This window comes from Hibiscus syriacus, unplaced genomic scaffold, assembly GCF_006381635.1.
Source record: "Hibiscus syriacus cultivar Baekdansim isolate YM2019G1 unplaced genomic scaffold, ASM638163v2 tig00113726_pilon, whole genome shotgun sequence".
NCBI classification, from domain to species: Eukaryota; Viridiplantae; Streptophyta; class Magnoliopsida; order Malvales; family Malvaceae; genus Hibiscus; species Hibiscus syriacus.
This window is the reverse complement of record NW_024063472.1, coordinates 1819800-1963978: the sequence shown is the minus strand read 5'-3', so window position 1 is coordinate 1963978 and position 144179 is coordinate 1819800. Positions and strand designations below refer to the sequence as shown.

At 35.4% G+C, this 144179-nt stretch overlaps 1 protein-coding gene and 4 pseudogenes across 1 annotated transcript; 3 read left to right on the top strand and 2 right to left on the bottom strand.

Annotated features, from left to right (window-relative positions):
* Positions 1-28703: 28703 nt before the first annotated feature.
* LOC120187819 lies at positions 28704-31571 on the top strand (annotated as a pseudogene).
* A 172-nt stretch (positions 31572-31743) lies between these two features.
* Positions 31744-35712, bottom strand: LOC120187855 (annotated as a pseudogene).
* Positions 35713-84053: 48341 nt separating this feature from the next.
* Positions 84054-96995, top strand: LOC120187800 (galactose mutarotase-like). The gene is made up of 5 exons (XM_039191425.1): positions 84054-84265; positions 84425-84474; positions 95954-96077; positions 96162-96269; positions 96357-96995. The coding sequence occupies exons 1-5, from the start codon at positions 84088-84090 to the stop codon at positions 96974-96976; spliced, it is 1080 nt and encodes a 359-aa protein (XP_039047356.1). The 5' UTR covers positions 84054-84087; the 3' UTR covers positions 96977-96995.
* On the top strand, positions 91284-142387 carry LOC120187799 (annotated as a pseudogene).
* On the bottom strand, positions 103929-105707 carry LOC120187915 (annotated as a pseudogene).
* Positions 142388-144179: the final 1792 nt, after the last annotated feature.

Genomic DNA, 144179 nt, shown 5'->3' with positions numbered 1-144179 from the left:
CTGCCGTGTGACCTCTCTCCCAAGTAAACCAGGTGTTCGTATACCCAATATCCATCATATTACAACAATCTAAAGCCTCCCAAAAATCATCCATTTGTCTTTCATTACGAGCGAGGCCACCTTCCTTTTCAAATGTGAACAAAAATTTCATTAAAGTCCCAATGATAACCAAGGGTTATTTTGGTTATCATCGAGTTGTCGTAGAAGATCCCATGACTCTCGACGATGATTCTCCTTTGGCGCCCAGTAAAACCCAGTACACCATCACTGGAATCCGTCTATATCAGTTATAAAAGCATCAATATGTGACCTAGAAAAAGATAATTATGTATTATTTTTAATAGTGATTTTAGTAATGAATTTATATAGGTATTTATTATTAAAAATCGGATGTGTATTTGTCTTTGAGGAAATTCGAGATTGTATAAGTGTTAATAAAATTATGTTTTAGAATTTATATTTTTGTCAAACTATAAACACAGAAAATATTTATTAAATCATTTTTAAATACAAAACTATCTGATAATATTTCCATGAAAGCATAATAATATATTAAGAATACTTAAATATTTATTAAATCATTTTTAATAGTATGACAATACTTTATCAAATTATTTGTAAATTTTATTTCATGTCAATTAAAATTTATTTAAAATGATTTGATCATTTCAATGATTAATATAATCTTTAAGATTCGATCGCAATGTATCAATTCTACAGCGATATTTTCATTAGTAACATTTACCATCTCTTCGCCGTGGAATTGTATCTTATAGCATATCTCCATGGTTCTAGCACAATAGCGACATGTTCTCCTTCCTTCATCTGTAGTGTCTTGAAGTTCCCCTTCAAGGATTAAAATTGTGCTTGTATCATCATTAAACACAGAAAATTGATGCTTGCATAAATTTTCCGATAATATGAATTAAAAGATTATTAAAAAAATCTGAAATTTTAAAATACGATTTAAATATATACAATTCACGCATAGTTATTGCCCTCTTATACCTATAAATAGTGGAGCATACCACTTGCATTAAAGTAATCGTACTTTGATGGTGAATTCAAATGAACTTTAAGTGGAGAAGAAAAAGGTTTTATTTTAAACTTTTAATAACACATTATTGAAAAGTTTGATTAATAAAATATTTACGTTTAACAATAAAATAAAACGATGTGTTTGACCACTTTTTAGGCTTAATAAGAAGTAATAGAAAAATAAATTAAATAAAAACTAAGATATTTTAATTGAGGTAGTGGCTTCTTGGATGGAATGTCTGTCGGCTAATTGCTTATATATATTTGTTTTTGTTCAAAGTTAATTGCTTGTAATTTAAGTGATGGAGAAGCTTGATTTGCCTCAATGTTCGTTTGGCATCTATAATGTTATCAATTGCAGTGTTGGTTTTTGATGAAAACCATTATTTGGTCGCTGCTTCTTAAAGTTGATGTTAGTGATGAATCTGTAAACTTATATAAACTAAATGTTTGAATTTTTAATATTAATTGTCAATGGGTCATTAATTTTTTTTTAATATTTATTTAATGACAATTTAATGTGAAAAATACATTCTAGAATTTTTCATGTAGTCTATATATGAATATAATGTTTTAAGGTTACATGAATATAAATATTAAGGTTTTTTTTAATAATTCCTACCTAAGGGAGGGGAAATAGAATTTTATTTCCGGTGAGTATTGAACTCACAACTTAAAAGAGAGAAAGTGTCAACTGAGAATTTTTAACCATGTGCTCTAGAGATTAAGCGTTTTTTTTAAAGTATATGATAATGTTTTGAATATTATTCAAGCAAAATAATTCATTAAAAAATACAAATTATGTATAATTTAAATTATAATAATTTTAGAAAAATACATATAATAAAATTTAAATCAAAATAAATTTTAAATTGAGTTTACACAAAATAAATGTTGTTGTTTCTAGGGATGACAACTGGGTATGGCGGGTGCGGATACTTCTTCCTTCATTTCCATACCCACTTAATATTTTTATATCCATCACCTACCCAACACTCACGATGGTTAAAATTTTTAAATTCATACCCGCTCATGCGGGTACATTCTCAAATTCATCCTCACACCCACTACCAAACTGGATACTCACCACCTATCTCGTACCGGCTTGTATCCACCCATACCCGCCCGACAACAACCTCATAGATTACATAACCAACGATTTTCAATTCTAAAAATGTTTATACCCTAACATTTTGTTAAATTACAAGTTATGTCTTATAAAATCTTAAGATTTATACAATAATCTCTAAAATTATACATAAATTAACAATGGTCCAAAATGTATATGGTGAATAGTTAGTGGGCGGGTAGATGTTGTGCGGGTAATGTCTCAAACCCATAACCTATCCACTACCCACTGCAGGTATGACTTTTTACATCCACACCCGTCCACTATCCACTAAACTTAAATATATCCCTACTCCAATTAGAACGGGTGTGGAGCTAAATCCACGAAATTGTACCCATCTACCATAACTAGTTGTTTTACCTAAGGCATTAGCGTCTTTTTTCTTTTATTCAAATACAAGTTACATATTAAATATAATTAATATTTAACCAAAATGTGCTTGATTTAAAGTTATAGGCTTTAATACGCACTAGAGCATGTCTGTCACTACATTAGGGAATTAAAATTAAAATATTAAGATGAATCATATAAAATAAATTGACACACAACATAAATATAACATAAAAAAAATGATTGACATATAACATACAAGGAATATGTGTCGCGCCCCATACATGGGATTAGGATTTTATTTAAGTTTAATTTTTCTTGGTACAAAAGATTTTTACTAAAAAACGAACAGAATTACACCCTCAAAAACTCTATCTCCTCTTACATCCATATCCAACAAATGAATTAATGCTTCTGGTGGAGGTTGTAATATGATCAGATACTCCTCTCGAGTAAACGCTATATTAACTAAGCAATCAGTACATTTGTTATTTTCTCGCTCAATATATCTAACTTCACTCACCCAGGCTTCTCTTAGTAATTCCTGGCAGTATCGTCTTAGCGTCTCATGTTGTTGTTCTTCTGCTTGTCTATCCTTTAAAGTGTCGATCAGCCATTTTGCATCCATCTCTAAAATGAAATTTATCGCTCCCAGAGATTTCGCTAGTAACAATATTCAAGTTTAATTGAAACTTTATATTTGCTAAATCCTGAAAATTAGGATTAAATTGAAAATTTTGAAGTATCCAAAGATGAAAATATGAACTTTTAAAAGTTTGAGGGTTTATAATTCTGAAAACTTAAGGTTAAAAATTGAAGTTTTGAAAAGTTATGGCGTAGACTCATAAAGTCTAGAAAGGTTGAAGGGCTCAACTCATAATATTGTCCTTAAATAATAATAATAATAATAATAACAATAAAAAATAGAATGGAATGGGTTAGTGGCTGGGCCCATCTTTCTTTAAAACTCTTAAGAAGGAAAAGTCGAGCTAAGTTACTGTCTAGGGTCTCATTAATTGCAAAAATAAATAAATTAGATTTTACTAATTACAGATGAAACTTTAAAAAGTATACATTAAATCCGTTTCGCTATTAAACTGATTTCATACTGGTTTAACCATAAACTAGATCTTGCTTCATCTGATAACAAACAATAAGAATTCTTTATCATACAAGAAAGGAAAATATTTTCATATATGGGCTTTACATTCCATTTCTTACAGCGAAGAAGAGACCAAACATAGAGAATTCCATGGACTCATTACTTAATATTGTAACCCAGAAATGCCCAAAATCAGGATATTTAATTTTAGGGTAAACTACTTCAAATACCACTCACCTTTAGGCTTGGCCTTGTTTATGTCATTAACAATTCACTTTTGTCAATTTTAACACTGATGTTTATGTATAACTGAAATTTATGTAGAACAGTAATTATGCCACCCCACTGTTAATCCATTAGTGGAACGATGATATGGCAACTCCGTTCTGTGACGGCAATGACGTGGCTCCCTCACATGACGGTTTTGATGCTCAAAAAGCTTAAAATAATGTCGTTTTGGTGATGGAAAAACTACTTTTAATGAGATTCAAACCATAGACCTTTAGTACCAAAGTTAAACACCCAACCACCAAGCTAATTTAAGAACTTTGAAGCCAGATCAATAATCTTAAGCTTGGCATTTCGTTAACTAATGATTTTTAATCATCATCCCACGTTCTTCTCTCACTTTTTTCCCGATAACAAAGTCTCAATCTTTAAATCTTTCACTCCTTTCCTCGATCCTTCATTTTCCTTTCAACTGGATTCTTTATTTGCTTTGTAAAGCTTTCATTTTCTTAACAATGTCGTTGGAATGAACTGAGAAAGTTTGAGTTTTTGTTGTTGATGTAAGTAGAAAGAAGAATAGAGAAGATGATGATGTGAGGAAAGTCTTTAGTAGAGACACTAATTTTTACTGTTGATTTTCGTTTGCTTTTTGGTTGAGTGCTCCATTTGTAGATTTGGAAAGGTGGGTATTGAGCTTAACTTTGGTTTTAGTTATGGGAAAGTATGGGGTATGTTTAATTACTGAGATAATGTCAAAAAACATAAAGGAGATTTTCAATTCAATACTTGATCTTCTCCTTAAGGAAGATTTTTATTAGTTTGGGTGTGGGATTTAATCTGACTAGAAACTCAAGATTTTTAAGGTTTTGTTGAGGAAGAAAGGAAGAGAAGACTATTAGTTTGTGTTTATAAAAATTAAAAATCCAAACTGTTATTTAACATTTAAAATAGTGTCGTTAAAGTTGTAATATGTTCTTAATTTAATTTAAGTTCTTAAGTTAAATTATCGTGCCAAAACCACGTCGTTTTGGTGAGGGAGTCATGTCATCGCCATCACGAAACGAAGATCTCATGTCATCATCCCGTTAATGAATTAACGGTGGGGTGACATAATTACAATTAAATATAAATGTCAGTGTTAAAATTGGCAAAATGAAAAAGTTAGTGGCATAAACGAACCCAAACTTAGAGGTGAGTGGTATTTGAAGTATTTTACTCGATTTGAATAGGACTTGGTTTTTTTTTTTTTGGATAATTCAGATTTTTATTACCCAAAATAGCAAAGTTTTGCTACAAACCAATCAATCAATCAGAACAAAAAAGATAACTGTGCACAACCTATACAAAACAATGATTGTTAAACAAAAACTATAAGCCCCAAACATTACACAAGAAAAGGTTAGTGTTATCAATCCTATTGATGTTTTCCCCCAAGACATAATCAGACAGCATCATAAAGTTCAGTAAAAAGTTGTTCGACAGATCTAGATCGAGCTTGGAAAATTCTTTGATTTTTTTCTTTTCATATAGAATAGATGAAAACAGACCATGCAATCTTCAAAATAGAGATAATAAGAGACTTCCTTTCCCATAAGGTGCTTGCTCTATCAACCATGCCATTCCATGTCAAATTGGAAGCATTCATTCCATTCATATTCAAAATAATGTTCCATAAGCGAACTGCTAGTGAACACTCTACGAAAAGATGGTTTTGAGTCTCAGGATAATTTCTGCAATTAACACATAAAGCAACAGTGTTTAACCCCATATTTTGCAGACGGACTCTTGTAGGCAATCTATATTGAATGACCATCCAGACGATTAAACAGTGTTTCGGTATATGCAGTGGAAATCAAAGGAGATTATGCCAAGGGAGTTTTTGGCCTTTAGGTCTAATATCATCCCAAATATCCTTCATCCTGTATGAATCAGAACTGAATTGCAGTGTATCTGTCCTTATTTTGAGGATTTTTCTGGTACTCCAACTGATATTGGCACCATGAACGAACTACCAGAAGTTTTGATCTTTAATAACATATCTGTTTAACCATGCCACCCAAAGAGAACCATTTCCAGCCATCATTTTCCTTATGAGTTGAATCATACAAGCTCTATTCCAGCTTGTAATGTTCTTCAAACCAAGTCCCCCTTCCGATTTAGGAAGGCAAATGTTTTCCCAGGATACTCTAGCTCCTGCAGCAGATTTATCAGAACCTTTCCAGAAGAATTTGGAGCAAAGCTGCTCTACCCTTTTAAGGATCGAAGAAGGCAGAAACAATTGTCTGCACCAGTAGTTGTTAACACTGTAGAGTACAGATTTAATTAATTCCAGTATACCGGCATAACTTAGATTCCGAGCAGACCATTGGAGAAGTCTTTGCTTAATTTTCATAATAAGAGCTTCACAATCTTTTTCATTCAACTTTCGAGTGACCAGAGGTATTCCTAGATATTTGACAGGGAGACAACCAATACTGAAGTGAGTAATCTGTTTAATGTCCTCAATTGATCTTGAAGAAACTCCAACAGTAAAAATTTCACATTTGGATGGATTAATTTTGAGGCCAGATATATCCTTGAACTGATCCAGAACACTAAGGACAGCAGCAACAGAATCAGGATTACCTTTGTAGAAAATAAGAAGATCGTCTGCAAAGGAAAGATGAGTGAGCCCGATCTTCTTACATTTAGGATGAAAACCAAATAAACCTTTACAAGCAGCCAGGTTAAGCATTCTGGATAAGACATTAGTAGCAAGAACGAAGAGATAAGGGGAAAGAGGATCCCCCTGCCTAAGACCTCGAGCCCCTTTAAAGTAACTAATCAAAGTGCCATTGAAAGATATTGAATACCTTAGTTGGGTGAAGCAGATTTCAGTCCATTCAATGAATTTTTGGGGAAGATTTATTGCTTTAAGAATGACTGAAATAAAGTCCCAGCTTATGGAATCAAAAGCTTTATGGAGATCAATTTTCAAAGTGCACCTAGGGGAAATGGAGTTCCTACCATAACCTTTGACAATCTCCTGGGTAAGAAGTGTATTATCAATGTTTCTTCCTCTGATAAATGTTGTCTGATTTAAAGAAATTAACTCAGGGAGAATATCAGTCAATCTTTTAACAAGAATTTTGGAAATGGCCTTGTAAATAACATAACAGCAAGATATGGGCCGAAAGTCTTTAACAGAAGTGGGATTAGGAATTTTTGGAGCAAGAGCAACAATGGTTGAGTTAAATGTTGGAAGCAAATAATCCTTCAAAAAGAAGTATTTAACAGCAGCAATAACATCATTTCCCACTATATTCCAAGCTTTCTTAAAGAAAAGAGGAGAAAACACCAAGAGATGGTCGATTTTCTTTTTAAATAGAAAAAATACATTTGATCAGATAATTTTATAAAAAAATCATTTAGTGATTTTATACGTGTTATACTTATTCTTTAAAATATATAAATATCTTTTATTTTTGAACCCATCAATCTACTTTAGTGGTAAAACAATTATTTTTATAGAGATCATGTATTAAAAAATTTATAAAATAATTTTCAAAGTAAACAATAATAAAAGTAATTATTTTTTATAATTACACGTCTGTAAATCCAAACCGATTGTCGTGAGACAGTTAATCTTCTTAGCGTTGATGACCCTTTTACAATCACTTTTCCCACATTCGTGCTATAGATCATCTTCGCTATCATCAGTTGGATACCCCGATAAAACAATATGCCATTATAAAGCTACCAATGGAAACCTCATAACTGACACGAATAATCCCTGCACCAACCCAATTCCTTCAATTAATTTTGCATCTCGATGTACTAGGACGACTTTATCATAAGACTGTTAGAACCTAATCCTTTGGATTAAGCCTTTTTATTCAAAAAAAAAAATTGACGCCATTACCTTAATGGTAACTCAGATAACTAGCCATCTTTCATCTCTAATCACAACAAAACACAAGGCTACATATGCCACTAAAATAAGCATACAAGCCAACTACATCAACTTATTGATAAAAACCATTATATGTTTCTCCCCTTGCTTTCAATGACTATAATCAAGGTTTGAACCACCATAACTATCAAGGAAATGGAAGATGAAGAGTATTTAAAATGTTGGGTTTTTACTCAATATTTGCTTCTCTGAGGGAGAATCTAGGAGGAATGTCTTAAGCATCATCCACAAACTGGCTGGGAATTTGGAAATGATAGCAAAGGCAAGGACATAAGCAACATTTTATGTTAGGAGGTGAATTTGAACTTATAAAATTTTAGGGTCTGAATTTGAACTTATCAAAATTCTAGGGGCGAAAGCATATTTTCAATAGAAAATACATAGAAAAAAACTAAAGTATATGATAATTTTAAAATTTTAGGGACGAGGACGACCGCCCCCACCTTGCTCTTCCTAGGTCCATCCATGAGCAAAGGCAACTGTGACAATTAAGACCAAACGACTTTTAGATATAAAAAGGTTAAAAATCTTCACCTATAGGTTCAAGAATTCATATGTAACTGACATTTGTCGCGGTATTACTTCTAATTTTAAAAGTATAAATAAATACAAGATTCATTTGTTTCCTCAATCTGATTCTATCAATTTGAACTTAACACTATAGTTATTGGATGACTGAAAAGGGACGAGTGAATTTGATGCATAAAGAGCAATTTTTGAGTGAAGGAAAATGAGAAGCTGGGGTGCTCTGTGTTGTGGTCGTCCCTTTTATGGGGCCACAACTAGGTAGGTACGCCAAGGCCAACAATGTATAGGGCCTATTGGTAGGGTAGAATAAGTTTTTCATCTTTTCAAGCATTTCAATGTTTTAGGTAGAGAATGAGGGTAGGAAATATAGTCCTCAGTTCGAGCATTTTAATGTCTACAAGTAGCATTCTTGTTATTTTGTTATCACATATATGTAGAGGGTGGGCAACCGCCAGAGTTAGGACTGATCCACAGGTAAAGAAATGTGTCTTTTGAACACCATCGAGGGATGGACCTACGACCTAGTCGATGTTGTGGGTGAGTTTTTTGTAACCTGATTTTATTTCCCGTTAATAAAATTTTCCCTACGAAGAAATTCAAGGTCAACCGTGTGCATCCGCTATGCCCCACAGTCTTGGTCTTTGGTCGAATAACCTTGTTGTTGCGAAGATATAACATGATTCGTGTTTATATTTGATCAGATATATGAGATTAAGGCTGACTTGGTGGTGAAGCGTCCCTTTCGAGTACTGTATAGTTAGCAACCGAACCAACTAGGTTAAGTCAGTGACACTTAGTATCAGAGCACAGAGGTGTGTGATCTTTTTTGGATAAAAGCACGAAGGTGCTCGTTTCATTAATTAAAGCATTGTGATACTTGTTTCTTGTTTGATGCACGGTGGTGCACAGTTGTCGAATTAAGCACATAGTTGCTTAATTATCGATTGTAGCACCAAGGTGCTCAATCGTTTGTCAAATCTCAGAGGTTCCAGACTCTAAATTGATGTACCGAGGTGTTTTATCAATTTTAAAGCACATAGGTGCCATATTTTAGATTAAACCACAGAGGTGTTCAATCATTCCAAAGCACATAGGTGCCAAATCCTAGTTTAAAGTACAGAGGTGCTCAATCATTACAAAACACGGGGGTGCCAGATTCTAGACTGAAGCACAGAGGTGTTCAGTCATTTTTAACTGCACAGAGGTGTTAGTTTGTCGATTGAAGCACATAGGAGGTCAATCATTATAAAGCACATATGTGCTCAGTCATTTTTAACTGCACAGAGGTGTCAGTTTGTCGATTGAAGCACAAAGGTACTCAATCGTTAATTCAAACATAGAGGTGTTATGAATTCAGTACAGTGGTGCTCCTTTTTTCTGATTTAGGCATGGTAGTGCTTATTTGTGTTGTAGACATAGAGGTGCCGATGAACAAAAGAGAATGGTTTGTACATATAATGGTGCATCAACAAGCTCTCACAGATGTGAGGAGCAAGAAGTTGCAGCGCCAGTCATACAGGAGACGGGTTCTGTGGATCAGTAAAAGTTAGATGGGATTGAAGTCGCGCTATGGGCCCTTAAAGCTCATATGATCTCTGGTGATCGAATGAGGAGATTCGATAAGACTCAAGAGGAATTGGTTAAGATGATTATTGAATTGGGGAACGAGGCAAGAGATGTCATATGTGTCATACAACTTGGGTATGAGGAACAGTAGGCCCCTGTTAGTGTGCTTCAAGCGACTATAGCTAGTTTGACTGTAAACCCTGGTGAAAAGGGGCGTACGAGCCGAGATCCATGATCCCCAATGTTTTAATTAGGTAAGGGATGCTAAAGAGCTTGAGAATTTGCTGTTTGACATGGAGTAGTATTTTTGGGCAAGGCGCACCAAGTCTGAGGAAAATAAGGTGGCAATGGCCTCGATGTATCTAAGAGGTGATGCTAAGTTATGGTGGAGATCCAAGTTCAAAGATGAAGTGTGTTCTGTTAAGACTTGGGATGCATTAAAGAAAATTTTGAAGACTTCTTTTCTCAATGAAAATGTAGACTATAACGCTCGTAAGAAGTTGAGGGAATTGTCCCATACAGGAACCATACGGGAGTATGTGAGAGAGTTCTCAACTTTGATACTAGATATTAAGGATATGTATGAAAGGGATAAATTATTTCATTTCCTTGAAGGGCTCAAGCTGTGGGCTAGGCTTAAGTTTCAGAGATAGAAGGTGCAAGATCTGACAGTAGCGATAGCCGCTGTTGAGTGCCGTAATGATTACAATAATCATCCTGTAAAGTGTAAGGTGCGTTTTACGAGTGGAGCTAGTACCCAACAGGTGGGTGGGAACAAGTTAGCTCGAGGGGAGAAGACAACGGGTTGGGGAGTGAATAGGAGATTCCTTGGAAATGACTTAGCCCAAAATAGAGTCCATGTTGGTCCTGGATCGAGCAATGGAGAGACTATATCCTCATTAAAGTGTTTCTTTTTTAATGGGCCTCATCGAGTTGTAGAGTGTCCACAACGAAGTGTTTTTAATGCCATGGTGGTATCAATGAAGGTCAGAGCGCAAGTGAATGCTCCCATAGAAGATAACGAGCCTGAGCCAACTAGAATGGGTTTTATCCGATTCATAGCCACCTTACAGTCCCAGATGAGTAGCTTGAGGAAGAAGCCAGAGATGGGATTGATGTATGTGGACATTTCAGTAAATGGGAAAACCTCTAAAGCTCTAGTCGATACGAGAGCAAAAAATACATTTATCTCTCTAGAGGAAGCTAAAAGATGTAGGTTAATTGTCACTAAGGAGGTGAGATAAATGAAAATGATTAACTCAACTATTTTGACAATATGCAGACTCGCGAATATGGTGGGTATCAAAATTGGCTCTTGAGAAGGAAGTGTAGATTTCACTGTTTTCCACATGGGGCTCGATTTTATGATGACAGCCCAAGTGATTCATGTTCCAGCGTCAAGTTGTTTAATGTTCATGGGGAGCAACCGTGTATGGTACCCGCTATAATTCTTCCACGTCTTGAGAAGAAGATACTATCCACAATCCAGTTTAAGAAATGAGTGAAGAAGGGAAAGACTTCATTCTTGGTCTTTCTAGTTTCCAATGAGGATGTCAATTCTAGTAAATTGCTCGAAGGTGTTTAGAAAGCACTAAAGGACTTTGAGGATGTAATTCCAGATGATTTTTGTCCGCAGTTTGTGAGTACTAAATATGGGTACGAAAATATGTGCAAGTATACACAATCGAACAAGTAATACAATGATAAGTTGAGTATCGTCTCCATATGAAATTGAGGAAATCAAATAAGTTTGTCAAGGCACTTTACTTTCTCACCTAAGTAAAGTTAGTGATGGTATGTACGAATGAGAATGCTGTGACAAAATGGAATGTCTGATGTGAAAATAGAATGGTGGTAGTGTGGTAGCAAATGGATATGTCGAGACAAATTATATTGTGATGCGTGCGAACAAATTGAAATGTAAAGGCAAAATAAAATGTAAATACGTGATTTAAAATGTAGGACTTTAGCTTTCTCACATGACAACTTTGGGAATGAGTGATGGGAGTCACTAAGGAAAATATAAGTCTACTTCTCTGAATGATTTTATCTCTATACCTCTCCTTCCCGATAGAAAATACTAAGGTGCCCTATGCTCTCTCTAGTAAGGGACTCGACAGATTCAAGATGCCCTGGCAAAACCGATTGGCATAATCCCCTGCAGTAATCCTATTGGTCCAGATAATAGGATATGTCTCGGCAATACCTTTTTGTGGTAACATTAACATCTAACCTATCGTTCTTGCACAACTCCTTTTAGTCGAATAAAATCCTAGCCTTATCTCTAAGGTGGATTAGGCCTAGTTACTACCTAGAACCCTTTGTTTATGTAGTTCATCCCTAGTTTCTCTCAAATACTAAGGATATTTTGTCAAGGTATTCTCTCGAACCCTAAAAACCTACAACCTTAAAGCATTAAGTATCATAAACAAAATAGATTAAAGCATAGAAAAACAACCATTCATTGAAATAAAAACTTAAACATCCAAGCGAACTCCCACCAAATAGGTTTAGTTCATGGTGGGGTTCGAAATAACCAAGCACAAAGCAAGTATCATTCGTTCCTTACAACCCGAATAAAAAAATATGAAAGTAAAGATCTAAGGGGAGGAGAAAAAGCCTTCAGCGTGCACTGTCGGATCTTCCCTTAGCCACCACAAACTGCTCCCAGCGAACTAGCTCCTCTCAGATGCTTAGAACGCCACTCCATCAAGCCTGTCAATGGAAAAATGCCACGGCAAATTGGATTGGTGGAGAACTTTATCTCCGAATATTTAGGCTCTTGGTAGCTTGTAAAGTCCCTTTTCATTGTGGCTTCATCCTCTATTTATAGGGGAGAAAAACTCTAAAGATTTATGTCAAAATTCCAAAGATACCCCAAATCATGCTTAATTCACGTGATGATAGGGCAGAGCTGGCAGTGATCCTGGTGGGCAGCTGGCAATGGTCCAGCCTGGATGATTGACTGAGCACCCGACAGACAGTACTGATTCAGGCGGATTTCTCGGTCATGGTCAGAGATGCCGTGAAAATAGGGACAGCTGGCTCCAAAAATATCTTCTTTCATTTTGTTCTCTCTTGAAATGCCAATCCAACTTGGCATTTTCATTATGCTCAACAATATCCTTATGCCACAACATTTTTCTTTTTCTTTTCCTTGCTCTCAAATCCTGCACATCATCAAACAAACACCTTCCCCATAAAACAACACTGATTACAAAAAAAATGTCGCAGAAAACATAATTCCACCACATGCAACTATATGCTCCTAAATGCATCTATATGGTCCTAAATGAGCTTTTAGACAGTCAATAACTTAAGTGAAAAGGTCCCAAATATGACCTTTTTACGGAGTTATCATACCCCAAACTTAAGCTATTGTTTTTCCTCAAGCAATGGATAGTATTAACCAAAATAAAAATACCATGGCAAGTTCAGAAGCATAATAGTTATATGGGATAGAATTTCATCCCTCAGAACATTTGGCTTTAGCATGCTAGACTGGTTTGAGAAATCAAGTATTGTCCTCTAGGGCAAGATTCTTTGTGTGGGTGTGTGCTTGTTTGTATCCAGTCCATGCTTAACAAACCTAAAAATTTTCTACTCAAGTTTTCTTGTTTTGCCACGACATTTACAATTTTTACTCCCATATTGTTTTCTTTTCCTTTTTTTTTAACACTGCTACGAGGGGAGTCAGCCCATCACACATACCATCCCACACTCTAGGTGAAAGGGAGCATACCTTCCACCCCGAGCTAGTAAAGTAGAGTCATCCCATGACTACTTTCATTCACTCATATACCATAGCTTCCATTTATTTATTTGTAGTTTCCAGGAAATGCTATGGCATAGCGAAGTGTCCCTCTATAGATATACCGAAGTATTTATTCACAACTTCATTTTTTTCTTTTTTCTTTTTTTTACAAAGTGGGGTTTTCATCGTTTATGCCAAGACATGCAAGAGTTCTCTTATAAAAAATTTATAAGTTCCTTAAGCATGAAAAAACATACAACCGAGTATTCAAAGGTTTCAAAGAAGTAAGTCAAAGAATCAAGTCCTAGAGTTTGTTCTATCATCCTCAATAGTCATGTACATTCAATCCTAGACATCAAGAATTCATCATCATCGGGCATCCTTAATTTATTCTATAAAACCAATTTAACCACTTACTAATGTCATAACATATTCATTCTACTAATACTATCATGCAATGATTTAAGAACCCTACCTCCCCCAAATTTGAGAGAAGCATTATCCTCGATGCTAAATAAACTAAGGAAAAATCTAAACTGTATGATATGAATTTCAATGCAATGCAAGGTACCTTGACTTCATGCTTATGGTGGTGCGATAGTCGTGCGAAGTGTGTGCTTTTATAATTGTGTGGGGCTAGAATGTTCAGAATCTGATGCTGGTACAGTTGAAAGTTGTATGTACCCTAACCTTGCAAAGAAAAATAAAATAGTCAATTTAAAAGAAGCGAAAAAAACATTTATTTATGCACATGAGTAATTTTAAAATGTCAGGGCATCCTTAAGATACTGGGCCAGTATCAACTTCATGCAAAAAAAGTGCAGTCTTGTCACGGAATGGTGGGACTCCTTGGTAAGCCTTCAGGCGTTGGCCATTGACTTTAAAGACGGACTTCGAATGGTCTCAACCATTGTGACTTCAGTTTGCCAACGAAGAGTTTGAGCCTAGAGTTAAACATGAGCACTTTTTGGCCCACATGAAAATATTGTGGCAAAAGCATTTTGTCATGCCACTTCTTGGTTTTTTCCTTGTAGAGCTTGGCATTTTCATATGCTTGCACTCGAAACTCCTTCACTTCATTTAGATCGAGCAATCGTTTCTCCCCAGCGAGTTGTGCATCGAAGTTTAGCTTCTTTATCGCCCAGTATGCCTTGTGTTCTAGATCAACTGGTAGGTGACAGGCTTTTCCATATACCATCTTGAAACGTGGCATTCCCGGTGGCTTTTTGAATGTCATCCTATAGGCCCAGAGAGCTTCATCGAGTTTTGGGGACTAGTCTTTCCTTCGAAGGTTCACCACTTTCTCAAGGATTTGCTTGACTTCTCGGTTGGAAACTTTAGCTTGCCCATTCATCTGTAGGTGATATGCCGTGGCAATCTTATGTCGCACTCTGTATTTCTGTAATGCCTTAGCAATTAGCCAATTATCAAAATGGGTGCCCTCGTCACTGATAATAGCCCTTGGAATTTCAAATCGAGTGAATATGTTCTTGTGAAGGAACTTGAGCACCATCTTCGAGTCATTCCTCGGTGTGGCAATTGCTTCAACCCACTTAGAAACATAGTCCACCGCAATCAAGATGTATAAATCTCCAAAGGAAGATGAGAATGGTCTCATGAAATCAATTCCCAAACATCAAAGAGCTCTATCTCCAAAATATTTTGTAGCGGCATTTCGTGTCGTCTGGAAATGTTTCCAGTGCACTGGCATATATCGCACGCTTTGCAAAATTTGTGGGCATCTTTAAATAGTGATGCCCAATAGAAGCCTGATTGGAGGACCTTGGCAGCAGTCCTCGCACTTCCAAAATGCCCTCCACAGGGTATTGTGTGGCAATGACATAAGATATCTTGTTGCTCCTCTTCGGGGACACATCGTCGAATCATTTGATCATCACATTGTTTAAACAAGTACGACTAGTCCCAAAAATAGAACTTGGCATCATGCAAAAACTTCTTGCCCTGGCTGTTCAATTCATAAGAAAAAACACCACTAACAAGAAAATTATCAAGGTTAGCATACCACGGAATTGTCGTGGCATATAAAATTTTCTCATAAGGGAATTCTTCCTTAATATAAAAATGTCATGGCATTCTGAAATGTTTTCTAGCCTATATAAATGGTATGAAACCTGGTTTTCAGTACCTTTCCTATCGATTACCTCTAAGTCGAACTCCTGCAGCAGTAATATCCACCTAATAAGTCTAGGCTTGGCATATTTCTTGTTCACTAAGTACTTTATAGCTAAGTGATCGGTGTGAACTATGACTTTGGTGCCTATCAAGTATGGCCTAAACTTGTCAAATGCAAATAACACGATAAGCAATTCTTTCTCAGTGGTAGTATAGTTCAATTGTGCATCATTCAAGGTATGACTAGCATAGTAAATGACATGGAAAATTTTACCTCTTCGTTGCCTAAGCACAACTCCCACGGCCAAATAACTTGCATTACACATCAACTCAAATGGAGATGTCCAATCTGGGGGAACCATGATTGGTGCAGAGATAAGTTTTTATTTCAACTCTTTGAATGCGCCATGACATTTCTGATCGAACACGAACGTCTGGTTCTATTGCAACAGGGTGCACAAGGGCTTGGATATTGTGGAGAAGTCCTTGATGAATCTTCGATAAAATCCAGCATGTCCAAGGAAACTCCGAATGCCTTTGATAGAAGTTGGTGGGGGAAGCTTCTCGATCACCTCGATATTGGCCTTGTTTACCTCAATGGCCTTTGTAGAGATTTTATGGCCTAGAACAATGCCTCCGGTCACCATTAAGTGGCATTTTTCCCAGTTTAGCACGAGATTGACCTCCTCGCATTGCTTCATTACCTTCGCCAAATTGCCAAGGCATTTCTGAAAATCATCTCCAGAAACAGAAAAATCATCCATAAAAATTTCCAGAAAGTCCTCAACCATGTCTGAAAATATGGCTTGCATGTAGCGCTGAAAAGTTGTCGGGCATTACAGAGTCCAAAAGGCATTCTTTGAAAGACATATGTGCCATAGGGACACGTGACTGTTGTCTTCTCTTGGTCCTCCGGTGCGATGGCAATCTGATTATACCCCGAGTATCCATCCAAGAAATAATAAAATGCCTTGCCAGCAAGTCGATCTAGCATTTGATCGATGAACAGCAAAGGGAAGTGATCCTTCTTGGTGGCCTTGTTGAGCTTGCGATAGTCCATGCAAATCCGCCACCTGGTGACTGTGCGTGTAGGTATCAACTCATTGCCCTCACTCGTCACTACGGTTATGCCTCCCTTCTTTGGCATACATTGAATGAGACTCACCCAAGAACTATCAGAAATAGGGTATATTACGCCATCGTCAAGCCATTTGAAAATCTCCTTCATCACAACTTGCTTCATGATTGGGTTTAGTCTGCGCTGTGGCTCTATGGATTTGCTGTGGCATTCTTCCAGCAGGATTTTATGCATGCAGATTGTTGGACTTATTCCCTTGAGATCTGCCATCGTCCATCCTAATGCTTTATTATGCTGTGACAAAAAACTTAGCAAACTCGATTCTTGGTTAGGAGTAAGGGCAGAGGAAATAATCACAGAAAACGTTTCATTACTACCTAGATAAGCATATTTAAGATGCTGTGATAAATTCTTAAGCTCTAGGGTAGGTGCATGTTATAATGAGGGCTTAGGAGGAACAAACTTGTCAAAGTTAAGAGGTTCAAAATGATTACCTGGGCTAACTTTGAGGAAGCTAGCATGTTGTTCCTCTATAGAAAAATCATTAGGCTCTTCAACTTTTAAGTCTTCGAATATCCTTTCATCAGGGTCCAGCTGAATGAAATTGTCTTGGCAAAATTGATTTGCTTCCTTTGCAATTGATGTATCTACTTCAAAAATGCTTTGGCATTCTTCAGAATCATCCATGTACTTGAGAGATCGGAAGACGTTCACAGTGACATGTTGATCGGCCACTCGTCTAGTCAGCTATCCCCTCTCGCAGTCTATGAGAATACGACTGGTTGCTAAGAAGGGTCTCCCTAGAATAATAGGTGTTGTGGCATTGACCTCACAGTCAAGAATAAGGAAATCGATAAGAAAAATGAACTTGTCAACCTTCACAATGACATCTTCGATTCGCCCTTCAGGACGAACATGTGAACGATCGGCTAATTGCAAGATGACGGATGTGGGTCTCGCATTTCCTATCCCAAGCTTTACGAAAATTGACTTAGGCATCAAGTTTACGCTTGAGCCAAGGTCACATAATGCCTTCCCAAAAAAATTGCCTCTTATCGAACATGAGATGATAAAACTGCCCGGATCATTTCTCTTTGGTAGCAGCTTACTTAATGAAGAGTAAAATTCTTTTATTGTGGCAATTATCTCGTACTGCTCTACTTTTCTCTTCTTGGTATCAATTTCCTTGAGAAACTTAGCATATGTTGGCATTTGTTCTATGGCCTCCAAAAAAGGAACAATGATTTGCAGTTGACACAGGATGTCAACGAACTTCTTAAACTGGATATCTTCGTTATGCTTCTTCAGTCTTTACGAAAATATGAGGTGGGGGTCTGTGCTTCCTGTACTGACGGGGTTCGAACAGAAGTTACCTTGGCATTTTTATTTTCCCCCTTAGTTTCTTTACTTGACGAACCCTCATCCTTATCCTCTTCTATTGGTGTTTCTTCCAGTACTTCTCGATCACCTTGCACAGTTATAAGGGGTGAATCATTATTCGGTCGTGTACCACTTCAGAGAGTTAGCATACTACACTGTTCTTTTCCATGAGGTTTTGTGACTTCAGTGTCACTCGGCAGATGTCCTGGTCTACATTCTTGTAATGCCGTGGCAATTTGACCAACCTGACTCTTCAGCGCCCTTAATGACGAACTATGGCTCTGAAGTAGGGCTCCTTGATTTTTGATAGAGGTCGCATGAGCTTGCAGCATTGCCTTCGTTGTTGTAATAAACTCTTGCATTGTGACCTCCAAAGAACTAATGTTTTATGAAGATGATCCTCCCTTGTTAGAATTATTCCATGGCATATTCGATTGAAATCCCCGGGAGTCATTGAAATTCTGCTGCCGAGCTGGTTGATGAGCAGTGCTGGTTCCTTGATTTCCCCACGAAAAGTTTGGATGTTGACGCCATCCAGGATTATATGTGTTGGAATAGGGGTTGTTGTTACCTCAGTTAAAGTTTCCTAAAAAGTTGATGGATTCTTGATTGGTCGGGCAATCACTCTCATTGTGATTGACGTGGCATAATAAACATGCTGAATGGGTTGCCTTCACTTCTCTCACCTCACTTGGCCTTTGTAGATTCTTCAACTTGTTGGTGATAGCAGCAAGTTGGGCGGACACGTTATCCTTAGAGTCTAGCTCGAAAGCTCCATGTGATTTGCGTCCAAGTCCAAGCCTTGTGGATGGGAACTGATAATCGTTGGTGGCAATCCTGTCCAGAATGTCAAATGCTTCTACTGGTGATTTGTCAAGTAATGTCCCATTTGCCGAGGCATCTAGCATCATCCTCGTGGGTGCATTTACTCCATTATAGAACATCACCACTTGCTCCAATCTTCAAAACCATGATTCAAACATTTACGAAGCAATGCTTTGTATCGATCCTAGCATTCATACATCGACTCATCATGAGCTTGACGAAAAGAAGCAATGTCGTTCCTGAGTTGGGTGTTCATGTTTGGAGGATTATACCGCAGCAAATTTTTTTTCCACGGATCTGTTCACGACTCCATCGAACCCGTTGGAACGCCACTCAACCAAGCTCTTTCTTGTCACGCAGAGAATAAGAAATAGCTTTAGTTTGAAAACATCTTCGTGCACTCCTTGTTGGCAAAATGAATCGCACACATCCAAGAAGTTACGAATGTGCTGCCTGGCATCTTCATTTGGCATGCCCTCAAATTGCCCTATGGAATTCAACATATTGAACATGACAGGTTTGAGCTCAAAGTGGGCTGCCTAAATTTCTGGTGCCACTATTCCAGGATTTAAATCATCTAAGATCGGGTTTAAGTGATCACGAATGGCGCGAGGTCTGGCTGCATTCCCAGCATTTGGAATTGCCCCGATATTCTGATCTTCCTCATGACCAATGGCTTGATTTCTGATTTGATACATATTTGTGCATTGAGCTCATCTTCTTTTCCTAAAAATCCTCTTGATCTCAGGTTTAATCGGTTCTAATGGATCGTCAGGATTACTTCTGGTCATATACTGAAAAAACTTGAAAAAATCAAAAAAAAAAGGTAAAATTATAGAAAATAAATACAAACAAGCAAAATCAAAATGCTATGACAAAACAATTTAACTTCCAGTTGCCAATTTCCCGGCAACGACACCAAAAACTTGTCTGCTGTTTGTGAGTACTAAATATGAGTGCGAAAATATGTGCAAGTATACACAATCGAATAAGTAATACAATGATAAGTTGAGTATCGTCTCCACAGGGAATTGAGGAAATCAAATAAGTTTGTAAAGGCACTTTACTTTTTCACCTAAGTAAAGTTAGTGATGGTATGTACAAATGAGAATGTTGTGACAAAATGGAATATCTGATGTGGAAATAGAATGGTGATAGTGTGGTAGCAAATGGATATGTCGAGACAAATTATATTGTGATGCATGCGAACAAATTTAAATATCAAGGCAAAATAAAATGTAAATACGAGATTTAAAATTTAGGACTTTAGCTTTCTCACACGACAAGCTGATTTGGGAATGAGTGATGGGAGTCACTACGGAAAATATAAGTCTACTTCTCCGAATGATTTTATCTCTATGCCTCTCCTGCCCGACAGAGAATACTAAGGTTCCCTATGCTATCTCTAGTAAGGGACTCGACAGATTCAAGATGCCCTGGCAAAATCGATTGGCGTAAACCCCTGCAGTGATCCTAGTTACTCTCGTTCTTGCACAACTCCTTTTAGCCGAATAAAATCCTAACCTTATCTCTAAGGTGGATTAGGCCTAGTTACTACCTAGAACCCTTTGTTTATGTAATTCCTCCCTAGTTTCTCTCGAATACTAAGGATATTTTGCCAAGGTATTCTCTCAAACACTAAGAACCTCCTAAGGAAAGGCTACTCTCGTAGCTCCTACAACCTTAAAGCATTAAGTATCATAAACAAAATAGATTAAAGCATAGAAAAACAACCATTCATTGAAATAAAAACTTAAACATCCAAGCGAACTTCCACCAAATAGGTTTAGTTCATGGTGGGGTTCGAAATAACCAAGCACGAAGCAAGTATCATTCGTTCCTTACAACCCAAATAACAAAATATGAAAGCAAAGATCTAAGGGGAGGAGAAAAAGCCTTCAACGTGCACTGGAAGAGCTTCCCTCAGCCACCACGAACTGCTCCCAACGAGCTAGCTCATCTCGGATGCTTAGAATGCCACTCCCTCAAGCCTGTCAATGGAAAAAATGCCACGGTAAATTGGATTAGCGGAGAACATTCTCTCTAAATTTTTAGGCTCTTGGCGGCTTTTAAAGTCCCTTTTCATTGTGGCTTCATCCTCTATTTATAGGGGGAGAAAAACTTTAAAGATTTGTGTCAAAATTCCAAAGATACCCCAAATCATGCTTAATTCACGTGATGATCGGGAAGAGCTAGCAGTGATCCTGCTAGGCAGCTGGCAATGGTTCAACCTGGATGGTTGACTGAGCACCCGACATGAAGCACTGATTCAGGCAGATTTCTCGGTCATGGTCAGAGATCCCGTGAAAATAAGGATAGTTGGCTCCAAAAATATATTCTTTCATTTTGTTCGCTCTCGAAATGCCAATCCAACTTGACATTTTCATTCTGCTAAACAATATCCTTATGCCACGATATTTTTCTTTTTCTTCTCCTTGCTCTCAAATCCTGCACATCATCAAACAAACACTTTCCCCATAAAACAACACTGATTACAAAATAAAATATCGCGGCAAACATACTTCCACCACATGCAACTATATACTCCTAAATGCATCTATATGGTCCTAAATGTGCTTTTAGACAATCAATAACTTAAGTAAAAAGGTCCCAAATATGACCTTTTTACGGAGTTATCAATTTTCCAAAAGAGTTACCTCCTAAAAGGTCGGTGGACCATGAGATTGAGTTAATCTTGGGAGTAAAACCTCCTGCAAAGTATCCTTATTGGATGATTCCTCCAGAGCTAGCTGAGTTAAGGAAACAATTGGATGAGTTGCTTCAAGCAGGATTCATTCGAACCTCGAAGTCACCTTTTGGGGCGCATATATTGTTCCAAAAGAAACATGATTGAAGTTTGAGATTGTGTGTGGATTATAGAGCATTAAATAAAGTGACTATCAGGAATAAATATCCATTCTTTAATTAAATATTTGTTTGATCAGCTAAGTAATGCCAAGTATTTCACAAAGTTGGATCTTAGGTCGGGATACCATCAAGTGAGGGTGGTCGAAGGGGATGAATAAAAAACAGCTTGTGTGACTCAGTATGGTGTGTTTGAATTTCTTGTTATGTCTTTTGGATTAACCAATTCTCCTACCACTTTTTGCACTTTGATGAACCATGTGTTCCATGACTACCTCGATAAATTCGTATTCATTTATTTGGATGATATAATAATATTTAACACTTCCATGGAAGAGAATCAGGAGTAACTTCGATTAGTGTTGGAGATTGTGAGAGAATCAGTTGTTTGTGAAGAAGGAGAAATGTGTTTTCGCCCAGACCCAAGACCAATTTTTAGGCCATGTCATTGAGCAAGGGTGCATTCGTATGGATAAAGAGAATGTGAATGGCTGTCCAGGAGTGATCGACCCCACAACATGTCAGTGAGCTCAAAATTTTCCTTGGTTTGACCAATTATTACATATGTTTTGTGGAGGGCTATTTTCGCAGGGTAAAATTACTCACTGATTTACTGAAAAAAGGTAGTGAGTGGGTTTGGTCAACTAAATGTCAGGAGGCCTTTGATGATTTAAGAAGGGGTTAATCAGTGAGCGAGTTCTTGCCTTGTCGGATCTCGAAAAACCTCTGGAAGTAGAGATGAATGCATCAAATTACGCAATTAGAGGGGTATTGTTACAGGATAGACATCCCGTGGCATTCTAGATTACGATGCTAAATGAGATTGAAGTGAGATATACGTCCATGGAGAAAGGATTTCTAACATCAATTCATTGTTTGAGAATTTAGAGACATTATCTATTGGGGTCCAATTTTGTTGTAAAAACATATAATACGATAGTTAGCCACTTTTTGAAGCAACTGAAGCTAATAACAAAGCAAGCTAGATGGCAAGAATTTCTAACTGAGTTTAATTTCAGCTTTGAGCATAAGAGAGGGAAAAAGAATCAGGTAGCTGATGCGCTAAACTGCTGGGTATATTTGCCATCACTCAGACGTTTGGCTCCTATATCTGCTAGTAGAGTTTCCAACGAAGTTTGTCAGCTTATTGTGAATGTTCAAGCAAGATCCACAAGTGGTGGAACTTATGGAGATGGTTAAGAAGGGTCATTTGAAGTGATTTTGGATAGAAATTGGTTTTTTAATGACCAAAGGGCCATGAATGTTTGTCCATCGAGCTGGGAATTTGTGGCAGAAGTTATTGCAGGAATGTCATGATACCCCACAGGTTGGGAATCCCGGTTGGAGGCACACTTTTACTTTGTTGGGACAAGGTTATTATTGGCCTCAAATATGCCAAGATGTGATGGACTACACCAAGACATGTCTCATATGTGAATAAGATAAGGTGGATCGACAGAAGATAGCTAGGTTGTTGGAACCATTATCGGTGCCCGCTCGACCTTGGGAGAGTATCTCCTTGGATTTTATATCAAGCTTTCCACGGGTGGGAGATCTTGGATCCATTCTGGTAGTAGTGGATAGGTTCTCAAAGTATGCCACTTTTATACCAGCACCAAAGTGTTGTTCGGTGGAAGAGACTACTAGGGTGGTGTTCAAACAAGTAGTGAAATATTAGGGCATTACACAGAGCATAGTCAGTGATCGAGATAGAAGATTTATTGGGAAGTTTTGGAAGGGTTTGTTCAAGTTAGTGGGAATATAACTCAACTTTTCGTCAAGTTACCACCCTCAAATATATGGCTAGATTGATCGTTTTAATGGGCTCTTGGAGGGGTATCTGAGGTATTTTATTTAGGTCAATAAGAAAAATTGGCCTCCATTATTGGATGTTGCATAACTATGTTTCAATTCAAAAAAGAGTTCATCTACTAATAAAAGCCTTTTTGAACTGGTGACAAGTTAATAGCCGAGACTTCCTCATACGGTGGATGAGACTTCTCAAGGAAGATACCCTCGTTCCTTGAATTTTGTGGGGGACTGGAAGTAGTAAACTGAGATTGCCAAGGCTTACTTAGAGAAAACAGCGAAGCGTATGAAGAAATGCGCAGATCGTAACAGAAGAGATCTATATTTTCAGGTTGGAGATTTGGTGATAGTCAAGTTGATGCCAGAACAACTTAGATTCTTGCACCAGAGGGATATGAAGGTTCGGTCTCAATAGTAGTAAAAGTGGGGAATGCTTCTTACAAGGTTGACCCTCCTGCTTGGATGAGAGTTCACCCAGTCTTCCATGTGAGCAACTTGAAGTCGTTCTACATCGATCCCAACGACGCCAACCAGAGTCAGTCTGCTAGGGAGTTGATTTGTACGCAATCACTTTCACAGCATCATGTTGACTAGATTCTTGCAGGTAGAGTGGTTAAGGTGTGCGGAAAGCAAATACGAGAGTATCTAGTCAAGTGGGAGGCATTGATCATGAAGAGAATAATTGGGACAGAGTGTATGACCTCAAGGCTTTCAAGCAAAATATCGAAGAGTTTCAGGCAGTGCAGTCGACGAAGGCGTCGACAAATTAGATGGGGGAGAATGTCGTGGCAGTCCCTTTTATGGGGCCACAACCGGGTAGGTATGCCAAGGCCAATCATGTATAGGGCCTATTGCCAGGGTAGAATAAGCTTGTCCTCTTTTCAAGCATTTCAATATTTTAGGTGGGGAATGGGGGTAGGACATACAGTCCCCAGTTCGAGCATTTGAATGTCTACAAGTAACATTCATGTTGTTTTGTTTTCGAAAATAGGTAGGGGGTGACAACCGATAGAGTTTGGGTTGATCCAAGATAAAGGTATGTGTCTAGTGAACACCATCGGGGGCTTCCCCTACGGCCTAGTAGATGGTGTGGGTGAGTCTTCTGTAACCCGATGTTATTTTCCGTTAATAAAATATTTTTCTTGCGGAAAAGTTCGAGGTTGACCGTGTGCATCCACTATGCCCCACGGTCTCAGTCTTAGGTCGAAGGACCTTTTTTGCGAAGATCTAACCCGATTCGTATTTGTGTTTGATCATATATAGATTAAGGCTGACTTGGTGGGGAAACGTCCCTTTTGAATGTCGCATGGATTAGCAACCGAACCAACTAGGCTAATTCCGTGACACTTTGCACAAGACAAAGAAGATATGGGATGCCCTTAACCGAAGGTGGCTTTTTTATTTTAGTTGTGAAAAGAGTGTGGAGATGAGAGAAAGTAGATGGAAGAGAAATATAAGTTAAAATAATGGTCAAATGGTGTCAAGTTAACAGCTAACTTGTCATGTTAGTTTTATGCCATCTATAATAATGACTGTTAACGTCGAGTGACCGATATATTATAAATCGATAATATTTGTAACTAATTTATTACTTTTAAAACTTCAATAATAAACAAAAATTTATTCAAACGTTAGTGACCATGTATTTAATATTACAGTAAGCCAATAGGCATAAGTTATTTCCCTGAATATTTTAACAAAAATTTAAAATAGAGAAATATTTAAATAGTGAACACTTTTGATAAAATAAAAAAAAATTCTTGAACCGTATTATTATAGAAATCATTATATTTGATTCTAGGGTAAACTTCACTAGATACCATTGAACTTTAGGCGTTATATTGTTTATACCATTGAACTTTTAATTTTATGAATTATAACACTAAACTTTGATTTTCGTCAACAAATGGATCAAAGCGATGCCATTTTGGTGAGGTGTCTACATCGGAAGTTGACAGCCACATCAGCAGCCACAGGCACATCATCGTGCGTTAATAAGGATCTTCAAATTCGGGTATCCGCATTTTCAGGTACCAGAAGTACCGGGTACTCGATTTTTCGGGTAGTATATTTGTAGGCCGCTAAGTCCAGGTACCCTTAAAACCTGGGTACCCGCATTTTCAGGTCACGGGCACTAAATTCATATACTTTTTTTATTTTTAATTTAATTTTTTTAAAATAATCACATAAGAAATAAATAAAATTTAAAAATTCATAATACACAATCCATACATAAAAATTAATTATTTAAAGTTAGTTTTAAGTGTATATATATATATATATATTAAAGTATATTTTCAATGGAAAACATTAAAATATTAAAACTTATCATGATTTTTTCTTCGAATCTCATATAATTTAGGAATTTAAATTTAGCTTGAAGATAAAAATATTAAAAATCTAAAATAAAAATATAATTTAAATTTATATATATATATATATATATTAAAACTACCGGGTCAGGTACCCGATTATAAAAAAAATTCGGTTCAGATCCAACTTAATTACCCAAAAAAATCACGGTCGGGTACTTGGCTCGATCAAGTAATTTTTTTTAGAGAATTACCCTGTATTTTAGGTTCGGGTAGGTGAATCAACTGGTCGGGTCAATCAGGTCGAGTATTTTTGAACACCTTTAGCCGTTAACAATTTAGCGATTTAATGATATAATTTAAATAAAATTTAAAGTTAAGTACTATAATTGACAAAATTAAAAGTTCAGTAATATTAACAATATAACTGTCTAAAGTTCGATGATATGTAATGTAGACCGTTGTTCTAATAAATCTACCCATTCATTTTTCTATTTAATTATCAAATCAATTATCATTTTCTTTAAATTTCATTGGATATAAGTAAAATTTTATCCCAAAATTTTCGAAAAGAATTTCAAATATTATATAGTTTTTAAAGTTAAATGATCAATAAACTAGATTGATTAAACTTAAGTTTAATTTAAATTAATTCATTCGAATGAATCATTCAATGAGCACCGCTGAGCAATATTAATTTAATTTATTAAAAATATTATGAAAAATCATGTAATTAATATTTTGTTTTAAATAATTTACCTTTAAATTTTTTATTAATTTATAATTATACGTAGAGTGATTTAAAATTTTGAATTTTTATAAATTAAAATTAACGGTGCTCATCATTATTGGTACTTGATTTTTTATAAATTAAATTAATGGTGCTTAACGATGCTCATCGTTAATGATACTCAACGGTACTCGTCAAGAGTCGTAGAATTTTCCAATCATTAATTAGGACATTTGATTTTAATTTCTTTTTGAACTTAAAACTAATTATAAACATAAATAATACATAAATAAGTAATTATTAGAGAATAAATTATTATAAGATACAATCAAACTAACAAATCATAATATATTTGAACAAAATTTAAACTATAATAAAATACTGCAAATTGATTTATAATTTTTCACAAAAATAGAATAGAACCATTATTACTACTAATTAAAACAGTCAGATATGTTTTTTTTTAATTTTCTTTTTGGTTTATGGTTAATTTGGGATTTAAAAGACAAATTTTATATTCAATTTCTTTGTCTAAATGATATATATAAATAAAAGGGTCATAAATAATATATTTATGTCTCTTTTAAGTATTTACAACTACAGGACAAAACAAAACAAAAATAAAGCAAACGTTAGTAGTAGTAGTAGCCTGTAGGAGAAGTTTTACAGTGCGATAGTCTTAATATACGGTTAAAAAATATTATTAATTTTGTTATTATTTTAAATAAAAAATGGTAAAAATAACTGAAAATATTATGATTTCTACGGGTTTATTATTATTATTATTAATTATCGATATAGGTAAACGCGGTAAAAAACCCGGTAAAAAATAATGTTTTAGGTAGATCTTTACCGGATATATTACCAAAACCGTAAAACGCCCAATAATAATAAAATCGATAGAAATAATAATATTTTCGGTCATTATTTTTACCAATTTTATTATTAAAATAATAATAAAATCGATAACACTTTTTCTTAACCGTATATTAAACTACCACACGTGATCATTTCCTAAAATATGTAGGCATTGGAACGGGATAACAACCAACCTATTATTCTTATTATATATTCTCTTTTAGGTTAATTTAAAGAATAAATTACATGTTTAATCACTTAACTATTATTTTTACTCCGTTTTGACCACTATTTTTTATTTTAAAATCATATTTAATATTATGTTTTAGTTTCATTTGATCACCACCTTTAAAAAATAACAGTGATGTTATTGTATTACCCTAAAATAAAACTTAGTCATCATTGAAAATTTTTAAAGCAAATGTCAAGTTAGTAATTATATTATTTTTTCTAATTATGGATGACTAAAATAAAACCATAATGTAATATATATAAAATTAAAAAAAGTAATAGTTGAGTAATTAAAACAAAAGTGATTGTTGAGATAATATGCAGTTTATCCTAATTTAAACTTACTTTTCTCAAGAAAATTTACAAAAACACACACAAACCCACTCCTTTTCACGCGAAAATAAAGCTCGCTTCTCTTTTCCACACTTCTTTTTATTTTGGTGTTCTTGTCTTTCATTTTTAAGCTTTCAAAGTTTTTTCCATTTCTCAAATGCTCTGCATTTATTTCTCATCTTTGAAAAATGGAAAAAATTAAACTCTTTACTTTGCCTTTTGTTTTGTGTGTTGAAGTCTTCTTTGTGTTGTTTGTAACTCTTTGGAGGAAGTTTGAGTTGAATGTTTTGTGTTTGTTGTTAAAGTTAAACTGAAGAATCTGGGGTTATTAAATTCTGGTTCTTTACTGTTGATCGATTTGGTTTTATGCTTTAGGATTGATGTTATGTCCGTTTCGGTGTTGATATCTGTCAGTTTCTCTTCCTTTACTACTTTACAATGATTGCTTTCTTGTTGTGCATTTTGCTTGTACTTTATATTCTTAGGTTTATCACCTTGTAGTTTCTTGTTTGTTTTCTAATAATGTTGTTTTTGTCTGTCGTTTGGCCTCCTAGTCACTCGCTGATATGTTTGCAGTATGCATTTTCTGCCACGTGGAAGTTCAATGAATCGTATATTGTTGATCGATTTGGTTCTATGCTTTAATTAGCAATTATGTCTGTTTCAATGCTGATATTGATCTGAATCTCTTGATGTACTACTGTTGCAGTGATTATATTTCGTTTGTGCATATTTGATTGATGGTAATTTCACCGTCTACTTTGCTTCTACTTTATGATCACCGAGATTGTCGCCTTGTGGATTATTATTTGTCGTCTAATGCATAATGAAATGCAAGTTTGATTGGTGACGACTTTGGTATTTCAGCCACGTGGTCATCCTCTCGGGCTTTCCCCCAGTTTTGGACATGTATAATATGATAAGACACAAGGGTTCCTCTGTTTCTTTCCTATTATGATTAGTCATATCTGTTTATAAACATTTTGAATAACCATGTTCCTTGTGTGTGAAAATCTGTGTGATGTCTGTAAATTCACTTGTATTACCTGGATGATCTATTTTTTCACTGTTCCCATGGAGATCAGCTGAAAGTAAATCAACGAATGCGTCAAATGACACCACAAATAAGTCAAATGACACCAGCAGAAGTCAACCAGTTGTTCCGGTTTTGACATCTTCAACTACAACCAATGCTGGAAGTAGTCCGTCTACTCCAAACTTAAGTGAGGAGCTTAAAGTTGTTTCTCAGCTTAGAAAATTCTCCTTTAATGAGCTTAAGTTAGCAACGAGGAGTTTTAGACCCGAGAGTCTTCTTGGTGAAGGTGGGTTCGGTTGTGTATTCAAAGGTTGGATCAATGAGAATGGAACTGCTCCGGTAAAACCAGGCACGGGGTTGCCTGTGGCGGTCAAAACCCTAAACCATAATGGACTTCAGGGTCACAGAGAATGGCTTGTAAGAATCTGTTTCTGTAATTTAGTATTTATTCATGCTTAAAATCATATCAGCATTTTTTATTAACACATAGGCTTAAATTATGCTTTGTTCTATTTTGCATGTGGCAGGCTAAAGTTAATTTTCTCGGTGATCTCCTCCATTCTAATTTGGTCAAGTTGATTGGTTTTTGCATTGAGGACAATCAAAGGCTACTTGTCTACGAGTTTATGCCTCGAGGAAGCTTGGAGAATCACCTTTACCGAAGTATGTAATGAAACTCATTAATAGAGATTGATCAACTTGCTTTGCTTGTCTGCCTATGATTGGTAAAGATTCTAAGTAAGCTGATAGCCAACTCTATAGTCTATATGTAGGAAATACCCGAACATCCAAAAGAAACGAGCTTATTGATATCAGGAAATAAAGCTAACAATGTATCTTTTTAAGATATTTTGATATTTGTGCTGGAATTTGCCCTAGGTGTTGGATGCAAATTAAGTTATATAGTTGATTGTTATTATAATTCATAAACTGAATTATGATATACAAAGTTGGAATAAGGATTGGTACTGGCATTCTTATTCTTCGTATCGTTAGTTTGTTGACCCTCAAATTAGCCAAGCATTGTACTGTGTTTACGAAGTTTTGATCTCATTTTCAAACACTAGGAAAAAATAACTGTTTCAGTCATCAATAACACGGAGATCTATAAAAGCATTATTTTAAACATACTGTTTTGGTTCACAATTACGAGCTGTCTAGTGAAATAGTGATGGTTTGTTTGGATTTAGTTTAATGGCATTCATCTTATCAGGGTTCATGCCTCTTCCTTGGTCTATACGAATGAAAATTGCACTTGATGCTGCAAAGGGTCTTTCTTTTCTTCATGAGGAGGCTGAACGGCCAGTCATATATCGGGACTTTAAAACATCGAATATACTGTTAGATGCGGTGTGTGACTAATATGGTATAAATAATATTTTGATGTTCTATAGCTTGTATCATCCATCTTCTGAAATATTTTGAAATCTTCTCCAGGATTACAATGCCAAACTTTCTGACTTTGGACTTGCCAAAGATGGTCCGGAGGGAGACAAGACTCGTGTATCTACTCGAGTGATGGGAACCTACGGCTATGCGGCACCTGAGTATGTTATGACAGGTAAATATGATTGATCATTTTTTTAATATAATTTGACGAATATCGATACTATTATGTCAACTTATCGATCTTGTAAACATTAACAAGATTATAAGGTTCTATGAGGTGAGTATGCAACTAAGGTCTCTTTTCCTCGTAAAACGAATGGAACAATGGCACCATATTTTTCCAGGGCATCTTACTTCGAAGAGTGACGTCTATAGCTTTGGGGTGGTTTTCCTTGAGATGTTGACAGGCCGAAGATCCATGGACAAAACCCGACCAAATGGGAAGCATAACCTGGTGGAATGGGCTCGTCCGTACCTTGCTGAGAGACGGAGATTTTATCGACTCATTGATCCCTATCTTCAAGGACAGTTTTCAATAAAAGGTGCTCAGAGAGCTATTCAAATGGTGGACCATAGCCTTAGTTGCGATCCAAAATCCAGACCTTTGATGAGTGAAGTTGTTGAAGCCTTGAAGCCGCCGAATCTCAAGGATATGGCTTGTTCTCCTTCTCAGTTCCAAGCCATCCAAATCGAGCGAATGGCATCGACTTCAAAATCTAGAACTGGAAATAGAGTGCCAGCGGGCCTCGTCAACAAGGAATGGACAACTTGCAAGGAACCCCTTAATTCCAAATGGTCAGCAAATCTCCCCGTATCACAATAACCATCTTTACCGGTATCCGAAACCTAATGCTGGCCAACCTCAGCATTGAGTTTATGCTTAACCGTGGCTCTTGTTTATTTCATTTACATGTTTTTGAACTGGGGATACAAGTAAATCGTTGTTAAAATCAAACAATTTCTTGTCCAACGGGAAGGCGATCAGATGGAACAAACTCCTGAGAAAAAGGAAACAATGTTTTGGGAATAAAAGAAAATTGGTTTCCTGTTTTTTGCTTATTAAGTTTGCCATTTTGCATTATCCATTCTTAAGAATAAAATTGTTACAGTTAAATCCTGCAATACATTATTGTTTCAAGTTTCTCGAGATTGAACGAACACAAACAAATCCGGGTTTTCCTCTTAAGATGAAATCGAAAACTTGAACATCATAACGTGCTCGTATTCTTTTCCGGGATAAACAATAGTCGAAGGGAAGTTGGGATGATTAACGGAATCCGGAAAAGCTTGAGTCTCCAAACACAAAGCTGCATGAGGTTGATAAATATATCCACCTTTGCCTTTCACGTCTTTCAGGCCATTAGCAGTATAAAATTGAACACCAGGTTGATCGCTAAACAACTCCATCACTCTCCCAGATTTATTATCTTTCACAGTGGCAGTTTTCTTCAGCTTGCCTGGAACACCATCCATGGCATAGTTGATATCGTATCCGTTTGCAAGTTTGTTGATTCGGCTTCCCACGGTGTGGGGTTTGAGGAAATCATAAGGTGTTCTTCTGACGGTGGTGATTTCGCCCGTGGGAATGAGTTTGCTGTCGACCGGAGTGTAGTGGGAAGCGAAAATCTGGACTTGTTCAGATAAGATGTCGCCACTGTTGTGGTTGCCGAGATTCCAATAGGTGTGTTGGGCTAGGTTGATCGGTGTAGCCTTATTTAGGCTTTGGCTTTCATCTCCACACTCAGCCTGTTGCCTGGGTGAAGGGTGTAGGCTACACTTGCTTTGACTGCACCAGGAAATCCTGTCAATCATTCAAACGAATCAAATATCAGTTTTTCTCAATCAATCAAGTAATAGTCCTAAGTGGTTACAAAATAATATAAAAGATGTCTTAATCTAAAAATCAAGAAAAAAGTGGACTGACGGACCTTCTTCACCATCGTAGCTGTGATAGGCAAACACAATGGAAGGAGCATACCCATCTTTCTTGTACGTCTTTACTTTCCACACAACATCACTAAATCCAACAGGACCACCTAATAATAATCATTTTAAAAGAGTAGAGAAAATTAAAAGCATTGCAAAACGTGAGTAATTAAGATGAGAATTGAAGGAATAATGTACCATGCAGCATGTTTTTGCCTTCATTGGGGACCAATTTGTAATGGACTCCGTTCAAAGTGAATTGCGCCCCTGCTATTCTATTTGCTACCCTTCCAACAATGGAACCAAAATACGTTGTATCGTTCTGCCAAACAAAGAAAAAACAATTCTTTCGTATGAAAAGAGGACAAAAATGAGTGAGATATATATTATTATGTTTGAACAAAATTTAATTCAAAAAATTAACTAATTAAAATTTCTTAAATTTGATTTGAAAAAAAAAAACAAAATCAATTTGCATAATTTGAACCTTTTTAATTTAAGTTAACTCATCTCAATCGAATACTCATATCTATATACCATTATAAAATAAAATCATAAAAATTGAATAAAACAGGCCGGCCTACACCGGTTAATCCAAAGTAGCAGGAAGTGGTCTTAGCTCCCTTTAATTTAGTACTTTTATACTATTTTTTTAACAAATTATACTTTTATTCCAATCTCGATTAAAAAAAATACTTACTTCGAACGTGCAGCATACTAATTATAAATAATTCAATGCATAAAAGACCAAAATTACAGGTAGGTCTACTGTAGTCAGATTCTTCAAAGTATTCAAATAGAAAAAACAATTATGTATTTAATTACCTATTTAATTTTAATTATAAAATTATTATTATTTTAAAATTATATTTAATATTACATTTTTTCCTTTTCATTTACCTACCGTCAAAAATTAAATAAAACGTTGAAGTGACATATATTTTTTATGATGACGTAATATTATCTTATAATGATATCTTAATATATTATTATTTTTAATAATAAATAACTAAAATAAAATTAAAATATAATGTTATATATGAATTTTGGAAAATATAGTTGGAACAAAACTAAAAATAGTTAAATTACTAAGTATTGAGTTTATCCAAAACAGTATTATAGGACAAATCCAGCTGTAACCTTTTTATCTAATCATTATTCTTAAGACGTAGTAATCATATTCATGACCGACTGGGTTTATCAGATATTAAAAATTCAAATGCTTTTTCAAGGAAAAGTTTCATGATTAAATTATACTAACTTCCATCTTTGAAAATAAATAATTATTGTTTAGAGTAAATTCCGTATTTAATACTTCAATTATCATTTTTATCAATTTTAATATCTAAATTTTTAATTTTTTTAAAATTAAATCTAATGTTCTAATTCTTTTTTCATTTTAATATCTATTTTAAAAATTTAACGCTATCAATTTCAGCCGTTTTAGTATATAAATCTTTATTTTTTTTCAAAACTTAACATTAAATTATAAACAGGAATATTAAAATGATATAAAATTAAACTTTAAGTATGATTTTTAAAAAATTTAAAAATTTAAGTACTAAAATAGATTAAAATTAATAATTTAACTTCTAAACGTATAATTTATCCTTTTTTAAAGTTTCATATTTCTTGTTTTTATTAATTTAGCTAAACAAAAGGCAGTATCTATTAAAATATTACGGAGGACATTTGGTTTAATTGATTCACGGGTGATGTATACAATAATATTTGTATTTATATGATTCACGTGTAATGTATACAACAATATTAATAAGGTAAAATCAGAGGCTGCCAGTATAACTAGGGCTGTAAATATGTTGAGTAAAGTTGAGTATTGTTGATTGACTCAAAAATTTTAAAATAAAGTTCTACTCGAAAAATTGCTAGCCTCAAACTTATAAGCTCGACTCAAACTAGAATCTATGAATTGAAATTCGAAAAATCACAAAATGAAAAAATCTTAAATTTAACTAGATTAAAACTTCGAACTCAAACTCGAACCTAAACATTAAATACAAAAAAAATCTTATACTGTATTTTTTAAAAATAAAATATAAATGTTAATATTATTAAAATAATTTATTTTTTAAAAATAAAATTTTAATATATTATATTTTTGAGTTGCTCGAACTTTTCGAATCGAGTATCAAATAATCCGTTTTGATTCATGAAGAATTCAAGTCGAGTCGAGCTACAATCGAGTCTAGAATTTATCGAATTTTGATCGAGTCGATTTTAAATAACCCGAGTCAATATCGAATAACTCATAATCTGTTTGATCTCATTCATAACCTACTAATAAGTTCAAGGGGCTTGGTCCCTAAAATTTTGGTAAATTTGTTTAAGTCTTTTAAATTGTTAATTTTTTATTAAATCATAAAAATCTTCGGAAATAATATTACTTATAATAATTTAAAATTTCTCTAAAATTTTTAAAAGAACTCATTAAGTGCTTTGAAAAAAAAAATAATTACACCCTAAAATCATTTTCTTAAGATCTACAATAGGCTAAAATGAAAAAAAATAAAACAATTTAAGAGTAAAATCATAATTTTAAAAGATCTGAGTAAAAAAACACATTTACTAAAAAAAAAGTCTGTCCATTGGATTAAACGACTCAGATTTTGCAAAGCATAAACATGGATGAGAATTTCTGCTGTGATTTTCCTCTCACAGAACAAAGGGAAAGCAGGAAAGCAGGAATAAAGAGACAAGATTTACCGTATACTCCTTCACTGAGTCATATCCCAGGACAATATCACCTACTTTACCTGAAAATTATCACCAAAAAACAGAGACAAATACTCTTGAAATAAGTGATGAATGAAAAACCAAAACTTTAAAAAGATATCTCCACTGGTTACAGCTTGAAGTTGTCGACTTTTGGAGAGAAAATCAAAGGGGCTAAAGTTGAAGAGAAACGAACCATATTTGTCAGGGAGGATGAGAGAAACAATAGTTGCTCCCCAGTTGGTGAATTTAACAGACAAATCACCTTTCTTCAGCTCATATATCCCAACCTTCTCCTTTGCTTCAGACCCATTGTTGATTGCAGAAACTACTATTATGAACAAAGAAAACCAGAAGAAAGATATCTTAGCCATGTTCTGGAACTGGAACTGGAACTGGAACTGGAACTGGGCTGATGAGTTCCTTAGGTGATTTATAGGAATAATAATGAGTGACCAAGATGATGAAATCAAAAGAAGGGAATGGTTATAATATATTATCCAAATAAAGACAGAATTGTCTGCAATTAACTCTGGCATGCCTCTTTTGACTTGGTGCAAGGCTCTGTTTTCATTGAGGGTGTCCCCACTTGAGTTGGATATGTAAAATCAAAGTTTCCACATCGTGGACTTGAGAAACCAATTAACCAAGTGTTTTTTTGCTTCATCGTGGTTTAGGGTCCTTAATTAGCAAAGAAGTACACTATTACATGGCGACTTGGTGAGTTAGTTACCAATGATACATTGAATTGAAATGGTGGGATGCTTTTTTCAAGTATAATGACAATCGAAAATGAGCTTACAATGCATAAAGAGTATTAGAGTTTATTGTTTGTTATGTTTGTTATAGTTCTGGCGGGAAGTGTTAGCCATTAGTTAGGTCTATTACTATTAGTTAGGTCTATTACTATTTGTTCGTTTGTTATAGTCCACCATCCAATGCATGAGCAATACTATTTTCTGTGTAATTGAACATGGTATCTCTCACTATTTCTCCTGGGTTTCTTGCTTAAGCTTTTGCTGCGTTTTCAAGGTTGTGATTCTTCCTTCTTGATAATATGGAGGTTTCATCTGGGATTGCTAAGAGTTTTACGAACAAAAAGATCAATGTCATACTTGATGAGATGAAGTTTCTATTATAGAATAAGCAAGTTTTGCTCACTATCCGAAGCCATCGTCTTGAGCGTTTGTTGACGGGCACCATGCTACCTCCGCCAGAGTTTGTGATTGACGACCATGGCGAAGAACATCCAAATGAAGCTTATGAACATTTCATCGCACAAGATAATGTGGTTGCTTCTTGGTTGCTGTCGACCATCAATCCACATCTTCTTCCTCAATTTGTGGGAGCTGAGTCAGCGTCGGATGTATGGAGAACAGTGATGCAGTTATTTGTCAATCGGTCGACGACAGCCTTGATGAATCTCCATTACAAACTTCACTCAATGAAAAAGGGCAATGACACTATGTGTACCTATCTTACACGAGCTGCGATGCACTTTCCTCTTGTGGTAGTGTTGTTTCACATGTTCAACACATAGTTACCATTTTGAAAAGGCTACCTCGTGAGTACCAGACTTTCATGGCGGTTATAACAACAATGAAGGAGACTCTTTCATTAGAAAGTGTCTATACGATGCTAATGGATGCTGAGTCCCAGTTGGCTGGGTTTGATAAGGAATTTGATATGTTACCTATAAGTGCGAATATTGCTCAGAGTGATGTGTCTCGCGGCTCCTTGGTTGCATATGGTCGGTAAGATTCTCGACCGGGTCATTCATCAAATGGATCAAGTGCTAGGAATGGCGGCAGGGGGCGAGGTTGACCACAGGTGCAGTTTAACTCTGTGGCAATCTAGGTCATTTAGTTGATCGGTTTTGGCACCGTTATGATGAAGGCTACACTTGTGTTGCATTGGATAACCAGAGTCACACCAAGGGTGGATCCATATCTGCTCATTATTCATCTGCTAGTGGTGCAAGTCAGACTTGTTGTTGCTATGATAAAGGTCATTGTTCTGATGCTCAGATTAGTGCTCAACCGCAGGCTAATGCGGTTACGAGAGCGGTTGATCGTTGGATGGTGGACTCAAGGGCCAGTCATCACGTCACCCCCGATGCTACCAACCTGTTGAATCAATCTGAGTTTTGTGGTCTAGGTAAGCTCATTGTAGGCAATGGTGTTTCCCTAGAAATAAACATGGTTGGTAGCTCGGTTATGGCTTCTTCTTCTTGTGCTTTGTTGCTGAATAAATTATTGCATGTTCCTCAAATAACAAAAAATCTCCTTTCGGTTTCTAAGCTTGCTAGGGACAACAACGTTTTCTTTGAGTTTCATGCCAAGAGATATTATGTGCGTGATGAAGCTATTAGGCAAGTGTTGCTGAACGGTGAAGATAATAGAGGGTTGTATTCTTTTGTAGCCAGCATTGGAGATATGAAGACTACTGTTGTTGATGTCAATGTGGCTACAAGGTTCTTGCCAAAAGATGAGCTATGGCACAGACGCTTGGGCCACCCGTCTAATGATGCTTTAAATAAAGTAGCAAAGTTGGTCAATGTAAAAGTTTCTTCTGATATGAATAATATGTGTACTGCTTATCATATAGGAAAGAGTCACAAATTGGCTTTTGTTCAATCGTCGATTGAATATGATGCGCTTTCCAACTTGTGTATAGTGATTTGTGGGGTCCTCCACATGTTTCCTCAAATAGCTTCGGTATTATATAACATTTGTGGATGCCTTTACTAGTCACACATGTCTTTATCTCCTTAAAAACACGTCTCAAGTGGTGGTAGCCTTTCAGTTGTTTCAAAAAATGGTGGACACTCAGTTTGGTTTTCCCATCAAAGTAGTCTAAAGTGACGGGGCGGGGAATTTCGAAGTTTTTCGATATGCTTGCCAAGACCGGGGTGGTTAATGCTAACATGCCCGCATACGTCTGAACAGAACGGCGTTGTAGAACACTGATAACCGTCATTTTATTATCAAAATAATTCCTGGCTTCTTAATAAATAAAAATGAAAATGTAGTATAGAGAAGCAAGGTCGATCCACAGGGACTGTGATGTTTCTGATTTAATAAAGCTCTTTCTTGATTTTAGAAAAAGATAGATTTCAGATGAAGTTAAAAAGATATATTAAAATAAAATAAAATAAAAAGAAAAAAATATAATAAATATTAATAGTAATAAATATAAAAAGGGATTTTTTTTTAAAAGTTGTGGTTAAAATAAAAAATAAGAATTAAATAAAAGAAAAAATAATTAAATAAACAAATTAAAGATATTAAGATAAAGAGAAACTTATTGTAAAAGCAGCCTCAGACTTCAGCTTCGTCTCAAATTCCTCGGATCATCGAAACAAATTTTTACTTCAAGATTCACGTAAGCTTACAAGAACAGTTCTTCGTTGCCAACTCGGATTGTGTCGTTTCAACAACAACTGATTCTGATCTTAGATTCCTCTTAGCAAACAATTTTGCTAAGTGTGTTCTCTGGAAGTTGAATATGCTTCAATAAACAAATCATTCTTCAAACATTAACCATAACAATATTCGGACCAATGTCGAAATAGTTTTAATTTGAAAAGTAAGCTTAAGAAAACAGAGAGAAAATTAAAGCGATTAAGTACCTTACAATTCTCACGTTTAGAATTGAACCTTCTCTTTAGTCTTCGGCTTGAAAGAAAATTAGCTAAGCATAACCAAAGTCATACTTAGCATAATAGAAAAGTAAAGCTAGAGAGAAAAACAAGCTAAGCATAACCTTCGCTTTAGTCTAGGCTCACCCTTAGAGGGTATTTATAGCCTTCAAAATCCTAAAAACAAGCTAAAACATCTTAAATCCTAATTAAGACACTTAAAACTATTTAAACTAAAATACCTAAAAAAATATATAATATTCTAAATCCTAATTAAAATACTAAAGCCTATTTAAACTAAAATACAAAAATAAAGATAAAATATAAAAATAATATCCTAAAACTTAATTAAAATACTAAAATCTATTTAAACTAAAATACAAAGATAAAATATAATGTTTAAAATATTATCCTAAATTTGAGTTTAATCCAAATCTGAATTCCAGCCAGATTTGATTCCAAAAATAAAAAATCTGCATAATTGTGTCCTTTTTGTGCAATTTCCATAATCTTATGTCATGTACAGAAAATGAATTAAAATGAACAAATAAGCCACAAAAATCAATGATTAAAGAGTAATTTAAAATAAAATATTAACTAAATTAAGCACTTACCAAATTCTCCCTCACTTATTCAATGTTTGTCCTCAAGCATTCTTCAATTAACATATCAAAATCATAAGTTGTTGTTAACTTCCTAAAAAGGCTACTTTTAAAACCTTTTTCACTTAAGTTATTGTTTGTTTAAAAGCTCATTTTAGTCATTTTAGGATCATGTAGTTGCATATAGTTGCATTTGTGGTGGTTGTGCTATTTTATTTCTTAATGGTGCTGTTTGAGGGAAAGGTGCAGTTTGTCTATGGTGTGCAGGGAATAGCAAGAAAAAGGATTTTTGGGAAGTAATGCCGCGGCATCACACGTTGCTAAAGCAGATTGAAATGCCTTGCATTTCTGGCGCAGAAAAAGACAAAAAGATATTTCTGCATAAGGACAGCTGGCACAGGATAGCTGTCTCTGCACGTGAAGGACTGCTGTAACCGCTTGCCAGAGCTGCCAAAGGACCACTGCCACTTGGAGGATAAGGTTCATGCACAACATGTGATTCTAGGGGTATGAGGGGTATTTTGCACCCAACAACCTCATCATTACCCCTAGATATTTTTATTATATATGACACCTCATGGGAGAGAAAAAAGGGAGGGAGAGAGAGAACACGCATAGAGCAGAAAAAAAATCACATTTTTATTTTCTCTTTTCCTTTCTTCTTCCTTGGGATATTCCTCCATTGATAAAGCTCCAAGGAGTGGCAAGCTAGGCGCCGGAAGGAGCTAGCGAGCTAGGTGGTTCGTGGTGGCCGAGAGGAGACCTCCGGTGGCGCGTCGAAGGCTTCTTCTCACTTCCCTTTTGCTGCTATTTTTCTATTAATTTGTGGGTTGTTGGAACGAATATTTTCATAACTTTGTGTTTGGATATTTCGAACCCCACCATGAACTAACTTATTTGGTGGTGGTTGGTTGAACGATTGTTTAAACTTTATTTTTAGGGTATATTTAAGTTTATTTTGGGTTCTTTATGCTTATGAATGCTTCACCATCTAGGCTTGTAAGAGGCATGGAAATGTCCATCTCTTAGATGAAGGTTAGGTATTCAGAAGAATCCTAAGCTAAAAATACTTGTAAGTATTCGGAAGAAATGCAAGATAAGATCCTCATAAGCAATGGGTTATGGTATTTTCAAGGGGCTTTGAACCGACTTAGGAATATTATAACTAAATCCCTTAGATCTCGGAAGAGACTAGGATAGGATTTCAACGACTAAAAAGGGTGTCTTTATCAATAGAGTAGGCTGTCCAACATCGTTGAGTGAGAGCAGATGCCTTGGCATCCTATTCTGTTAGGTTCTTTTGAACAACTTAGGAAAGCCCTGTCGAGTAAGTAAAGACGAGATAGCTTAAATATACTTGAGAAATAAGTTTAGCAACCTTAGACCAATCCTTACCATTCATTTCATTGGAAGCTTGTCACATGAGGATTATTTTCTTCTTATTTTATTTATTTTATTTATCTTTTTATTTACTGTTTTTACCATTTTTCATTGCCTTGACATTTCACCATACTCAATATTAAACATCCATCATTGCCACTGCATTTCCATTTGCTACACCATCAATCCGCATCCACCAGCATACACATATCCATTGCCGTGACATTTGTATATATCAAGACTAACTATACTTAGATAATTTAGTACGTTGCTTTGGTTAGACTTTCGTAATTTCACCCAATCCCTGTGGAGACGATACTCACTCATCATTATATTACTTGAGCGATTGTGTATACTTGCACATTATTTGCGTATATTTTATAGTACTCACAACGCGAACAGTTGTCATCTTCAATTTCAATTTATTCCTCAAACTTCCAATCGAATTAAGTCCATGACATTTGCCGAATTTAAGTTACAATCAAGCAAAGACATAACCAAGAAAATTTAAAGTAGGCAATATATCTCAATTAATTGTCAACTTCAATAAAACATGACTCAATACCTCACAAAGATTCACACATATACGCTTAAAGTGTTTGGGGTAAATGGAACCGCTCAAATCGAAACTAACCAAAATATTACCATAGGCTTGGAATCCAATCAAGTCTCCACCACGAAAAATGAACATAATGCAATAATCAAGGGGTCTTTAAACAAGGTGTAACGGGGCTTAGGTTAGGGTAGGGAAAGGCCGAAAAGAAAGATTTAAAATACCGAAACAAGAGATCAAAATAATTAAGAACAATCCATGATTAACATGAAGCACAATGAAGAACAAAACAAGGAAAAAGAATAGATGAAAGGCAATTGAAGCGATCGATTTTTTTTCTTCCTTTTTTTTGAACAAAGGGTCTTTTTTTTATTGTTCGATACAGTGAACAACTTGTTTTTTTTTGAAACATTGAATTTTTTTCTGGAACAACAATGATACAATATCTCAAGTCTCGGTAAGGGTGTGAAAAGAGAGAAAAAAAGGCTTCGGGTTTAATTATGAGGTGTAAAAACAAAGAAAGGGAAATAGGCTCAAATATGGTTCACTAGTGGATATATAAATGAGTAGGTTTTTTGGGAAAAGTGGGTTTATCCTAGGTGCCCATATCACATTAAAACATTACATTCAACATGTAGTCTCGATATGCATTGTGATTACAAGTTTTAGAATATCCTATTTAGTTCGGCACACACAAGTCAAACAATGAGCAAGAAAGAAAATGTATGCTCGTTAGGCTCAAATCTCACAAGAAAAGTTTATATGCATTGAGTCAAGTTCATCTCTATTGACAAAAGCATGAAATATCAATATGCAACAAAAAAATCACTAGCTATATCAATCACCAATCATGCAAATTAAATTCGATAAAAAACATGGTCATAATCCAAAAGGAAGCAAGAGTATAAAGCGAAATTCAAGACTAGCAACCAACAATTACAATATATCAACATCAGAATAACTCAATTTCAAACGATTAAACAAGTCAAGAAAAAATTGACACATGCTTATCATTCCCCCTTCACTTATTCTGTTTTGTCCCAAAACGTATATCAAATTTAAAAACAAAGAGAGGAAAAAAAAGAATACTCCCCAATCTAGTGGCGGTCACGGCCACGTCGAGACGAGCTGTTGTAGAGTAGACTGTCCGATGATGCACTGTTCTGTTCGAACGTTTCTGCACAGTTCAAACCAAATTGTTTTTTTTTTCTGCACTGCATTGTTTGAATCTGCCGTGTATTTTTCTGCACTGTTCGAACCAAATCAATTCTTTCTGCACTATTCTGTTCGAATTTTTCTGCACAGTTCGAACCAAGTCAGTTTTTTGCATTGTTTTTTTTGTTAAATATTCGATCAAAATTCAGATCTGTTAAAAAAATAAAATTAATCAAAATAAATTAAATAGAATGAAATAAAGTTCACTAAAAAAATAAAAAAAATCAAACAAAAAAAAAATAAAAACAAAAATATAACGAAATGGGTTGCCTCCCATCAAGCGCTTTTGTTTAACGTCGTTAGCTCGACGACCTGATTTTTCAAAGCGTAGGTTCCTCTAAATTGATTTCTTCGATTAACCAACCAGAACATTTTCATAATATGGCTTCAATCTTTGACCATTAACTTTAAATCGTACTCCTGAGTTATCTTCAATTTCAATAGCACTGTGAGGAAATACTTGAGTAACTGTAAACGGTCGAGCCATTTTGATTTGAGTTTTCCTGTGGCCAAATAATTAACCATGTCTGCAAACCATGGAGTTATACTTTGCGCCACCATCAGTTTTTCTTCAGGAAATTCTTCTCTAAGTGGTGGTTCGGATGTGGAAAGGGGAATTCGACTCAAGTGATCTGCTACCAGATTTTCGCATCTTTTGTCTTTAATTTCCAAGTTAAATTCCTGTAAAAGCAGGATCCACCGGATAAGCCTTGATTTTGCTTCCTTTTTTCTCATCAAATACCTTATAGCTGCATGATCAGAAAAAACAGTAATTTTAGTACCAAGAAAATAGGATCTAAATATTTCTAAAGCAAAAATTATAGCAAAAAGTTCTTTTTCCGTTGTCGAATAATTTTTCTGAGCCGAGTCCAAAGTTCGGGACGCGTAGGCTATGACATGTGGCTATTTCCCTATTTTTTGGCCGAGAACGACTCCAACGCTAGTGTCCGATGCGTTACATATAAGTTCAAAGGGATGATTCCAATCTGGCGGCTGAACAATTGGAGCTGAAATAAGCTTTTCCTTTAATGAATCGAAAGTCTCTTTGCATTTTGAATTAAAGTCAAAGTCTTGATCCTTTTGAAGTAGATTGCATAAAGGTTGTGATTTCTTCGAAAAGTCCTTAATAAACATGCGGTAAAATCCTGCATGGCCAAGAAAAGAACGAATTTCCCTTACAGTTGTGGGGTAAGGAAGTGAGCGTATAACATATGTTTTAGCTTTATCAATCGCAATCCCTTTTGAGGAAACAATATGACCTAAAATTAACCCTTTATCAACCATAAAATGACATTTTTCATAATTCAAAATAAGGTTATATTCTAAGCATCTTTTAAGCACATTAGTTAAATTATCAAGACATTCATTAAAAGAGTTACCATAAACCGTGAAGTCATCCATAAAGACTTCAATGCCCTTGTCACATAGTCGGAAAATATACTTAGCATGCATCTTTGGTAGGTGGCTGATGCGTTACAAAGACCAAAGGGCATTCGTCTATATGCAAATGTACCGAAGGGACAAGTAAAAGTCATTTTTTCTTGATCCTCTAGCGCCACTGGATTTGGAAAAAACCTAAAAAACCATCAAGACAACAATAATGAGTTTTCCCAGCTAATCTTTCAATCATTTGATCTATAAAAGGAAGAGGAAAATGATCTTTTCGAGTAAGAGAGTTTAACTTCCTGTAATCAATACAAACTCGCCATCCATTTTGAACTCTTATTGGCACTAACTCCCCTTCTTAATTTTCGACAATGTGACTCCCATTTTCTTGGGAACCACATGAATCGGACTTACCCAATTACTATCCGAAATTGGATAGATTACGTCAGTGTCAAGGAGTTTCTGAATATCTTTCTTTACTACTTCCATCATCAGTGGATTTAATCGACATTGTCCTTCACGTGATGGCTTTGCTCCTTCTTCGACTTTGATCTTATGCATGTAAGTCGAGGGACTTAATCCTTTAATGTCGAAATGGTCCATCCTATGGCTTCTTTGTGAGAGCGCAATATCGCTACCAAAGCTTCCTATTCTCATTTGGATAATTTACTTGAGATGATCACTGGTAAAGTTTCATTTTCACCCAAAAAGACATATTTGAAATGCTCCAGTAATTGCTTCAATTCTACCTCAGGTACTTGCAAAACAGAAGGTAAAATTTTAGTTTTAGAGGAATATAAAGATAAATCAGAATTGATTGAATTAATATTTTCAAACTCCCTTTCTTCATCTTTGTGGCAAAGTTCAGGATCCTTAAAAAGATCATAAGAAAAATTAGATTCAATATATTCATCAATTAAAGGATCTATAATATCAACAAAATTAATTCTTTCAACATAATCATGGCATTTCATTGCTTTGTAAACATCAAATTCAACGATCTCACCATCAAATTCCGTTGTTAGTATACCACTTATAACATCGATCTTTGTATGTGCTGTGCTTAGGAAAGGTCTACCTAAGAGTACCTCGGAATAAGAATCCGACCTATCATGTTCCATGTCAATGACATAGAAATCTGTAGGAAAGAATAATACATCGACCTTTACCAAGACGTTTTCCATTACTCCCACTGGATAGATCACAGATCGATCAGCCAACTGTATGGTTATTCATGTTTCCTTCAAAGGCTCGTTAGTAATCATTTTATATATAGAAAATGGCATAACATTAATTGAAGCTCTTAAGTCACACATTGCACATTTAATTTTGAAATTACTTATTTTGCAAGGTATAACGAACATACCTTGATCATTCATCTTTAGTGGGAGTTTTCGTTGAAAAATTGCAGAAAATGTTCTCCAAAATTTACTTTTTCGTGTCCCATTAATTGCCTCTTTGTAATGCAAAGTTCTTTTAAAAATCGAGCATACCTGTTACTTGTCAAATTACTTTAAGAAGAGGTATGTTGACTTGAACTTTTTGGAAAACCTCTAAGATCTCCCTTTCTTCAGGTCTTTTATCACGCTTCATCAACCTTGATGGGAAGGGTGGTGGCGTGATTTCATGAGAAGAAAGAGAAGGATGTGAGTCAGACGTACCTTGTATTTATGGAGGTGGCGTTTCCTCTTGTTCTTCCTCATGTGTGTCTTTTTCTACTGGAACTTAAAGGTGAGATAACTTTTCCACTTCTGAGTGTGATGGCACTAACATTCTCTCTCGGATTTAACTCCGTTTGAGAAGGTAGTTTTCCTTGTGATTCTAATTTTCCTGTAGTTTGAGCTAGTCGGCTTACTTGATTATCTAACTCTTGAAGATGTGTTTCGGTTCGGTTTTGGAATTTTTCTTGGGATGCAATGAACTTTTCTTGTGAAATTTCTAACTTTCCTATTAGTTCCTCCAATGATCAGTTTTGCATTTGTTGTTTAGGAGGAGGCCTTTGTTGATAAGTTGGTCTCTGATTTGCCGCATAGGTGAAGTTTGGGTGGTCTCGCCATCCTGGATTGTAAGTATTTTTGTATGGGTTGTATTGTCTTTGTGGAGGACCTGGAAAGTTCCCTACTGCATTGATTTCTGCATTGCCTCTTTCTTGTATCAGCGGGAAGCAATCCGTCGGATGGTCTAGCTTTGTGTAAACCCCACATGCTCTTGTTTCTCCAGATTTTCCTGCAACAAGTGAATTAACTACTTCAGTTAATTTATCTAACTTATTTTCAAAGGAAAATGTACTTATCTCGTGAACCCGTCGGCTGGGTTCACTCGAAAACTGTTGAGAGTTGGCTGCCATGGTTGAAATCAATTCCCTTGCTGTTGTTGGGGTCATGTTAACTAATGCTCCTCCACTGGCGACATACACCATTTTCATCTCCATTGGTAAAAGACCTTAATAAAAGTATTGAAGTAATGTTTGCTCACTTAATCCGTGTTGCGAAAAACGTGCGCAAAGCTTTTTAAATCGCTCCCAATAGTCATAAAGACTTTCTTCGCTCTTTTACTGAATGGAAAGAATGCTCCTTCGCAACTCGCTTGCTTTAACCGCTGGAAAGAACCTGTCAAGAAATATTTGATTCATGTCAGCCCATGAATTAACTGAATTTGGAGGTAAATAAAATAACCAATCTTTAGCCAAGTCAGATAAAGAGAAAGGGAAAGCTCTCAATTTAATTTGATCTTCGGTAACTCCCTGTGGTTTCTTGCTAGTGCAAACCATGTGGAATTCCAACAAGTGTTTGTACGGATCTTTAGTGGGAAAGCCGTGGAAAGTGGGAAGAAGATGAATGAGTCATGTCTTTAATTGAAACGGAGTCCCGCCACTAGGAAAATTAATGCATAATGGCGTCTGAGTGACAGGAGCTATGGCTAGCTCTCGGATCGTTTGTTCTTCTTCTGCCATCCGGATGTTGTATGCGTCTACTTCAGAGTCTGTCTCTAAAATTGATTCTTCTTCTGAACTTTGCTCTTGTTCTTCTTGTCTTTTCTCTTTTCTCGAAACGTTTGTGCGTGGATTCTTCGTGCTCGTGCTTCGATCTTTGAATCTAGATCTACTAATTCACCTGGGTTACTTCTGGTCATAAATCAAAAACTAGAAAAATAAATCAGTACTTGCCGTTAGTCCCCGACAACGGCACCAATTTGATAACCGCCATTTTGCTATCAAAATAATTCCTGGCTTCTTAATAAATGCAAATGAAAATGTAGTATAGAGAAGCAGGGTCGATCCACAGGGACTGTGGTGTTTCTGATTTAATAAAACTCTTTCTTGATTTTAGAAAAAGATAGAATTCCAGATGAAGTTTAAAAGATATATTAAAATAAAATAAATAAAAAAAGAAAAATAATATAATAATAAATATTAATAGTAATAAATATAAAAGGGGGATTTTTTAAAAGTTGTGGTTAAAACAAATAAGAATTAAATAAAAGAAAAAAATAATTAAATAAACAAATTAAAGAGATTAAGATAAATAAAACTTATTCTGAAAGCAGCCTCAGACTTCAGCTTCGCCTCAAATTCCTCGGATCATCGAAACAAATTTTTACTTCAAGATTCACGTAAGCTTACAAGAAAAATTCTTCACTGCCAACTCGGATTGTGTCGTTTTAACAACAACTGATTCCGATCTCAGTTTCATCTTAGCAAACAATTTTGCTAAGTGTGTTCTCGGGAAGTTGAATATGCTTCAATAAACAAATCCTTCTTCAAACATTAACCATAACAATATCCGGACCAATGTCGAAATAGTTTTGAATTGAAAAGTAAGCTTAAGAAAACAGAGAGAAAAACCGAAGCGATTTAAGTACCTTACAATTCTCACGTTTGGAATTGAGCCTTCGCTTTAGTCTTCGGCTTAAAAGAAAATTAGCTAAGAATAACCAAAGTCATACTTAGAATAATAGAAAAGTATATGAAAAATAGAGAAAAAGCTAGAGAGAAAAAGAAGATTTTATTCTCAAATGAGAGAGATATGTTTCTAGGCTCATCCTTAGAGGGTATTTATAGCCTTCAAAATCCTAAAAACAAGCTAAACATCTTAAATCCTAATTAAAACACTTAAAACTATTTAAACTAAAATACCTAAAAATATATATATAATATTCTAAATCCTAATTAAAATACTAAAACCTATTTAAACTAAAATACAAAGATAAAAATAAAATATAAAAATAATATCCTAAAGCTTAATTAAAATACTAATAACCTATTTAAACTAAAATAAAAGATAAAATATAATGTTTAAAATATTATCCTAAATTTGAGTTTAATCCAAATCCAAATTCCAGCCAGCTTTGATTCCGAAAATAAAAAATCTGCAGAATTGTGTCATTTTTGTGCAATTTCCATAATCTTACGTCATGTACAAAAATGAATTAAAATGAACAAATAAGCCACAAAAATCAATGATTAAAGAGTAATTTAAATGTAAAATATTAATTAAATTAAGCACTTATCAAACACAAACATTTACATTATTAGTTATTTTAGCTCAAGCGTCCTTACTGATTTGCTTCTGGTCATATGCAATGATTTCTGCTGTTCATCTTGTGAATAGTCTGCCAACTAAGGTTTTACAAAAGGTTTCTCCATATGAGAAAATGTTTGATAGGACACCAACTATAAGTCTCTCAAGGTTTTGGGTGTAAACTTTAGTAGAAACAATAAATGAATAAAAGAAATTCATTGTGTTTATGTATTAAATTTACAAAAGAAATTCATTGTATATGCATTCCATTTATAGTGTATTGCTTCTTATAGCCTTATCATTCAGCTGTAACAAAATTCATAACAGCTTTACAACCATTTTACAACAGCTAACAAACTATGGTTAGCCCTAATAGGCACGTGCATGAACTATCTCAACAATCTTCCCGCTTATTATTCTCTTCTTCAACAAGGAACTCTCATATTTTTTCTCTGAATTGTTCAAACGTTGCCTTAGCCAGTGGCTTAGTCAGACCATCAGCCACTTGAAATCCAGCTAGAACATAACTAACATGAAGCTAACCAGCAATAATTTTTTCATGAACAAAGTGGACATCCAACGCAACATACTGGAGTGAGCATGGCACACCGATTGACGCTCATAGAAATAGCAGTAAGCCATGTAACCTTATTGCAGTATCAGCAACGCTCATGTACTTAGCTTCCATTGTGGAACGAGAAACAATCTTTTGCTTCTTCGAACTCCAGGCGACCAAACAGTCCCCAAGAAAAACACAATGTCCAGACATGGACCTGCGATTACTAGCATCACCAGCCCAGTCAGCATCTGAGAATGCTTTGACACTTAACCTAGCATCTTCTGCTGAAAACACTAACCCATAATCCAATGTACCCGCCAGATAACGCAATATTCATCTAACTGCCACAAAATAAACTTCACGAGGAGCCTGCATGAACTAACCTACTTTATTAACCGCGAGCGGGACATCTGGTCGAGTGTGGAAGAAAGACAAGAGAGCCCCCACAATACTACAAAATTCACGAGCATTTGTCAATAGAGCACCATCTTGATCAGTAAGCTTCGCAGCAGCAATCATCGGAGTACAAGCTGATGTTGCTTGTAGCATGTTTGTTTTTTTCAACAAATCCCAAATGTATGTCGGTTGACTAAACGCCAAACCAACACCAACTCGTTTAACCTTAGTACACAGAAAGTACGATAACTCTCCAAGATCCTTAAGTGAAAACTGGCAACTCAACATCTCTACAACCTGGGTAACATATGCAGTAGTGGTCTTGGTGATAATGATATCATCTACATACACTAGAATGTATGTATAACAGTTACCGAACAAATAAAGACATATGCTTTTGACTCTGTAAAAATGAGCTCAAAAAACTAGCTTTAAGTTTTTCGTTCAAGTTTCGTGGTGCCTAACGAAGGCAGTAGAGTGCCTTTTACAGCTTACACACCAATGAAGAACCATATGAAGCATACTATCGAACCCCGAAGGCTATTGCATATAAACATCTTCACTCAAATCACCATTCAAGAACACATTGTTGACATCTACTTGCCTCAAGAACCAGCCGTTGGCAATAGCCATGTCCAAGATAACATACACCGTTAAAAACTTCATAACCGGACTAAACGTGTCCTTGAAATCATGTCCAGGGATTTGAGTGAATTTTGCAACCAAATGATCTTTGTACCAATGCACAGATCTATCAAGATTATGCTTAAGCTTAAACAACCACTTGCACCCCGCCACGCTCTTGTTAGCGGGAAAGGGAACAAGAGTCAACATCTTATTTGAAGTAACACAAAATATTATGCATGTACTGTAGCAGTCCATGGAGACGACTGAAATGCTTCATTAATAGTGGATGGAACAACATCATCAAGCAACGTAGTATAGACTTTTAGTTTAAATACCCCACACTTACTACGAGTCAACGTTGCGTGAGTATTACCCATCGTGGTCACTGTTTGCCCATCAGGCAGGAAATTAAGCTCAATATCATGCTCGGTAACTATCATAGCAGGTTGAGATTGATCAACACTAGGCAAATCAGGCGAGGCAGTAGGTACATCAACCGGTATTGACTGTGTTGAGCTCGGTTCAAGAACACATGAGCACAAAGTAGTGGATTCTGGCACCCCAGTAGTTTCAGTATGCAACCTGCTAAATCCACAAATATATCAAGGGACCTACTCAACTCTGAAATAGTCGTTGACTTCCAGGAAGAACTAGCACATGCAAAAGAAAACTGTCATTCATCAAATTTTACATAACGAGATACAAATACATGCACATCAGGTCTGAGAAAAAGAAACCCCTTGTGTTAAGGACTAACACCCAAGAATGTGCAAGGCTGAGACAAAAAATCTAGCATGTGATTATTGAACAGTCACAAGTGAGGAAAACATCTACACCCAAAATCCTTGAGTAAACCATAATCAGACTTCTTATGAAACAAACACTAAAACAGATACATTTCTTTTAAAACCTTCGAGGGAAGCCTGTTGATAAGATGAACAACCATAACCATTGCATACGCCCAAAATTGAATCGACATGGAAGTCTGAGCAAGCAAGACTAGAGAAAGTTCAACAACGTGTTTGTGCTTATGCTCCACTACGCCATTTTGCTCCAAAGTATGTGGGCATGTGACTCTATGAAAAATGACAGCTTCAGTGAGAACACGAGATAGGAGATGATATTCACTTCCTTAATCACTTTGGAAACCAAAATCTTTAATCCAAATTGTGTTACCACAAGCCGTTAAAAGAGATGAAATACATGAATAGCTTGAGATTTATCCTTAAGATGATACAACCATGTATTTCATGTGCAAGCATCAACAAAACTGACATACTATATATAATCATTTGAAACAACCAGAGATGGCCCCCATAAATCAGTAAAGATAAGTTGAAAAGGAGACTCATACACAGTAGTTGAATCAGGAAAGGGAAGTTTATGGCTCTTTCCCATGTGACAAGCAACACAAAGTTCATTAAACTTTTTCTCAACTTTTACATTGATTGTTTTGCATATTTGCTCAAGAGTCCCATGTGCAGGATGCCCAAGGCATCCATGCCAGAGATCATACAAACTATGTGAGGTAACAACATTATTAACTTCAGTACGCGTACTCCTATCATTAACACAATCAACTTGAAAGGAGTATAAGCCATCATTCTCTCGACCTTACAGCAACAATTCACCATACTCTTCATCATGAATACAACAACATAAGGAATGAAACTCAAAATTCATGCCATTGTCCCTAGCAAGCTTCGAGACCGAGAGGAGATTTTTTGTTATCATAGGTACATGGAGAAGATCATTTAATAAAAACACTCGTAAAGAAGAACATAAAACATATTTACCAGTAGTTCAAATAGGAAGAGAAACTCCATTACCAAAATAAGTTTACATGGACCCAAAAAATCATTCTGATTGATGATATTAGCTGAATCATGGGTTACATGATGAGTAGCCCCGGAGTCAACCACCCAATGATCCCGAGCACTAGTGGCAACATGGCTTTGTGGCTGCGAGGAATAACATACCTGCGCCTTAGCTCGAGTCTTTGTACAACACAAGCAATCTTCACCACTATTACTAGTTGGCTACAAGCTAGAGTAACTAGCCGATCCAGAGTCATCACGAGAAGTAGTACGACCAGTCGTCCTACCAGAAAACGTTAGATCAAAATGGTACCAACAATCAACAACAAGATGACCATTTTTTCACACAACTGACATTGAACACGTGAACGTCCATGACCACGACCTCCAATTTGACCTCTAGAGCAAGATCATGACCGCCCATTAATACGATCATGAAAAAGATGACTTCCAGTCTTTAGACCAAACCAATCTAAGCTATATGAGCACTTATCAGAATAGAATCCTCTGAGAATCAGAACCAACAAGTTGCATTTTTGCATCAATTAACATAGAACATATTTTATCAAGAGATAACACGTCTTTAATGGTGGTTATAAATGCAATGTATGACTGATGCTTTTGAGGGAGACCTTTCAATATGCTTGCAACATGCTCCGTATGAGGAATCACACTATCATACTACGTTAACGAATCACATACCTCTTTTATACGAGTGAGATACATACACATACTATCACTCCCTTTCTTGAGAGACTGAAGCTTATAGTGTAGACTGAAAACCATCGTGGTATATCTATTTACAAAGAACTGTAAAAATATGCTCTAGACCGTCGTTGTTGTCTCAGCTCCAACAAAATAGACAGTAAATGAGGGCTGATCGTGGATAACAACCAATAGGTCAATGCACTATCTTGCAAAACATAATCCTCATACAGATTATTCAACACAGATTCACCATGCTCATCAACCACCATTGAAGAGGGTGAAGAGAACCAATCAGCAAATGTTCTAACCGGTGACTACGAACAATAAGAAGAATTTGTTGATTCCAAAGAAAATAATTGGGCACATCAAGTATAATATTCACCTTATTATTTGTGAAGGTCTTACCGGTAGAGAACTCCATCAAAACAAGAAGATGACGTAGCAAGAAGCGTAAACCCTCAGTAACAAATAGCGAAAGATACCATGTAAACTTTAGTAGAAACAAGAAATGAATAAACGGAATTCATTGTATATATACGTTCCATTTACAGTGTACTGCTTCTTATAGCCTTATCATTCAACTGTAACATAATTCATAACAAATTTATGATCGCTTGTGAATGTATAAGCTAAGGCAAGCAAATTTGTGCTTGTGTACACAATCAACGCAAGTAATATAGTAGTAAGTTGAGTTATCATCTCCTCAGGGATTGGTGGGAATTTTTGATGTTTTACTACAGCTAGAACTAGATGTCATGAGCTAGTCCTAAATTTCTTGTTGAAATAGAAAATAATCAGTATCAGAAAATATAAATAGAGGGAAACGTATTGTCGAGCAAGAAATATTGTGAAGTATGATGTGCAAAAAAGTTTGGTCGAGGTAAGGAAATTTGCAATAGTAAACAAATAAAAATTATCAAGGAAAATAGAAATGATGACTTCATTATATTCAGAAAAACCTCACACAATCAACTTCTTACGGAACACTAAGGTTGGTTTTGCTATGGTGAGAAGTTATTTCATGCTAAGGATGATTTAGTGTGCTATGCTTAGGCTGCCCGACAGGATTACTATAGTATTCAAGGATAGTTGCTACGACAATACTACTCGGCGTGAACTACAACCCTTGGTTTGTCAAATTATTATTGTGGCAATACCCTTCAATGTAAACCACAGTGTTTTCCTCTCTTACTCAAGTAGCTACCTCATTTAGTCGAATAAAACCTTCTCCTTATCTCTAAGGCAGATTAGAAACTCACCATCCCAGATTAGTTTCGTTGTTCATGTAGATCTATCATAACTCTCTCAATATTAGGCATATATTCCTAGAATAATGATAATCTCTCGAAAGCTCTTACAAAGTCTATGAATGTTTTGCCGAGGCACTAGGAAATCTCTCAAAAACTTTTACAATGTCAAGGAAAAATATTAAAACAATGAACAAAACAACATTAAGCATAAGCAAACTTCATCATTCATTAACATTCAAATAACGTTTCATCAAAACAATAACCAACACCAAGTAAAATAGTTCATAGGGTGACAAATATCATCCAAAGTTAAACATTCATTACAAGCCCTTTAAGCGCAATAGAAATAAAGGAAGAAACACTCCCAAATAGAGCTTTGTCATGACATTATGACCACCACTATGCCTGCTCCAGCAGCCAGCCTCTCTCGAGGGACTAACTGATGCTCGATGAAGCCCGGCTATAGAGGGCACTAAGGACGATCGAATGGGGAACGGTGGAAAATAAGATGCTGCAGCCGCTTACTCCAATCCTATAGTAGATTCTCTCATTGATTTTCTACCTTTTTGGAGATCTATAATAAGGTATTTATAGTGGGAATTTCTAGGGTTTTATGTCCTAGGAAATTCCCTAAATACCCTCGTTGACTTATCTATCTTATGAATGACATAGTGATCGCTTGAAAATGTTTATGCTAAGGCAAGCAATTTGTGCAAGTATACACAGTCAAATCAAGTAATAAAGGGTAAGTGAGTTATCCTCTCCCTAGGGATTGGTCGACACATTCAAGTTTCACCATAACCAGAACTAGTTGTCACAAGCTAATTCCTGAAGTCTTGTCAAACTAGAAAACTATTAGTAAAAAAAATAAAGCAAGAAAATATTATAAAGTATGGGTGTAGACAAGTTTGGTCGAGTAAAACAATTATGCAAACTATTAAAATAAACAAGGCAAAGACAAACATTGATTCAAATATATTCAAAACAACCTCACATATTCAGACTTTTCACATAGCACTCATGCTAATATTTTCTTATGACAAGCAATTATTCTAAGTCTAGAATGATTTGTTTTGATATGCTTAAGTTGGCTGACAAGATTAGTGAGTATTCTTAGACAGTTGTCATGGAAATACTACTTAGCGTTAACTACAACCCTTGGTTTGTCGTACTGTTATTGTATCAATACCTCTCAGCGTGAACTATAATCATTCTTTATCCTACTCTAACGTCTATCCCTTTTAGTCGATTGAAAACCTCTCCTTATCTCTAAGGTAGATAGGTTAGAACATCACCATCCCAGATTAATTCCATTGTTTACATAGATCTATCTTAATTCTCTTGAATCTAAGAATCAATATCTAGACAAACGGTAATCTCTTGAAGTTGTTACATTGCCAAGACGTGTTTCACCTAGACCCCAGTCAATCTCTCAAGCTCTTATAGTGTCAAGGCAAAATATTTAAACAATGAACAAAACAAACATGAGGAAAATTATAATTCATCATTCATAAAACAGAAAATAATTGTTTCGGCAAAACAAAGACTAACACCAAGTAAAGCAGTTCATGGTGTTGTCAAAAAGTCAACCAAAGTATCATCGTTTTAATACAACCCCAAGCAAAGTAAAGAAATTAAGAACAAAGGAAGAACGACTCCTAAAATAGGGGGCTCTGTTATGACATCTTTGATCAACACCGCGCCTGCCCTGGCGGCTATCCTCTCTCGAGGCCTAACTGCCGCTCTGCTATAGCCTGGCTATAGAGGACACCAAGGATGGTCGGGTTGGAAAATGGTGGGGAAGCACTACAGTTGCCACTCACGCTTCAGTTAAAGCTCTTCTTGCTTCTTTCCCTCCTCTTTTTACGATTGTGGTTAGGTATTTATAGAGGGAAATCTCTTATGGTTTCGCGCAAGTGAAGATTCCCAAAATACCCATAATTTTCTTATCCAGGCTAAAAAAGAAAGGCGGCTGGCTATTGTTAGAATCTTAAGGGCTTGCTTGCACGTGAGGGTAGTCGTACAGCTGGCATGTCACATAGGCAATTCGTCATATCCGCTTCAGACTTGCAAGATAAACTTGCCTTGTCGAGATAAATTTGCTTTACTGTCTTTATCTTCTCTATTCCATTGGCCCTTGCAAAATACTTTGTCGTTACTGAAATGTTCTTCCTTAGTTAATTTTTTGCACATACATAATCCACACAAGCCCTTTCTCCTCGGCAGTATCAGTCAAACCAAATACATTTTGCCTAAGAAAAACTTATAATATAACCTAAATGCAACTAATATGTGTGAATGCTTTGTTTATACGAGCAATAACTTAAGTAAAAAGAATAGAAATAGAGACTTTTTTTGGAGATACCATACCTTTAAACTTAAGTTATTGCTTGTCCTCAAGCAATGACAATAGCTAGAAAAAAATTAAGATTGTCATGGCAAAGAAGTATTAAGAAAATCATGTGGTTTGAAATTTTAGCCCTCATCAAAAGTTTGGCCTCAACATGTTTGACTGTTATATCGGTCAAGTACCTTCCATAGTTAGGATTCCTTTATAGTGTGTGCACGTGATTATAATCAGTCTATGCATTAATGTAATTAGAAAACTTCAAGTAAGTGTTTTTGTTTTTTCAATGCATCAAATTATTTGTCAGGCGCAGTTTCCACTCTTATTTGTTTATCAACCTTTTTTGGGGAGTCAGCTCATCACACCTACCCTCCCACACTCTCGGTAAAAGGGAGCATACCTTCCAACCCAAAGCTAGTCGGGTAGAGTCATCCTATGACTAATTTCATTCACTCATATGCCTCGGCAACCCTTAATTTTTATGGAGTTTTCTGGTTATTCCATTACATAGAGGAGTGTCCCTTTTATTCTTCAACTTTTAAACAAGAAGTTGGACCTTAACCTTAATATTCTTCGATGTCTCGCCAAGCAGAGAGTTCTTTCATAAAAATTTACTAATCACCTTAACAGAGACAACTTACAATCGTGTTTATAATTTTCAAAGAATCAAGTCTAGGGTTGGTTCTCTTCTTTTGACAGTCTTAAAGATATTTCTGGCCTAGGCAATTAGATGAAATACCATTACAACAAAATTTTTAACTAATTATCATCAATTGCTTTTTAACAAAGTGTGATGCAATACCTCGCCCAAAATTAAGGGATGCATTGCCCTCAATGCATGAAAAATTAAACTACATGTAACTAAATGCAAATACAAATGCATAGAAAAAAAAAAATAAAAATAAAAATGTGATCTTACTATGGTGGGGTAGCTTGACAAGACGCACACGTTCTGTGTCGTTTTGGATGAAGGGACTCTCTGATCTCGTATCTTCTGCTGCAATCTGCGCTGGAGATGGCTGAAGGACAAGGCCCGCCATTCACTTAATGCGTCGCTTAGTACTCGGGGCTCGTGTGGTGTTTGTTGTTCTTCAGCTTGAGTGGGTTGTGCATGAATTAATGGAGTCTGAATTTGATTTGGTTAATGAACTAGAGTTGCATGACGGATGGGGGACTATTCTGGTGCTTGCTTGGGTGTAGGTTGAGCAGGGAATGGAGTGAAATCTTCATCAACAAAGAATTTGGGTGGAATCTCCTGAGTTATTTTAGAATTAGAGAGGGAGGAGTTGGGGAATTCATCTATGTCACTGTGGCCTTCTTCTTGTATGGGCGAGACATGAGTGGCCAGTGGAGGAACGTCTGTGGGTACTTTTGGGGGAGCATTTTATGTCGAGGCATTGAATGTACTATCACTAGTAGATTATTTCAGGATAACATCGGGGAAAGGTGGCAAATCTTCATTTGTGATTGGGAGCATCTCCTTGAAAAAGGCCTTGAGTTGTGCATCCCTTGCCTTAACATAGACAAAGAACATCTCCATGTGATTTTCTAGACGCTCAATCTTCTCACGGTTTCTCACATATGTGTGATCACTGCTGCCATTCTGGTCGCGGTAACAGATTTGGCTCCTCTTTCGATACCCTCATGCAGGGCATTGTCATCGAAGCTCATGAGCTCTGGCACTTTCTTCTTAGTTGTTCCCTCATTTGACTTAATGAAGTCCTCCAATGGTTCTTCGGGAACTTTCTTCTTCCTGCACAGAGCATTTATCAGGTTAGGAAATAAAAGATTACCTCGGTTTTTTTTGCACACTCGTGGATTTGCTTGAAGATAATTTCTCCAATATTGATCGCTCACCCATAAATTATCGAATATAACAACATTAATCTTTTCACTAGAACGGTAGTGTTGTGGGAGGTTGGCATTAGCTTGCCCTTGAGGAAGTGATTCCACAACTTCACCACCGGTTTAAGGGCTCAGAGATCTACCCATTTTTTTTCGGCATGTTTATCTCGAATTTGCCCATCCGAAACAAGGTCTTCAAGTACTCTACTGTAAGTTTCTTGGTCCGCCTCAGCCACGAACTTCTTGTGTTGATCCTCCACTTTTCCCAACTTAAAATATCAGTTGAGTGATGATGAGGAAAACCGAATGAGTTTCCCTCTTACATAGACAATATGTTGGGATAAGTCTTCAAGATGGGCGTAAAATTCCCAAACCATTTTCGGCGCTACGACTTTAGGATATTGAGAAAATTTCTCTCATTTATGTTTTCTAATCACGTCCATCACTTCTGGTCCGAATGGTTTTTCATTTTCTGATGGAAAAACCGAAACCATCCTCTAAGTATACTTTTCATTTCTGGAGGTTCTTGAACCGTGCCTCGCTTCAGCCGTCTGGAAACGCTCAAATCCTATTGCTGGGGCTGGATTTTTCTTTGATCTTGCCATGATACTTGTTGTTACAGGGTTTTTCGTGGCTGCGATGAAGAAGAAATATTGGAGGAAAATTGTTTTAAAGAAATAAATTGTGGGAATGATGGGGAAGATTAAGTGTAAGTTATTTTTAGAAATATAATGGGTGGTTTAATTGTGGCAAATAGGTCAAACCAAGAGGGAAAAAGATATGCCATTAATATCTCAATATTTATTTTACATAAAGTGAGGAAAACATAACTTTCCCTCTTTACAATTGCCTCTAAAACCTTTTTTTTACTTTAGGGTTTCTATTCCTCTCATGCATAAGTTCTCACCTCATGCTTCCACGTGTACCTTGCATGCTAACAATAAAAAAAAGAACAAAAATAAAGTGAAATAGATAACTAGTGCATAAAATAACTTAATTTATTTATATACAGAATTCAGATTTTCATTGTTAAGGCAACGAAAATTGCTCAGGTAAGTAAAGCAAACTCTTGGGCATCATGTGATGTTAATGTCGGTTTATCATGCATGACTTGGTGTACAATGAATGGTCCTGACAATCTTGATTTTATCTTGCCTGGAAATAATTTGAGTCATGAATTATAGAGCATCACTTGTTGTCCATAATAAATTTGCCTTGGAATATTTTTCTATCATGCCATGTTTTGTTTTTTCTTTTTATTCCGTTCAGTTCTAAGAGTCTTCTTTCTCTAGCAAGCTGAGCATCCATGTTCAATTTCTTGACAGCCCAAAAGCTTAATGTTCAAGTTCCACAGGCAGGTGTCACTCCTTACCGTAGATGAGTTTAAATGGTGACATTCCTAGCGGTGTCTTAAATGTTGTACGATAGGCTCATAGTGCTTCATCTAGCTTTGGTGACCAGTCCTTTCAGCTTCGATTGACCACTTTCTCAAGGATCTGTTTGATTTCCTGATTAGAAACTTTGGCCTGTCCATTAGTCTGGGGGTGATATGCCATGGCTATCCGATGTCGCAATCCATATCTTTTCAGCGCCTTGACAATTAATTTGTCGTCAAAGTGTTCCTTTATCACTGATGATAGCTCGCGGTGTTTTAAAACGCATGAATATGTTCTTGTGCAAGAATTTAAGCACGGTATAGGAATCATTTTTAGGTGTTACGATGGCTTTCACCCATTTGGACACATAGTCTATTGCCAGGAGAATGTATAGATCACCAAAAGATGTGGGAAAGGGTCCCATGAAATCTATCCCCTATACGTCGAAAAGTTCAACCTCCAAAATGTTTTGCCATGGCATCTCATGTCTCTTTGATATGTTCCCTATTCGTTGGCACCTATCAAACGACTTGTAGAATTCGTGTACATCTTTGAACAAGGTGAGCCAATAAAAATCGGATTGAATAACCTTTGATATTGTTCTCATTCCACCAAAATGTCCTCCATATGATGATGAGTGGCAATGAAGTAGAATTTCTTTGTGTTCTTATTATGGGACACATCTTCTGATTATTTGGTCGCCACATTGCTTGAATAGGAACGATTCAGCCCAGTAATAGTGTCGCACATCATGTCTGAACTTTTTTCGGTCTTGGCTAGATAAATATGGAGGTACAGTACCACTAACAAGAAAGTTGACTATGTTAGCATACCATGGCACAGTCGTGACAAACAAAATTTTCTCATCAGGGAAATCCTCCAGGACGTCTTTCATTTCATGTCAACTAATTTTTGTTTTCTAGTTTGGACAAGTGATCTGCTACTTGGTTTTCCATACCCTTTCTATCTTTTACCTCTAAATAGAACTCTTGTAGTAATAATATCCATCTAATTAGCATAAGCTTTGCATCTTTCTTATTAATTAAATATTTAATGGCAGAGCGATCCGTATGCACAATTACTTTAGTTCCTATGAGATATGGCCTAAACTTATCAAATGAAAATACTAATCCAAGAAGTTCTTTATCAGTTATGGTATAGTTTACTTGTGCATCATTAAGAGTACGACTAGCATAGTAGATAACATGAAAGAGTTTACTTTTTCATTGCCCTAGCACTGCCCTAACTACATAATCACTAGCATCGCACATGAGATCGAAAGGTTCATTCTAGTCTAGTGGAACAACGATTTGTGCTGATGAAAGTTTTTTCTTCAAATCTGTAAAAGGATTTAAACAATCATCATTAAATACAAATGGTTGATTCTGTTGAAGCAAAAGATACAAAGGTTTTGAGATTTGAGAAAAATCTTTTATGAACCGCTGTAGAAGACTGCATTCCAAGGAAATTGCGTATGCCTTTCAGTTTGGTGGGTGGAGGTAGATTTTCAATTACTGCGCCTTGGCTTTATCTACTTCAATGCCTTGACAAGAAATTTTATGTCCCAACACTATTCCCTCGGTTACCATAAAATGGCAATTTTCCCAATTCAATACTAGGTTGGCTTATTCACATCGTTTCAGTACTTTAGATAAGTTGTCGAGGTATATGTTGAAATCGTTGCCTGAGTTGAAAAGTCATCCATAAATATTTCCATGCAATTTTCCACCATATTCGAAAAAATGGCCATCATACATCTCTGAAAGGTAGCTGGAGCGTTACATAGCCCGAACGACATTCGTCTAAATGCATAGGTACTATATGGACATGTGAAAGTAGTCTTCTCTTGATTCTCTGGTGCTATGGCTATTTGATTGTATCCTAAATACCCATCAAGGAAGCAGTAAAATGCTTTTCCTGCTATCCTATCAAGCATTTGGTCAATAAAAGAAAGAGCAAAGTGGTATTTCTTTGTGGCTTCATTGAGCTTCCTATAGTCTATGCATATTAGTCAGCCTGTGACTGTTTTGGTAGTTAGAAGCTCATCATTTTCGTTTTTGACCACGGTCACACCACCTTTCTTTGGCAAGCATTGTACCGGACTGACCCATGAGCTATCAGATATTGGATAAATTACTCTCGCATCCAACCATTTTATGATTTCCTTCATGACTACCTTTTCATGATCGGGTTGAGTCTTCTTTGTAGTTCCACCGAATTGCTATGACTATCTTCTAAGTTGATATTGTGCATGCATATGGTAGGGCTGATTTGACTGACCCGAGAGCTTTTTTGTGTTGTGAAAAACATTTAACAAATTGTTCTCCTCTTCGGAGGTTAGACTGGTAGAAATTATCACAGGTAAAGTCTCATTTCTACCTAGATAGGCATATTTGAAACGCGATGACAAAGTTTTAAGTTTCAATGTGGGTGCATGTTGCAATGATAATTTTGGGGGGCTAACTTCATTGAAATCTGTTTAGTGCTTTATTCAAATAATTGTCTCCAAGGAAATATTTATCAAAATCCTCTTCTGAAAGTTTTTCGCCTGTGCCATGATTTTCGTGTTCATGCATCATAGTCATCAAGTTGTGGCACAAAGTGTTGTATTCATCGATTTTTACAAATTCATCTTAGCCTAGATTTGTCGTCTCCTCTTCCTCCATTGAGTCCATGTCTCTAATGCATTGGCATTCTTCTGAATCGTCCACATATCTCATGGAGTTGAAGACATTGATTGTGACGCTTTACTCTCCTACCCACATCGTGAACGCTCTCTTCTCACAATTTTTTAAGATTCGTCCAGTGGCCAAAAAGGGTCATCCAAGGATGATGGGTGCATTTTCATCGGCTTCGTAGTCTAATATTACGAAATCAACTGGTAATACGAATTTGTCCACCTTTATAATGACGTCTTCTGTTCTGACCTCAGGACGCACATAAGACCTATCAGCTAACTGTAGGATAAATGTGATTGGGCAGGCGTTATATCTTTCTAGTTTTAAAATATGGACTTTGGTATCAAATTTGCACTCGACTCTAGGTCAACAAGAGCTCGTCCTACAAAGTTGTTACCAATTGAGCATGGTATCACAAAACTGGCAGGGTCTTTTTACTTTGGTGGGAGTTTGCTTACAACAGAGCAGATTTATGTTGCCATGACAACATTTTTTACCTTCCTATTTTTTGTGACAATGTCTTTTAGAAACTTAGCATAGGAAGGCATCTGTTCAATGGCTTCAAGTGAAGGTACATTGATATACAACTGATCCAAAACATCATAAATTTCTTGAACTAGATGTCATCATTGTGTTTCTTCAATTGTTGACGAAAAGGTGGTGGAAGTCTCACGTCATTTGTTGTTGGTGAAGAGGAAACTCTGGCCTTGGCTATAAATTTCCCATAATTTATTTAACCGTTTTCTGAATCTTCATCATTTTCCTTTTCTTCGGACAATCTTCTCGTTCAACAATTTTTGTTCGATCCGTTGGTTGTGTAATGCCTTGGTTAGAATCTTCTAGTTGTATTCCCCCAAACTTGTCATTTTGGTTAATCTATGCCCCACTCCTTAGTGTAAGTACACTGCACTGATCCTTTTCATGATGTTTAGTGATTTCAATATCATTAGGGAGACTTCCTTGTGGGCGAAAATGTAATGCAGTGGTGATTTGACCCACTTGGTTCTCCAATGCTCTCAGGGATGAACTATGGCTTTGTAAAAGAGCAGCTTGACTTTGCAACAAATTTCCTTGGTTTTTTATTATTGATGAGTGCTCATGCATCAGAGTCTTTGTTGAAGCCATGAAATCTTTTGTCGATGCCATGAATTCCTCCAATGAAGCTTTCAAGGAGTTAGAATTAGAGTTGGTACTGGAGGAAGAAGTTGTATATTTAGTGTTTTGCCAGGGCATCAGATGATGTTGATTCTGAAAATATTGATGTTTCGAGTTACTCTGTTGTGGCCTATTATAATTTGCTGCCTATTATTGTTGTTGGTCCCTTTGTTACCCAATGAAAAATTCGGATGTTGTTGTCATCTAGGATTGTATGTATTTGAGTAGCGGTTATTGTTGCTTCGGTTGTAGTTGCCCACAAAATTGATGGACTCATGGTTTTCTGAACATTAACTCTCATGATGGTTGCTGTGACAAAATATGCATGCATTACTGGTTTTTTTGACTTCTCTCTCCTTATTATGACGCTATAAATTTTTCAACATATTAGTTATGGCAGGAAGTTGAGTAGCTACCGAATCCTTACCCTCAATTTCATATGCTTCAGACACTTTTCTACCGGTTCCCGGCCTTGTAGTTGGGAATTGATAGTCATTATTTTCTATCATGTCGAGGATATCGAAGGCTTCATTGGGTGATTTGTCAAGTAAAGTACCATTTTCTGAGGTATCCAATATCATTCGAGTAGGTGCATTAACTCTATTTTAAAACATCATGACTTGACTCTAGTCATGAAATTTATGGTTCACACACTTGCAAAGTTAACTTTTATACCTATCCCAACACTCATACATTCACTCATCATCGCCTTGGCGAAAACTTACAATGTTATTGAGTAGATGTGTATTCATATTGGGTGGATTGTATCAAAGTAGGAAACTCTTACATAAATCTGCCCAAGATTCCATTCGCGTAGGGAATAAGGGAAAAGTTTAAGCATAAGCACATCTTCATGTACTCGTTGTTGTCAGAATGAATCACATACTTCAAGAAAGGAACATATATGTTGTCTAGCATCCTCATTAGGTGATCCACCAAATTGGCCGATGGAGTTTAGCATGTTAAATATCACTGTTTAAGCTCAAAATTGGTTGCTTGCATTTCAGGTGCCATGATGCCTGGATTGTGATCGTCAAGAATTGGGTTCAAGTTATCTCGTATTGCTTGTGGTCTTGCAACTTCTCTCTAATTTTTTTTTGCTACATCCGGATCTGCCTGATCTCCCATATTATTGTTGCCTTGAAATTGTACTTGGTTCATATACTCTCTAGTTCATTGATTACGTCGCCTTTGTCTGAACGATTGTTCAATTTCAGGGTCGAATGACTCTTATGGTTTACCAGCAGATCTCAGTTCATGTAACGATAAAACCTTCAATAGAAAATAAAATATACGAGTTAAACTAACTAACTAAAAGGTGACAAGAAAAATTTGTTATGGCAAAAAATAAAAAGTACGTCAGTTGCCAATCCCCGGCAATGGTGCCAAAAACTTGATCGCTTAAAAATGTATATGCTAAGGCAAGACATTATGTGCAAGTATACACAATCGAATCAAGTAATAAAGGGTAAGTGAGTTATCATCTCCTCAGGATTGGTCGGCTCTTTCAAGTTACACCACAACCAAAACTAGTTGTCACAAGCTAATTCCTGAAGTCTTGTCAAACTAGAAAACTATTAGTAACACAATAAAGAAAGAAAATATTATAAAGTATGGGTGTAGACAAGTTTGGTTAAGGCAAAATAATTATGTAAACTATTAAAATAAACAAGGTAAAGAAAAACATTGATTCAAATATATTCAAAACAACCTCACATATTCATACTTTTCACAGAGCACTCATACTAATCTTTTGTTATGACAAGCAATTATTCTACGTCTAGAATGATTTGTTTTGATATGCTTAAGCATCCCAACAGGATTACTGAGTATTCTTAGACTGTTGTTGTAGCAATACCTCTCGGCGTGAACTATAATCGTTGTGTATCCTACTCTAGCGTCTATCCCTTTTAGTCGATTAAAACCCTCTCCTTATCTCTAAGGTAGACAGGTTATAATATCACCATCCCGAATATATTCCATTGTTCACGTAGATCTATCTTAATTCTCTCGAATCTAAGAATCAATATCTAGAAAAACGACAATCTCTCGAAGCTCTTACATTGTCAAGACGTGTTTCACCTAGACCCCAGGCAATCTCTCGAAGCTCTTACCGTGTCAAGCAAAATATTTAAACAATGAAAAAACATACATGAGCAAAATCATAATTCATCATTCATAAAACAGAAAATAATTGTTTCAGCAAAATAAAGACTAACACCAAGTAAAGCAGTTCATGGTGTTGTCAAAAAATTAACCAAAGTATCATCGTTTTAATACAACCAACCAAGCAAGCTCACTCACGCTTCAGTTAAAGCTCTTCTTACTTCATTGCCTCCTCTTTTTGGCGGCTGTGGCTGGGTATTTATAGAGGGAAATCTCGTAGGGTTTCGCGCAAGTAAAGATTCCCTAAATACCCGTTATTTTCTTGTCCAGCTAAAAAAGGAAATGTGACTGGTTGTTGTCAGAATCTTAATGGCTTGCTTGCATGTGAGAGTAGTCGTATAGCTGGCATATGACATAGGCAATTCATCATATCTGCTTCTAACTTGCAAGACAAACCTTGCATTGGCGAGATAAATCTGCTCCTTGCTGTCATTATCTTCTCTATTCCACTGGCCCTTTTGAAATACTTTGTCGTAACTGAAATGTTCTTCCTTAGTTAATTTCCTACACATACACAATCCACACAAGCCCTTTCTCCTCGGCAGTATCAGTCAAACCAAATAAATTTTTCCTAAGCAAAACTTATCCTCCACATGCAAATATAACCTAAATGCAACTAATACAATGTGAATGCTTTGTTTAGACGAGCAATAACTTAAGTAAAAAGAATAGAAATAGAGTTTTTTTATGGAGTTATCACATATCAGCTGGAAGTGGTCAATTTCCTTGATGAGGGCATGATTGCACGTGAGGATGAAGCTGGGCAAATGACGTTAGCAGTTATTGACCCACATCGTATTTGCAAGATAAATCTCACCTCGGCAAGAAAAATATGTTCCTCACCGTCTTCTTCTTATGTTCCTCTAGCCCTGGGAAACTTTTTTGTCTTGGAAAATAAATTCTTCCTTAGTTATTTCTTAAATCAACACAACCAACAAAGAACCTTCTTTCTCAGCAGCATCAGTTAAGCGAACAAAAATCTTGCCTAGGCAAAACTTATCCACCACATACAAATATGACCTAAATGCAACTAAAATGCTATAACAATAGCTTTTAGACACACAATAACTTAAGTAAAAAAAACCTAAAATATAGTCTTTTATGGAGTTATCACGCCCCTAAACTTAAGCTATTGTTTGTTCTCAAGCAATGGATAATAAGCAGTAGAGAAATAAATTGCCATGGCAAAGAAAAAAAATTAAGACAATCATGCGGTTTAAAATTTCAGCCCTCAACAAAAGGTTTTGCATCAACATGGTAGATAGTATGGGAAATCAAGTACTTTTTCTAGGTTAGGATTCTTTGTCGGTGTGTGTGCATGATTGTATAGCAGTCTATGCTTAAAGTAGTTAGAAACTCATAAGTAAGGACTTATGTTTTGCCAAGGCATCAAATTATTCATCAAGCATAGTTTCACTCATATTAATTCAACATGTAACTTCAACTTTTTTTTAGCAAACTTCAAGGGGAGTCAACTCATCACAACTACCATCCAACACTCTAGGTGAAAGGGAGCATACCTTCCACCCTCGAGCTAGTCAGGTAGAGTCATCATGTGACTACTTTCATTCACTCATATGCTAAGGCAACCATTTATTTAAGAAGTTTTTCAGGTTATGCCAACACATAGAGGAGTGTCACACTATAGTTATGCCGAGGCATTTATTTGTAATTCAATATAATTCAAACATTAAGGAGTTCAAAACATTTAATTCCACAACGTGCAAAAAATCTTTCCTAAAATATTTCTAAGCACCTTAAGTAGTGAAAACATGTAATCGTGTTCAAAGAGTCACAAAGAATCAAGTCCTAATGTTGATTCTAGCCTTCAATAATCATGTAAAATAATTTTGGACTAGGCAATAAAATTTTCTTTCATCATCGGGCATCATCAACTTATTCCAACAACTATCCTAATGAAAATCATGCCATGAAAACATATTTCAACCTATTATTATCAAAAATGAAAAAACTAAGTATGGAGTACAACACTTACCCAAACTTGAGGGATGCAATGTCCTCAATACATGAATACTAATGTAATTAAAATTACTCTAAAATGCTAATGCAAATGCAAAAGAAAGAAATATTACCTCATTGTGGTAGAGAGGTTCGACTGGACGAGCGAGTTATGTGTCGTTTGGGAGGAGGGGGTTTTCGGATCCAATATCTTCTGAAGGAAGCGAAGAATGAGATGTCATAGTAAGACGACTGGTTGTGCGCTTGATGCGACGTCGCGTACTCAGAGAACTAGTTGGTGATGGCATCTCCCCAGTGCACGAGGGCTCAGCAGGGATGTCTTGAGGTTGGCTTACTTTAGGGTCAAGTTCTTGTTCAATATTGAGATACGAGGGCTGTTCAGATACTTGTATAGGGATTTCTTAAGTGTTCTCAGAAGAAGATGAGGAGGAGCTGAGATATTCATCTGTTTCGTCGTGGCCTTCTTCTTGTATAGGGAAGAAATGTGTGGCAAGATGAGTGCCATCCACTAGGGACTCGGGTGGAACATTTTGTGCCAATGCATGAAACCTATTACCTCCTATAGGGATCGATTGGCATAGGATTTCATCAGGAAAAGATGGCAGATCCTCGTTGGTAATCGGGAGCAGCTCCTTAAAGAAAGTATTTATTTATGCATACCAAGCCTTGACATAGTGAAAGAAGGTCTACATGTGAAGTTCTAGATGCTCCACCCGCTCTCGCGTCTCCCTAGAGGATGTGACCATGGTTGCCATTCTTGCTGCGACAACTGATTTTTCTCATATCTCCAAGCCCTAGTATGGAGCGTTGTCATCAAAACTCATCAGTTCGGGTACCTTCTTTTAGGTTGTGCATTCCTTTGACTTTATAAAGTCCTTGTAAGGCTCCTCGGGGACTTTTTTCTTCCTACACAAAATGATTATCAAGTTAGGGAAAAGATGGTTACCTCGGGTCCTCTTTGCATACTCGTGAATCTGTTTAAACATTATCTCACCCAAATCAATCACACGCTCATAAATGATAGAGTACATCAACATCAATCGCCTCATCAACACTATCGTGTTCTATGAGGTAGGCATCAACTTGCCTTTCAAAATGATTCCACAGTTTGGTGACTAGCTTAAGGGCTCGGTGATCTACACACTTTCGGTTGGGCTCATTCTCTTCAAACATCGCCCAGTCGAAACAAAAATCCTCCAACACCCCATCATATGTTTCTTGATCTGCCTCGGTATGAAATATTTTTTGTTGAACCTCCACCTTGTCGAGCTTAAAGTAGTGGTTTAATGCCAAGAGAGTGAACCGGATGGATTTCCCTTTAACGTATAAAGTGTACCATCTTGGATCGGGCCATGGTGTTTGTTGTGATAGATTTAGGGAAAGAACAGAGGATTCTCACGACATTAATGGAGGGTTTTAGTGAAAGGTGTAGAATCAAAGGAAATAAAAATTGAAGAAGAAGAAGTTGAAAAGGAGTGAACGTTGAGGAGAAAGAGTAATTAGGTGGTTTTAGAGAAAATATTGGGTAATTGGTGGTTTTTAGGGGTAAAACGGTAAATCAATAAGGGAAAAAGAGATATGGTATTAATGGGGAAGATAATTAATTTGACTAAAAGTAATATAAAAAAGGAAAAGTATTTTCTCTCTCAAAAGTGTCGTCAAAACCAATATTATAGGGTTTCTCCTCCTCCAATGCATGAACACAAACCCTACGCTGCCACGTGTATCCTTGCTACAAAAAGAAATAAAAATGGAGAATAAAACAAAATAAAAGTATACATCTCGTGCAGAATAAAATAAAAATGGATTATTTATGTACATAGTGCAAAAAGTTTTTGTTGCCTAGGCAACCAAATTTGTTCAGGAAAGAAAGGCAAACTCTTGGGCATTGTGAAGTAACGACTTCAATTTATCACGCAGGATGGGTGCTCCATTGTACGCCTTCAGTCGTTGACCAATCACCCTAAAGGCATCATCCAGGTTCTTGATTTCTACTACGTTGTGAATATGGACTTGATGTACGATGAATTATCCTGAAAATCTTTCCTGGAAATACCTTGAGTCCTGAATTTTAGAGCAATACTTGTTGTCCAGGAAAAATATTCCTAGGCAAAGTTTTTCTGTCATGCCATCTTTTTGTCTTTTTGTCCATCTTTTTGTCTTTTCTTTGTAAAGGCGGACATTTTCATACGCCTGAGCTCTAAATTCATCCATTTCATTATGCTCCAACAATTTTCTTTCTCCAGTAAGCTGCACATCCATATTTAGTTTCTTGATGGCCCAAAATACCTTACGTTCCAATTCTACGGGTAAATGGCATGCCTTGCCATAAACTAGCTTGAATGGGGACATTCCGAGTAGCATTTTGAAAGTTGTTTGGTATGCCCACAATGCCTCATCAAGCTTTGGAACCCAGTCTTTGCGATTTGGGTTGACCACCTTCTAAAAAATCTGCTTGATCTCGCGATTAGAGACCTTAACCTGCCTATTAGTATGGGGATTATATGTCGTGGCAAATCTATAGCGCACCCTGTATCTTTTCAGCGCCCTGGAAATTAATTTATTGTCAAAGTGAGTACTTCATCGCTGATAATTGCTCGTGCTGCTCCAAAACGTGTGAATATAATTTTGTGCAAAAATTTCAACACGGTTTTGGAGTCATTGCGAGGTGTGACCACAACTTTAACCTATTTGGAAACATAGTCTACCGCTAAGAGTATGTACAAATCACCAAAGGACGATGGGAAATGTTGCATAAAATCGATTCCCCATACATCGAAGAGCTCAACTTCCAAAATGTTTTACCATGGCATCTCATTTCTCTTCGATATACTCCCAGTACGCTAGCAACGATCACATGACTTGTAGAAGTCGGAGCATCTTTGAATAAGGTGGGCCAGTAGAAGCCAGATTGAAGGACCTTTACAGCAGACCTCATCCCACCAAAGTGCCCTCAACACGGGGATGTATGTCAATGAAATAGGATCTCATTGTGTTATTCTTCGGGGATGTACCTGGGATTATTTGGTAGCCACATTGTTTGAATATGAATGGTTCATTCTAGTAATAATGGCATACATCATGTCTGAATTTTTCCTTCCTTAGCTAGATAAATCTCGAGGCATAACACCACTAACAAGAAAGTTAACTATGTCAGCGTACCATGGAACTGCCGCGGCAAATAAAATTATCTCATCAGGGAAATCCTCTGAATATCCTTCATGTCATGGAAAATATTTTTGTTCTCTAGCCTAGATAAGTGATCTTCTACTTGGTTTTGAATACCCTTCCTATCCTTCACCTCCAAATCAAATTCTTGCAACAATAATATTCATCTAATAAGCCTAGGCTTTGCATCTTTTTTATTAACTAAGAATTTAATGGAAGAGTGATTAGTATGCACAATGACCTTAGTTCCTATAAGATATGGCCCAATCTTATCAAAATCAAATACCACGACAAGCAATTCCTTTTCAGTAGTATATTGAGTTGAGCATCATTAATGGTACAACTAGCATAATAGATAACATAGAAGATATTACCTTTTCTTTGCCCTAGCACTGCCACTACAACATAGTCACTTGCATCGTACATTAGCTCGAAAGGGGCATCCCAGTTAGGTGGAACTACAATTGGTGTGGAGATAAGTTTTTTCTTCAGATCAGTGAACGCATTGAGGCATCATCATTGAACATGAACGATTGATTTTATTAAAGAAGAAGACACAACGGCTTTGAAATCTTTGAAAAATCTTGATGAACCACCTGTAGAATCTTCCATGCCCTAGGACACTTCATATTCCCTTCACGGGTAGGTAGAGGGAAATTCTCAAATACTTCCATGGTTTTATCAACTTTGATGCATTGAAGAGAAATTTTAGTCCCAACACAATTCTTTCGGTCACCATAAAGTGACATTTCTCTCAGTTTAGCACAAGGTTGGACTCCTCGTATCACTTCAGTACTTTAGATAAATTGTCAAGGCATCGGTCAAAGCCATCACCCGAGATGAAAAAGTCATAATAAATACTTCCATGAAGTCCTCCACCATATATAAGAAAATGGCCATCATACACCTCTAAAAAGCTATCGGAGCATTACATAGTCCGAACAACATTCTTCTAAAGGCATATGTGTCATATGGGCAGGTGAAGGTGGTATTCTCCTCATCTTCAGGTGCCATGACAATCTGATTGTATCCAAAATATTGTCAAGGAAACAATAAAATACTTTGCTGCTAACCGATCAAGCATTTGATCGATGAAAGGAAGAGGAAGTGGTCTTTCTTCATTGCTTTGTTAAGCTTTTTATAATCCATGCAAATTCACCATCTCGTAACGAATCTCGTAGTCAGAAACTCATCTTTTCATTTTTTACCACAGTCACTCCACCTTTCTTCGGTACGTTTGAACCAGACTGACCAATGAACTATCGAATACGGGATAGATTACCCCAGCATCAAGCTATTTTATGATTTTCTTCATCAACTTTTTTCATTATCATGCTAAGTCTTCTTTGTGGTTCCACTGAGTTGTTATGGTTATCTTCTAATTGGATCTTATGCATGCATATTATAGGGTTTATTCCTTTTAAGTCTACCATAGTCCACCCGAGAGTTTTTCTGTGCTGGGACAAAACATTCAATAAATTTCCTCTAGCTCAGGGGTTAGACTAATATAAATTATAACTGGTAACGTTTCATCGCTACCAAGATAAGTATATTTCAAATGTGAATTGTTTAAGTTCTAAGGTAGGTACATGTTGTAGCGAAGGTTTTGGAGGAATAAATTCATTGAAATCAAGGGGTTCGAATCTCAAACCTGGTCTTGCTTGAAGTAAACTAGACTGTTCCACTTCCAATGAATCATCTTTATACTCTGTACTTGCTTTGTCTTCAGTATGTCTTTCATCTACTTCAAAAAAACTTTTTCCTAGCAAATATTTTTGTATGCTATATTTAGAAAAATTTCGCCTGGGAAAAATGATTGTGTTCCTTAGATTGTAAAACATTGTCTTAGCAAAAAAAATTACACTCTTCATTCTGGAGAATTTTACTTTGGCACAGATTGTCATACTCATCAATATGTAAAAATTTGCCTTGGCCAGACTTTTTCATTCCAGCTTCATCCATTGAATCAAAGTCTTCAATGTAATGACATTCTTCATAATCATCAAGATATTTTAGAGTGTTGAAGACATTGACTGTGATGCTTTGATCTGCCACTCTCATTGTGAACTCTCCATTTTCAAAATATATTAGAATACACCCTGTAGCTAAGAAAGGGCGTCCAAGAATAATAGGTGCATTTTCATCGGCCTCACAGTCTAAAATGAAGAAATCAGCTGGAAAGACAAACTTGTCCACTTTAACAATCACATCTTCAATTATGCCCTCGGACGAACTTGTGATCAGTCAGCTAGTTGTAAAATCATGGTGGTTGGTCAAGCATTACCCATTCCAAGCTTCAGAAATATGGACTGGGCATCATATTTACATTTGACCCCAAGTCACAAAGAACTCTTCCAACATATTTATCACTGATGGAACATGGTATAACAAAGTTGCCAGGATCTTTTTGCTTCGGTGAAAGTTTACTCATTACCGAGCAATATTCTGTTACCGTGGCAACAATTTCTATTCTTTCCACCTTTTTCTTCTTCGTGACTATGTCTTCAAGAATTTGGCATAGGAATGCATCTACTCAATGGCTTCAAGTAATGGAACATTGATATATAGTTGGTCTAGGACATCAAAAAACTTTCTGAATTGGATCTCTCCATTATGTTTATTCAATCGCCGAGGGAAGGGTGGTAGAAGTCTAACTTCATCTGCTGAAGAAACTTTTGCCTTGGTAAATAATTTTCACCATTAGTGTGATGACTTGTTAAACCCTCATTCTTTTCCTTATCCTTAGGCAGTTTTTCTTGTACAACAATTTCAGCTTGATCTTCAGGTTCTTCATATGTGGTGCCTTGGCTAATATTTTCTGGTGCTTCCCCCCAAACTTATCATCAAGATTAATCTGAGTATCACTCCTCAACATGAGCGCACTACAATACTTCTTTCCATGAGACTTAGTGACCTGAGTGTCACTAGGGAGACTTCCTTGTGAGCGAGAATGTAGTGCTATGGCAATTTTTTCCACTTGATTCTCCAATGCCATCAATGATGATCTGTGGCTTTGTAATAGAGCTGCTTGGCTTTGCAACAGATTACCTTGATTATTTATTGTTGATGAGTGTTCGTGTATCAAGGTCTTTATTAAGCCATAAAATCTTTTGTCGAGGCCATAAACTCCAGCAGTGAAGCTTCGATAGAGTTAGAATTTGACGAAGATGCATTACTTTTATTGTTACCTTGCCAGGGCACTGTTGATGTTGCGAACTTGAGTGTTCAAAATTTTTTTTTTTTGATGTGGCCTATTAAAATTGCCTATATAATTGTGATTGTTGTTCCCTTTAGTACCCCACAAAAAATTTGGATGTTGTTGCTATCCAGGATTGTATGTATTGAAGTAGGGGTTATTGTTATTGCTTTTATTAAAGTTGCTCACGAAATTGATGGACTCCTGGTTTTTGGACATTCACTCTCATGATGGTTGCCACAGTAAAAAATGCATGATAAGCTAGTTACCTTGACTTTTTTCACCTCTTTGGAACGCTGTAAAATTTTCAACATATTTGTTATAGCAGAAAGTTGAGTAGATATAAAATCCTTACCATTAAATTCATATGCTCCAGCCACTCTTCTGTCGGTTCTAAGCCTTATAGTCAGAAATTGGTAGTCATTATTGATTATCTTATCGAGGATATCAAATGCTTCCTCGGGTGATTTGTCAAGTAAAGTTCCATTCACTGAGGCATCTAACATCATACGAGTAGGTGCGTTAACTCCATTATAAAACATCACGACTTAAGTCCAGTCTTGGATTCTGTGGTTAGTACACTTGTGAAGTAAACTTTTTTATCAGTCCCAACACTCGTACATAGATTCATCATCGTCTTGGAAAAAACTTGCAATGTCATTGAGGAGCTGGTGTTCTTACTGGGTGGGTTATAGCGAAGAAGAAAACTTTTTCATAAGTCAGCCTATCATTCCATTGATCCAGAACGGACTCCACTAAGCCAATCTATTGCTCGATCACATAGAGAGTAGGGGATTAGTTTAAGCTTCATCACGTCCTTGTGCACACCTTGTTGTCTAAACCAGTCGTACACTTCAAGGAAAGCACGAACATGTTGTCTAGCATCCCCGTTAGGTGAGCCACCAAATTGACCGATGAAGTTTAGCATGTTGAACATCACCGGTTTAAGTTCAAAATGGGCTCCATGTATTTTAGGTGCCATGATTTCAAGGGTTGAGATCATTAAGAATCAGATCTAAGTGATCTCGTATTGCTCGTGGTCTTGTAGTATTTATGGGAAGATTATTTATAAACTTTGGGATCTTCTTGGTCTTCCATATTATTGTCAGCTTGATATTGCAATCTATTCATATAGTCTCTGGCACGATGGTCACGTCACCTTTGTCTGAATTCTTTTTCGATCTCAGGTCCAAATGGTTTTAATGGTTCATTAGCAAATCTTCTGGTCCTGCAACAACAAAAAACCTTCAAAAGAAAATAAGAAAATAAACTAGTTAAACTAAATAAAGAAAATGTGACAAGAAAATAAACACTTGTTATGGAAGAAATTATCAAAATTCCTTCAGTTGCCAATCCTCGACAATGGTGCCAAAAAATTGATTGCTTGTGAATGTATATGCTAAGGAAAGAAAATATGTGGAAGTGTACATAATCGATGCAGGTAATATAGTAGTAAGTTGAGTTATCGTCTCCTCAGGGATTGATGGGAATTTTTTATGTTTTGCTACAGCTAGAACTAGATGTCACGAACTAGTCCTGAAATTCTTCTCAAAACAAAAAATAATTAGTATCAGAAGATTTAAATAGAGGGAAAAGTATTGTCGAGGCAAGAAATATTGTGAAGTACGGTGTGTAGAAAAGTTTGGTCGAGGCAAGGAAAATTTGCAAGAGTAAACAAATAAAAATTGTAAAGGCAAATAGAAACGTTGAGTTCAATATATTCAGAAAAACCCCACACTATCAGACTTCTTACGGAGAACTTAGGTTGGTTTTGCTATGGCGAGAAGTTATTTCATGCTAAGCATGATTTAGTGTGCTATGCTTAGACTGCCCAACAGGATTACTAGAGTATTCCAGGATGGTTGCTACAACAATACTACTCGGCGTGAACTACAACCCTTGGTTTGTCAAACTATTGTTGTGGCAATATCCCTCAGCGTAAATTGTAGTCTTTGTCTATCCTACTCAAGTAGCTACCCATTTTAGTCGAATAAAACCCTCTCCTTATCTCTAAGGCTTGAACCTCACCATCCCTGATTAGTTCCGTTGTTCATGTAAATTTACCTTAACCTCTCGATATTAGGCATCTATTCCTAGAATAATGGAAATCTCTCGAAACCTCTTACAAAGTCTAAGAATGTTTTACGGAGGCACCAGACAATCTCTCAAAATCTCTTACAGTGTCAAGGTAAAATATTAAAACAATGAACAAAACAACATTAAGCATAAGCAAACTTCATCATTCATTAACATTCAAATAACGTTTCATCAAAACAATAACCAACACCAAGTAAAACAGTTCATAGTGCAACAAATATCATCCAAAGTTAAACATTCAGTACAAGCCCTTTAAAAGCAATGGAAATTAAGAACAGAGGAAGAAACACTCATAAAAAGCGCTCTGTCGTGATATTCTGACCACCACCATACCTTCTCCAGTAGTCAACCTCTCTCGAGGGCCTGACCGTTACTCTCATGAAGCCCAATTATGTAGGGAACCAAGGACAGTCGAGTGGGGGAATGGTGGAAAATAAGGTGTTGCAATCGCTTACTCCAAGCCTAGGGTAGATCATCTCCTTGATTGTTCGTCTTTTTGGAGAGCTATAATGAGGTATTTATAGTGGGAATTTCTAGGGTTTTGTGTCCTTAAAATTTCCCTAAATACCCTCGTTGACTTACTCATCTTATGAATGACATAACAACTGGAAGTGGTCAATTTCCCTTATGAGGGCATGATTTCATGTGAGAATGAAACTGGGAAAATGACGTCAGCAGTTGTTGAGCCACGACGGATATGCAAGATAAATCTGGCCTCGGTAAGAAAAAATTGTTCCTCACTGTCGTCTTCTTATGTTCATCTAGCCATAGGAAATTATTTTGTCTCGGAAAATAAATTATTCCTTAGTTATTTCCTACATCAACATAGCCAACAAAGAATCTTCCACCACAGCAGCATCAGTTAAGCCAAATAAATCTTACCCAGGCAAAACTTATCCACCACATGCAAATATGACCTAAATGCAACTAAAATATTATGACAACGACTTTTAGACACACTATAACTTAAGTAAAATTACCTAAAATATAGTTTTTGAAGGAGTTATCACTTTACAACCATTTATAATAGCCTAACAAACTACAATTAGCCCAAATAGGCACGTGCATGAACTATCTCAACATTGGGTGTCAATGTTTTCCCCATTTGAGGCATTTTCAGACTCACAACTAGACTTTTGGTCTCAATCTTGTGTTTACCTTGGTGTTAGCCCTCAAAACAAGGGATATCAGTGTTTAGCAAGTGATGACCATGTATATATTTCTAGGCATGTGGTTTTTAATTCAATGGTTTTTCTTTTTGCAAAGCAAGCTGGTGGAAAAGAGTCGCCTATGGTTAATAACCATCAGTCTCAGGCAATTAAAATTATTGCTAACCTCAAACATGTGTCTCGGTGTATTGTTTGCAATAACTTGGGAGGTATGGAACATTTCAGTCTGATTAATCCTAGTGTACCTTGTGTACAGCAACATAATGGTGATAGAGACTTACCTAGTGTGTACGACGAGCAAGCTAATACAGGTGACAGTCATAGCTTGCATGAGTAGGACATGGAAGGTGGCAACCCTAATTTATAGGACACCTCCAGTTCACGTGAGGCTTCTTTTGGTTTCGTCAGTGAGTCTTCCTTAACTAGTGTTGTACCTACTCCTAACATGGCAACTGATCTTATTGTGTCGAGTGGTGTTGTTGTTGAAGACATGCATGAACTGCCTATAATTCTATAGGTAAACCATAGTCCTTCAGCTAGTCAAAATGTTCACCCAATGTTGACGAGGAGCAAGTGTGGTATTTTCTGACCTAAATATTTCTCAAGTTACTTCAATATAGAAGTTCCAACTAATATCCAGGAGGCGTTGCAATCTTCAGAATGGAGATCGGTTGTTCAAGATGAGGTTGATGCTTTACAAAAGAATAAGACTTTGTCGTTAGTCAGACTACCTCCAGTAAGAGTTGTAGTTGGTTGTAAATGGTTATTTAAGTTTAAATGACATCTAGACGGATCTGTTCATCGGCACAAGGCTCGGTTAGTTGTAAAAGGGTTCTCGTAGGTTCCAGGAGCTGATTTTCAAGACATTAATAACACGTTTCTTAATGGTGATTTGCAAGAGGTCGTGTATATGAAACAACCGCCAGGTTTCGAATGATTTGTTGAAGATGGTTCTCCTCTTGTATGTAAATTGCAGAAGACATTGTATGGGTTACTCCAAGTGCCTAGGAACTGGCACACTAAGTTAAAAAAGGTTTTGTTGCAAATAGGTTTTCAAGTGTGTAGAGCAGATCCTTCGTTGTTCGTTTGTAATGTAGGTGTTGATCGTGTATATTTGTTTATGTATATGGATGACATACTCATCACAGGAGGGTCGTCATGTGTTATTGATAAGGCGGTGAGTCTGTTATGTAAAAAATTTTGCTTAAGGACCTGGAGTCACTAAGCTACTTTCTTGGGATTGAAGTTAATCGGGGTAAGAATTCCTTATTGATTAGTCAGAAGAAATTTGTCTTAGACTTGTTAGAGAAGGCGGGCATGAAGAATGTTGCAGTGTGTCCTACACCTATGGTTCAGTCATGTAAACTCTCTCAGGAGGAAGGAGCATTGTTGCAAAATCCGAGTGAATATAGGAGTATTGTTGGGTCACTTATCTACTTGTGTCATACTCGACCTGATATTTCGTTAAGTGTTGGAAAGGTGGCACAATTCATGCCATAGTATCAAACTGTGGTTGCAGATTTTATTGCGGTAGCGATGTCACAGTTACAGATGCTGCGAACATTATGTAACGTGTTGCAGCTGTCGCAGGCGTAATCACTTCCTCAAAAATCACAATACGTCTAAAATATTATATTTATACATTTTACAGTTATCTTTTAATATACTAGTATTAATATACTCTTTTAATATTATATTTTGAAAATAAAAATTTAATTTCATAGATAAAAATTTATTAAAAATAAATATAAACCATAAAATTGCTATCATACTGGATAATGAGTAATAACAATTATAATGTTAATGTATAACATAAAAACAATATCACTAAAGCGAATTCCTCTCTTATTCAAAATTTATATAATAATAAATAAAATATAATTATGATACTTACTGTTAATATAAAAATTTAATTTAAAATTAATCAAATCAATTTTAGATATGAGAAAATTTTAATTTAATTTTAATAAATTTAATTTTAAAATAATCTTAATAAATAATTTAATTAATTCAAATTTAAGTAACTAATTTTAAACATAAATATTACGATATTATTAATGATATATATTTATAATCCGGTTTTAAGAATTAAATTAGAACAATTCATCTATGTAATTTTATATTTCCTATAATTTAAAGTTTGATGCGACGTTGCGGCGCAATTTATAGTGTGTTGTGGTGTTACATAACGGTTTTTGACTGCAACAATCGTAATGCGTTCTCTTATCGCGTTGCGTTGATATTGTGTCGCAATAACCTTCAAAAACATTACAATGTGGGCATTATGCTACGTTGTGACCATAATTTAGTACTATGGTTCATGCATGCACCTCGTGAGAGTCATTTTGCTGTGGTTAAAAGGATCCTACAATATCTCACCGGCACAGTAAACTATGAGTTGCTCTTCTCTGCTATAAATACTTAAGGATACCCTACACTTAAGAGAGCTTTTGGAGGATTTATTTTGAGCTTTTGGGAGAGACGCGGCAACACCATTTCCATATTATTCTTCTTTTCTATATCTTTTTTTCATGGTGTCCTCCATAGTCGAACTTCAAATGGGTTGCGGCTAGGCCCTCGAAATAGGCTAGCTCGCTGGAGCGGTTCATGGTGGTGGTTCTAGGCTTCACGAAAGCATGCCTTTAGGAGTTTTGTCCTCCTTGCACTTTTATCTCTTTATTTTATCCATGGGTTTGTACTTAAAAATGATGAATGATGAACTTAGCCCCGCCATGAACTAATTTATTTGGCATTGGGTTTGTTATGGATGATATTTATTGTATGTTAATGGATGATTAAGTATTTTCATGTGTATATGTTGTTTCTCATTTTGTGTTTGTTAAAATGCTTAGTCTTGTAAGAGCTTTCGATATATAACCATTTTCTAAGTATAGATACCTAATATCAAGAGAGTTAGGTTAGATCTACGTGAGCAAGGGAGCTAAACTGAGATGGTTAGGTTCTAATCTGACATAGAGATAAAGAGAGGGTTTTAAACGACTAAAAATGATATGACTTAATCGATAGGCTACTGCTGCAGTTCATGCTACGAGGTATTGTCGTAGCAATAGTTTTATCAGGTTTCTTACTAGAGATAATCTAGGAACAGTTCTAGCAAATCCTGTCAGGCAGCATAGACATAAAGTTCTTAGATCATCTCAGGCATAGAATAAATTCTCACTATAGCAAACCCAACCAATTACCCCTATAGAATCTTATTTGTATGAGATTGTCAAGTCTTATTCCAGATCTCAGATTTATCTTGCCTTAGCACAAATTTTCTTGTTACTTCAGCATTCATTAAACTTTTTCCACAACATAAATTTCTTCTTACGTCCACACTTCACAAAATTTCCTACCACATCATTACTTTTCACTTGTTCATACAATTTTTCACTACAGCTAGAATTTCTTCCATTGTATATACCATTACACATAGCTATACTTAATGACACCCTTTTGCTATAACATATTTTAAAGTACCTCCAATCCCCGTAGAAACGATACTCACTCACTATTGTATTACTTGATCAACTGTGTATACTTGCAGACATTTTGCGTTCAATTTATAGCACTCAGAGCACGCATCAGGTACTAACCTACTAGGTATCGATACTACCCTTAGTATCAATACCAAATTTGGTTTTGATTTTTGAAAAATTTGTTGAATATTGATACCCTTACTTAGGGTATCAATACCCATACCATGGTATCGATACTCATTTGAGTATCAGTACCAAAATTGGCTACTAAAATCCAAAATCTAAGAATGGTATCGATACCTTATGAGAAGTATTGATACCTTATGAATAGTAACAATACTCTCAGCCAAGATATCTTACAAATTTTAACTACAAAAAAGGGCATTATCGATACTATTCATCCACAACCGATACCCAATCCCATAAATACCCTATTTTAGGCACGAAAATGCAACCTAACACTACATTCATCCCCTTAAGACCATCAATTGATGTTTAAGTCTTATTTAAGTGGATAGAGGTCATGTGGAGTCATTTTGTATGCTTTAAAACACCTTAAACTATAACCCACCATGAATATGCTCATATGCTTCATAAACTACTGCAAGCTAAATAAGTACCCTTAGTGATCCACAAATGATATTGGAAGGTTAGAAATGTGTTACCTTAGTGTTAAAATGTCTCCCAAATCAACCAAGAACCAACTTCTCTTTACCCTTGGTTTTGGAGCCTTCTATAATCTCTTTCACTAATTATACCAAAGAAAATAATGAGTTACTAACTTATTTAGATGTTAAGAAGATTAGAAACATGATTCCAAACCTCTAAAAATGGATTGGGAGCATTAAGGAACCCTAAAAACCTAAAACTCACTTTAAAACCCCACTTAGGTTTTTTATAGCCAAATCTTAAAATAGAAGGCTTGAATGAAAGCTTGGGATGTAGGGATTTCATTTTTTACCTTAGAAATTCTGAAATGTGATTGAGGTTCAACAAGTTCTCAGATTTGCTAAACTTAAAGATGGAGAATGAAGGATTTTATAAAGGGATGAAGAAGAAGACAATGAGACAATTTCTCTTTACATGACATAAGCTCCAATAAATAGAATCAACCTTTAGAGAATTTTAGGGGCAAACTACCAGTTTGTTCCTTCCATCTTTAGTACTAACCTAAAAATACCATTTTAAGTTTAAATGGGCTCAAGCCCAATTCATGAGAAGCCCAAACTAACTCAAACATTTAATTGGTCTCTTAACTTACTGTAAAGTCCACTTGGGTTTACCCGAAACTACTAACATGAGATTTGGGGCATTATAATTTGACCCAAATTTGAGGATTGTATTAGTGACAAAATGATAATGAAAAGTAGATTTCATCACAATTATGGAGCTACCATGACAACATAGATGTAACGTAATTCAGACTATCACAAGTTAATGTTATAAAATGGTAAATTTAGTAGTGACAAAATATTATTATCAAATTATGAATAATAATAATGACTACTTAATATGTTGTAACTATTACATCATTTCCCGTGAATAATAATTGGTGTTAATTCAAGCATTTCATTAGTGATCAAATAGAAATGTCACAATTACTCATTTTAATAGTGATAAAAATAATTTTCATCACAAAAAAATAACGACTAAGCCTAGTGACAAAATGTTGTCGTCAAAATTATAGATAAAAATAATGACAACTTAATATTTGTCATTAATAAATCTTTTCCCATGAAAAATAAGTTGATGCAAATTCGAGTATTTCACTAGTGACAAATTGATTATGCCAACTTACGATAGTCACAACTAAACACTATTAGTGGCGACTTACTTGTGATGTAATTCTAAACTGTCATAATTATTACTAAAAGAGTGACCAAATAAAAATATGTCACAATTACTCTTTTCATTGGTGACCTAAACAATTTTCATCACAAATCATCCACCAAGCATAGTGACAAAATGTTTTTGTCACAATTATGGATAATAATAGTGACTACAATATGTTGACACTATTAGATATTTTCTCACAAAAAATAAGTTGGCATCAATTCGAGCATTTTATTAGGGACAAATTGATAATTACAACTTACTTTGGTCATAATAAAATAATATTAGTCACGGTTTAGTTGTGATGAACTTTAAAATTATCACAATTATTATCTACAGAGTGACTAAATAAAAACAAGTGACAATTACTTATTTTAAATATAAAAAAAATAAAATTCAACACAAATAACATTTTTTTATGATGTAATTTTTAAATGTCACAATTAAATGATCACTAAAAAAGATAATTCTTGTAGTGAGAGGTTGCATGAAATTACAAGAGATTTTTTAATGTGGGAGAGGGAGTCGTCAATGCTTGAAGCAATCAGTACAAACTAACATGTTGCCATGTTGCAGCCTGGGCTTCTACTTCGCTTCAGTTGGTGCAGTAATGAGGCACGTGGTATAATAAATAAAAAATTCAAGTTGGAACCTGAAAATGGACTATTATTCCATTAATGTAATATGGTAACCTTAAGAATGTTTAAATCTGAACTCCATGAATTAGTTGTTTCGTTGCTTTATTTTTGTCGTTTTCCTTGGAGTTGTCCTTGAAGAATGAACAATATGATTTGTAAATGCAAGTGGCCATGTGTTCATTGCATTATCTAAGGCTTCAAAGTTGAAACCAACATGACTTGGAATCAACGTGTTCCAATACTATCATAGTCACCTGTACAAACCGAATAAAAATGCGCATTTGTAGCATCCACTTATCAGAAACCTACCTTACTATACATCTATCCATATATACAGCCTATAGTTACTTCAAAATTATCTGATTCAACTTGATTTTTAATAATTTTGACGTTGTGAATATAGTAAATTATATTAAGAGGATTGTTATGATAAAAGATTATGTTGTATCTAATTTGAATTAATCGATTATTGAATCCGAGTTTCTTAAATTGTTTGCTCTTTAGGTATCACAAGCAGCGCAAGCTCATTTTTTTCATCATTAAACTTGAAAATTTCAGATCCCAGCTAGGAGTCTTTATAATCCAATGCAACGTTTAGTTGCTAACTCACCAAGGCATCATCTGATGTTTTCTTCATTACCTGCTAATTAAGAACCCTAAAACCATGATGAAGCTACAGCCTTTGGTTAATTGGTTCATGAAGGATCATAATATATATAATTTGCCAAAAATAAACTTGCAGTCTGTTACTAGATAACTATCAGAAAACGTAAAATTTTGAAAGTTCATTTTAGCCATTCAAACTGCATAATATAACTTTCACTTTACAAACATAACTCAAGCGGGTGCACACATGAATGGAAAACTGAGCTTCCCAAGAAGTCAAAACAGATAAGCCAGAAACAATTTGCATAATATTTTATAACCCTTCTTTTGTTTTTTCTATCATCTATATCTTAGACAGACTTAAAACTCCCTCTTATTATTCCTATAAATCACCTAAGGAACTCGTCAGCCTTGTTTCATCCAGTTCCAAAACATGGCTAAGATATCTTTCTTGTTGTTTTCTTTGTTCATAATAGTAGCTTCTGCAATTATCAATGGGTCAGAAGCAAAGGAGAAGGTTGGGATATATGAGCTGAAGAAAGGCGATTTGTCTGTTAAATTCACGAACTGGGGAGCAACTATTGTTTCTGTCATATTCCCCGATAAATATGGTTAATTTCTCTTTTTACTCTAGCCCTTCGATTGTCTCTCCAAAAGTTTACAACTTCAAGTTGTAACAAGTGGAGATCTCTTTTTAAAGTTTTGGATTTTCATTGATCACTTATTTCAAGAGTATATTTGTTGTCTTTGTTTCTGGTGATAATTTTCAGGTAAACTGGGTGATATTGTTCTGGGATATGACTCGGTCAAGGAGTATATGGTAAATCTTGTTGTAGACACTCGTTTTTTTCCGGGTCTTTTTTTAAATTTATTATTATTATTATTATTTATTATTATTATTATGTTTATTATTATTAATAATTATGTTACATATATATTTTTGCAGGCCTAATCCCTAAGCCCAATAGCAGAACCAACCCAAACAAATTAGGGTTTTAAACCCTAAACCTCAAATCCTCAGCTTCCCCGCCGAGCCATCGAGCCGATCGTCGCCGTTGTCATCCACAGTGACCCTCAACAGTGACAAATCCATCAGTCAGCCAAATCAATCAGAGAAATAAAAATAGAAAATGGAAGCAAGGATAAATAATATCCTGAGGCAATCTTCTATTCTATCATATCCATCAACAGCAAGCCATAATCCAAGACACATGCAAGATTAAAAAGGAGCAGAGATGATATCAAAAAGGAATTTCGGTGGGGAACCATTCGGGGGTTTTATAGAACAGAGGGAACCCAACTAAAAACTCTCAATCAGATTCGAACCAAATACCAGAAAAAAATCGAAAGGAAAAGAACATATTGAGAGAAAAAAAAAGAAAGAGAGGGAGATCTTACCCTTGTGGAAAACCCCATCATTATAGCCTCGTCAGAGTGTAGAGAACCAGTATCGAAGGTAAACTTTTCCCTATTATGGATCTAGGGTTTTTTAATAGGGGTTTCGATTTTGTTTGGGGTAGGAGAATGGTTGATGTTCAAAGAGAGAGAGAATAGAAAGGCTAGAGGCTGGCGTTTGGGTCGTTTACCTACGCCATCGTCGTCGTCTACGGAGGCCTCTGGTTTACTCTCCACGGCGGATACAGAGGCTGAGAGGGGAAAAGTTGAGAGCATTGTTTTGCTCTCTGTTTTAAGAGAAATGGAAAAATGAGAGAAATAGGGAGATGGCCGGTTTAAGGCCTTGATATTGGCCTTATATTTGGCCATCAATGCGACACCGTTTTACCAAGGGTGTATCTGCAATTGTGCGTATGGGTTAACTACACATTAGGTCCCTAATACTTTGTAATCGCATGTTTCAACCATTATCTGAAGTTCATATTTCTTTGATTTCGAGCCTTTATTTTTCATTACTTATGTTTGAGTCCTGTTATTACCTACTATGTTATTTTGGTTATTATTTGATTTTGGTCATAATATTTTCTATTATTTCATTTTTGTCCCTGTGTTATATTTGGGTTTAATTATGATTCGGCCTTCATGTTTGTGATTCATTGCATTTTAGTCCTAAGTTTCATTGTTGGGTTATTTTCATTCCTAGTGTCTGAATTTGTTTAAAATGTAGATTAGGGCTCTGGTATGTTTATATTTTTTGATTAGGTCATTAAAATTTCTATTTTTTAGTTTGAACCCTTCAAATGTCTATATTTTCTATTTATACCCTTTAAGTTTCCATTTTGCTGTTTTAGCCATGTAAATTTATGTTGTTTACATTTTAGTCCTCTAGGTTTTTATTTTTACTGTTTTACTCCCTATGTTTTGTTTTTGCCATTTTAGTCCCTTTAGTTTGTGTTTTTATTATTTTAGTCCTTCAAATTTATGTTAATTTTATTTTAGTCTTTTAAATATTTGTATTTTAATGATTTCATTTTAGTTTGTAATGTTTTTTATGCTAGTCATTTATGTATGAATGTATTTTACTTATTTTTATGGTTATGTGTATTATGAAAATAATGTTTTCCATTTTATTTAATGTGATCATGTTATTTTGCATTTTCAATTACATTTATTTCCATTGTATTTTATCCATGGTTGAAATAGTCGAATCGTTTTAATAACGCGAATTTGTAGAATGGGCGTGGAAAGCCTTGCTTGATCGAAGCATTGCAATCCGATACGACATTTGAACAAAATGTGAACTTGAAATAAAATCGATATTATTTTGCTAATTAATTCCTTTATTTTAAGTTAAACAATGTGATGCATATTACTAAATAGTGATTTAACTTATGCAAATGTTGATTATCAATTTTATATTCGATTCGCATTTTTTTACAATCTATCGATGAGGGAATATTCTTTGCTAATGAGAAATAGTCGAGTTAGTTTTCCCGACGGATGATTGCTAATATCAAGATTTCTTTTCAAATTAAAGAATTTTCTCTACTTAATTAATTTGAAGCAAATTAATATTTCAAAAAATTGATCACATTTTAACTTCTATATTTGATTCATATTTTCCACCATTTACAACAAAATGTAAGCGACACAGTACCAATTTTGGGCGTTGTGGGGTGTTCATATTTCTCCACACGTAACCGACTCTCGAACCCGTTTTAATCGAATCTTTGGCAAACGCAGATCAAATTTTCTCTTAAAACGATTTTTCTTAAAATGGTTTTAAAAGACGTTTTTAGGTGTTCGACCTACCTAATCCAAAGGTCGATGGCGACTCCATATTCAATTTAATTCCAGTTAATCCAAAATCCTCAATTTTTCCAAATAAAAATCATAATCGTTTTTTAAAATAATATTTAATTGTTTTACCTAAAAAATGGTTATGATAACTTGGCGACTCCACTGGGGACTTTTTTAGAGAGTCAAGTTGTAGGTCGCTTACACGTTGTCGTTGTGGTCGAATTTATGAGTTCGAGTCTTTAGTTAATCTATGATCCTTTTATTGAAGTTTTTAATTGCTTCATTTTTAGTTGTCATACTAAATTTGATTTTTTGCTTTCAGGTTGATCCAAGTTTTGTCGAGTTTTTTTTTTTCGTTTTTTGAGTCAAATGTAGGTACGTTCCTCCTCACACACATCACATGCATTTGCATAACATGAGCTCTAGACACGAGCTTTGATCCAAATTAGTCAGGGTTATTGCTTTACTCTTGTAAGAATATAATCTTCGTATGAGTTTTAGCAATTATCCCATGGGATACATATCTTATACCTTCGTAGGGATTTATTCCTCGTATGGGTATAAGGTAGTGAATCCCCTCGAGTTGAACTCGTTTCTTTCAAAACCTGTAATGGGTGAGGATCGAGGGTTTGGCAGCCCAAGGGGGCACCGACGTCAAGGACAATTCGAGTCACTTTTTTTGTTAGAGCCGAAACCATGCATACAGTGATCCGTAGAACGGTCACCCTAGGTATAGATATAATAAACCTCTGTCCGTTAGTAGGTACCCAAATTAAGTATACACAAAGGAGGAATGTTTCTGAACCTTTCCTTTTTGCTTTAAATTTTGTTAAATAATTGCATGCGAACTAGATACCATGCGGTTAAGATTAATTTCTTGAAAAAAAAGCATTTAGGGTAGATATCATGTCTGGGTAGGAATGTTATTTAATTAAAGCATGTTCGGGTAGATATCATGTCAGGGTAGGTGTTATATTCATCTTTGAATAACATTTTATCTGTATCAATTATTTTACATGTACTAACTTTTTTTCTCTTTTGTTTGTGTACACTAACTTATTTATTTTGTTTGTGTCATCTTTTTCATCCTTATTTGCATTGCATGACAACATCATAATATAATGCAAAAGTGTTGATCTGCAAGGGAATATTCCAGAGAAAATTCTCTCAAGAAGAGATAAAAGTTTTCAATCAAGCAGTCACATATAAAGACATGCATCGAGGGCTTAAAAAAGTTCAGAGTACCAAAATGAGACTTGCTCGATGATCGTGCAACATTCCAGACTGAAATGACGATCTATTCCAACAGTAAATTCTTATCTACGATCCTACCAACGTAAACCACCAAAGAGTGACACACTAACTTCAACACCGCAAGGGCATCAACCGAGTTAGATTACAGAGCATTGAGAGGTATCATTTTTTAGGACGAAGATCCGAGATGAAGTAGTGATCCACTTCAGACTCAGCCATCTAGGAGAAGGCATGTTTGTAAAGTAGACTGTCTTGTAATATGAAACCTTTTATTTCTGGTGAAAATTATTCTATGATATTCATCGTTGGGATCAACATTTTTGTATCTGTATTTGCATCTTTGCATTTATTATATGCATTTCATTTTTAAGGATTTTCATAAAAACATGGAGCTAATTCATGGAGGATTTAAGGAAGTGGTCCTAACCACATTGAAAATAAAAGCAAGAAGTTGAAATCAACACGATGGAAGCTTGTTCGGCTGGTTGCAGGGTTGAGTCTACCAGGACAATCTGAGAAAAGAGTCTTCTTTTCTTGAGGTCTATGATGTTGATATCACATAGGAAGCTCCAGTCATTCCGCTGAGAATTGTAAGGCACTGAAGATTAAAATCTAGAACCTGATGGATTCAGGGGCATGGACAATCGAAGAAGGATAGGGGCATTGCATCTACCATTTGCATCCATAGAGATTATTTTGTTTGAACTAGTTTTGTTCTACCTTTAATATTTTCTTAAATATTTTTAATCTTAATGTTTGAACTTATGATGCCTTCTAAGGTAGAAAATTGAACAAGTTTTAATCTTTAATTCTTTGAATATCAAATGAATTAAATATTCTCTTATTTCTTCAAGAATTATAGATTTTTGATATATGACAAGATTAGACCCTTTATTATTCTGTCTAAACCAAAAATTAAATCTCTTGATTTTGTTTACCCGAAATAATTCCTGGTCACTACAAAGAACCAATTTTTGACATTCCCTCTTTTTGAGACCTTGAAACATTCTTTGTGACATTGAAACATTGCATTTATCCTTTCGATACACAAAAAGTCATACCCATACCTTTCTTTTAGCCAATAAAGTCACCATCGTCTTCTTAAACGTCAAACCAACATTTTTCTACCAATAAGACCTACAGACATTGAATACAAGATGTTTGCTTGAACATGATCCTTCATGCAATAAGACAACGTGGGGCATCTCGCATCAATTTTCTGAAGAAGAGCTTAAACAATTTAGGCATGCTGAGAGCAAGAAGAAGTAAAAGAAATTATTTCAAAAATAATTCTATCATGCATTAATTACATTGTTTTCATGTAACTAAAAAATTAATCCTGAAAATCTATCCCCTGGGGATACCTCTTCTGCAAAGACTTCTGTGTATGAAATGATGAACAGCTTTCTTTCATTATCCCTTCACAACAAGAGAAAATATATATCCCTTATGTCCCTATTTGAGCCTGAATTATGCTTTCTTCTGATTCAACCTTAACCAAGGATCACCCTCTACACTAGGGGGCAAGATTGAGGAAATATTCTCGCATGAGTGAAGACATCGATTCAAAATAGATACCGAAAAGGTGAACCAGATGCAGAGTACAAAGAAAAATCAAAGAAAAATAGAAAAAGAAAAAGAAAAGAAAAAGAAGACAAAATCATAAAGACAAAGAGTCCCTTGACTCAAAGGATGCATCAAGCTTCAAACCGTGAGATTGATCAAGCACAATCACTCCAAAATCACTTCACTCGAAGATCATGGAACATCAAGAGAAAATAAAAAACTCATATGAGCAGATCCAAATCGAGCAAGACCAGATTGAAGGAATCAGAATGAATTGATCATTGGTTTAACTACCCTTAAACACTTGTTTGAGCTTATTTATCCATTTATTTCATAACCGTGAACCATGGCCTACGTTACGTTCCTAAAAAGTCCTTTCTAATCATACATGGATTTCTAAGCAGAAGATACTCTTCAGATTGCATCCCGCCTATCAGGATTAATCTTTTATTTACAAAAAAGAAAGTTTTCTAAAATCTTTATTGCATGATAAAAAAATAACAAAGGGGGGTTCAAGACGTAAATCATGAATAAAGTCTTGAAACCAAAGGAGGATTCGAGTTGAAAACCTGAAAAGGCGACTCGAATACAAAGATGGTGCAGCTATTGCATAGAAGGTGATCGCATAAATCTCTTGATAAGGCATCGCACAACCTGAATGAGATCATGAGAGCTGGGAGTCGGAGAAAACTTCCAAAAGATGAGTATACGTTACCCCATCAGATCATTGAACATTCAAATAAATGAGAACACCATACCTTTAACCAAACATAACAACCTGAGACTTTTTTATCCTTTCCATACTTAACCATTTCTCAAAGATAGCATTGATCTTGACACTTGTCAAATAGCTATAATTTATTGAAGGATTAACAGTGTAATTAATTCTTTGATATTCAATGAACTCTTGTTATATGATTTGTCAATTGTGAAACCTTGAAAGGGGCAATATTTCCAAATCTTTGATTAAACATTTTTCAAAACTCTTCTAAATGATGTTTTTAGGCTCCTGAAAATAAAAAAAATTCAAACAAGATAATCTCTGGTGGCATATCTTAGAATTCAATGAATATCTATCTGAAGCTCAAGATCCAAACTGGGGCAAGAGAAAGCAAATTTTTGGGGGCAAAATTTTGATGGGACAAACAAATGGTCTCAGATCAAGGTTCGCAAGAGTACACCCTAGTGGAAATAAAGACAAACTGAATCAATGATAGAGTGAAGATTGCTCTTGCAACTATTCTCCTTCCAGATCGAGAAAAACATACATCAACACATGCATACATACATACATACATATATACATACATACATACATACACATAAATGCATGATACATAAATTTTGCATCAAACATTTATCATGATGTATATTAAAGACATTTTTCTCCTCACTTGAGGATAAATTCAATAAAAAATATCAAATAAATTTCATTTTTAACATCGAAGATACTCAGTCAAAATGTATCATTTTGATCTCTCAGGAAATCAAAGCTCAGAAATGACCAGATGTCTCTATCTTGAAGAAACAATGACATCCACAGATGTGACTTCCTGAAGTTAACAATTAAGACATTTCCTCCACCAGCAGGAACAAACAGATTATCAGTATCTTTTGATGTTGTTTCTCTCGAAACAAAATGTTGTCTCGCTAGAGACAACTTCTTTTGAAAAACAAATCTTGTCTCGCTTGAGATAGTTTTCTAAAATCAAATTTTGTCTCGTTTGAGACAATTTCTTGGAAAAAAAATTTCGTCTCGCTTGAGACATTTTTCCTTTGAAATACAAATTTCGAATTTGTTTCACATTAAACAAAGTTGATCTCACTTGAGATCGTTTTCTCATAAACAAATTTTGTCTCGCTTGAGACAATTTCTCTAAAAACAAATTTTGTCTCACTTGAGACAATTTCCTTTTAAACAAATTTTGTCTCGTTTGAGACAATTTCAAAACAAATTTCATCTCACTTGAGACATTTTCCCTCAGAATACAAATTTCAAAGTTGTTTTACTTGAAACAAAATTAATATCACTTGAGATTTTCAAAGTTGATTCGTCTCACTTGAGACATTTTCCCTCATAATACAAATTTCAAAGTTGTTGTACTTAAAACAAAATTAATATCACTTGGGATTTTCAAAGTTGATTCGTCTCGCGTGAGACATTTTCCCATTTAAACACAAATCCTGAAATTGTTTCCTTCGAAACAAAATAAACACATTTGAGATTGTTTCCCTAGAAACAAAATCGACAAACTTTGAATCTTTTTTTTTCTTAAAACGATTTTTGTCTCTCTTGAGATAGTTTCTCTTGAAACAAATCTTTGAGTCTGTTCCTTTTGAGTAAAAATCTTTGAGTTGTTTATTTTGAAATAAAGTTTTGTCTCTCTTAAGACAATTTCGTGAAAAATCTTTGAGTCTGTTTCTTTTGAAACAAAGTTTTGTCTCTTGAGACAATTTCGTGAAAAAATCTTTGAGTCGTTTCTTTTGAAAAAAAAATCTTTGAGTCTGTTTCTTTGGAAACAAAATTTTGTCTCTCTTGAGAGAATTTTTTTTTGAGAAAAAACTCTTTGAGCCTGTTACTCTTAAAACAATTTTTGTCTCTCTTGAGACAGTTTCTTTTGAAACAAATCTTTGAGTATGTTCTTTTTAAAAAAAAACCTTTGAGTTTGTTTCTCTTAACAAAATCATATTTGAGTCTATTTCTTCAAAAACAAATTTTGTCTCTCTTGAGACAGTTTCTAATGAAAAATAAACATTTGAGATTGTTTCTTTGAAAACAAATTTTGTCTCTCTTGAGATAATTTTTAATGAAAAACCAACCTTTGAGATTGTTTCATTTGAAACAAATTTCGTCTCACTTAAAACGTAAACTATCTTTGAGTCTGTTTCTTTGGAAATAAAATTTTGTTTCTCTCGAGACAGTTTCTTTGAGAAAAAATCTTTAAGTTTGTTTCTTTGAAAACAAAATTTACCATCTTTGAGTTTGTTTCCCTTGAAACAAAACAAACAAAATCTTTGAGTGTGTTTTTCTTGAAACAAAAACATCTTTGAGTTTGTTTCTCTCGAAACACCGATCTTTGAGAACGTTTCCCTTAAACACAAATTTTGTTTCGCTTGAGACAATTTCCTTTAAACGTCATCTTTGAGTCGTTTCCCTTGAAACAAATTTTGTCTCTTTTGAGACAGTTACTTTTGAAACACATCACCTTTGAGTATGTTTTTCTTGAAACAAATCTTTGAGTCTGTTTCTTTTGAAACAAATCTTTGAGTCGGTTTCCCTTAAAACCACAATCACTAAAGATGACCAACCGTCCTCATCACGTAGGAGCAGTGTCATCCCCTGACCAGATCTCTTCATCGCGTAGGAGTCGTGTTACCCCTAGATAACCAGACGTCCTCATCACGTAGGAACCGTGTTATCACCCTTCCTAAAGATGACTAGAACTCTTCATCACGTATGAGTCGTGTCATCCCTCGACCATATTTCCTCATCACGTAGGAACCGTGCCACCCTTAGACGACCCGAACTCTTCATCATGTATGAGTAGTGTCGTCCCCAACAACCAACATTATCCAATTTCTAATTTTAAAAGGGAGAGAACCAGACAAAAACGTGATGTCTTTTCGTCTTTGCCCTATTCCTGTTAACACAAGAATGTGCAAAGAGGGGCAGCTGTAGACACTCTTTTTTGTCCGGGTCTTTTTTTAAATTTATTATTATTATTATTATTTATTATTATTATGTTTATTATTATTAATAATTATGTTACATATATATTTTTGCAGGCCTAATCCCTAAGCCCAATAGCAGAACCAACCCAAACAAATTAGGGTTTTAAACCGTAAACCAAAATTCAGCACCGCCGCCTTCAAATCCTCAGCTTCCCCGCCGAGCCATCGAGCCGCCATCGGAGCCGATCGTCATCGTTGTCATCCACAGTGACCCTCAACAGTGATAAATCCATCAGTCAGACAAATCAATCAGAGAAATAAAAATAAAAAATGGAAGCAAGGATAAATAATATCCCGAGGCAATCTTCTATTCTATCATATCCATCAACAGCAAGCCATAATCCAAGACACATGCGAGATTAAAAAGGAGCAGATATGATATCAAAAAGGAATTTCGGTGGGGAACCATTCGGGGGTTTTATAGAACAGAGGGAACCCAACTAAAAACTCTCAATCTGATTCGAACCAAATAACAGAAAAAAATCGAAAGGAAAAGAACATATAGAGAGAAAAAAAAGAAAGAGAGGGAGATCTTACCCTTGTGGAAAACCCCATCATTATAGCCTCGCCAGAGTGTAGAGAACCAGTATCGAAGGTAAACTTTCCCCTATTGTGGATCTAGGGTTTTTGAATAGGGGTTTCGGTTTTGTTTGGGTAGGAGAAGGGTTGATGTTCAAAGGGAGAAAGAATAGGAAGACTAAAGGCTAGTGTTTGGGTCGTTTACCTACGCCATCGCCGTCGTCTACGGATGCCTCTGGTTTACTCTCCACGGCGGAGACAGAGGCTGAGAGGGGGAAAAGTTGAGAGCATTGTTTTGCTCTCTGTTTTAAGAGAGATGGAAAAATGAGAGAAATAGGGAGATGGCCGGTTTAAGGCCTTGATATTGGCCTTATATTTGGCCATTAATGCGACACCGTTTTACCAAGGGTGTATCTGCAATTGTGCGTATGGGTTAACTACACGTTAGGTCCCCAATACTTTGTAATCGCACGTTTCAACCATTAAATGAAGTTCATATTTCTTTGATTTCGAGCCTTTATTTTTCATTACTTATGTTTGAGTCCTGTTATTACCTACTATGCTATTCTGGTTATTATTTGATTTTGGTCATAATATTTGCTATTATTTCATTTTTGTCCCTGTGTTATATTTGGGTTTAATTATGATTCGGCCTTCATGTTTTTGATTCATTGCATTTTAGTCCTAAGTTTCATTGTTGGGTTATTTTCATTCCTAGTGTCTGAATTTGTTTAAAATGTAGATTAGGGCTCTGGTATGTTTATATTTTTTGATTAGGTCATTAAAATTTCTATTTTTCAGTTTGAACCCTTCAAATGTCTATATTTTCTATTTATACCCTTTAAGTTTCCATTTTGTTGTTTTAGCCATGTAAATTTCTGTTGTTGACATTTTAGTCCTCTATGTTTCTATTTTTATTGTTTTACTCCCTATGTTTTTATTTTTGCCATTTTAGTCCCTTTAGTTTCTGTTTTTATTATTTTTGTCCTTCAAATTTATGTTAATTTTATTTTAGTCTTGTAAATATTTGTATTTTAATGATTTCATTTTAGTTTGTAATGTTTTTGTATGCTAGTCATTTATGTATGAATGTATTTTACTTATTTTTATGGTTATGTGTATTATGAAAATAAATGTTTTCCATTCTATTTAATGTGATCATGTTATTTTGTATTTTTAATTACATTTATCTCCATTGTATTTTATCCATGGTTGAAATAGTCGAATCGTTTTAATAACACGAATTTGTAGAATGGGCGTGGAAAGCCTTGCTTGATCGAAGCATTGCAATCCGATACGACATTTGAACAAAATGTGAACTTGAAATAAAATCGATATTATTTTGCTAATTAATTCCTTTATTTTAAGTTAAACAATGTGACGCATATTACTAAATAGTGATTTAATTTATGCAAATGTTGATTATCAATTTTATATTCGATTCGTATTTTTTTACAATCTATCGATGAGGGAATATTCTTTACTAATGAGAAATAGTCGAGTTAGTTTTCCCGACGGAGGATTGCTAATATCAAGATTTCTTTTCAAATTAAAGAATTTTCTCTACTTAATTAATTTGAAGCAAATTAATATTTCAATAAATTGATCACATTTTAACTTTTATATTTGATTCATATTTTCCACCATTTACGACAAAATGTAAGTGACATAGTGCCAATTTTGGGCGTTGTGGGGTGTTAATACTTCTCCACGTGTAACCGACTCCCGAACTCGTTTTAATCGAATCTTTGGCAAATGCAGATCAAATTTTGTCTTAAAACGATTTTTATTAAAATTATTTTAAAATACGTTTTTAGGTGTTCGACCTACCTAATCCAAAGGTCGATGGCGACTCCATATTCAATTTAATTCCAATTAATCCAAAATCCTCAATTTTTTCAAATAAAAATCATAATCGTTTTTTAAAATAATATTTAATTGTTTTACCTAAAAAATGGTTATGACACTTGTCTCTTTATTTTCATCCATGTTTATGTCCTCTTTTCATACGAAAGAAATGTTTTTTTTTACAGAATGATACGTCGTATATTGGTTCCATTGTTGGAAGGGTTGCAAACAGAATAGCAGGGGCTCAATTCACTCTGAACGGAGTCCATTACAAATTGGTCCCCAATGAAGGCAAAAACATGCTTCATGGTATATTATTCCTTCAATCCTCATCTTAATTACTCACATTTAGCAATGTTTTCAATTTTCTCACTTTAAAATGATTATTATCAGGTGGACCTGTTGGATTTAGTGATGTTGTATGGAAAGTAAAGAAATACAAGAAAGATGGTTATGCTCCTTCCATTGTGTTTGCAAATCATAGCTTTGATGGTGAAGAAGGTCAGTCCACTTTTCCTTTTACCAACCCAAAAGAATTTGTACTACAAAATCTTCGTTTGATAATTCATTTCGTTGTATAATTGGGAGGATTTCCTGGTGCACTGGAGGTAACTGTGGCCTACACCCTTCACCCAGGCAACAGGCTGAGCGTCAAGATGAAAGCTAAAGCTCTAAACAAGGCCACGCCAGTGAACCTAGTACAACACACGTATTGGAATCTCGGCAACCACAACAGCGGCGACATCTTATCGGAACAACTCCAGCTTTTCGCTTCCCACTACACTCCAGTCGACAGCCAACTCATCCCCACAGGCGAAATAGCCACCGTAAAAGGAACGCCTTATGATTTCCTCAAACCCCACACCGTGGGAAGCCGGATCGACAAACTTACCAAGGGATACGATATCAACTATGTCATAGATGGTGCTCCTGGAAAGCTGAAGAAAACTGCCATTGTTAAAGATGATAAAACGGGGAGAGTGATGGAATTGTTTACCAATCAGCCTGGTGTTCAATTTTATTCAGCTAAGTTCCTGAAAGATGTGAAGGGGAAAGGTGGATATGTTTATCAACCTTTTGGAGCTTTTTGTTTGGATACTCGAGCTTTTCCGGATTCCGTTAATAATCCAAACTTTCCTTCCACTATTATTTATCCTGGAAAAGATTATAAGCATGTTATGGAGTTCAAGTTTTCAATTTCATCTTAGAGAAGAAACCAAGATCCTGTTTGTTTGAACTTTTTTATTGTGTTTGTTGAATCTCGTGAAACTTGTATTACTTGTTTTTTACTATAATAATTTGATTCGAATAATAAATTTATTTAGAGGACTAATTTTGTGATTTATTTCTTCAGTAAAATAAGAATTTTTTAGCATTGAACTCGTCAATGGAATTAAGGGTATGACACTTGGTTTTTGTTTGCTAACGCTCTCGACAACAATGTTGGACGTTATTTTCATGGCATTTCTTGGTAGTGACACTATTTAGATTTTAGACAGGACTTTCGTATTCGAAAAGTTGTAGAATCGATATTGGGCAGGATTTTCACATTCTAAAGGCCTTTTGGCACAATTTTCACATTAGAAAGGTTACAAGTCAACGTTAGACGTTAATTTTTTGAATTAATCACTAATGTTTGATATATTGATTAATCAATTTATATCGAATTTTACAAAGATTTATTATGTGAGAGACTCTCTGAACCGAATTTACTCCTTACACAAACGTTATGAAACAAATCCCTGACTTTGTCTTAAGAAATCTAATGTCTTATCCAACTAGATTAACTGATTGTTGATAACTTTTTTTTAATTAAATCATAATAATTAATTTATATTTATAATTATTTTTAAAATAAAGACACTAAAATTATAAACATATATCATAATCCAAGTAGCACGAACCAAATTACTTTAGTGGTTAAAGAAATGATCGTTATTCTTAGAAGTAATAGATTCGAGCATCAATGAGTGTAGTAGAGTGATTGAGTGTTCGTTATCAAATGGTTGAGAATATTTAGAACATATACTATTTTGTAAGAACTTTAGCTTAATAAAAAAAATACCCAAAGTAATATTTTTTTCTCTTAACAACAGCAAGAGAAGCTAATTTACCCATCCATGGATCAAATATTGAACAAAACTATTTGCTTCTGAATTTGAAACCGGATTAGTGGAGTTGAGACTTTTTTTGCTTTACAAAATTAAAGAAAAAACATCTTCTACGCTTGAAATCAAAATGAGTAAGCATTAAGCGAGCAGATAATGAATGGAGGTTTTGTTTCATGAATTTTAAAGAAAAAAAAGGAAATGAAAGTTCTCAAGAGGTTGATGAAATGTAGGATTCTATGCGATGCCTTAAAAGAGGAGATGTTTGAGGAAAAACATTCTAATATAAGATTAAAAAAAAACGTTATCGGAAATGTTAATGTTTTTTTAATATTTTCGGTAGAGCGTTACTTAAAATATTATTTTTTCTACAGAAAATATTAATATCGGGTACTACCTAAAATGTTATTTTTTCTACCGAAAATATTAATATCAGAAATATTCATTTTATGTAGCGAAATTAACATTTTCGATAGAAAAAATAATATTTTAGATAACACTATATTAAAAATGTTAAAAAAATTTAGTGACACTTTTTCTTATCATTATATTAGGTTGATGTAGAGCAAAATTACCCCTTAAAATAACTTCTGTTGACTACAGTTTTGATCATTATTGCCATGCTTAAGACTCGAAAGGCACCCTTTTTATTTTTGCTTAATAGCTAATTCCTCTCTTAAGTTTAGTTAAATTCTCAATCTATCCCTTATACTGTTTTCTCTCATTTTGGTTAATAGATTATGATATGGATTTAGATTTTTAGAATCTCTATTTTTAAAGGAATATTAATAATAAACTTATTTTTATGGTTTAATTTTAAGAGAAGTTGAAGGGTTATAGGCTAGATTTATTGAGTTACGAATATTTTTCGATTAAATAAATAATAAATTCACATAGAAAATGTCAAAAGGGAGCGAATTGCAAATTTTGTTGTTTAACAATGGACAATGATGATGACTGTTTCTGATTGATGGTAACCGACGATGAAGGTGGTGAGTGGTGGCGGCGACATGAGACTTTGGTTAAATCTAAGAGTTAAATTGATACTTTATTTAAAGTTTAGGATTAAAATGATACTTTATCTAAAGTTCTGGATCAAATAGTGTTCTACATAGACTTCAGGAGCAAAATGAAAAATTAACTCACATCATCAAATTAATTAGAGTTGAGAGCTCACTAACTAAAATATAATAATCAATAACGTAAGTGATTAAAATTAAATAAATCAATAATATAAGTAGTTAAAATATATTATTCTTAAATTTGATGAGTAAGAATGTACAAATATAAAATGAAAGTGACCAATACATTAGTTTACCCAAACTTAGAAATGAAAAAGAAAAATGAAAACCTTTAACTTGGGAGGTCCCTTTCAGAAATCAAAATCCTCACCCACTTGAATATACCAGAATCCATCGTCTTTTGGCTCCAAGCATCCCTCAATACTTAAAAGGAATCTATAAATACAATTTTAATCCCATCTTTCATTTATTTTCGCCATTTTGAACGCACCATCTCATTTTTTCTCTCCGACTTTTCTCTCCACATACTCTACGCCTCGTTCCTTTCTTCTTCGCCTAATCGCATTATCTGTTTTTCCTGTTTCACGCGGCGTCTTCTTCATTTCCTAGATCTTGTACCTATCCACAAGTTTCCGGATTGGCGTTGTGGTGGCGTTTGGTGCCAGAAGAGTTTTCCATCGCGGTGTTCTGTTTGTTCGTTGAGATAAAAGAGATGGGAGAAGGAAGAGGAGGAGGGGAAGAAGGATATGAGAAGATAATCGTTGGAGTTTGCGTCATGGAAAAGAAGGTGAAATGCGGAAGCGAGGTCCTTGTCTCTTTTGTTTGCTCAAGTTTTGTATTAAATATATGAAAACTATAATATATTTTTTTTAACATTTTTTTTTGAGGAATGCATGGTTTTCTATATTAATATATAGTGTTTATTGATATGTCAGGGTTTTAAGTAGTATTCGCGGTCACGATTTTAGTTATCACAGATGCAAATATAATATATTGCGATCATTATCGATATTGCAGTTGGTGAATTTTTTTTTCCAAATAGCTAATTTTTTTAAAAAAAAAAATCTGTTTTTTATAATAAAAAAATTAAATAACAGAATAACAATTCGCTATTGTCATAATTGACCACAATCGGTTAAATTGCGGCCGCGATCCACCTCTATTGGTGTGATTCCATCTCACACCACGACATCGCTATTCGACCGTTATTTGAAACCCTGCGCTATGCTTTAATGCTCAAATATTAGTTTTAAAATAATTATTTTGTTCCTTTTTCAGGCCTTTTCGGCTCCAATGAGACAGATTCTGGACAGGATTAAGGCATTTGGCGAATTTGAGGTAGATCATATAAATCTATCGAATCTTAAATTTAAATTAATCTGAATTCGTATTGTTTTATTATATGTTTGAGTTGAACTTGATATACTCATATGAATTAGTTTTGGGGACATAGAAATGGATAAAATCATGATTTACGGTAATGAAAAATATACTCTTTTCTTTTTGGTAATTTCTGTTGGAGTGTTTGTAATGCTATGCTGGCGTTTTCTTTTGCATGAATGTGATAGTGCAGCCTATGTTACTCTGACCGTGGTTTGAGTGTCAGATATGGGTACGTTGTGTATTGAATATTTTTTCTAAATTATTTCTGAACCTTTTATTTTTCATGTTCATGCATTTGGAGGATACTTCAATGCTCATTTCCTTGCATCCATGCATATGTATCAAATATGACCCTTGAACACGGGTATTTAAAGAAAAATGTTACATCGTTTTGTTCTTATTGGTTGAATGCCTTTTTTTTTTCTTTCTCTTTTTGTAGATTCTCTATTTTGGTGATAAGGTTATTCTTGAAGATCCGATAGAAAGGTATGCTTTTGGTTGTTTAGTTGAAACGCATTATCTCAGATTTACGTTACGATATTGTTGATTATATTTTTCACTATTGGTATTATCTGTCCCTTTATCAAAAAAAATTATCTGTCCCTTTATCATTTTTTATTTTAAGTTTAGAAGAAAGGGGAAAGGAATAAGAAACAAGAGGTGTGGATCTCCCTCACAGATTTGCAAATTAAATTTCCGGTTGAAAGCAGTAAATAGACCGGTTTCATTTATGTTGCAAAGTTTCAGTCTTGTCTTTCAGCTGTTCTCTTCAGATTCATTTAGTGCCTTGAAATTTTGTATTTTTATTTGAAAGATAGAGTTTGAGTCTGATCGACTCTCTGATTTGAGATCAGTTCCTTATTGTTCTATATTTTACTCTTTCCCCTTTAGTTTTATGATTATATGATTTTTGGGGGGAAATTAAGTCCGAGGATGTGAGAGCGATATATCAATGTATGCGGTACTAGTGAACATACTTCTTAATATTAATCTCTTAATGGTCAAGATTTGCGTTGTTTCTCTTACCTAATTCATTTGACAGTTCATAATTTCTTATAATTTTGCTTGTTTCAGCTGGCCAGTCTGTAATTGTTTGATTGCATTCTACTCCTCTGGATTTCCCCTTGAAAAGGCTCAAGCATATGCCGATTTAAGGAAGTATGTTCTTTTATATATATTTGCAATTTTTCATGCATGTATTATATTTGCATATTCAGAATAGGGAATCAAATCCTTTCCAAATTGCAGGATTTTTTTTTTATTTTTAGATTCTAATATGATTACTTAATTGTAACTGTAATGTGGGAAACTTTTTTTTTTATATGAATTAGAGGTCTCCTTAAAAACCCCTTCATAATCGTCAGAATACCAAAGAGGCAGACTGAAAAAAAAGCGGAAGGGAAAAAAGAGTACCTCAAGTTTTATTGAAAAAGGGGTTAAAAACAGCCCCCAAGAGTTACACCCATATTATAGAAAGCGCACCATTACAATTATTAGAGCCAACTAGACTCAACCACTTTTCTTCCTAACATTAGTCAATCCCTTTTTTTTGCTAACTCATCAGCCTCCCAATTTGCGCTTCTTTGGATGAAATGAATTAGGACCTCATTACTCATTACAACATACACGATTTCTTTGACAATAGACTCAAAACATGAAAGACTTGAAGCAGAGTTTTTAATACACTCTACAGCACTCCTACAATCACTCTCCAGGATCAACCGACCTTTTGATCCCCAATCTGACGATCCTCAAAAACGAAGTCCAGCCCTGATTACTTTTAATTATGCCAATGTAGGGTGACCCGGACTAGTAGGTTCTGAAAATGAGCCTAAAATGCAACTGTAGGAGTCCCTTAGTAAGCCCTTTAGACCACTCGTTTTCCAATCCTTGTTTACTGCTCCATCAACATTTAACTTTAGAAATCCCTCAAGAGGGGAGACCAATTCATAGGAAGAGACTTTTTCATTTTGATGATTTTGCACGAATCTGCTAGGGAAGGATCTCCAATAAGGGGGTCAAGAAGCATCGAAGACTTAGGATAATTGGCTGAGTACCATGCTGTTAATCTGAACCTAGCTAAAAGGAATAAGTGTGTTGTGTCTGCAGGTCCATTTTCGAAAACAATGGCATTCCTGAATTTCCAGATTATCCATATTATAGCACTAGGGATAAGCCTCCAAATAAAAGATTGATGTACAAGGTCCTCCCAGTCTGATAGGAGAGCTGGAATACCATAGGGAAGGGCAGAGGAATAAACCTTTGACTGTCATACTTACCATTTGGGAATAAACATTCCTGGGATACTTAATGGCTATTTTAGTTGTCAATTAAGCCTCTCTTGCTACAAATGTGTTATGACCCTCGAGAAATAGAGAAGAAAATAGACGAAGAAAAGAAAAGATGAGAGAGTAGACGAGAGAATAGAGATTCAAGAGAAGGAAGAGTTCATTCTTTTCACACATGAAAACTATATTCTGCAGTACATGTTATTTAATCACAATCACTAGGTTTCCTCCTATTTTGGCTTGGGCTTATCCTAAGGCCCTTGTTTCCTTCCTTTGTTAATTTTCCCATGTGAGTCACATGCTCCCCTTTTAATTCCTCTTCCTCAAAATTCTCCAATTCACTACATGAAATCCCTAGCTCAATCCCTAATTCATTTTCTAAATCCTCAATGCCTTTCGCTTCGTACTTCTCCTCCTCTCTCCCAACCGTGACAATTCCTCCCCATTTAGACGATCCTTGTCCCCAAAGATCAAAGTATCAAATTTGTGATAGCAAGACCACAAAATCCTTTGAAGTTGTGATGTCAATGAACCCAGTCTTTGGAGCAGCACTCCATTTACTACAATATTTATCTAATGTTGCACTTGTAAATGCAAATGCGTATTCTAACACACTTCCCGTATTTAAGTTAGCCTTGCACAAAAGATCTGCAGCTTCTGCCTATTTTGACATTGTATATAAGGAGGTTGGATTTGAGCACCTAGGGTTCGACACCATTACAGCTGTAGTAGATTTGAAGAGGTTGACAACAGGGTTGTCTCTACCATTTTGTGAATACAATGTTTGCCCATTTGCACTAGAAAGCAAGCCCAACCAAGCTGCTGTTTGCATGAAATGTGTGGTATCCAACTCTCTTAAAACAATATAAAGAGTCCCATCCAATATAATACACTCCCAATCTCCTTTATTCCGCGAAAAACTTCTGCTTTGAGCTCTGGTTTTGTTCCCCAACTGAGTTGCTCTTTAACGAGCCTCATACATCATGTCACACCCCCATCAAAAGGAAGAAGTCCAATTGATTTTGGAAGTGCTTCTTGCAAGCCTGTGATCATAGGCTCAAATGTAGCAATCTTGTTTGATACATGATCCAGCAGTGCTCGAATAAGCCACGGTAATGACCTAGATCCTAGAAGTTTAACAACGGAAATCATGTGTGGAATCCCAAAAAATCCACTATACAATTGCGTAAAACTTTGATGTGCAGAATTTAAATCTTGAGTACCACAATAGAAGTTTGGCTTGGCATGTGGAACTAATGGCTTTTGTACAGGAGCAAGAGGAACTTTTGAAGATCGGATAAAATGCTGAGTAGTATTGCAAAGGATAAAGTTTGGCAGAAAATCATTTTTCATCACAGACTAAATCTGAGAAGCTAGTCGACTAGACAATGACACAAGAGATATGTTCTCATGCATCTTCCTTACCTGCCTTTGCCGCTGCTCCAACTGCAACTTCTCTGAATTTGCCATCTCATACTCCCCATTCTCCAGATAACTTTGATCAGGTCTCAGCCTAGAATCAGTTGGAGGCAACTTTTCCTTCAGACCAGGAGTCAGCTCATTCAAAGTGATGGTAAATCGTATTAAGTTATATCTGGTGGGATATTTAGTGGAATTGCTCCGCTTCCAAAGTGTATGAGTTTCTGAGAAAGACTCTTGTCCTGTTCCCTTTGCATAATAATCTCCAATCACATAATGCATGCTCTCATCCCATTTTCCCAATAATGAAGCCATTGTCCTTCCGTTCCTATCTTGAACTATACCATGTACCTGGTGATCACAGTACAACTTTCCCAGGATGAGATTGTATATTGACGTTGTCACCTTACTCCATTGGAACACTTCTCCATTGTCAAACTCTAAGGTCAAAAAACCGACTGGATCCAGCTGAATTGAGCGACCCCAGAACTTACTTTTTAAATTGTTATCACCCAATAATTTTCATCTTGTGCCCTGACAGTGACATGCTACAATCATAGGGTGATGACTGACCTTCTCTGAAAAGAAGTGTAAACCTTTATCAGGAAAGTCAACTTCATATGTTTCTCCTAATAATGGATTGAAAGGTTTGCAAATTCTTCCTTCTGTTGAAGAATATGCAGACACAACAAATGCAGCTACATTAAGAATTCTCATGAGATTATTCCCCCTTTTTCACCATTCATATGCACGGTCAAGCAGATATGAATACTCCAAATCCTCAAAACACTTTTGAAGAGAAGATAGAGACTCATTGAAGTATACAGGAAGACAAACTTGTGTGAGATCTTTCCCAATATTATCCTTAATCATTGACCAAATACTAACACATTTCTCTTTTCCAACGGGGTCGGGTAACTTTTTTCGACGTTTCATGTAAGGAAAGTTACTTCCCATTGATTTAATGCAAGGATCAATGTCATCTTCAGAATCAAAGGCATTAAAACCATCATCTAAATAGAAAGATGATGTCTGGAAATATGATCCATTACTTTTGAAAGGGCTTGATGACAAAAAATCACGAGTATCAAAAAAATTATGCTCATCCTCATCAGTATTTTCTTCTACAGTATCAACGCTTTCATTATCCTCATCTGTGTCAGTTACACTTCCTTCTGGTTTCTCAAACCGTGGAACAACTCTTAATGTTTTTTCATGGCATTCACGCTGCAAGAACTCAAGAACATCAGAAGAGGCAGTTGCAATTGAAATGGCATATGCTCCAAAGTTGTTTGCTGGAAACTCTGCCAAGATACTAATTGTATCCAAAACAACACCATTTTCTTCTTTTATAGGAAGATCAAAACCAAACAACGGTCGTTTTCCACTTGGTTAAGAAATTATCCATTCCAGCTTTTGTTCTTCAGACCACTCACGGTTGGAACCAATTTCCAAGTGTTTGGTATTAGTGATGGATGTCATTTTATCAAACACTTGACACCCATCATTTGTGCCTTCGATTGCCATAGGTAACGACTCCGTTTCAAAGTTGTTTTGGTCTTGCTCCATCATCTTTCCTGTCAATACTCTTAGGATCTGTTTGAAATAACCCTTATTCTTTGCAATCCTTGTCTCCAGGTACTGCTGATCTTGCTTCACCCGCTTTGATAAGTCATCAATCTGGTTTTGAATTGCAGAAATAACAGAGGATTCAACCATTGCTTTGTCAAGAGTGGTGGCTCTGATACCAATTTGTTATGACCCTCGAGAAATAGAGAAGAAAATAGACGAAGAAAAGAAAAGATGAGAGAGTAGACGAGAGAATAGAGATTCAAGAGAAGGAAGAGTTCATTTTTTTCACACATGAAAACTATATTCTGCAGTACATGGTATTTAATCACAATCACTAGGTTTCCTCCTATTTTGGCTTAGGCTTATCCTAAGGCCCTTGTTTCCCTTCCTTTGTTAATTTTCCCATGTGAGTCACTTGCTCCCCTTTTAATTCCTCTTCCTCAAAATTCCCCAATTCACTACGTGCAATCCCTAGCTCAATCCCTAATTCATTTTCTAAATCCCCAATGCCCTTCGCTTCGTGCTTCTCCTCTCTCCCAACCGTGACAAAATGTTGGTCAAATAACCTTCCAAAATATTAGAAAAGAACCCAAAGCTAGGGATTAAGCCTCTGATATTTTCTTTCGAAACATTTGTTATATGAGAGTCCATTAAAAGTAAGAGAATTAATCGTTTATAGTAATTCTGATTGGATCTTGGCCTAAATTACCAAGCATCAACATGAATCCATCAATATGGAAAAGTATGAGGTCTCCATAGATTGAAATTTTAGGTCTCAATCCAAATGGTGTATGAGTTAATGCTCAAGAGCAGTGAGCTACATTTTGAAATTATGAAGATAATCATGTTCAAGGTGATTGTTCGGTTAATATCTCTAATTTATGTTGGGAAAGTATAAAATTTGGTTCTTGCCCATGATTGCAATGGGAAGTGCCACATTACGGCTGTTTTATTAAGTGCCATGGTCTACACCTAGTATTTGAGTCTTTAATTATAGTCTAGACCTGCAGTAACTTTAGCCTTATTTATGGTCATTTTAACTTATTTCAATCCATCCATGTAAGTAAAGCTGTAACCTGATTATTCATCTCAACTACGTTTCTTTATGCAGAATCAATCTCTTAAAGACTGATGGAAGTTAACTATTGCAATAGTTTCAATTTCTTAATCTATAGAATATTTAGTAGTTTATTGCATTTTCTTATCTAGTTCTTTGAACAATAACAGTTTCTTCTTTCCTATACCCAGCAAGCAGTAATTAATTATGTTTGCAACTGTTTCTGTTCTGTGATTCAGACCGTTCCTTGTGAATGAGTTGGAACCACAACACCTTCTTCATGATCGACGGAAAGTATATGAGGTACGCATCCTAAGCATCCATATTGACCTACTTCGTTTGGGATGTAGGTGAGATGGATTAGTAGTAGTTTGGTTCTCCTGACCCCAACGTAATATTGTAATGTTTGAAAATTGATTGAATATGAGATATGGCTAGTTCTATACCATAATTGGCCGAAGCTTTTATTCTTTGAGCAAATAATTTACATTTGAGATTGTTTTAGAATTGATTATATAATTTTTTAAAATGTATGATGTTATAGCAGTTGATTGACAAAGACTAACCTAATTATTTTGGGATTCAAGCGGCTTAAATTGTTCGGTATATCTGTTCCAAGATATTCCCTTGTAAATAGAGAAGCACCGTACCAAGAGCGGGATTATTTTATTGAAGATGAAGATTATGTTGAAGTGCATGGAAACCGTTTCTGGAAGCCATTTGTGGAGAAGCCTGTTGACGGTTAGTTTGGTCTTCGTACTTTTATCTTCTGGCATCTGTTCCCTCCTTAGTCCTTACCAGAATTTTGAGTATGAACTTAATATGGTTCTTTGTGCATTCTTGTTTACATAAAACTTGACTTGTAACGCAAAGAGTACCTTAAAGCATATTTTATTTTTGTGTTATGAAACAAATCAAATACTGGACGAAGATCAATAAGGTTATTGCATGTGCAATATATTTAGATTAGTGTTTTCTTACATAATATTGATCTATTGGCTGGCTTGATTAATAGAATTTACGGGGCAGATATTTTGCTTTTGTTTCTTGTAAAACCATTTTTCTAAGAAATTAACAAAATCCATATAAAGTATAGGATTGTCTTCTTATTTATTTTAGAGAAAATAACCTCAGTGACCAAAAATGCCTTATAATATACAATTTTAACCAACTTTTTTTGGATTTGCCAAAATGACCAACTAAATCGCAATGCGATCGATAATTCGCAACGCGATCTCCGGTATCACAAATCAGTTTCCAGATTCGCAATGCGAACTTCGACTATCGCATTGCGATTTACATATTCGCATTGCGATAGTCCAAGTTCGCGTTGCGATTTATTCCAAGTTCGTTGCGATAGTCGAAGTTCGCGTTGCGATTTATTCCAAATTCGTTGCGATAGTCGAAGTTCGCGTTTCGTTGCGATTTATTCCAAATTCATTGCGATTTATTCCAAGTTCGTTGCGATAGTCCAAAATCGCAACGACGATATTGCATTTGTTTCTTAAGAATTTTCTCTAAAAAGATAGTATTCGCGCGGACGTGTCGAAGACACATATTACCACGACCACGACCACGACCCAAGACGAGACGAGACGAGACGGACGGTGGCAGTGGCGGCGCGCGAGAGTCCCCCTTGTTCTCTATCACTCAACAAGGAAGTGGGAAAGCCAAGCCTTAAATACCATTCCCAATAGTGTTTCCAATACTATGTGGGATTGAGCATTACCAACACTTGTTCCCAATACTATGTGGGATTAAGCCTTAAATAGTGATATTATTTTTGAATGTTTTGCTTAAAATTGCAATAATCGCGATTGATTGTAGATTGACATTTAATTATGACATATTTAATCGTATAATACTAATGCAATTGGTTGCTGATTCAGTTGTTTTAAGGTGCATGATTTTTAATTGTTTCCTGAATAATCACATTGTATTGGAAACAAGTGTTGGTAATGCTCAATCCCAAATAGTATTGGAAACACTATTGGGAATGATATTTAAGGCTTGGCTTTCCCACTTCCTTGTTGAGTGATAGATAACAAGGGGGACTCTCGCGCGCCGCCGCCGCCGCCGTCTCGTCTCGGGTCGGGTCGTGGTCGTGGTCGTGGTCGAAGTTCGCGTTGCGAATCTGGAAACTTATTTGCGATACCGGAGATCGCGTTGCGAATTATCGATCGCATTGCGATTTAGTTGGTCATTTTGGAAAATCCAAAAAAAGTTGGTTAAAATCGTATATTATAAGGCATTTTTGGTCAATGAGGTTATTTTCTCTTTATTTTATGATACGTTGAATAACAGCTACCCAACTTATGAAAATTATCAAAATATGCATCTACAAATCCCTACACTTTCCTATTTTAAGTTGAAAATAATATTCTCAGATTAATAGGTTCTGTTCTTGAGAACCATTCACATTTAAGCTGCATGGAGTTGAGTCTTGAAACCTAATTCATGAAGCTTGGGAGTTCTCTGGACTTCATAACTATTCTGTAGCTCTTGCCAAACTCTTTTCCCTGTTTGCATATATGCTAATTGTTGGAAATTTGGTCATTGAAAGCCTTGATTTAGTCATAGTCTGTGAGATATTCTAGGATTTGTTTTCTATGTAAATATAGAAAGTAAAAGATGTAAATTAAGAAAAAAGTAGGAAAGTAGAAGCTATCAAATATTGGCTCTAATTAGTTTCTTTTTTTGTTGTAATTTCCCTCTGTATAAAAGGAGCCTTGTACTCATTCAAGAAATAAGACACATATTATTTCTTCATTCTTTTCTAATTTGGTGTCAGAGCCATAATCATGTCTTAACCCTAAAACACAGCAGTTCCAAAATCACTGTAGCCATGTCCGAAGTCGCGACGGAAATCACTCAACCCCTGCTGCGACCACTCTGCAGCACCACTCCAATTCTCATTCTGTCCAAATCACCACCATCCGCTTAAATGGTGACAACTTCCTCCGACGGTCACAATCAGTCCAGATGTATATTTGTCGGCAAGGAAAATCGGTTATATCACTGGTGACAAGAAGGCTCCTGTTGTTGATGATCCGCTGTACGCTACATGGGATGCTGAAAACTCTATGGTTATGACATGGCTGGTCAATTCCATGGAGGAGGACATAAGCTCCAATTACATGTGCTATCCTACTATAAAAGAATTGTGGAATAATGTTAGTCAGATGTATTATGACCTAGGCAACCAATCTCAGGTTTTTGAGTTGACTTTAAAATTGGAGGAGATTCGTCAAGGAGATAATTCTGTCACCACATATTTCCATTCATTGAAAAGGCTGTGGCAGGATCTTGATCTCTTCAACACATACGAATGGAAAAGTATTGATGACTGTAATCACCATAAGAAAACTGTAGAAGATAGTCGTATTTACAAGTTTCTTGCCGTCCTCAATGTTGAGTTTGATGAAGTACGAGGAAGGATTATTGGCAGACCTCCTCTTCCATCCATTGGCGAAGTATTTTCCGAAGTTAGAAGAGAAGAAAGCCGAAGGAATGTCATGCTCAAAAAGAAGAGTACTGGTGAGTTAATTGAAAATTCTACCTTATTGAGTGATGTTGCAGCCTACAAGGCAGCAAACTACCAGCGCATGTCTGATGATAAACCACGGGTCTGGTGCGATTTTTGCAACAAACCCCGCCATACACGTGAGACATGTTGGAAAATTCATGGCAAACCTGCTAACTAGAAAAGAAAAAAGCAAGGAGAGAAGAATCATGGAATTCCTACTACAAGTGAAGCTGACTCAGGTCCCTTCAACAAAGAGCAAATTGATCAACTCTTGAAACTGATAAAATCCAATTTCTCATCCGGTATTCATAGTGTTTCTTTGGCACAAACAGGTAGTAATCCTAAAGCCCTTTCTTGTCCAAATTCCTCTCGTGGATAATAGATTCGGAGCCTCAGATCACATGACTAGTTTTTCTCATTTATTTAATACCTATTCACCTTGCCCTGGAAATAAAAAAATTAGAATTGCCGATGGTAGTTTTTCACCTATTGCATGAAAAAGACTCATTAAATTGAGAGAGAAAATTAATCTCAATAATGTTCTTCATGTCCCTAAATTAGCCTGCAATCTTTTGCCTGTCAGTAAACTATCTAGATTCTAATTGTTGCATTACTTCTTTGAATCACATTGTGAATTTTAGGACCGGAACTCGGGGATAATGATTGGACGTGCTAGGATGATTGAAGGTCTTTATTACTTTGATGAAGTATCTATCAGTAATAAAAAAGTTCAGAGCTTTAGTGGTACTAATTCAATTTATGTTCGAGAAAAAATAATGTTGTGGCACTATAGACTAGGACATCCTAGTTTGCTTTATTTGAAACACTTATTTCCAGAATTATTTAAAGGGATTGATTGTTCTTCTTTTCATTGTGAAAATTGCATTTTTTTCAAAAACCCGTCGTTCCCCTTATTTACCAAAAGATTATCAGGCCTCCAAACCTTTTTATCTGATTCATAGTGATGTTTGGGGCCCTTCTAAAGTTACTACTATTTCTGATAAAAGGTGGTTTATTACTTTTATTGATGACCACACACGGTTATGTTGGATTTATCTAATGAATAAAAAGTCTGACGTGAAAGATTTATTCAAAAAATTTTACACTCTGATTGAAAACCAATTTCAAACCAAGATTAGTATTTTACATTTTGACAATGGAACAGAATATTTTAATGAGCACTTAGGTGATTTTTTGAAAGGGAAAGGGATTTTTCATCACTCTACATGTCGGGATACCCCTCAACAAAATGGCATTGCAGAACGAAAAAATAAACATTTACTTGAAGTAGCACGTGCCATAATGTTTTACATGCATGTTCCCAAATACTTATGGGGTGAAGTAGTTTTAACAGCCGCTTACTTGATAAATAGATGCCTACTAAGGTGTTAACATACAAAACACCACTCGATTGCCTAAAATCATATTTTCTTGGAACAAGGTTGTTTTCTGAGTTACTTGTCAAATTTTTTGAATGTACTGTCATGTTCATGTTCCATGCCAATTTCGTTCAAAACTTGACCCACGTGCTATTAAATGCATTTTTTTGTGGTACTCTTCAAATAAAAAGGGATATAAGTGTTTTGATCCTCAAACAAAAAAATTTCATGTGAGTATGGATGTGTCATTTTTGGGAAAAAAAACCTTATTTCACAAAAAATTCTCTTCAGGGGGAGACAAGTGATGTAGAAGACAATTTTTGGGGCATTTCTATCCCACTACCCAATGTCATTTATCCTAAATAAAAACCACGCATTTCTGAGAGTGGTCACTTTGAAAATCCAAATTCAAGTGTTTCTAATAACGATTGCCTAGGAGAACCATGTTTGTTGGTGCCTAAAGAAGGAGATTCTTGTTCAGGGGGAGAAGTACTACAAACTAATCAACGTGATTTGAATTCTGAGCTTCAGTTTTATACTTGGAAGAGATTTCATTTGAGAAATAAAGACTCAAATATCAACCCTGCACGAAACCAATCTGAAGATCTAAGTTCTGGTGTCGAAACTTTAGGTAATCCTATCCCTAATACACCTTTGATTTCCTCCACTTTGTCCAACAATTCACCTAGTATTCCTGATCTTAATGTCCCTATAGCACTTAGGAAAGGTGTCCGAAATTGCACTCAACATCCCATTACAAAATATCTTTCCTATCACAACTATAAAAAAACCATAAAGCTTTCACATCTAGGATTTCACATTTGTTTGTTCCAAGGAATGTACAGGAAGCATTGGATGATCCGAATTGGAAATTATCAGTCATGGAGGAGATGAATGCTCTAAGGAGAAGTGGTACATGGGAGATTGTCGATCTACCCAAAGGAAAGAAAATAGTCGGGTGTAAATGAGTGTTTACAATAAAAAGTAAAGCTGATGGAAGCGTTGAGAGATACAAGGAGAGATTGGTGGCTAAAGGCTTTACTCAGACATATGGGATTGACTACCAAGAGACTTTTTTTCCTGTTGCTAAAATAAATTCTATTAGAGTGTTGTTATCTCTTGCAGTGAACTCCGATTGGCCTCTACATCAACTTGACGTTAAAAAAGTATTTCTCAATGGTGATCTGGAAGAGGAGGTGTATATGAGCCTACTGCCAGGATTTGAGAAGAAACTTGGCAGTAACAAAGTATGCAGATTACATAAGTCATTATATGGACTCAAACAGTCACCAAGAGCTTGGTTTGACCACTTTGGAAAGACAGTTATCAGTTATGGCTTCTTGCAGAGTCAAGCTGATCACACAATATTTTATAAACATTCAAAAGATGGTAAAGTTGCAATTTTGATTGTTTATGTTGATGATATTATTCTCACTGGTGATGATGTAACAGAATTAACTATTCTGAAGAAAATACTAGCAAAGGAGTTTCAAATTAAGGACCTGTGAGCTCTTAAGTATTTCCTTAGAATGTAATTTGCAAGATCTAAGGAAGGCATATTTGTCAATCAGAGAAAATATGTTCTTGATCTCCTTGGAGAAACATGTCTACTTGGTTGTAAGATGGTTGAAACTCCGGTTGAGCCAAACTTGAAGTTACAAGCTGCTAAGGTTGAAGAAGTAAAGGACATGGAATAATATCAGAGACTTGTAGTAAAGTTGATTTACTTGTCTCATATATGGCCTGATATTGCTTTTGCAATTAGCATAGTAAGTCAATTCATGCACTCACCAGGGGCGGAGCATTTCGAGGCCGTCTATATGATCTTAAGATATTTGAAAGGAACTCCAGGAAGAGACTTATTGTTCAAGAAACATGGACATCTTCAAGTTGAAGTCTACACAGACGCAGATTGGGCAGGAAGTGTTACAGACAGAAGATCAACGTCTGGATACTGTTCCTTTGTTGGAGGAAACCTAGTTACATGGCGGAGTAAAAAACAAAATGTGGTAGCTAGAAGTAGTGCTGAAGCATAATTCAGTCGTTGCCCATGGAATCTGCGAGGCGATGTGGATAAAAAGGATTCTTGAAGAATTGAAGTTTTCTTACTCGACTCCAATGAAGGTCTATTGTGACAACAAAGATGCTATTGCTATTGCTCATAATCCAGTTCTTCATGATCGCACGAAACATATAGAAGTGGATAAACATTTCATCAAGGAGAAAGTTAATGCGGGAATAATATGCATGACATATCTTCCAACTGATGAAAAATTAGCTGATGTACTAACGTAGGGACTACACAAGAAGCAATTTGGTAATCTGACTAGCAAGCTGGCTATGGAAGATATCTTTAAACCAGCTTGAGGGGGAGTGTTGGAAATTTGGTCATTGAAAGCCTTAATTTAGTCATAATCTGTGAGATATTCTAGGATTTGTTTTCTATGTAAATATAGAAAGTAAAAGATGTAAATCAAGAAAAAGTAGGAAAGTAGAAGCTATCAAATATTGGCTCTAATTAGTTTCTTTTTTTGTTGTAATTTCCCTATTTATAAAAGGAGCCTTGTACTCATTCAAGAAATAAGACACATATTATTTCTTCATTCTTTTCTAATTCTAACACTATTGTTTTGTTCTTTTTTTGAAGGGGATGATCATAGTATAATGATTTATTACCCTAGCTCAGCAGGTGGAGGTATGAAAGAATTGTTTAGGAAGGTCTGAATATCTATCTTAAACTTTTGGCTATAACCATTTTGTAATTTTTGAAGCTCTGATATGAATTTTATAAGAATCATGTTATTTGAAGAATGCTATCAACTTTTTTCCTGATTTAAGAGGCAAACTGCTGTTTCTCATTCTATTTTTAAATGCAGCCACCGATATGCTTAATTGTCCATCATTGTTTTGATACTCCTGGAAAATGTAACTTGTAATGTGGTATAGCTTCTCTTTTTAGGTTGGAAATAGATCAAGTGAGTTCCATCCCGAAGTTAGACGAGTAAGACGTGAAGGTTCTTACATATATGAGGAGTTTATGCCAACTGGAGGAACTGATGTTAAGGTTGTAAATTTGGCGTACAAAATTTGAAATTAATTTAGTATACTTTGAGTGGTAATTATATTAAACCTGATTGTATAATTTTTGCAAAATTTTCTGCATTCAATAGTGCACAGTGCACACTTTACATTTAACTCTTTTGGCTATGAGAGTGGAGGGAAACAGCATATAAGGGGTTGCCTCGCATTTTCTGTTTTTGTGAATTTTAATAATCTTGTATGTTGATTTTTAGGCACTGATATTTTTATTTGGAAGAAACGACATGCAGACCGCACAGTAGGTTCTTATGGTTCTGCTGGATCTTTCTGAGTTTCTTTTAACTTTTAACATTATCCATGTTGCTCCTTTCTCTCTGTCTTTCCATCTCTTGGAAAATTTGTCTGATCATCCTTTCAAATGAATATAGGTTTATACAGTTGGCCCTGAATATGCTCATGCTGAGGCTAGGAAGTCTCCTGTTGTTGATGGTGTTGTTATGAGAAATCCTGACGGTAAAGAAGTAAGTATTTAGTAATATATTAATCCAAAGCATATTCTTTACTTCCCTTTGATATATGCACCTGAGTACATGTTCAGAAATCCCACTATTTGATCCTTACGATTTCTTGTCAATCAATCATGGTCAAGTCAGTAATTTAATAGAGAAAGCATATGCAAAAAGATAATGATACAAAATTATGTGCAAAAGGTTGTATTTGAGTGTATCTTGTCCCCTATAATGGTATATTATTCCTTTTCAATAAGGCAAATCACTTCTACGAATTGCACAGTGAAAAGTTATGGAAAGATTAGATAATCATTATTGATGCATAGAACATTTAGTACATTACATAATCAGCTATCTTACAGGCTACATAACTAATACAGAAGGTTCTATGGTTATTAGTGTAGAGCATTTAGCATGTTACATAACGAGCTACCTTATTGATCAACATAACTGATTCACTGCTACTATATTTTCACTGGGGATAGGCTAATTGGATGGGATTTATTTGTTGTTTTGGGGTTTGTTGGCCTTTTTGGTAATTGTGTTATGTTTGTATTTGGTCGAGTGTTTTTAGGAGATAGTTTTTGAGTAGGGTGTGATCATTGAAGCGTTTATGTAGTGTAATGTAGCATAGTGTTGAGATGGTTGTCAATGGGTTTTGGTGGTAGTATATTCTTTTTGTACTTGGTATTTATGCAATAAAATTCTAAGACACTCTTTTCCTCCTTCCAATGTCCGTTGAGTCACTATTGGTGCTTGACGGTTATGAAAGGGTTTTTTAATGAGGTCTTCCTATTTATCAAAAAACATGGATGGTGGAATATTTGATGTTTGAGCACATCTGTGTCACCTAATTTGACAGATCAGATATCCTGTGTTGCTGACACCTAATGAGAAGCAAATGGCAAGGGAAGTTTGCATCGCATTTAGACAAGCGGTGTGTCTGTTTAACCTTATTTATGAAATTTTCCATAGCCCTTTTTGTTTATCTTTATCGATTGATGACCATGTATTTTGTTTCATATGATATCTACCGCATCTACTTGTATTTGTTTTGCTTTTCTTGCAAGTTTGCTTTTTGTTCTTTCGTGGTTTAAAACATGAGTTTTTTGCAAGAATAATGTGCTCATATAATTCTTTTTTCCATAGAGTGTCTTTCATAAGCTCATGTTAAATTCTTGGGATATTATTTGCACCTATTGGTTTATTATATATTTCACCATCATTTTTAGCTCTTAGATTTTCTTATATATATATATATATATATTAAAATTTAGTAGTTCCTTTTCCATTTAATTTTTTAAATCATGGGATTAAAAAATCTGTTTGCATGTTAACAGTTAATATATTTGATTTATGAAGACTGGTTTCACGCTAGGAAAAACATCCAATTTTTTTTGGGATTGTCTAAATGATGTTGCCGGCTTGCAGCAATAACTGCACTTTGCACCACCTTTTCTTTTTAATTAAATTTAGAGAGATGGGTTTATTAAGAGCTGTCTGCTTTTCTGCATTGACAGAAATGCCTAATTTAACTCAAGATTTTTTTCTCTGTTAAGCTGTGTGTAAGTTATATGATAAAGCCATTTTGTATATTAGTTAGTAGTCTAATATAACACTAACTCTTAGAAAGTTAGATAAAGATAACTGCTAGGTAGTTTACTTTTAATAGAAGACTAACTCCTAACTTTGTGTATAAAGTAAGATGTACTTTTCTCTAATCTGTATACGATTGAGATGTTTCTCTTCTCAACTTTTCCAATTACCCTTTATCAATTATATTCTCAATTTTGCCGATTACCCTTTATCAACATGGTATCAATTAGGTGAGCGGTCCTTCTTCTTTACCCTGACGATCAAATTTTTTTTACCCTAACCTTAGTTGCCAATCATGACTTCTACGTCGGATGTCACCTCAAAAATCCCTCTTCATTTGTCCAATTCAAATCTCTTATGTGTTTCTTTCTCCACTATTTGCCACCGATTGAATGGTGGAAATTATATACCTTGGTCCCAATCCGGACCTGCGACTTCCTCTCCTGAAGGTAGATTTTCTTATGCTACTTTGGCTAACAAATATGTCATTCCTACTTGGATTGTGGATTCTAGTGCCAGTGACCATATGACGAGTGATCTTCGGCTCTTTCAAATTTTTCATGTCGATTCGTCTATCTCCCATATACGAACTGCGGACGACTCTCTTTCTGGTGTTGCCGGTAATGGGTCGGTTCGAATAAATCCAGACATCTATTTGTCCATCCTTTATGTTCCTAATCTCACCTGCAATCTCATCTCCATTAGCAAGTTATATGTCGATTTATGTTGTACCATGCAATTTAATTATGATTTTTGTGAATTTCAGGATTCGAGCTCGGGGAAGGTGATTGGCAGTGTTAGACTTTGTTGGGGTCTTTATCTGATTCCGACAACCTTCTTTCCCTAACCACCCACTTCCTTCAATGTTATACAACAATTTCCTCTACTTGAACCTTTAATTGATGTTATGTTATTACACTTTCAGTTAGGACATCCTAGTTTCTTTTATCTTGCAAAGTTGTTTCCACATTTGTTTCTCAATAAAAGCCCTAAGTCTTTTTCTTCTGATATATGTTCACTTGCTAAACAAACTAAGAGTGTTTATCTACCATCTCCATATAAGCCATCGAAATCGTTTACACTAATACATAGTGATATTTGGGGATCATCTCGAGTCGCATCTTTACATGGGTTTCGGTGGTTTATTTCATTTATTGATGATCACACTCGTACTACTTGGACCTTTCTCATGAAAAATAAATCCGAAGCTTGTGACATATTTAAACGGTTCCATAAGATGGTTGAAACCCAATTTCAATGTTATGGGTTCTTTTTTTTAGGAAAATGGGATTATTCATCTTACTTAGTGTGTCAATTCTCCTAAAAAAATGGATTGCTGAGCGAAAAAATCACATCTTGAGGTCACTCGGTCTCTTCTTTTTTCCAAAAATATTCCTCGCTATTTTTGGGGAAGCCCTTTTAACTGCCACTTATTTGATTAATCATCTCCCTAGTAAACCGTTACAATTTAAATGTCCGAGAGATGTGTTCCTTCAATTCTTCCCACTTTTAAATTGATGACCTCATTATTACCCTTTAGAATTTTTGGATGTATTGTGTTTGTTCATAACAATGTTCCTTCCAGGTTCAAATTAGATCCTCGAGCATTTTGGTGTATATTTTTGGGTTATTCATCGAGTCAAAACGGTTTTTGGTGTTATTGCCCTTGTACTAAAAATTTCTTTGTTACCATGGATGTTACTTTCTTTGAAAAAAAACATTTTTTCCTTATGACTACTATTCAGGGGAGTCATATAATGAATTTAAGTCTATTGATTAACAACAATTGTCACTTGATTTGTATGATTTGCAGCTAGCTCCATTTGACCAACCAGCCCTGCCGAAACAGTCAAACCATCCAAATCAGCCCACAAAATCACTTCAGCCTAACCAAACAATATTGTCGAACTCAAAAAATTCATCCTTGAAAAGCTAGTCCACCGAAACATACTTACCTCTGCAGGATCAACACATCACTTCACCTTAAATACCTCAATCAGAGTCGCTAATTTACAAGAGACGATAAAGATCAATTTCGAAATCAATCCTGAACCTAATCTCGAGCCTCCCACATAGCATGGACACTATCATGAACCGAAACCGAATGAGAATCCTTTGGAGAATAACAGAGGTAAGCAAAGTTCTTCCACTAAATTAAATGTTTTAATTGATGATAATGACTTGCCAATTGCTCAAAGGAATGGAGTAAGAAAATGCACAAATTATCCGTTTGATAGGTTTATTGTATATGGAAAGCTAATGCCTTGTTTAAGAACTTTACACCCAGTGTAGACAATATTACTGTTCCAGATATGGTGGAAGAAGCATTGAAAGATCCAAAGTGGAAAAAAGTAGTGTAAGAGTAATTGAAGGCAATGCAAAACAACAATACTTGTATTATAGTTGATCTTCCGAAAAACAAGAAATCAGTCGGCTGCAAGTGGGTATTCACAGTGAAATATTAAGTTGATGGTAGCTTTGAAAGATGCAAGGTGAGATTAGTGGCGAAAGGATTTACTCAATCTATTAGAGTTGATCCGATAGCAAAACTAAATATTGTGAGAGTGTTACTGTCATTGGCGGTCAATGAAAATTGGGTACTTCATCAGTTGGACATCAAAAATGCTTTTCTAAACGAAAACTTGGAGGAGGAAATATATATACGAATTCCACCAGATGTGAAGAGTAATCCAGAAAAGCATGTAGACTATTAAAGTCCTTGTATGAATTTAAGCAATCTCCAAGAGCTTGTTTCGATAGATTTACAAAGGTGATTATTCATGATGGTTACAAGCAATGTCAATCGGATTACACGTTATTTGTCAAAACAACTTCGAACAACAAAAAGACAATTTTGATTGTCTATTGTGAATGATATTATTCTAATAGGTGATGATTCTATGGAGATAGGAAGAGTGAAAAAGCTATTGGAAAAAGAATTCGAAACCAAAGACTTGGGTACCTTACAATATTTCTTAGCCATGGAGGTTCCAAGGTCGAAAAAGGAATAATGATCAATCAAAGTAAATATATTTTTGATCTATTATCAGAAAATGGAATGAAGGGGTGCAAACCGACAGAAACTCCCATGGAAGAAAATCTTAAGCTAAGGAGAGAATAATTGGGAAGTCCCGTGAACAAAGAACAATACCAAATGTTAGTAGGTAAACTAATTTATTTGTCAGTTACTAGACCTGATATTGTGTTTCCTGCCAGCATAGTGAGCCAATAAATGAATGACCATAGGGAAGAACATTAAGAGGTTGTTAATAGAATTATAATATACTTGAAAATGACAATAGGACGGGTTAATTTTCAAAAAGAGTGATGATAGAACAATAAGAATTTTTTTCGGATTCAAGATGGGTCGGCGAATTAACGGGTAAAAGGTCTACAACTGGTTATTGTACATTTGTGTGGGGAAATCTAGTTACTTAGAGAAGTAAAAAACAGGTCGTGGTGTCTCAAAGTAGTGTAGAAGTAGAGTTTAGAGCAATGACACTCGGAATTTGCGAAGGAATTTGGTTATAAAGGCTGTTAAATGAACCGAGGTTGTGTGAAAACAAGTGTTTTGAACTTCAGAGTGACAGTAAATCGGCAATGAGTATTGCAAAGAATCCAGTTCATCATGACATAACGAAGGATATGGAGATCGACAGACATTTCATCTCCGAAAAGGTGAATGGTGGATCAATAAAGCTCAATTATATTTCAACGAATAATCAATTAGTAGATATTCTCACCAAGGCACTTCAAGACTTACCTTTGATGAGATTACATCCAAGTTAGGTCTTTTCAACATTTACTCCCCAACTTGAGGGGACTGTAAGTTATACGATAAAACCATTTTGTATACTAGTTAGTAGTCTAATATAACACTAACTCTTAGAAAGTTAGATACGGATAGCTACTAGGTAGTTTACTTTTAGTAGAAGACTTACTCCCAAATTTGTGTATAAAGTAAGATGTACTTTTCTCTAATATATATACGATTGAGATGTTTCTCTTCTCAACTTTGCCAATTACCCTTTATCAATAATATTCTCAATTTTACCGATTACCCTTTATCAACACTGCGTTATCAAGCATCTGTTAAGTACTAGTTTTTCTGTGGTCTAATGTTAAAGTTGGGTCACTCGGCCTACTACTAATTGGTTTTAGGTTGGATGCTTAACATGGTATCATAGCCCATAGTTTATCATGTTGTTCTTTCTAGATAATCCCGTGTGAGGTTGTTCATATGTTGGCCTTGTTAGCTACATGTGAGGGGAAGTCATTTACTGATGATATCCTACATTTGTTAGGTAAATGTTTCTTGTGCTCTTATATTAAAGTTTGGTCCCTTCATCTGTTACCAATTGATTTTAGGTTGGATGCTTAACATTTCCATTTATAATGAATTGAATGGCATATCAATTTAGTAACCAGTTTGAATTCTTGCAGGTGTGTGGATTTGATCTTTTGCGTTCCGAGGGGCGTTCATATGTTTGTGATGTGAATGGATGGAGTTTTGTGAAAAATTCTCATAAGTAGTAGTTTCTCTTTGGTCTTGTGATTATACATGCTGTTTTCCGTATCAAAATTTTCCGTTTCATCATGCTACATACTGTATTGAGTGCAATAACAAAATTATAATTTTCTGATCTGTGTGCGCATGCGTAAAGTGATTTGGCCCCTTCATTAATTAACGTTAATTATCATTGTATCATGTATCATGGACAGAAAGGGGAGGAATAAAAAAAGTGCATTCTGTCCCTGAATATAATGTCTACAAGGCATTGTACCGTCTGAAGGATGAAAAGTGGTAAAGATGAAAAAGTTGTCAATCCCATGGTTAAGCTACAAAGTATGATTATTAAACCTCCCCATTGGATTATCAAATTTTCCGTACTTACCCCTCTGCATCCTTCCTACCTAGAAAAGTCTAAATGCTTGATCTTGGTTTTCTATTTTCTTTTCTTGTCTATCCATTGTGTCTTTGTTATGTTTCCAATGGTACTTAGCTAATATTATCAGTCAATGGAACTAAGTACAATATAATATGCTCATCAATTGTTTGGGCTTTTATAAAGAAATTCTTACACATGTTATTTAAGCTAGATTCCACTTTTGATATGAAGTAATTTAATCAAAGTGTTAATGGCAACTGCCACATGCCAACCATGGAATTTGGTGAATCCAATTATTTGGAGTATAAATATTTTTTCCAAATTTCGTCTCTCCGTATATATGATGGGAAAAACAAGTTCATTTAAAGCTTATGTTGTTTTCGCTTTTGTAATTCTATTATTTAATTTCTATCGACTGGATTTTTCTTTTGTTCTAAACTTACTAAAGTCACATTGTCTCTTTATTATTTGTTATGAATAAGGCATACCTTATCTTTTATAATACAGGTATTACGATGATGCAGCTTGTGTGTTGAGGAAGATGTTTTTAGAAGCAAAAGCTCCTCATCTTTCTTCAGTAATACCACCATTATTACCATGGAAAGTAAATGAACTAACCCTGCCTTTCGAAAGACTTACTCGCCAAGCAAGTGGAGTTATTGGCTCATTTGGACAGTCTGAGGAGCTACGTTGCGTCATAGTTGTTATTCGCCAGTATGTTGCTACATTTTCCTCTATGTTTTTTCCTAGGTTTGTTAGTACTCTCAACTTTTCATTATTAATTTGACTTTTCTCAATGAGTAGTGGTGATAGAACTCCCAAGCAGAAAGTAAAATTGAAGGTTACCGAGGAAAAACTGCTAAACTTGATGCTAAAGTACAATGGGGGACGACCCAGATCTGAGGTGATTATTTCACCTTTTTTTTGTAGCATATTTTTATTCCACAGGTAACTCTATTTCCTAAGCATCTATTTATTCTTTTATTTCTCAGACTAAACTTAAAAGTGCTGTCGAATTGCAAGATCTGTTAGATGCTACAAGGATGCTTGTACCCAGGTCATATTTCATGCTTTCGTTTTTATCTAGAAGAAACACTTTCAAATATTCTCCTCTCTACAACTCAGCATCAAAAGGAATGAAAACAAAAACTTGTAGCTGTTCTTTGTTTCCAGACATGAAGAGGATTTGTAGCAAATTTTGTAGGATAGGATTTGGGGTTGCTTTAAATGAGAAAAAAATTGGCTATATTGTGGTACAAACTAGTGATTTTATGGTTTAATTGGATTGGAGAAACTGAGAAGGTAATTAATGCTTCTTGGTTAGTTTAAAAGGTGAAAGACATGATTTTGGGAGCTAAGAAAAAAAGGGAGAAACAAGTTTAGCTGTTGTTCTGTTATGTTATAGTAACTTTTAAGACCTTTCTTGTTTTCTTGGAGGAGTGGATGGGGGGATGTATACTATTACTACCTGAAGAAATATCTGCATATGTTATTTATTTCTAATAAAAAAGTACATACCAATTGGTGCTTTTGAATTTATTTTCAAGATTAATAATGATTCAGTGTTTGATTATTTATGTGTAATAGACCAGGCGCTGGAAGTGATAATGAAGCAGAAGATCTTGAACATGCTGAAAAGCTTCGTCAAGTTAAGGCAGTACTTGAGGAGGTTATCTATCTTATCCTGAAATCACTTGCTTTTTCAATTTATTAGCTCTAGGATATTTATTTTATTTGCTCTAGGATATTTATTTTATTGTTCTAGTTACTTTGCTCTTCTAAGGATCCTTGCGTTGTGGATATACAAGTTCATGATTCCTTTTCGTAAACACAATATTTCCTTATACACAACACAGATATGTAACTACTTTCTCCCCTTTTCTTTTAGTTGTTAATTTGGGCTGCTTGTCACATGATAAATTATTTGGTTTCCAGGGGGGGCATTTTTCTGGTATTTATAGAAAGGTTCAATTAAAGCCTCTAAAGTGGGTTAAAGTTCAAAAAAGTAATGGGAAGGTGAAGAAGAAAGGCCTGTTGAAGCTCTGATGGTTCTTAAATATGGGGGTGTCCTTACACATGCTGGGAGGAAACAGGTAATAATTCGGTTAACTTATTCAAATTATTCTATAGTTATAAAGTCGCTTTTCACTTGAATGCTAAACAATCCTGTAAAGTTAAGAAAAGTATTTCAATTTAACGCGGACATTAGTTTTAAGACATCTAAGGTTTGAAAGGAAATTCATTAGGCAGAGGGATAATAAAAAATTTATTTAAATCTCTCTCACTTCATATGTTTGATTTCTCTTTGCTTTTCTATTTTGATATTTTTTGGCATTTCCATGCAGGCTGAAGAACTGGGAAGATATTTCCGAAATAATATGTATCCAGGTCATTACAATCAATCCAAACCTTTGAATGTTAATGGTTTTTTGCGACGTAGATAACACGAATGTTCTCATTAAGATATTTTCATCTTTTGAGTAATTGCTTAAATGAATATTATCCCCAGTGATTTATGTTATATGTTCCAAGTAGTTAAAATAGTGATAAATTCAGATATATGCAACTTTTAATGACAGTTAGTTATAAAATTACAGGTGAAGGTACTGGCCTACTTCGCCTTCATAGTACATATCGTCATGATCTGAAAATATATAGTTCTGATGAGGGCCGTGTGCAGGTGGGTATGCATTGAGTGGAAAATGGGTATATATGATTTGATCTTCTTATTATTCTCAAATTGTTGATTTATTGTTTCTGCTTCATTCTGAACTCAGTTTCTATATACTTATTACCATTGCCATTTGGCATCATTATTAGTCTTTTAAATTAAACCATTGAACAGATGTCTGCAGCTGCTTTTGCTAAAGGCCTACTTGACCTTGAAGGGCAGCTAACGCCAATCCTGGTTTGTAATATTCCCTTAAAAAGTTCATTCTGCCTTTTGATATTGAATTTGCATGGCTGAATTTGTTTTCTTATCAAGGTATCCCTTGTTAGCAAGGACTCCTCTATGTTGGATGGACTTGAGAATGCAAGCATTGAGATGGTAGAAGCGAAGGTTTGTATATCCTTCTTTCCTTGATTTTACTAGCTGTTTGTATAATATAATTAAGCAAGTTAGAAATTTTGGCTTGGTACATGGATTGATTTATCCTATCCATTCAGTACAAAGACTACTCGGCTGTCTAACTTTTGATTATTTAAGTATGGTTGGATCAAAGGAGAGCTTTGAAGAGGTTTATTTATGTTCTTGAATACGATCAACTTAGTTTCCTCGCTGACCTTTTGAATTTTTTTGACCTTGTATCATCATATTGCCAATTATTTATTTTTTTACTTTAAGTTTAGTATCAAATTGAGAAATAAAATAAAGTTTTCTTTTATTATTGATGATTGTTGATAAAGAGTAAACAACATAGTGGAGAAGAAAATGAACTCTTTTTATCATATATTGTGAATGGTGAAAATACATCTTTTTATTGGAAAAGTTAGGAGTAAGTTTTCTATTAAAAGCAAACTACTTAGTAGTTATCCTTATCTACCTAACTTTCTAAGAGTTAGTGTTATATTAAAATACTAACTTATCTATTGCATAACCTACACTCCCCCTCAAGTTGGGGAGTAAATGTTGAAAAGACCCAACTTGGATATAATCTCATCAAAGGTAATTCTTGGAAGTGCTTTGGTGAGAATATCTGCTAACTGATTCTTCGTTGAAACATAATTGAGCTTCACCGTTCCACCATTCACCTTTTCAGAGATGAAATGTTTGTCAATCTCCACATGCTTCGTTCGGTCATGATGAACTGGATTCTTTGCAATACTTATAGCAGATTTACTGTCACTTTGAAGTTCAAACCATTTGTTGGCACATAACCCTAGCTCAGTTAACATTCTTTGAAGCCAAATTCCTTCGCAAATTCCAAGTACCATTGCTATAAATTCTGCTTCTGCACTACTTCGAGACACCACCGCCTGTTTTTTGCTTCTCCAAGTAACCAGATTTCCCCAAACAAATGAACAATAACCAGTTATAACCTTTATCCATTAATTCACCTGCCCAGCTTGAATCCGAAAAAATTCTTACTGTTCTATCATCGCTCTTTCTAAAAATTAATCCATGTCCTGGTGTCATTTTCAAGTATCTTAGAATTCTATTCACATCCTCTAAATGTTCTTCTCTTGGATCATTCATATATTGACTCACTATACTGACAGGGAACGCAATATCAGGTCTAGTAAGTGATAAATAAATTAGTTTACCTACTAGCCTTTGATACTGTTCTTTGTTCATAGGACTTTCCAATTCTTCTCTCTTTAGCTTCAGATTTGCTTCCATGGGTGTTTCATCCGGCTTACATCCCTTCATTCCAGTTTCTGATAGTAGATCAAGGATATATTTCCTTTGGTTGATCACTATTCATTCTTTTGACCTTGCAACCTCATGCCTTAAAAATACCGTAAAGTTCCCAAGTCTTTGGTTTCGAACTCCTTCGCCAGTAGCTTTTTCAATCTTTCTATCTCCATACAATCATCACATGTTAGAATGATATCATCCACATAGACAATAAAATTGCCTTTTTATTTTTGAAGATGTTTTGACAAATAAAGTGTGATCTGATTGACATTGCTTGTAACCATCCAGAATAATCACCTTTGTAAATCTATCAAACCAGGCTCTTGGAGATTGCTTAAGTCTATACAAGGACTTTAGTAATCTACATGCTTTTCATGTATTACTCTTCACACCCGGTGGAATTAGCATATACACTTCCTCCAAGTTTCCATTTAGAAATGCGTTTTTGATGTCTAACTGATGAAGCACCCAATTCTCATTAACTGCTAATGACAGTAACACTCTCACAGTGTTTAGTTTTGCTACCGGAGCAAACGTTTCGTGATAATCAACTCCAAAAGATTGAGTGAATCCTTTCGCCACTAATCTCGCCTTATATCTTTCAATGCTACCATCAACTTTGTATTTTACCGTGAATATCCATTTGTAGCCGACTAGTTTTTTATCTTTCGGAAGATCAACTATAATCCAAGTATTATTGTTTTCTAGTGCTTTTAATTCCTCTTCTACTGCCTTTTTCCACTTGGGATCTTTCAATGCTTCTTCCAACGTATATGGAATAGTAATGCTATCTACACTTGCTGTAAAGTTCTTAAAACAAGGCGTTAGCTTTCCATATGCAACAAATCTCTCGATTGGATAATTTCTGCATTTTCTTACTCATTTCCTTTGAGCAATCAGCAAGTCATTATCATCAATTAAAACATTTAATTCAGTGGAAGAACTCTGATTACCTTCTTCATTCTCCAAAGGATTCTCGTTCGGTTCCGGTTCATGACAGTGTCCATGCTATGTGGGAGACTCGGATTAGGCTCAGGGATTGATTTAGAAATTAGTTTTTGTCGTCTCTTGTAAATCTGCAACTCGGAGTGAGGTATTTGAGGCGAAGTGATATGTTAATCATGCTAGGTAAATGTGTTTTGGTGGACTGGTTTGGCAAGGATACGTTTTCTGGGTTCGATAGTGTTGTTTGGTTGGCTGTAGCGATTTGTAGGCTTATTCGACTGGTTTAATTGGTTTGACGGTGCTGGTTGATCAAAAAGAGCTGTTGCAAATCAAGTGACAATTGTTGTGAGTCAATAAACTGATATTCATTATGTGACTCCCCCTGAATAGCAGTTTCAAGGAAAAAATGTGTTTTTTCAAAGAAAGTAACGTCCATAGTAATAAAGAATTTCTTTGTATGAGGATAATAACACCGAAAGCCCTTTTGAGTCGATGAATAACCCAGAAACACAAATCGAAATGCTCGAGGATCTAATTTGGACCTGAAAGGAACATTGTTATGAACGAACACAGTACAACCAAAAACTCTAAGGGGTAACAATGAAGTCATCGGTTTAAAATTGGAAAAAATTGAATATCTCGGACACTTAATTTGTAACGGTTTACTAGGGAGTCGGTTAATCAAATAAGTGGTAGTTAAAAGGGCTTCCCCTAAAAAATAGTTAGGAACATTTGTGGAAAAAGTAGAGACCGAGTAACCTCAAGAAGATGCCTGTTTTTTCGCTCAGAATCCCATTTTGTTGAGGAGAATTAACACGAAGTAGATGAATAATCCCGGTTTCCTGAAAGAAAGAACCCAAAACATTGGCAAAATACTCACTACCATTGTCAGAATAAACATTTGGATTGAACACTGAAATTGGGTTTCAACCATCTTATGGAACCGTTTAAATATTTCACAAACTTTAGATTTGCTTTTCATGAGAAAGGTCCAGGTAGTACGAGTGTGATCATCAATAAATGAAATAAACCACCGAAACCCATGTAAAGATGCGACCCGAGATGGTCCCCAAATATCACTATGGATCATGGTAAATGGTTTGGACGATTTATATGGAGAAGGTAGATAAACACTCCTAGTTTGTTTAGCAAGTGGACAAATATCACAAGAAAAAGATTTTGGACTCTTATTGACAAAAAAATGTGGAAACAATTTTGCAAGATAAAAGAAACTGGGATGTCCTAAACGAAAATGCAATAACATAACATCGGTTGAAGGTTCAAGTAAAGGAAATTGTTGTATAACATGGTAGGAAGTAGATGGGTGGGAAAATAAAGTTGTTGGAAGTAGGTAAAGACTCCTACAAAGCCTAGCACTGCCAATCACTTTCCCTGAGCTAGAATCCTGAAATTCACAAAAATTAGAGTTAAATTTTGTGATACAGCATAAATCGGCAGACAACTTGCTAATGGAGATAAGATTGCAAGTAAGATTGGGAACATAAAGAACATGAGATAGCAAAATGTCCTGATTTATTCGAATAGACCCATGACCGGCAACACCGGATAGAGAACCATCAGCTGTTCGAATATGAGAGATAGACGAGTCGGCATGAAAAGTGTGAAAGAACCGAAGATCATCTGTCATATGATCACTTGCACCAGAATCCACAACCCAATTAGGAGTGGTGGATGTATTAGCCAAAGTAGCAGAAAGACTTCTACCTGCAGGTACTGATTGGGAATGAGTGTTTAACGGACTAAAAAACTGCTTCAACTCTTTCATTTGTTTTTTAGTAAACGAACTTCCTTGTAAATCAGTATTCACAGCACAATTTTCTTGAGTATCACGTTGTTGATGCTGTTTTGAAGACTTCTCATCAGTAGGCTTGACATGTAATTTCCAACAGGAATCCCGCAGATGGCCAACCTTCTTACAATAGTCACACCAAGGTCTCCCCTTCTTTGGCTGAGTAGTAGTTTGAGAGTGAGGGATATAATTGTCACCATTCAATCGGTGACAGGTGATAGAGGCTGAAGAAACATCAGAATGGGGTGAATTAATGAGGATTACCGAAGTGACCTCCATGAAGAAGTGGTGGAATTCTGATCGACGACTAGATTTAGGGTAAAAAAATCGCTATATTTAGGTGAAGGATTGGTCACCTAGCTGATACCATGTTGATAAAGAGTAAACAACTTAGTGAAGAAGAAAATGAACTATTTTTATTATATATTGTGAATGGTGAAAATACATATTTTTATAGGAAAAGTTAGGAGTAAGTTTTCTATTAGAAGTAAACTACTTAGTAGTTATCCTTATCTATCTAACTTTCTAAGAGTTAGTGTTATATTAAAATACTAACTTATCTATTGCATAACCTACAATGACCAAAATAAGTTTTATCTGGCATTAGGGGTGAATAGTTATAATAGTAAGAGGAAGCAAGGGAAATTCCTTGTGAATGTTAGAGTTCAAAGTTGGAAATCAGACTTTGATGCATTCTATACTCTTTACTTACAAGCATAAAAGGTGCATGACTATGCAGAAACAAAGATAAAGAACATTTGAATGCTTTTATAGGTTTGGGGAATTTAAAGGTTTTATTCACAGTTTGGCCCTTGAACTATACCCTTTTCCCCATTAGCTTCTAAACGTTTTTTGGCCCACTTTGGTACCTTATCTATTATTGTGTCCCATATTACCCCCAAAATGATCGCCAATAAGTGTGTGGAATGTGGCCTGTTCCTATTGGATGTCATTAACTTTAGGGTTAAATGGGACGAAATGATAATATAGGTTCTAGAGTGGGTAAAAAAAGTTTTGGTACCCAATTAGAAAAACATGTATAATTCAGGGGTTAAATTGTGAATTAAGACAATTTAAAGTGAGGAGATCATCCTTAAGATTGTTAATACTACTGATAGCTATGTATATATGTCTATTCATTTCTTCCTGAATTGAATTTAAGAAAATGTGTAGCTCCTAAAATCTTTAAGTTGTTAGGTGAGGTGCGAGGATCAAATTTTGGGTTGTTTGTTTTCACTAACATGCTCCTTCACATGCAAGCACAGACCTATCATCTACCTTGTGGTCAAATTTGGTTCAATTAAATAAGTCTGTTATAGGAACTCCTAAGCACTTGATTAAAGAGACTTTGATACAATGTTCAAGAACAACATAAGAGTTCTAAGTTGTAGGCGTATGCTTAATAATGGTTTATGTTGGGCATGTTATTTACTTTTATGGTCATTTTAGTTATCACTTTTGAAAACATCTTATTCTATAGTATCTTATTCTCGTACATGGGTTCCCAACTTCCCATAAGTTACTGCACTTACCCCTATTACAGTGGTGTAAAGATAGACATTATTGGTTATGCAAGGTGTGAAACTACTATTTCGTGTATAATAATCTACAAATCTTTTTGACTACCACTTTAAACTATCTTTTCCGTTTGCAGTCTAGGCTGAATGAAATTATAACTTATGGTGTGAGGACAACTCATAGTAATGTAACATTTGAGTGTCCTTGGATGATTGATGGAGCTGGATTACCTTCTAATGCTTCTGAGCTACTTCCCAAACTGGTAATTCACCATATCAAGTAAATATTGGACACTGTATTGATTCCCTTAGCTCTTGTGACATATCGTTTTAGCTTATTTCTAGGTTATTTGAAGAGGTTTGGTGGGGCAATTCAAGATTTTACTGCCCCAGTCAAGATTGATTTGCCAAGGCATTTTATTATTTCTCCTCCCCTTTTTCATTTGTACCTCTTATATACAGGTAACATTAACTAAGAAGGTTACAGAACAGGTCAGAATGCTTGCCAAGGATGAAGATGAGAATCTTGCTGAGACAAGCCCGTATGATGTGATTCTCCCATATGACCAAGCAAAGGCACTTGGTAAGACAAATATTGACATTGATCGTATCGCTGCTGGATTGCCATGTGGTAGTGAGGGATTCCTTTTGATGTTTGCTCGGTGGAAAAAACTTGCAAGAGATTTGTATAATGAACGTAAAGAGTTAGTATCTTCCTTTCTTCTTGTTCCTATTGGTGGAAGCCTCTAAATATTGTTAGTTCTATCATATTTCCTATCATTTAGATGGTATGGTGGGCTTTATCGTTTTTAAGCTCTTCAAATTGTCCTTATAGTATCTTGAAAGTGTTATTGTTTTGATTGTGTCCATATGATTTTCGGCTTAACTAACATTGGGATTTTGTGCAGACGATATGATATAACCCAAATTCCTGATGTTTATGACTCTTGCAAGTGAGTAACTGTTTCATTATATTAATACAATTTTGTTAAAATAGCTACCCTGTGACTCTTAGGCTTTTCTTGGTAGAGTGGAAAGAAGACTGGAAGGAAGGGGTAGAAAAGTGGAAAGATGGAAAATGTATTTTTTTCCATTGTTGTGTTGGTAGGAAAGATAGAAAATTGAAAGAAAATTACATTTTATTTCCAATTCATTGCTAGGTAGAGGTGAAAATGAGAGGAAAGAGTAAGTTCTATAAAATACATAATTTTGAATTTACTCATGTATCTCTAACATTTTCTCCCCTCTTTTCCTTCCAAAATGGAATGATTTACTTTCACACGAGAGTGAAATGGTCATCCCTCTTATTTTATTTCTTGTCACTTCTCTTTCCTACCAAGCACACTCAAAATTTATTGTCTTCCCACTTTTCTACTTTCTCCTTCCATCCATTTCTTCACTCAACCAAGCAAAACCTTACTCTTGTAGGTACTATTAATAAAATTTTGTTAGAATAGCTACCCTATGCCCAACAAATTTTATATTTCAGACAGCATGTGGAAATATCTATATTCCTGTTTAAGAATTTATCTTTGAATGTTGCCTCCTTTTTTTTATTACTCAACTAGTTTTATCCTTATATATTCTTTGATCTATTCCTTTGAATTTGTTAACAGAAAATCATCCATTAATTTTATTTCAAGGAGTTTATTGTATGAACTTAATTGCATTCCAACTTCACTTATCAAAGTTGAAATACTCCATGGATTGACCCCCCAATGATGATGTTGTAGCCTCTGATTGAGGTGTGGGGCTTTCATTATTGATGCATTAGATATATGCATATTGCATAATACCACATAACAAGAATTTTAATGCTTCTTAACAATTTATCATGAAAATCTCCAAAAACTACATGTTCCTATGACTTGATTATAAAATTGTAAAACATTCATAATACAAAAGGTCTTGGCTTTTCAAAGTTTTAAAATGCTTATGTTTTTATCTCTGATTGCTTATATCTAATTTTTTTACAGATATGATCTTCTGCATAACGCTCATCTTAATCTTGAGATTTGGATGAGCTCTTCAAACTTGCCCAGGTACAAAACATTTACGATCATAGAGATATTTATGTTGATCTTTCTTAATAGTTATAATAACATCCTGATTGCATTTAATCTCATCTAGCTACACTTTGTATTTGATCTTTGTCATAAAGAACTTCTAAATTAAGAAGATTGAGTGAAATTAATTAGGAGATTCTTTAAAAATTTTAGTATTTGTAATCCCTATCTTTAAGGGATTAGTTTTCCCATAATTAGTCAATTTTCTAGTTTAGAAGTTTCCTAAGTTATCTTTTGCTTGTATATATATTAGTGTAATGTTTCTATAAAGAATATATCAGAATTAAGTCCATTTCAACATGGTATCAGAGCTTTTTTAACTCATTTCTAGAGCCTTTTTATTCTTTTTATAATAGCCTCTTATTGTTCTCAATCTCCTTCCTCGAGTGTGTAGTGTTAATTAGAGAAGAATATGGTGGAAGTCAGTGAAACCAGCAATTCTGAGGCTACTATAGAAGTTTCAGTGAATGAAGGGAATTACTTAAACCCAACAAATGACTTGTAGAATATACAAGTAGCCTATAGATTAAATGTAAAGAATTACCTAAAGTGTTCTCAACTGATTCATACCTTCTTAAAAGGGAGAGGAAAGTTGAGTTATCTACTCGGGACTGGACCTAAAGAAGGGGATATTGATTGATGCTTGGGATAAACAAGACTTATGGAACTCCATGGTGCCCAAAATTAGTGATACATGCATGTTTCTTAATATAATCCAAAAATATGGAAGGTTGTGAAACAGACTTATTCAAAGGTTCGAGATGCTGCCCAAATTTATGAAATCAAAACTAAGATTTCATTTACCAAGCAAGGAAGTCTGCAAAGTCTTTGGCAAGAGATGGATTAGTACCAGTGCATTTAGATGAGATTCAGTGAAGATGTAGCACTCCTGAAAAGGTTTCGAAAAAGATCGAATCTATGACTTTCTTACTAGACTAAACGTTGAATTTGATACAGTAAGAGTCCAGATTCTTAGAAAAAAGATATTCCCTCACTAAATGAACAATTGCAATTATTTGTGTCGAGGGAGGAAGAAGAGGGGTTATTATTGAAAATAATCAAATAGAGAGTTCAGCCTTAGTCACAAGAGTTGTAATTGAGAGGAGACTTGGCTTGGAATAGTCAATTAATGAAGTTAATAGGCATAGAGAACTTATAGGCCAATCAAAAGGGACTTTTTATAGCGCACCTACTATAAGAAACCTCATCACACGAAATAGAAGTGTTGGAAACTTCATGGGAAGTCACAGACATAAGAGTTTCTTAGGAAAAGGTGCACAATCAACGGGGCAAAGACTAGTGTATACAACAAAATAGTTGGCAGGAGAAGTCCCTCAAGAACCACCTGTTGAATTCAACAGAGAAGAAATCAAAAAACTAAAAAATTTACTGGGGATAATGGATAAGCCTTTTTTCAACAGTATTTGTACTCAGGCATTCTTAGGTATCCTCTTCTCAAAACTCTAAAGCCTCAGATATACTCACCTAAAGTTCATGGGTAATTGATTCAGGGGCTACAAACCACATGACAAACTCCTCTCACAGATTTATCATCTATACACCCTGCCCTAGTAATAAAACAATAACAGTAGTAGATGGCACTGTAATTACAGTTGTTGGTCAGGGGTTGTAAGTGAAACCCTTACACTAGAAAATGTCCTTCATGTGCCAAAATTATTTACTAATCTTCTTTCTATCCATAAAATCACCAAGCACTAATTGTAGTGTACTCTTCTATCCCACTCTATGTATTTTTCAAGAACAAGGTACGAGGAAGATGATTGGACATGCTAAAGAAATGAATAACTTATGCTATCTTGAAGACCTAGTGGACAAGTTAGTGCCCTAAATTCCTCACCATTATCCATTCTCTCAGAATCTAAAACCAATAAAGACGAAATATGGCTCCACCGCCTAAGTCTTTGTCATCCATCTTTTAGAATTCTAAAAATTATGTTTCCTTCTCTGCTCAAAGGTTTTAAATGTTGAAAAGTTTCATTATAATATTTGTGAGATTGCAAAACATAAACTCACATCTTTCAAGTTAGCAATAAAAGAACCTCTAATCATTTCTCTTATTCATAGTGATGTTTGGGGGCCATCTACTATTCCATACATATTTGGGGCCTGATGGTTTGTACCTAAATATCTTGGATATTCCTTTTAAAACAAAAATATGATATGAGCTCTACCTTCAAAACCTTTTACAACATGATTAAAACTCAACTTGGGGCAGAAATAAAGAGGTTTTGATCTGACAATGCCAAAGATTACATCAATAAAGTCCTCTCGCCCTATTTCCGATCAAAAGTTTACCTGCAAAGGTCCTTGAGTCTCAAAGCCCTATACAAATCCTATCAAAATGTTTCCCGAATTTCAATACTTCAAGTAATGTTAATCCCAAATTATTTAGTTGTGTTGCCTTTGTTCATATATATTCTTAAAATAGGGGAAAACTTGATCCAAGGGCAGTAAAGTGTGTTTTTGTTGGCTATTCTTCCACTCAAAAGAAGTAAAATGCTATCATCCTCCCATGATAAAACACTGTTTCTATTGATCTTACATTTGAAGAAGAAGAAAACTACTTTACCCATCCTTAACTTTAAGGGGAGATTTCATTCAAGGAAGATAAGGACAAAGATTTTTTCCTCATTGATTTTCCAACAGCTCCAACCACTGTTACTAATAACCAGTTAACTACACAACAATTTCCTTCCAATCAATCAGCCCAATAACCTAATCCAGCCCAACCTACTTCCATATAATCTGAAGAGACCGAACCTATTACACCCAGAATACAACATGAGGTTTAAGACACTGCTCGTCCCTTACAGGTTTATTCAAGAAAAAGACGCCAGTGTAGGTTCAATCATCCTCTTCTCCTATACAATCCGAGCTAATTACTTAACCTATTTATAATCAAACTATTACCACTAAAAGTTTTGATTAAAGTTCTTATCAAAGGGATTTTGACTTGCCCATTACAATTAGAAAATGAATGAGAGCTTGCAAAAAAATCCTTTGTACTTATTCATGTCCTACAGAAACTTGTCTCATAACCAAAAATTCTTCCTTACTATTTCCTAAAATATATCTGAGGCATTAGAATATGAGAATTGGAAGAATACCATGTAGGTTGAGATAGAAACACTTGAGAAGAACAAGACATGGGACTTGGTAAAGATACCAGAAGGGAAGAAAGCAGTGGCATGTAGATGGCAAATTAGGATGCAAACCAGCAGAGATGCCTATAGAGAGTAATCACAGGCTTGGAGATACAACGAAAGATGCGACAGTTGACAGAAGCTCCTATTAGTGGCTTGTGGGAAAACTTATCTACTTGTCACACCAGACCAAATATCGCCTATGCAATTGGTGTTGTAAGCCAATTCATGCATAACCCTAAAGAATCACATCTAAGGTTGTGACTCAAATCTTATAGTAAAAAGGAACACCATGTAAAAAAATTTGTTTAAAAAAGGGAAAAACTAACTTTGGAAGCATATATTGATGCAGACTATGAAGGGTTCATAGTCGATAGAAGGTCAACCTAAGGTTACTACACTTTCGTGGGAGGAAACCTTGTGACTTAGAGGAGCAAAAACAAAAAAAAAAATCTTGTGGCTAGATCCAGTGCATAAGCTGAATTTAAGGCATTGACTCTAGGAGCTTGAGAGTTGTTATGGCTAAAAATCATTTTAGAAGATTTGAAAATCAAATGGGAAGGTCCAATGAGGCTATATTGTGATAATAAATTTGCCATCAACATCGCACATAATTCGGTCCAACATGACAGAACGAAGCACATTGAAGTGGACAGATATTTCAAAAAAGAAAAATTGGACAGTGGCCTAATTTGTACTCCTTATGTATCCACTAGAGATCAATTAGCAGATATACTCACCAAGAGACTACCTAGAAATATTTTCAAATATTAGCAAGCAAGCTGAGAGTGGATGATATCCACTTCTCAACTTGAAGGGGTGTGTCAGAAAACAACTTCCTAATCTAGGAAGATTGTGTGAAATTAATTAGGAGATTCTATAAATTCTTAGTATATGTAGTTCCTAACTTTAAGGGATTAGTTTTCCCTAGAATTAGTTAGTTTCCTAGTTTAGAAGTTTCCTAAGTTAAGTCTTCTGCTTGTATATATATTAGTGTAACGTTTCTATGAAGAATATATCACAATTTAGTCCATTTCAACAATCTTCAACCTCTTTGTCTATGAAGAAAGCAGTAAGGCTTCGAGATCGGATAGACTGATAATAGGGTTCTTTAAAAAGTTTTGGCTAGATCTAAAAGATGACATCATGAAGTTTTTCTGTGATTTCTATGATGGGAAAAGTTATGATAAAAGGGTAAATCATTCATTCATTACCTTAATCCCGAAAAAGTTGAGTTCGAAAAATATATAAGCCTTGTGGGTGGACTTTATAAGATTCTATCAAAGGTGCTATCCAGTAGATTATAGCAATGTATTGACGCGGTCTTTGGTGCTTCCCAATTTGATTTCATCCCCGCTCGACAAATTATGGATTGCTCCTTTACTACGAATGAGGGGATTGACTGTTGGAGAAAGAAAAGCCTTGAAGGAGTAGTGTTTAAGTTTGATTTCAATTGATTGGAATTTACTAATGAAAATAGTGGATTGCATGGGGTTTGGTCAGAGGTGGGGATCTTGGATTAAAATGTGTGTTTCTACGGCTTCATTTCGGTGTTATTGAATGGTTCTTCTTCTGATGAATTTCAAATCATAAGGAGTCTCCGTCAGGGTTGCTCTCTTTCTCCTCTCCTTTTTAATTTGGTTGGTGAACTATTGAGCTTGATGTTGTCAAAAGCAGTGAGGTTAGGATTGTTTATAGGTTTTGAGATTTGAGTCCGGGTGATTCTTTTGAGCTCTCTCATATTCAATTTGCTGATGATTTGTTCATTTTTTGTAATGCTTCAATTGGGGAGTTGAAGAATGTAAGAAGAGTGCTTATGATCTTTGAGTTGATGTCTGAGTTGCAGATTAATCTTTGAAAGAGCAACTTATTCGGTATGAATGTGAATGATGGGGCCATTTGTGAGTGGGCTGCAGAAATAGGGTGTACTGTGTGTTCGTTCCCAACTGACAATGGGGTTCTTCAAAAAGTTTTGGCCAGATCTAAAAGAGGACATCATGAAGTTTTTCCTGTGATTTTTATGATGGGAAAAGTTGGAATAAAGGGATAAATTATTCATTCATTACCTTAATCCCAAAAAAGTCAAGTTCGAAAAATATATAAGCCTTGTGTAGGCTTTATAAGATTCTATCAAAGGTGTTATCCAGGAGATTATGACAATGTATGGCGCGGTCGTTGGTCCTTCCCATTTTGATTTCATCCTGGGTCAGCAAATTATGGATTGCTCTTTTATCGCGAATGATAGGATTGACTGTTGGAGGAGGAAATGCCTTGAAGGAGTAGCGTTTAAGGTTGATTTCAATTGATTGGAATTTACTAATGAAAATAGTGGATTGCATGGGGTTTGGTCAAAGGTGGGGATCTTGGATGAAAATGTGCATTTCTATGACTTCCATTTCAGTGTTGGTGAATGGTTCCCATTCGGATGAATTTTGGATCACGAGAGGTCTCCGTCATGGTTGCTCTCTTTCTCCGCTCTTTTTTAATTTGGTTGGTGAACTATTGAGCTTGATGTTGTAAAAAACAGCGAGGTTAGGCTTGTTTAAAGGTTTTGAGATTGGGAGTCCGGTGATTCTTTTAAGCTCTCTCATCTTCAATTTGCTGATGATTTGTTAATGTTTTGTAATGCTTCAATTGGGGAGTTGAAGAATGTGAGAAGAGTGCTTATGATCTTTGAGTTGATGTCTGGGTTGCAGATTAATCTTTTAAAGAGCAGCTTATTCGGTATCAACGTGAATGATAGGGCCATTTGTGAGTGGGCTGCAATAATAGGTTGATCTGTGGGTTCATTCCCAATGGGTGTTTGGTGTTACCTCTTGAGGCAAAGAAAAATTCAGTTTCACTATGGATCTGATTATTCAAAAGTTCTATAAAAAATTGAATGAGTGAAAATCAACCTCACTATCCATCGCTAGTAGAGTTGTGTTGATAAAGTCAGTTCTTTGATCCCTTCCAATATACTTCATGTCGATTTTTAGACTGTCGAGGTGTGTTCTGAATAGACTTAACTCAATTATGGTAAGTTTTCTCTAGGGGGATTCGGGAGCTAAAAATAGAATTCATTAGGTAAATTGGGAGACTACTTGCAAGCCTAAGGCTTTGGGAGGGCTCGGGGTTCCAAATCTAGAGCTTATGAATATAGCTTTATTGGGAAAATGGACTTGGAAGTTTGTCAATAAGCAGAACTCCTAGTGGAAAAGGATATATGTTGTAAAAATAATATTGACTCGAATTCTATGGGGGGTGGAAAGTTCATCCTCTTATATAGCTTATTGGATATGGAAAGGGGTCGTGAAGAATTCCTGTTCGGATGATGTTTGGGGTATGTTTACAGAGTAATTTTCTACTGAAGGCGGGCAATGGGGACTCAATCAGGTTCTGGCATGATGCTTGGCTGGACGGAGCTCCATTGAAGGTACGTTTTCCTTGTTTGTTCATATTATCAAACAACAAGGAGGGGAAGATTTTCGATTTCAGGAAATTTAACTCGTCATGATGTTTTTGGGATATTGCCATGAGGAGAAATCTTGCCGATTGGGAGTTGATGCAATGGAATGAGCTTATGATATTGTTGTATAATTTCAATCCTACACCATTGATTGATAATAGTCTTGTATGGACAGAAGAAGGTGATGGGTGTTTTTTAGTGAAATCTTGTTTGAAATCTTTCTTGGAAGCTTAGTCAATAGTTTTTGTGGGAAAGAAACGTGTGGGTTGGTGTGGCTCCTCCTCGGGTTGAATCTTTTGTTTGGAAGGTGGCGCACAAGAAGGTTGCTATCAAAGTATAGTTAATAAAACTTGGGGTGCAAGGTATAGAAGATCCATCTTGTCCGTTTTATGAATTGTTTCAAGAAACGGTTTCTCACCTATTCGTTTCTTGCAAAGTTTTTTTGGGGGTTATTGGCTAGCTTTTTGTGACATTAGGAGGTTTCTTTTACAATTCTAGAGTGCCCTTTAGCTTTATTTTTAGTTTGGTTTGATCTTGTGGCCCGATCAAGCGTTTGGGGGTTCATCCCAAGAGCTGTTATGTGGTCGATTTGGAAAATGAGGAATGATATTGTTTTTAATAATGGGAAATTGGATTGTGCCTTGTTATCTTTTCTCTCGAGGTACAGAGTGGCAGCTTGGTTTTCTTCAAAATTTCCAAAACTGTTGGTCTATTTTGATAGCCTTGTGGAGGATCTTGTGTTAGGTGATTGTGTGATGTGCTCTGAAAAGAGGTCTTTAAAGGTAGTTAGATGGTCTCCACCTCCTTCCGGTTTTGTTAAAGTGAATATAGACGGTGCTATGGAGGAGGTGGTCGAAGGGCGACATTGGTGGGTTGGTCCGAGATGAGAAAGGAGTGATACTGGGTTCGTTCTCATAAATAATTGGACCCGGACCTCCTATTATGGCAGAATTGATGGCAGTGAAGAGAGGATTGAATCTATCTCTGTATTCAGGGATATCGACGAACTGAAGGCTTATTTTATAATCCGATAGTGCGGTGGCAGTGGATTGGATAAAATATTCAGCGAGCTCCACCCCGATAGTTTCTATCCATAGTTAAAGATATCGCAGAGATTGTGGTTGATAAAAGTGTCATTGTATGTCATGTGGTGAGAGTAGCTAATTGGGAAGCAGATGAATTTGTCGAACTAGGGATTGGTTAATTGGAGGGGATTTATTTGTGTTGCTGATTTTGTTTTATTGGGATTAGTTGGCAACTTTGGTCATTGTATATGTTTGCACCTGGTTGAGTAATTTAGGAGTTTTTGTGTAGGGTAATAACATATGCCTGTATGTATTGTAATTTTGCACAGTGTTGAGTGGGCTGCCAAAGGTGTTTTGGTGGTAGAGTGTTCTTATTGTACTTGGTACTTATGCAATAAAACTTCTAAGGTACTCTTTTCCTCCTTCTAATGTTCGTTGAGTCTTTGTTGCTTGACGGATATGAAGAGGTTTTTTAATGAGGCCTTCCTTTTTATCAAAAAAAAAAAGACAACATCATATTGCTTTTTAAATATGCTTCCCTATCTTTATAATAAAAGTTGCAGAGTTTAGAGTGTTGGGATTGTGGGGAAATGGAATAGGCTTCTTATCAAACATGCTTCCTGCTTGTTTGTTGACTACTAGATCACTTTTTTGCCTAATCTTCTGGTGTGCTATTGTTGTTGCAGCTTCTGGCAGATGGTGTCATCCCTAATGAATATGGGATTAATCCAAAGCAAAAGCTAAAAATTGGTTCAAAGGTGATTCTTTGCACCATGTCTCATTCAAGTTAGGAAGGTTTTGAACCGAAGATTGTATTTAATATGTTTACTGATTGACTGAACTAAAATCAAAGCCTTAAAATTGGTTCAAAGGTGATTCCTTGCATTTTCAGCCTTCGTAAATGAAAATGAAGCACCTTCAGTACTGGTGTGTGATAAATGATGTCCTAATTTTTATCATGTTCCTTTAGATTGCACGCCGTTTGTTGGGCAAAATTTTGATTGATCTGAGGAATACTCGCGAAGAAGCCCTTCATGTTGCTGACTTAAAGAGTAATCAAGACAACTGCTCAAACTCAACCAAGACTCCAAAGGCTAATAAAAAGTTCCCACCAGAGCTTTCTATCAAGACTGATGACATGAGAAAATCTAATTCCACAAGTGAATTGTCAATAGATCAAGACGATGAAGATGATAAAGAGACCAAATACCGTTTGGACCCAAAGTACGTGTATAAACCTTTTTTTCATGCCGCATTCTCTTTATTTTAGTTTATCTTAAATTTTACTAATTTTCTATCAGATACGCAAATGTCATGACACCTGAACGCCATGTACGAACACGACTTTACTTCACTTCGGTAAGTCTAAAATGTAGAAGAACCAACTACAAGTAGTTTTGTTTGTTCTTTACTGCTTACCCTTGCTCATCAGCCTTGACTTGCCTGACTTTCCAACTTTGCTACATATTTACTTGCAGTGTTACATTATTTGACATCAACTCTCTGACAGGAATCGCATATCCATTCCCTCATGAATGTAATTCGGTACTGTAACCTTGACGAATCTCTTCAAGGAGAAGCTGGTCTCGTTTCCCGGAATGCTTTGGAGCATTTGTATAAAACGAAGGAGCTTGACTACATGAGTCACATCGTGATTAGAATGTTCGAAAACATAGAGGTAAAGCTCTCCCTCCCTTTTTTATTCTATGAAGTGTCCAAGCATAGGATCTTCCACACTATTATCCAGCAATCTTTTCTCAGATATCCCAATGATCAAGTCTTTTGAGTTAATGCTGGTAGATCCAACCATGTTAATCTGGTCCTTGGTCGCTTTCACTGTGAGTCCTTGACCATTGAAATTACAGGTAGCTTTAGAAGACCCACGACGGTTCCGCATTGAGTTGACATTTAGCCATGGTGCAGATTCATCCCCATTGGAGGTAATAATAACACTATCATATGTACAAAGAAAGTCTATATGGAAGAATGATCAACAATGGAGTTACTATCAAACATAATAACACAAACCTGAGAGATTAATGCCTTATCATGGATTCAGATTAGAACTGGTTGTTATCATGATGCAACTGACATGTCGGCATTGATCTTTTGCTTTGACAGAGGAAGGACGACAGTGATGCTTCACTGAAGCAGGAGCATACACTGCCAATAATGAGTCCAGAAAGGCTGCAAGACGTGGGATCCTATCTCACATTAGCGAAAATGGAAAAGATGATTCGACCATTTGCAATGCCGGCAGAAGACTTCCCTCCGCCGTCTACCCCTGCCGGATTTTCAGGCTACTTCTTGAGAAGTGCATTGGTGCTTGAGCGTCTTGTTAATCTTTGGCCTTTCCATAAGAATGCTCATACCAATGGAAAGTAAAAGTTCTCCATTTCCCCTCCTTTTAACCTGTTTTTCCCATTCTTTTGTTTTGCCATTGATGCATCAATTTTTTTGTTATTACCTCTGGCTTAAATAACAGCCAAGGGAGGTCTTGAGCTTGTAGTTAGGGTGAATATTGTTTTATTTCTCTTTCTATATATATTAACTTTGGACAACAAAAAGAATATTGTTGGAATAATGTTTTAAATTGTATAGTATATTGTGTTAGGATCACTTAAAACGTTTTTAGTTTTACACACCAATTGAATGAGTAAAAATATATGGTTGAGACTAATTTTTTTTTTCTGTGAATATCTTCTCATTTTCAATTGTTAATCTTTGTCATTTATTTCCACTAATTCAACAATCATAAAACTATGTAAAACTAAAAGAGCTTTTACATTAGGGTAGGATCTGCTTACATTATGTAAAATTAAAAGTGATTTTACATTAAGGTATGATCTACTTACACTATGTAAAACTAATAAGTTTTACATTAATTTATAACCATTAGATTTAAATAAATAAATTACTTGGATTTAATTAAAATTTACAATCCATAAATAAATTGGTGTAAAATTTATTAATTTTATATAATGTTATATATATATATATGAAAATCTTTTCGACATTATTAATGGAGGAAAATATACAAACTGAAAAATTCAAGCGACATTAGTCATTTATTTTTTATCCAACAATCTATGTAAAATTAAAAGAGTTTTACATTATATAATAGGATTCTATCCCTTATATAGGAACATTCATTTCGACATTATTAATGAAAGAAAATATACAAACTGAAAATTCAAGCAACAATTAGCAGTATCTTATGTTTATCAATCTTCTTCTTGAAGTCAAGATCATTCTTTTGGGGATAACTAAACCACTGGCAGATCAAAAATTTAAGAATGGCGGTCTAAAATTTTAATTTTCTTTTCTTAAAAATAATGGGTATGTAAAAATTGTAATTTTTTTTTCCTTAACACATTAAGTTAAATTTAATCACATTTCCAAAATAATGGGAATGTACTTGGCCATTATGGGGCTTATTGCATCCACCACTTACCAAACTATCTACTTCCTTCTCTTTCTTCAGGGTCAATTCTGAGTAACGGTTACACTCAATTTGATAGAAATAGACCATTTCAGTGATCAACAGTTAATTTTGAAACAACAATGAAAAAGAATTTACTCAGTGATTATTTATGTACCCTATATTTATTTTATCGAAAACAATAGCCTCTTCATTTTAAGATATTTTTACTTTGGTCATCTAAATTGAAAAACATTCATTTTAGTCACTAATGTTTATGAATGTTTTCATTTCGTCCACCTCTCCATTGAATCATTAACTTGTCTAAATCAACATTCTTACACGTATTAATAAAATAATATCCTCCAATAAAATGAAGATCCTCACTTTTTTTACTAATAAGCAATGTTTTTAAAACCAGATCGGACATTGAACCGGTGAAGGTACTAGTTCACTGGTTCAACCGTGGTTGAACCATTTTATATAAAATACTTTTTTTTTAATTTTACATAATATTCAAAGCAATATTAATATATATGTAACACTTTTTTTAAGTTTACAATATTAAAAGGTATAAAAATATCACAAGTCACAACATATATAAATTAAAAACCATAAAATCAAGTGAAACAAAATGATTCAAATCAACTACAACATAATATTTAAGTTAAAACATATTAAATAATAAATATAATTATATAACTATAATAAAAAAATAAAATTGGGGCTTAAAAAAATCATAACAGATGATGTCATTTGGTTTAATTTTTTTTATTAAAAAAAACAATCCCACATGGCTAAGAAACATAGAAGAGCATCCCAAAAGTTTAAAGAGTAAAAATAAGAGAACAAAACAATCCCACATGGC

Coding starts and splice junctions, on each gene's coding strand:
- LOC120187800 (XM_039191425.1), top strand. CDS start 84,088: ATGGCTAAGATATCTTTCTTGTTGTTTTCTTTGTTCATAATAGTAGCT. Junction 84,266..84,424: donor CATATTCCCCGATAAATATG/GTTAATTTCTCT, acceptor GATAATTTTCAG/GTAAACTGGGTGATATTGTT. Junction 96,078..96,161: donor AGGCAAAAACATGCTTCATG/GTATATTATTCC, acceptor GATTATTATCAG/GTGGACCTGTTGGATTTAGT.